The sequence below is a fragment of the Microcaecilia unicolor genome, chromosome 6 (genome assembly GCF_901765095.1).
Source record: "Microcaecilia unicolor chromosome 6, aMicUni1.1, whole genome shotgun sequence".
In the NCBI taxonomy this organism is placed as follows: domain Eukaryota; kingdom Metazoa; phylum Chordata; class Amphibia; order Gymnophiona; family Siphonopidae; genus Microcaecilia; species Microcaecilia unicolor.
The window spans coordinates 191,505,839-191,650,017 of NC_044036.1; the positions used below are offsets into that span (position 1 = coordinate 191,505,839).

General features: G+C 45.6%; 1 protein-coding gene across 5 annotated transcripts; it reads left to right on the forward strand.

The window, feature by feature from the left end:
- The first annotated feature begins 18,438 nt into the window (after window positions 1-18,438).
- Window positions 18,439-107,802, forward strand: NICN1 (nicolin 1). 5 transcript variants are annotated; one of them, XM_030207508.1, is made up of 8 exons: window positions 18,439-18,743; window positions 21,049-21,289; window positions 37,632-37,774; window positions 53,272-53,457; window positions 64,394-64,507; window positions 82,503-82,574; window positions 91,882-91,986; window positions 107,537-107,793. In XM_030207508.1, the coding sequence occupies exons 3-8, from the start codon at window positions 37,643-37,645 to the stop codon at window positions 107,576-107,578; spliced, it is 651 nt and encodes a 216-aa protein (XP_030063368.1). In that variant the 5' UTR covers window positions 18,439-18,743; window positions 21,049-21,289; window positions 37,632-37,642; the 3' UTR covers window positions 107,579-107,793. The 5 variants fall into 5 exon arrangements, with proteins under 5 accessions (XP_030063368.1, XP_030063367.1, XP_030063366.1 ...); XM_030207507.1 differs by lacking the exon at window positions 21,049-21,289 and adding an exon at window positions 26,458-26,578 and having other exon boundaries at window positions 18,440-18,743; XM_030207506.1 differs by lacking the exon at window positions 21,049-21,289 and having other exon boundaries at window positions 18,440-18,743; window positions 107,537-107,791.
- Window positions 107,803-144,179: the final 36,377 nt, after the last annotated feature.

Sequence of the window (144,179 nt, forward strand, 5' to 3'; positions counted from 1 at the left end):
TTGGTACGCCAGTGGTGCTGAGACAGGAAGAGAGAGAAGAATGGGGGGTAAGAAACCCGAGCTGCTGAAGACCCAGAGATGCATGAGAGCTTCAAGGACAGGCCTGATAGCTGAAATAAAAATGTATCTAGGCAAGAGACTATGAAGCTGTAAAACTTTGGACAAAGGGAGAAGAAGGGGGGGGGGGTGTCAGGTGGAACATGCCATGTACTAAACTATGCAAAGCTCTCACATAAAGGTTTGAAGATAAGAAAATGCAAACCAAGCAGAACTAACAGTGGATAGAGGCTCAGCTGCTTGGCCAATGGAAAATTTTCAGAGGACTGTCATATGATAATTAGCAATGATGTATTAGGGGGGTGGTAAATGTGATCAATATCCAATGAGAAACTTAGGGGCAGATACTTAATGTAACCAAAAAGAAAGGGTATATAACCTGTAAACATTAAGGAAGGGTGTGCCTGTTTGCTTCCAGGGGCACCCATTCTTGCAAGGATGTATTTTGAAATAATAAATTAATTAAGGTCCATGAAGCCCAGCATCCTGTTTCTAACAGTGGCCAATCCAGGTCACAAGTACCTGGCAAGATCCCAAAAAAGTACAATACATTTGATGCTGCTTATCCTAGAAATTTTCTCCCATCCCCACCCCGATCATTACCTCCCCCCCCCCAATTTGTATTATCCCCCTGATTATTAACGATCCAGCATGTTACTCAGTGCCAACCGGCGCATTCTCGAGCTCTTAAAGTAGGTTGAACAATAATTCTCCGAGGACAAGCAGGCTGCTTATTCTCACTGATGGGTGACGTCCACGGCAGCCCCTCCAATCGGAAACTTCACTAGCAAAAGCCTTTGCTAGTCCTCGCACGGCCGTCTTCCCACCCGAACCGGCTCGTGTTCGTCAGTCTTCTTTTGTCCGCGCTCGGTACGGTCGTGTTTGCGCCGTTCGCGCCCCTTAAGTTGACCCTCGCGCGTCTTTTTGACTTTTCGCTTCTTTAAAATAAAAAAAAAAGGGATTTCGGAGAAAGACCTTTCGGTCTTTTTCCCCTCCCCGTATTTCCAGTTTTTGCCCCGTTAAGTTTCCTTTCGTTTTCGGGGTAGGCCCTTTTGAGGCCTCGGGTCGAGTTTTTTCTCCCCCTCTTTTTGGTGCCTTACCGCAATTACGAGTTTTGATTTCGCTGGCGTGATTTTTCTGCCCATGTCATCGAAATCTCCCAGCGGCCTCAAGAAGTGCACCCAGTGCGCCCGGGTAATCTCGCTCACTGATAGGCACGTGTCGTGTCTTCAGTGTCTGGGGGCTGGGCACCGCCCGCAGGCCTGTAGTCTTTGCGCTCTTTTACAAAAAAGGACTCAGGTAGCGAGATTGGCCCAGTGGAACGTGTTGTTCTAGGGCTCTTCGTCGGCAACTGCACCGGGAGTATCGAGTGCATCGACGTCGACAGCGTCAAGACCTCCGACCTCGGCGGCGACTGTATCGATTACATCGAGGCATCGACCCTCTGCATCGTCGGGTCCGAGACATCGGAAGGCTGCGTCGGCGTCGGTGGTACCGGGACCTCCACTAGTGCCGATGTCGTCAGACGGTGGTGCTTCGTCTGGAGTGCAGGTGAGGGCTGTCCATTCCCCTGCTGGTGGCGGTGAGCCTTCGGGTGGGTCTCCCCCTACCCTGAGGGCTCCTGCGGTACAGCCCCCCCGAGACCGACCTTCTTCGGCCTCGGCCCCGAGGAAGCGACGGTTGGATTCTACGTCCTTCTCGTCGGTACCGGGAAGTTCCGGTGACATGCTTCATTTGAAAAAGTCAAAGAAGCATCGACACCGGTCTCCTTCCCGCATCGGTACTGAGAGCTCTGGGTCGTCGAGGGAGTCGGCACCCAGTAGGCATCGGCACCGGGAGGACCGCTCACCCTCTGTTCAAGAGGTGTCGATGCGCTCCACCTTGGACAGCCCGGAACAGCCTCCACGCCCGGAACAGACTCTGACTTCGACGCCTGCATTGGCTTCCATGTCTTTCTCCACAGCCGCCCTGCACGAGAGTCTCCGGGCCGTTCTCCCAGAGATCCTGGGAGAGCTGTTGCGCCCTTCCCCTCCGGTACCGGGGGTGCTTGCGTCACCGGTACCGTCGAGTGAGGCGCTGGCTGGCCCCTTGCCCGGGGTGAGGTCTCCGACATCGGTGCCGCTTGCGGTACCGACTGCGGTCGCCTCCCAGGAAGGCTCCCCGACGACGTCGGCGGAGGGAGCTTCGCCGGTGCGGGCGAGGGAGTCTACCTCTTGACGCTCACACAGTGGCCGTGTTTCCACGGAGTCGAGCCGGGCACAGCTTCAGACACAGGTTCATGAACTTGTGTCTGATACCGATGGTGAGGCCTCGTGGGAGGACGAGGAGGACATCAGGTATTTCTCTGACGAGGAGTCTGATGGCCTTCCTTCTGATCCCACTCCCTCCCCTGAAAGGCAGCTTTCTCCTCCCGAGAGTCTGTCTTTTGCGGCCTTTGTCCGGGAGATGTCTACGGCCATCCCCTTCCCGGTGGTTGTGGAGGACGAGCCCAGGGCTGAAATGTTTGAGCTCCTAGACTATCCTTCTCCACCTAAGGAAGCGTCCACAGTACCCATGCATCATGTCCTAAAAAAGACATTGCTGGTGAACTGGACCAAGCCTCTAAGTAATCCCCACATTCCCAAGAAGATCGAGTCCCAGTACCGGATCCATGGGGACCCAGAGCTGATGCGCACTCGGTTGCCTCACGACTCTGGAGTTGTGGATTTGGCCCTAAAGAAGGCTAAGAGTTCTAGGAAGCATGCTTCGGCGCCCCCGGGCAAAGACTCTAGAACCTTAGACTCCTTTGGGAGAAAGGCCTACCATTCCTCTATGCTCATGGCCAAAATTCAGTCTTACCAGCTCTACACGAGCATACACATGCGGAACAATGTGCGGCAGTTGGCGGGCTTGGTGGACAAGCTCCCTCCTGAGCAAGCCAAGCCATTTCAGGAGGTGGTCAGGCAGCTGAAGGCATGCAGAAAATTCCTGGCCAGAGGGGTATATGATACCTTTGATGTTGCGTCCAGGGCCGCTGCTCAAGGTGTGGTGATGCGCAGACTCTCATGGCTGCGTGGCTCCGACCTGGAGAATAGGATCCAGCAGCGGATTGCGGACTCGCCTTGCCGTGCGGACAATATTTTTGGAGAGAAGGTCGAACAGGTGGTAGAGCAGCTCCACCAGCGGGATACCGCTTTCGACAAGTTCTCCCGCCGGCAGCCTTCAGCTTCTACCTCCACAGGTAGACGTTTTTATGGGGGAAGGAAGACTGTTCCCTACTCTTCTGGTAAGTGTAGGTACAATCCTCCTTCTCGACAGCCTGCGGCCCAGGCTAAGCCCCAGCGCGCTCGCTCTCGTCAGCAGCGTGCGCCTCAGCAAGGCCCCTCGGCTCCCCAGCAAAAGCAAGGGGCGAGCTTTTGACTGGCTCCAGCAGAGCATAGCCGACATCAACGTGTCAGTGCCGGGCGATCTGCCGGTCGGGGGAAGGTTGAAAGTTTTTCACCAAAGGTGGCCTCTCATAACCTCCGATCAGTGGGTTCTTCAAATAGTCCGGCAAGGATACACCCTCAATTTGGCCTCCAAACCTCAAAATTGCCCACTGGGAGCTCAGTCTTACAGCTTCCAGCACAAGCAGGTACTTGCAGAGGAACTCTCCGCCCTTCTCAGCGCCAATGCGGTCGAGCCCGTGCCATCCGGGCAAGAAGGGCTGGGATTCTATTCCAGGTACTTCCTTGTGGAAAAGAAAACAGGGGGGATGCGTCCCATCCTAGACCTAAGGGCCCTGAACAAATATCTGGTCAAGGAAAAGTTCAGGATGCTTTCCCTGGACACCCTTCTTCCCATGATTCAGGAAAACGATTGGCTATGCTCTCTGGACTTGAAGGATGCCTACACGCACATCCCGATACTGCCAGCTCACAGACAGTATCTGCGATTTCAGCTGGGCACACGTCACTTCCAGTACTTTGGGCTCGCCTCTGCGCCCAGAGTGTTCACGAAGTGCTTAGCTGTAGTAGCAGCGGCGCTTTGCAGGCTGGGAGTACACGTGTTCCCCTATCTCGACGATTGGCTGGTGAAGAACACATCCGAGGCAGGAGCTCTACAGTCCATGCAGATGACTATTCGCCTCCTGGAGCTACTGGGGTTTGTGATAAATTATCCAAAGTCCCATCTTCTCCCAGTACAGAGGCTCGAATTCATAGGAGCTCTGCTGGATTCTCGGACGGCTCGTGCCTATCTCCCAGAGACGAGAGCCAACAACTTGTTGTCCCTCGTCTCGCGGGTGCGAGCGTCCCAGCAGATCACAGCTCGGCAGATGTTGAGATTGCTGGGCCACATGGCCTCCACAGTTCATGTGACTCCCATGGCCCGCCTTCACATGCGATCTGCTCAATGGACCCTAGCTTCCCAGTGGTTTCAGGCTGCTGGGGATCTAGAAGACGTAATCCACCTGTCCACGAGTTTTCTCAAATCCCTGTATTGGTGGACGATTTGGTCCAATTTGACTCTGGGACATCCTTTCCAAATTCCTCAGCCACAAAAAGTGCTGACTACGGATGCGTCTCTCCTGGGGTGGGGAGCTCATGTCAATGGGCTTCATACCCAGGGAAGCTGGTCCCTCCAGGAACGCGATCTGCAGATCAATCTCCTGGAGTTACGAGCGGTCTGGAACGCTCTGAAGGCTTTCAGAGATCGGCTGTCCCACCAAATTATCCAAATTCAGACAGACAACCAGGTTGCCATGTATTACATCAACAAGCAGGGGGGCACCGGATCTCGCCCCCTGTGTCAGGAAGCTGTCAGCATGTGGCTCTGGGTTCACCGTCACGGCATGGTGCTCCAAGCCACATACCTGGCAGGCGTAAACAACAGTCTGCCCGACAGGTTGAGCAGGATTATGCAACCTCACGAGTGGTCGCTCAGCTCCAGAGTAGTGCGCCAGATCTTCCAGGTGTGGGGCACCCCCTTGGTAGATCTCTTTGCATCTCGAGCCAACCACAAAGTCCCTCAGTTCTGTTCCAGGCTTCAGGCCCCCGGCAGACTGGCATCGGATGCCTTCCTCCTGGACTGGGGGGAAGGTCTGCTGTATGCTTATCCTCCCATACCTCTGGTGGGGAAGACTTTGTTGAAACTCAAGCAAGACCGAGGCACCATGATTCTGATTGCTCCTTTTTGGCCGCGTCAGATCTGGTTCCCTCTTCTTCTGGAGTTGTCCTCCGAAGAACCGTGGAGATTGGAGTGTCTTCCGACCCTCATCACACAGGACGAAGGGGCGCTTCTGCATCCCAACCTCCGGTCTCTGGCTCTCACGGCCTGGATGTTGAGAGCGTAGACTTTGCCTCTTTGGGTCTGTCGGAGGGTGTCTCCCGTGTCTTGCTTGCTTCCAGGAAATATTCCACTAAGAGGAGTTACTTCTTTTTATGGAGGAGGTTTGCCGTCTGGTGTGACAGCAAGGCCTTAGATCCTCGCTCTTGTCCTACACAGACCCTGCTTGAATACCTTCTACACTTGTCTGAGTCTGGTCTCAAGACCAACTCTGTAAGGGTTCACCTTAGCGCAATCAGTGCATACCATTACCGTGTGGAAGGTAAGCCGATCTCAGGACAGCCTTTAGTTGTTCGCTTCATGAGAGGTTTGCTTTTGTCAAAGCCCCCCGTCAAGCCTCCTACAGTGTCATGGGATCTCAATGTCATTCTCACCCAGCTGATGAACCTCCTTTTGAGCCACTGAACTCCTGCCATCTGAAGTACTTGACCTGGAAGGTCATTTTCTTGGTGGCAGTTACTTCAGCTCGTAGAGTCAGTGAGCTTCAGGCCCTGGTAGCCCAGGCCCCTTACACCAAATTTCATCATAACAGAGTAGTCCTCCACACTCACCCTAAGTTCTTGCCAAAGGTTGTGTCGGAGTTCCATCTGAACCAGTCAATTGTCTTGCCAACATTCTTTCCCCGTCCTCATTCCTGCCCTGCTGAACGTCAGCTGCACACATTGGACTGCAAAAGAGCATTGGCCTTCTATCTGGAGCGGACACAGCCCAACAGACAGTCCGCCCAATTGTTTGTTTCTTTTGATCCCAACAGGAGGGGAGTGGCTGTGGGGAAACGCACCATATCCAATTGGCTAGCAGATTGCATTTCCTTCACTTATGCCCAGGCTGGGCTGGCTCTTGAGGGTCATGTCACGGCTCATAATGTTAGAGCCATGGCAGCGTCGGTAGCCCACTTGAGTCAGCCACTATTGAAGAGATTTGCAAAGCTGCGACGTGGTCATCTGTCCACACATTCACATCTCATTACTGCCTGCAGCAGGATACCCAACGCGACAGTCGGTTCGGGCAGTCCGTACTTCAGAATCTGTTCAGGGTTAGAATCCAACTCCACCCCCCTAGGCCCATGTTTATTCTGTTCCAGGCTACATTCTCAGTTAGTTGGATAAATTGTTAGGTCAATCTCAGTTATGTCCTCGCCGTTGCGAGGCCCAATTGACCATGTTTGTTGTTTTGAGTGAGCCTGGGGGCTAGGGATACCCCATCAGTGAGAACAAGCAGCCTGCTTGTCCTTGGAGAAAGCGAATGCTACATACCTGTAGAAGGTATTCTCCGAGGACAGCAGGCTGATTGTTCTCACAAACCCGCCCGCCTCCCCTTTGGAGTTGTGTCTTCCCTTGCTTTGTCTTGCTACATATGGGACTGACGAACACGAGCCGGTTTGGGCGGGAAGACGGCCGCGCATGCGCGGTGCGCAGGGGCGCGCGAGGACTAGCAAAGGCCTTTGCTAGTGAAGTTTCCGATTGGAGGGGCTGCCGTGGACGTCACCCATCAGTGAGAACAATCAGCCTGCTGTCCTCGGAGAATACCTTCTACAGGTATGTAGCATTCGCTACCCATGCTGCCCCTAATTAGCAAAATTAACAATGCCTCCCGCCCCTCCCAACCTCCTTCCCCCCCACCCCAGGAAGGAGTAGACACCTGTTATCCTTAATTTCTTGATGTCAAGAGCCAACCATCCTGGCACATAGCTCATTAGATCAATAAACCTTCTAACTAAACTACAAGAAACTATTAAAACTCTCTCAACCCTCACCAGTAAACCCCAAACCTAACCCGATATCCATTACCCGACGAGGTCCTCCCCCCACCTTTACTTTCAAACCTAATCCAAATCCATCCCCTAAATCCCGATGAAAAAGGGCCTCTCAAAGTACCCCATTCCTTAACTATCCAGGGCTGCAAAGGAGACCCCTACACCCCTCCCTTCTTATTAGTAAAAAAAAAAAAACCTCATACAGTGATTTTATGCAGTAAATAACAAATTACACCCTTTCCAACTGATGTACCTGGTTTCGCCAGTGCCAATAAGCAGGAGACTCAGCCAAAGTCCAGTATTGAAGAACACACTTCCGCACTACCAAGCTCAATTTCCGACCAGCCAAATCTTTTTTAAAACCATGCTAAGCTAACTGCTTTTACTAAATTCTCTGGCAACGAATTCCAGAGTTTATTTTTTTATTTATTGCACTTGTATCCCACATTTTCCCACCTATTTGCAGGCTCACTGTGGCTTACAAAGACCTGTTGTGGCAACGCCAATCCAGGGTAAAAGATACAATTGGTGTTACAAAGAGTTCAAGGATGACAAAATAGAACTAAGCAAACAGTTATGGAAGGAAGATATTCAGAAAGGGTGGAGTGGTGATGTGTTATAGTTAAGCTATGGATTCTCGTGGTAGGCCTTGTTGAAGAGATAGGTCTTCAGAAATTTGCGAAAGTTAGTTATTTCGTAAATTGTTTTTAAGTTAGTTGGTAGTGCATTCCACAGCTGCGTGCTCATGTAGGAAAAGCTGGTCGCATGTGTTAGTCTGTATTTTAATACTTTACAGCTGGGGAAGTGTAGATTAAGAAATGTGCAGGCAGATCTTTTAGCATTTCTGGGTGGCAGGTCCACAAGGTCTAGCATGTAGGTCGGGGCATTTCCGTAAAAGATTTTATGAACTATCGTGCAGATCTTGAACGTGATACGTTCTTTAAGTGGGAGCCAGTGTAATTTCTCTCTTAGGGGTTTTGCACTTTCAAATATGAGCCTGGCTGCGGTATTCTGGGCTGTTGTAATTTTTTTGATAGTCTGTTCTTTACAGCCAGCGTAGAGTGCGTTGCAATAGTCCAGGTGACTCAGTACCATTGATTGTACCAGGTTGTGAAAAATGTCCCTTGGGAAGAAAGGTTTTACTCTTTTGAGTTTCCACATGGAGTGGAGCATCTTCTTAGTTGTATTCTTCACGTGGTTTTCAAGTGTGAGATTTCGATCAATGGTAACTCCAAGAATTTTCAGAGTGTTTGAGACGGGGAGGGAAAAGTTTGGTGTGGTTATGGTGGTGAATTTACTTGTGTTATGATGTGAGGTGAGTATAAGACATTATGTTTTTTCTGCGTTAAGGTTTAGCTGAAATGCATCTGCCCAGGAGTGCATGATTTGGAAGCTTTGGTTAATATCGTTGGTGATTTCCTTTAGATCATGTTTGAACAGGATGTAGATCGTGACGTCATCTGCATATATGTATGGATTGAGGTTTTGATTGGCTAGTAACTTGGCTAGGGGTATCATCATTAGGTTGAAGAGGGTTGGTGAGAGGGGGGATCCTTGGGGGACTCCACATTCAGGTATCAATGGGGCTGATATAGTCGTGTTAGCTGTTACCTGGTATGATCTTGTGGTCAGGAATCCTCTAAACCAGTTAAGAACGTTACCTCCAACTCCAAAGTATTCTAGGATGTGTAGTAATATTCCATAGTTGACTATGTCGAAGGCACTGGACATGTCAAATTGTAAGAGGAGTATGTTGTTGCCTGTTGCAATTGCTTGTTTAAATTTATTCATTAGAGTCACTAGTACTGTTTCAGTGCTGTGGTTCAACCGAAATCCTGATTGAGACTCGTGAAGAATTGAGTATTTATTTAGGTAATTAGTGAGCTGTTTCGTCACTATGCCTTCCATGAGTTTGGTTACCAGCGGGATAGATGCTACTGGGCGATAGTTGGTTAAGTCGCTTGTACTTTTCTTTGCGTCTTTAGGTAAAGGGGTAAGTAGAATGTTTCCTTTATCCTTTGGGAAGAGACCATTTTGTAGCATGTAGTTCAGGTGCATTGTGAGGTCTATTTTGAATTGTTGAGGGGCGGATCTTATAAGGTTACTAGGGCAGATGTCTAATTTGCATTGCGACTTGGCGTATCTTGCAAGCGATTAGGAGATGTTATCGTTCGAGAGTTTGTCAAAGTTAGTCCATGATCGGTCTGCTGGATGTTCCCATAGTATTAGATCTAAACACTCAAGGAGATTTACATAATCGATTGTGTTGATAGGTATCATGAGTTGTAGCTTTATAATTTTCTCTTTAAAGTAATTCGCAAGATTATTTGCTGATGGGGTGTCTATGTTATTAGAAGTAACCGTTGTGGTATTTAATAGTTTGTTTACGAGTTGGAAGAGTTTATGTGTATCCTTGTAGTCTGGTCCGATTTTTGTTTTATAGTATGATCTTTTGGTTTGTCTGATGGAGTATTTGTATTTTCTTTGTAGTTGCTTCCAGTCGTTGAGTACAGAGTCGTCTTTTTTCTTATTCCATGCTCGTTCTAATCTTCTAACTTGTGTTTTTAATTCTTTCAGTTCTTCATTAAACCATGGTATTGAGTTTTTTCTATGTGAGTTTCTGGATTGTAGTGGTGCTATGTTGTCTAATATGGTTCTGCATCTATTGTCCCATTCATGAAGAAATTAGGGTGAGTCTTTTGGTGCTGTCCATTCGTTGTTATAGAATTGTTGCCAAAATGTTAGCGGGTTGTAGGGGTATTTCCCTGCGATCTTACCTGAGCTGGTCTTGTCCATACAAGCCTATGCAAACAAGATGGATGCAACAACCTCTGACCCGAACCTTACTGTGTCAGCAAGATCCAGATTCAGCTTGTGGAAAATCACTGACAGGCTTGCTGAAGCCAAGGACAGTCTGTGTTCCAACCACCCCCTTCTATCACCCTGAGGAGCTGAGAAGGGAGGCAGACCCATGGCACCAGAAGTTACCATTTGCCAAGGTCACAAAACAAAGAACTCTTCTTGCTCATGTACTGAACTGGATTGGTCCGGGCTATCACCTGACTGAGAGGTACTAGGAAAGCGGGAACAGAAGAAAGTTAGTAAGTCAGAGTCCCTCGGAGGAGGGGTAACTGGTAAGAGGACCTGAGAAATCCAGCAAGGCTCGGGGTGAGCCAGAGACTGTGTTTGGTACCAACCTTGTGACCTGCATAACTGGTGCAAATACGTGGGGCAGAGATATTGGCTCTGAGATCCAACATGGAGGGACGGAAACCTGCTTGCTCCAGAGAGAGACCTGCACTACATCTAAGACACAGACAGCTGAGACAGCGTCTGGGAAGATTCTGCTCCGTTCTGTTTATTTTCTCCGAATCTGCCTTTGCTAATCAAGCAGCGGAAGCAGTGGCCCGTCTCATCTCTCTGGGCAAAGTTACATATGCCCTCCAAATATCTAGCTTTCCCAACCTTGAATCTGCTCATGACAGGCTTACACCGTCAGGCAGTATGGACTCTTGTAATTAGAAAGGAACCCAGTATGTAGTAGATATAATAAGATAGTTTATTACAATCTTACCAATGGTAATACAGGTAGGTTAAGCATTCACATAATGGAACCGCATATCATGGCACGTCCTCTCTCTCTAGCCTTCTGGAGTCTCCCTTCTCTGTTCGTCTTCTCCTCTCATCTCCTTCTTCTTCTCGTCTCGTCTCGTCTTGTCTCGTCTGCACTAATACTCCTCAAACTGCTGCTTATATACAATTTTGGCCCTATTCATTTCAATGGACCCCAGCTGTCTCAACAGGGCTCCTAGTCCTTATCAGTTGATCAGAATGACTTCACATATTCCCAAACCTTCCTGTAGCCCCCCCTTTGGATGTTCTCACCCGGGGTGCAGCTGACCCAGCACTATCTCTATGTAACCATAGCAACTCTTGCTTATGACGTCTTGCAGGTGCCAATCTCAGGATTGTTTATAGAGTAGATTCCCCCACCCTTGCCAGTTCAGCACTTGCCACAGTGAAATGTAACTGTGTCAAAGGTGACCTCTGATTTTTACAAGCTAGCTCTCTTTTGTATCAGAGATGATTCTGATTTTAAGAAGCCTAGCTCTTATTATGAGCCATTTGCTTGCAGTGGCCTAGCTCTTTAGCCTGAGCCATTGACCTGTATTTTACTGGTAACAAATTTAAATACCAGGGGTAGAGGAGGGAGAGGAAGGGAGGGCTGCGGGGGATAGGGGAGGGGTCTGTGGAGGGAGAGAAAGGGAGGGCTGAGGGAGAAGAGGGGGGCTATGGAGGGAGAGAAAGGGAGGGCTGAGGGGGAAGAGGGGGGCTATGGAGGGAGAGGAAGGGAGGGCTGAGGGGGAAGAGAAAGGGAGGGCTGAGGGGGAAGGGGGCTGATGGGGGATAGGAAGGAGGGGGTAGTGGTGGAGTATGGGGTGGGGTTAATGCATCCGGGGTGCGCAGTGGCAGGGTGAGATCAGGACCAAAGGACACCTGACCTGCTGTTACCTGGCGTGCCAGGTCATCAGCTAAATTGCTGTTATTAGGGTATTGGATGAGTGATCTTTATAATATAGATCAAGCATAGAAGAGTCTAGAATTTGGACATGAAAAAGTGCAGTGCATTTTAAAATATTCCTCTGTCCTGTAATTCAGCAGCTGTGAAACAGAAAATAGTTAATTTGTAGGCAGACGAATCTGCGCTTGTGAACAGAAAGACAATTCATAAATCTTTACACACACAGTGACGTCGGAGAGAAAATGGAAGGGAAAGAATTTCCTTTAAAGTTCTCCGGTAGTAGAAAATACAAATATAAATCAAAAGTGAGTTGAACAGAAAGCAGTAAACGGTGGGAATTTATTAAAAATCAAAAGTGAGAAATAATGAGTTTTATCTTGCCAGCGGCATTGCTTATCTTTAAAAGTTTAAAGAAAACTGTTCAGTGCTACAGACAAGTATTATAGACAAGTAGCAGAAGAAAATACAGCTGTTAATCAAAAGAAAGTTAGTCAGAAGGCAGTGAACAGTGAGACTTCATTATTCAGATGTGTGAAATAAAGGAAAATATAAACAGAGGATCACATTTTTTCTTTTTTTGTTTCCAGTCTGTGAATAACAAAGTAAGGAAAAAACTCTACCTGTAAACTAGTGTGCGGGAGTTCATAGTGAATGTTTAAAGAAGCAGGCTAGGGGCTTCCGGTGGCTTCAGGGGGAAGCGCCGTAGAATTCTGTCTTAATCAGATAATAACTAAATCATTACCATGCTACAAGCAGGGTGTGAGAAAAAGAAAACCCAAAAGTAAGAAATAAAGAGTTTATCCTGTTACACAAAAGTTTTAGAAATAGCGGCACCTCTCTGCCAGGGGAGGGGAGGGGGGAAGAGTACTCAGCATGACCTTGAAGTACAGAAAAATGAAACTGTCAGGCTTTCCTAGTGTGAGCGTTTACACACAGAAAAGCAGAGATGCAGCTTTAAGCATGAAGCACAGAAGATTGCATTTGTAGGTCTGAGTAACTCGGGCTCAAACCAGATGGACACAAGACCATTCTGTTGTATTTTTTTCTCTAAGAATGAGTTGCACAATATATTTAAAAAGTTAGCCAAAAACAAATCTATTACAGGGGATTCTGGAGTGGAAAAGCCTGATGAACTGGGACCATTTTATTCCTAAGTAAATATCAAATAAAGTAATGGCATTAAACCATGGCATGTTAGTACAAGGTATGGTCAAAAAAACATATATGGATAATACAGTAATTCAAGACAGTGTAGGAAGTAACCACTATTTAGAATTAAGTCAGAAGAGACAGTAGGACTACTAAAACTAGAATATTACCAAACACACTCAGGATAACTTCTAATCTTTAATCTAATAGTTTAAGCATTGTTCTTCACAATAGTACAGATGAGCAAAGTGATTATAGGGTCCAAATAATTTGCTCAGGTATGGTCCACGCCTAGTTATTGAGAATGGCTTTGGTCCGGGTTCCACAAGGGGAACGATTGCTGGACAGGGGGATTATTACGCCGGGCATGCTTATGAAAAGACTGTCAACATATGGCAGAAACATGGCCCAACCTATGACAGCGCCCACACCCAATATGCTCGCCACAATCTAGGCTGGCAACTTCTGGTTGTCGCAAGACATTGGGAGCTTTGTCTATTTTGTCAAGGGTAGACACAGAGTTAATTTGTAACTGACCTAGATTAGCATTGCCCGAAGTGATAGGGAGTGACAAGGGGTTCACTGGTTTAGATGGCTGTTTAAATTCTACTGTTTTAGAGGGTTGTTTAAAGGTTACAGATCTCGGGACTGAAGGGCGGGTCTGGAGCCGGGATTCTGGTCTAGAGCTAGAAGGGATTGCATTAGTAGGGACACTTGGCAGGGGTACAGGTTGAGGAAGAACGGGAGGAGGAACAGGTATAACAGCACCTAGGATGACAGGTTGAAGGATAATAGGGATAGCAGCACCTGCAACTGTGGTGGCGGCACCTGGAACAATGGTTGGAGGAATGGCAGGGATGGCAGCACCTAAATCAGTGGGCTGGGGGATGGCAGGTGTAACAGCACCTGGAATCATGGGTCCTGGACCGGAAGGAACAGGGACAGGTGACAGATCTACCGTACCGGAGATCTGTACAGATGTGGGCTTGTTCAGAGTGATGGGATGGGTGGGGGGAAGTGGAGGTGTGGGATTCAGAAGGTGGGGTGGTATGGGCGTATATCCAACGGCAATGCCACAATTTAAAAGTTTGTTGGAAAGACCTGGCTCATATGGAGGCGGAGTCCCCTCATATGAAGGTACAGCCATGGGTGCAGTGTCATCCAAGGGTGGATGTGCTGGGCTTTGGGTGTTGAGCAGAGGATTAGAATTACCTTCTTGCTCCCCAATAAGAATAAATTTGTCTATGGCATTGAGATTTTTATCTCTGGACTTCACTTTTTTATGGGAGTTGTTGTAAGTAATTAAACCACGTAATTTGGCAGGTTCAAAAAAGCTGGACATGGGCCAATCAAGGGTCTTATCCTTGGCATTCCAAACTTTGAACCATTTCTTACAGATACGGGTGAGAGACTTTTTTTCATTCTGGAAGAACTTTAGAATTGTGTCTAAAGGCTTGGGCTTGGTCATAGTCAGAAAAGTATATGGCACAAAGGGTGGTACAACTGGTGTTGTGTAATTATGTGCTTAACTTTATTACAGTGTGAAAGGGGTTTAATAGACTGACTAAATCTTCATTAGAAATTGATTCTAACAAAATGAAGTGAATTTATACTTACCTGTCTTCAGAACTTTCCAGTGTGCAGGGATACTTCACAAAAGGGAAGGAAACCTGTGAATAAGTCTAAGTAAAAAGAAAAGGTTGCCTGGGGCAATTTCATAAAGGTACAATGATAGCTGAACCGGTCAAAAACAAAAAAGAAAATTACAATGTGCATGCAAACAAAAAAATTCTCAATATGTGTTTGTAATAGTCAAGGTACTTAGCAAAACCCCGCAGTCTAAACCTGGCCCATCAATTAGTGCGTCCACTTATTGAGAGTACACTCAGGATCCATTACAAGACACTTAAGACAGGGTGGCTAAAGGTTACCTGTATTACAAAAAAAAACCGCGGTTCACCTGGAACCGGAAGAAAACAACCCTCAACCTCTGTCAGGAGATCGGACAAAAAAAACCAAACCCTCAGTTACTCTGAACTGGACAAACTCTCGGTCACGCTAGACCGGGGAAAAGAAGCAAACCCTCAGTTACTCTGAACTGGACAAACTCTCGGTCACGGTAGACCGGGGAAAAGAAGAACCCTCAGTTCCACACCTAGAACTGGAATAACCCTCAGTCAATTTAGACTGGAATACAAAAATATCCCTCAGTATTAAACTGGAACTCTTGGTCACCTTGACCAATATAAAACCTCTCGGCCAACTGTAGACCGGTGAACAAAAAAAAAACCTATTTTAAAAAAACGTAATGGTCAGCTAAAATTATAGTACCTGAATGAGGGCAACCCCAAAAAACCACTTGTTTTAGCCTGAGCCATTGACCTGTATTTTACTGAGAGCAAGGGCGGCCATATATATACAGTTCTTATCTGAAGCCGTCATAAGGACAGCGGTAAGATCACGGTTGTTTACTTCCTAGTCTGGGATTAGTTATGGTGTTATCTAAGCAAGGAAGATTGGTTTATGTCATCTCGTGGTCAGAGAGAATAAGCTGCTAATTTGTATTTTGCATAAGATGTGACAAGTTTTCATAAGGATTATTAGGATATCGTTTGTACTGTTCTAATCATTACTGTACTTAGTCTCAGGATAATCAGAGTATAGTTTAGACAATATATTTTGGTAGTGCTCGTATCAGTAAGAGATATTTACATTGCGTATAAGCTACTGCAGAGCGTTTCTATTTTCCTATCTATAATAAATCTAATATATATATATATCAGCTGTGTCTTTCTTTTTCATTTCTCTCATGGAACACCTGGAGTGGTGCCAGAAGCAAGATTCCTGTATATCACCCTAGACAGAGCTAGTGAGTTTGTTAGACAGACTTCTGCATCGGGGAATCTTGGTATAAGTAATCTGTGGGTAACTGTTATCCTAAGTATTATTTGTTCACGCCTACAGGGTCTATTTTGCCTCTCGTGGTGTAGGTTAGTTCTTGTTTATGTTGTGAATCTTTTGTTCGCCAGTGAAGGGAAAGGTTTGCTTTGTACACATTGAGTGAAGAAAAATTTCCTATGATTTGTTTTAAATGTACTACTTTGTTGCTTCATTGCATGCCCCCTAGTCCTAGTATTTTTGGAAAGAATAAACAAGCGATTCATGTCTACCCATTCCATTCCACTCCACTCATTGTTTTATAGACCTCTATCATATCTCCCTCAGCCGTCTTTTCTCCAAGCTGAGGAGCCCTAGCCGCTTCAGCCTTTCCTCATAGAGAAATCTTCCTATCCCCTTTATCATTTTCATCACCCTTCTGTGTACCTTTTCTAATTCCACTATTATCTTTTTTGAGATGCAGCAACCAGAATTGAACACAGTATTCGAGGTTCAGTCGCACTATGGAGCGATACAAAAGCATTGTTACGTCCTCACTTTTGTTTTATGGTGCCCGATTTCCCGAACACTGCAGCAACAATATAAAAGGCAGGCAGGAAGGCTTATCTTTGCTTGCTGTCACAGCGCTGGAGGCTTCAAAGTGGCTGCATGCTGCTGTGCAGCCTAACTGGTGTTTATGAAGACAGGTACCGATTGGTGGGTCAAAGAGGCAACACAAGTTGGTGGGTCAAAAACACTGGGTGGGCCTGAGCTGAGATTGGGTAGGCCTGGGCCCACTCATAGCTATGTCCCTCCTCAGACTTGGATCCAGGTGTATGTAGCCCTTCCAGAAAGATTTGGACAGGTGTATGTAGCCCTTTGTATGAGAAATAGAGCTGAATCTATGTGTATGCTGCCCATCAGACAATAAATACAGCTGGATCCAGATGTAGGCAGCCTTTCCAAAACGATTTGGACATGTATTACTGTATTGTATAGAACAGTGTGGAAAAATGAGCAAAATATGCAAAGAGAGTTACTGCTGTTTCTAGCAGGTATAATAATTTTTTAAAGCTGTTTTACTGATTTAAAAATGTATGTTATCATATGTTCACATGGGATGCTTTCAAAGAAACACTTGTTAGTATTTTTATAGAGAACTATCTTTATTGTCATCATAAAGAAAAAAAGCAGGCATCTAGGCTCCAAAGAAAACAATACAGTAATGGAAATAACAAAGCAGCTGTTGGAGCACTGACAAATATATTTTGAAAATAACTCTTCCCCTCTTCACAGACCCTTGAAATTTCCACCAGCCCCCACAATTCCTCTTAGATCTTCTCCTCCCCCCCCCCCCCCAATACCCTAACAAGAGAGAATGCAAATCTACTTTGCTTGAGATGGCTGCTGCAGGGGGAACCAGCTTCAACTTTATAGTCATACTGACTCCTGTTATCCAATTTGAATGGAACAGATAAGCTCATGCCATGTCCCCTCATTTAACCACAAGGAAACAGAGGTAAGAGTTTTCAGTTTTGGTATAGTAGAATAAGTCATCACAAGAACAAAATATAAAAAAAAACCTAATGGACTGCATTAGGGGCTTATAGCCCATTTAGTTATGTTTCAACAAATGAGAGTTCTGTTTGACATAAAATAATTTTTATTATTTGACTTATAAAACCACTTGCCCTTGAAATATGTTCAAAAGCAGAATAATCCATTCAGTGGCGTAGCCAAGGGTGGGCCTGGATGGGTCCAGGCCCACCCAATAGCAGCACACCTATGAAGTGTCTGGCAGGGATTCCCAAGCCCCACCTGCCGAAAATTCCTGTCCTTCCTGCATACCAGCCTTCCCTCTGATGTATTCCGGCCTATGCGGAAACAGGAAGTTGCATCATAGGGAAGGCTGTGGAGCCAACATGAGCAGTGTGTATTATTTGCTGCTTGTTGCCAGTGAAAATCTGCTATTTAAAAGGTATGGGGGGAGGGGGATGTTGAGAGACCATATGGCAATGGCATGCAGGTGAGAGAGGGCGAGACCAAATCACTTGTGGGACAGGGCGGAGTTCTTCTGTCCACCCATCTTGGGCTCAGGCCCACCCAAAATTTGGTGTCTGGCTACGCCCCTGAATCCATTTGTGTATCTAAAAGGTAAACTTCTACAAAACAGAGGACGATATGATTCCCTGTGCCCCAATGAAAGGAGTTTAATTCTACTTCAATTTAATTTCAATATATTCCATCATCTTTATAACATCAGGCTTCCCAAGGCAGATTACAACAGAAGATGAACCCATCAGGAAACAGGATATCCTCACTGAAATCTGGCCATCTGTATAGAAAAATGAGCACAAACTACAGCGTTTATAATTGCTGTTTCTAGCAGCTACAATAATTTTTGAAGCTGTTTAGTGATATTCAATTGTTATTTATTTTCTCCTCCACCGTATAAGGCACTGCCTATCCAACTACTACTAACTAACATTTCTAAAGCGCTACTAGGGTTACGCAGCGCTGTACAATTTAAACATAGAAGGACAGCTTTAGACTTGTTACAGATGGACCAACAATAAAGAACGACAACGTGGATGAGGACCAGCAGTTCATAGTTTGCTTGCGTGAGTGAATGGCAATGACGGCTGCGCGGAGGAGTGGAAACAAAGATTAACGAAATTGGCTTCCTTGCTTACAGTGGACCTCCTTGTTACCTTACAAGAATTCGCGCAGGAGAAAGCCAGATCCCGCTGTCACGCCCCATGTGACGTAACGTTACCTTCGCACGGGGGCTCTCTACTTTTAAGGAGGACTAGATAGGCACGCAAATACGAGTGTCCAGGAGAATAATCCCTAGCGTTAAATACATCAACAGTATTCTTTAAAAAAAATCGGAGGCTATATGTAAAATGAAAGAGAAAATGAACTTTTAAAGGGTTTGTAATCGAATCCGGGAGGATCCCGCTGTATGCATCTTTTACCTTTTGCCCCAAACTTCTTGCCATGGAAGATCATCTTGGTTATTGAAGAGGAAGTGATACAGCAATAGCAGTGTTGTGTTGCGGCCAATCGATTCGCAGGGTAGGATTGAATGTAAATGTTCGTCTCCTCTCCCCTCCCCCCCCCCAGTTTGCCGGGTCTCTTGTATAGAGGAAGTGGCAGCACTGGCATCTCGTTATTATTTGGATCCTTTCAGCGAAAGTAAAAGGTTATATATGTGTCTTGGAATAAGGGCCGTTCCAGGTTTAGTGTATTATGGGGTCTTAATTCTTTCATCACGTCCAAAGCCCACTTACTGGCCTAGCGGTATGTACTTGACTCTGTTAAGTAGGATGCCAGGGTTTGTTGTGCTGACCAGCTGTCTTCTGCTAGGGTTGAGACCAAGGAGGTTTACTATGACAGGAGACAGCATGAGCGTATCTGGCCCATTATGTGGCCTGGAGCTAGCAGGAGCTTACCACAATCAATTTTCACTAGATGAAAAGTATCCTACAGTAATACCGTTGTGTGTATCTGAAGGAAAAAAAAAGGCCTCACAGAGTTCCTAGATAGGATACTTTAACATTTTCATCTAGTGGAAATTGATTGTGATTGTGGTAGTATCTAACGATTATATATTTCCACACCCAAAATATTCTTTATATAGCTAGTAGGAGCTTGCCATCCTATTGAATGACCTCAAACATTCACAGGCCATTTAAAACAATAGCAAACTTGTGAGGTTTATATTGTTTTACTAAACCTCCTTGTTTTTACATTCTTTCTTTTTGGAGGGAATCTGGGCAGGGGGGCTTAAGGGGAGTTCGGGGGGGGGGGGGAGTTTTCTGTGAAGGGGGGACGGTTATATTCAAAACATGTTTGTCAGTACACCAGAGCTTGCTTTGTTTGTAGTGCTGTATTAAGTGCTGTGTTATATGCCTTTATTTTTGCTTATGATGACAAGATATCATAATATAATATCATATAATATCCTATATGATATTCTTATGCACCTTATTTGTAACAATTCTGAAATTCTTATTCTGTTAATATGATTGCCATGATATTCTTATGTACCTTATCTGTATTTATACTCTGAAATTCTTATTCCATTAATGTGAGTGTCGTTGTAACATATTGTAAGCCACATTGAGCCTGCAAATAGGTGGGAAAATGTGGGATACAAATGCAGCAAGTAAATAAAAAAAAAAAAAAAAAAAAAAAAAGATATTTCTACATATAGCCCGGGTCTCACCTGGTTCTAGCTGTGGTCCCAGGTACAAAAAAAAATACATTCAGGCCATGCATAACACACTTGGCATATTTTCAAAGCACTTAGCCTTCCAAAGTTCCATAGAAACCTATGGAACTTTGGAAGGCTAAGTGCTTTGAAAATATGCCTTAGATCACCAGTCAAACTCCAGTTGAGCGGCGGAGAGTGGGCCAGTGGTCTAGAATACCGATCTAGGGGTTTGGGAGACACTTTACCAGGCAGAGTGCTGCTGTGCTCTTCAATTCAGGAACCATTTTGCACTTTTATTTAACTTTCAACAACAAACAAATGGCAACATGAACTATCCTTGTTCACAGTCCAGTTGATTCAACTCTCATTAAAAAAAAAAAATAACCTAGTGCCAAGACTATTGATGTTTGCAGGAAACCCTATTTGGGCTTTTCCTCCTTTAGGGTGTATGTACAGGGAATCTTTTTAACTCGTGGGCTATTTTAAATATAGACACATGCTCCTGTCCATGCCTATGCTGGTAGCCAGATATCGTTTCTAAGACTGCATTTCTTTTACTCCCAATCTCTCCTCTTCCATCAGGCACAGACCCCTTTAGGGCTGTCCATCTTCCGCGGGTTTACGTTGCTGAGTAATCCCCTGGCCTTGAACAAACGCTTTTCTGCTCAAAGTCCCGCAGCTGGGTAGGACCCTCCCCACTCCCTAATCATCCCAGAGCTCTTTCTCCTGCTCCAGTTACTGTTTCTGCGACAATAACTGCTCTTGATTTTGCCCCTTTCTAATTGACAATCCAGGGTTCCCCTTCTCCTCATTATTCAATGGTAGGGGATAATGCACCTAATTTGAACCTGTAGTTAACCAAAGACCATGTGCTTTTTCATGCAATTGTTTATGAATTCCTCAACTCCTCCCAGAACTGTCACTCTACAGAACATGGGCACTGTCTTTCTGCATTTTGTTTCATAAACCCTCCCCCTGGGCTGGGCCTTCTTCTACCCCGAGACCTCCCAGTCACTCCCCTCAGTGACTATCCACCAGTATTTACTCTCTTTAGCAATCCCAATTTAACATGGGATTACATACATAAAAACAATAGCAAACGCTTATGACTGCCAAATGTGTTAAAAATTTTTTTTTTCAAATCTTCCCATTTCCTGATTTCAGGCTGCTCCGGTGAGTCATTTATTTCTGTGCCTTTGAACCCAGCGATCTGAACCGTGTGATGGCGGTAGAGGTGGTCAAAAAACGATGTTCCCACTTCGGCTCCTGGCGCTCTGCAGCGGGCATCTGTGTAGCGTTCTGTTCTGACATGCTTTCCGGTACCGACAGTCAAAGGGAGTTTGACGGGGAATCTTCTCGCGCGGCGGAGAGTGCTTCTGGCGGTGTTATGGTGGCTCCTGACCCGGTTAGTGAGCCCTTGTCTTTTTCCTCTTCAAAACCCAGACATTTTTCTGTTTCAGGTGCAAGTGCTAGCAACGTGGAGGTGGCCTCTAGCCCTGTTGTGGAGTTTGCTAACATGGCCATGTAAGGTGCAGATTTTTCCCCGTATTTTATATTACTACTTCATCAGGCTTATTTATTGAGAGGGGATTTACTTTTAACCCTCTTCCCCTCCCTCAATCAATCAGCCCTATTTATTTATTATTTATTTAGATTTTGCTCACACCTTTTTCAGTAGTAGCTCAGGGTGAGTTACATTCAGGTACTCTGGATATTTCTCTGTCCCAGGAGGGCTCACAATCTAAGTTTGTACCTGAGGCAATGGAGGGTTAAGTGACTTGCCCAAGATCACAAGGAGCAGCAGTGGGATTTGAACCGGCTACCTCTGGATTGCAAGACCGGTGCTCTAACCACTAGGCCACTCCTCCACTCCCTGGCAGCTACATCCCTCCCTTAGAAGGCAGGGATGTACCTGCTAGTCAGCCTGAATGAGGACCTCCTCTTTTAGTGGAGGACCCAACTGTGAAACGCAGGCGTTTAGCTGCCTTGCCAGACGAAGGGTCTATGGCACCTCATTCTCCCCCTTCGTCCTTATTAGCAGGGTCTGGGGAGTCTACACAACCTTTTAAAGCTGAAGAATTTGAAGATGGAGATCTTTTACCAGGGGAACTAGATGATCCCTCTGCAGTTCGGAGTTTTCACCGTGATGAGCTCCCTACTTTAATTTCTGAAGCTTTGGCAGCTCTGAATATTGCTGATCCAATCTGCAGCTTCTCTCAGTGTTAAGATGGCAAGCACACGGAAGCCTGTTAAGGCTTTTCCCATGCACGAATCCATTCAAGAGTTAATCTCTGCTCAATGTGCTGTTCTTGAGAGTTTCAAGGGCTATGGCGCGGCTCTACTCTGTATTCCGCTTTGCCCAAGGTGGACGCTTTAGTCACTGTTGTCACAAAGAAAACCACTCTTCCGGTGGAAGGAGAAGTGGCACTTAAGGACATGCAGGATAGGCGTCTCGAGGTGTCCCTTAAGTGTTCCTTTGAGGTTGCGGCATTTGCATTACAGCCTTCTATCTGCACCTCCTATGCAGCCAGAGCTTGTCTTTCCTGGTTTCAGTAGCACTTCGAACAGGATCCAGAGTCTACGTCGATGGCGGTTGTTTGTACTCCCATGAAGTCAGCTCTTGCCTATCTGGCTGACGCCCTCTATGACTTGGTCAGTGCATCCTCTAAACAGATGGCGCTGGCAGTCTCCGCTCGGAGACTGCTTTGGTTGAGACACTGGTCGGCTGACATGTCTTCCAAACAGCGTCTTACTAGGCTTCCCTTTAGGGGGAAATTACTTTTTGGTGAGGATCTAGAAAAGATTGTTAAAGATTTGGGAGATTCGAAATCCCAGCGTCTGCCAGAAGACAAGCCCAGATCTGGTCCAAGGACCAGTGCCCCTAGGCCTCATTTTCGTGATGTCCACCTGTCGTAATACTTCCTTTCAGCGTCCGAGATACCAGCAGAAATCCTCCTTTCGCAATGACAAATGAGCATCTGCATCTGGAGCCAGATCTCAGCCCAATGATGGGGCGCAGGTCACTCTTTGAGGATTCCCATAGGAGGTCGTCTAACCCTCTTTTTCGAAGAGTGGGCCAAAATTACTTCGGACCTGTGGGTTTTAGATCTCATCACAGACGGCTACAGGCTAGAATTTGCTGTGCCCGTTGGAGACTTCTTTTTGGAATCTCGTTGTGCTTCTCTGGCCAGAAAAAAGGTCGTTCAGGCTGCTTTACAGGCGTTACTAGATCTCGGGGCATGGTTCCTGTTCCGCAGGCTGAAGTCCGCATGGGACAGTATTCCATTTATTTTGTAGTCCCTCGAAAAGGCAGTTCTTTCAGGCCAATCCTTGACCTTCGAAAAGTCAACAAGTGTCTCCATGTGCAACATTTTTGCATGGAGACTGTGTGCTCTGTGATAGTGTCGGTTCAACCCAGGGAGTTTCTCACTGCCTTGGACTTGAAAGAGGCATATTTACACATTCCCATTTGGCCACCTCATCAGAAGTTCCTATGATTTGCGGTGTTGGGCTGTCACTTTCAGTTTCGAGCTCTACCCTTTGGCCTGGCTACAGCTCCTTGCACCTTCTCCAAGGTGATGGTAGTCGTTGCAGCTTTTATCCGCAAGGAGGGGATCAAAGTTCATCCTTATCTTGACGACTGGTTGATTTGAGTGGATTCGGAACTCGACTGCCGAGTGGCCACCTCTCGAGTTCTGGCGTTGTTGCAGTCTCTCGGATGGGTAACCAATCTGTACAAAAGTCGGTTAGTTCCTTCTCAGACTCTGGAATATCTGGGAATTCTATTCGATATTGCTCAAGGATGGGTCTTTTTGCCGGAAGAAAGGAGGATCAAGCTATGTTCTCAAGTTCGCAGCCTGATGCAGTCTCCTCAACCGCGAGTCTGGGACTATGTGCAGGTCCTGGGGTCTATGATTGCTACTCTGGAAGTAGTTCTGTGGGCCAGAGCTCATATGCGTCCTCTTCAGCTGTCTCGTTGGTCTCCTGTGTCCAAGGATTATCTCCGCCGATTGGAGTGGCTCTCTTTTTCCCCAGGAACAGCATGACCTGGTGGCTTTGTGCTCCCAACCTTCAGAAGAGAGTGCCATTAGCGACCCCTCAGTGGGTGATAGTTGTCCTCGATGCCACCTCTCGGGTTGGGGAGCTCATTGTCTCCACCGGGTGGCACAGGGTCTTTGGTCAAAGACGGAGACTAAGTGGTCCATCAAAAGACTGGAGTTGAGAGCAGTGATGGAGGCCCTCAAATCCTTTCAAGATCTCTTAGAGGGACAGGCGGTTCGAGTGCTCTTGGACAACACCACAGCGGTGGCTTACATCAACCGTCAGGAGGGTACTCGGAGCGCAGCTTTGGCCTTGGAGGCGTCCAGCCTGTTCCAGTGGGTGGAGAGTCGTCAGCTCACTCTATCAGCAGCTCACATTGCAGGTCAAGCGGACTTTCTCAGCTGTCATCTTCTCGACTCGACAGAGTGGGAACTGGCGACAAAAGCCTTTCGTCTGATCTGTCTTTGTTAGGGCACCCCGATAATGGATCTCATGGCAACCAGGCGCAACGCCAAGGTTCCAAAGTTCTTCAGCAGAAGAAGGGAAGTCGACTCTGCAGGTCTAGATGCTGTAGTGAAGATTTGGCCGAAGTTCGGTCTTCTTTAAGTATTTCCTCCTTGGCCTCTCATCGGTCATCTTCTACAAAATCAGGCTTCATCAGGGACTGGTAATTTTAATAGCTCCTGACTGGCCTTGCCGGCCATGGTATGCAGATCTAATGCACCTTCTAGTGGAACCTTTGTTCCGACTTTCTCTCTTACCCGGTCTTCTTCATCAAGGTCCGGTGTTCATGGAGGATGTCTCCCATTTTGGTCTTATGGCTTGGCTCTTGAGAGGGCAAAGCTGAGGAAGAAAGGCTGTGATGACTCTGTCATTGCCACGTTGCTTCGAGCTTGGAAACTGGAGGGTATACTGAAGGGTGCCAAGCTCTTAAGCAGGCTATATTTCCTTTCACATGAGGGGCTAGACAGATTGTTCAGCTCCCTAAGGTGGATGCCTTGGTCATGGCTGAGACCAGGAAGACCACCATCTCTCAAAGATGCCCAAGACTGGAAAGTGGAGCAGCTCCTTAAGCAGGCATTCTTCTCAGCCATAGCTGTGCAGGCCACTGTGTACAGAGGCTATGTAACATGGATGCTTTTGCACTGGGTCCAGCAGCTACTTGAAACTTGGGCTGATCTTTTGGTGGATGCTATTTATAATGTAGTCAGCATTTCTGCTCTGACGGTGTTTTTGGTAGTGGTAGCCTACGGGTGGTTGTAACTGTGCCATTGGGTGGTAGATGAGGCTTTCAAAATGTGTTTGAGTAAACTCTCCATCAGAGGTCAACTGTTTGGTGAGATCTTTGAAAAAAACTAATGAAGGATCTAGGATAGGCCAGGTTTGGGTGGTGTTTAGGGGATTGCCCTGGGGGTGTCAGTTCATCTCTCAGGCACTTTGTCCAAGAAGTACAGGGGTCACTACCATGTGGGCTAGCAGTCCCTGGTTGCTTCTGGAGCAGCAAAAGCCTAGAAAGGGCCACTGCTGTGGCGCGCAGAGGGCAAGGGAGGCCTGTACTTCATCCTCTGCCACAGGAGTCAAAGGACCCCAGTGAGGGTCAGCTTCGACTCTTTTTACCATGCGTGGACCCTTATCACTTTCAACTAATGGGTTCTGGCAGTGGTTCAGCAGACTACTTGTTAGAATTTGCTGAGTTTGGTTCAGGTGAGTCTTATAACATTCCCCTGCAACTCCCCTCCTTGGAGCCAGGGAACTGGTACCCACCTAGACCAGGCCTGGGCCACTATTCAATATATTTTGTGCTTCCCCACAAGCATGGCTCCTTTCATTCTGTCCTGAACCTAAGGGGGGTCAGTGACGTAGCATTTTAATCAAACATGTGGCATGCAGACTGCAGAAGCTAGATTCTATGAGAGGGAACCTGCAGTGATTTATTCAAGTACAAGTACTGGTTAGCTTATATTGATTGACATGTGTTTTGCCATATACTCAATTAATGTTGGTAGTGAAAAAATGTATCCAAAGGCATTGGTCCATTCTCTCGATCTCCTACAATTTCAACTACCGGTTTGCTTTTACTAGAGGAGGGAATTTAGGTGTAAAATTATCTGTAGTTCGACAAAATGGTAAAAAGAATAATAATAGAGCAGGTCATTTTAAATGTAATAGGTAAACTTATTGTCAGTATGCCTTGGAAACTACATCTATAATTATTCCTAACTCCTCTGGAAAGATTTTTGTATTACATTTATTGACTGACTACGATTCACAACAAGTTATTTATGGGATACAGTGTCCCTGTAAATTTTGGTATATTGGCCAGACTAAAAGGAAAGTTAAACAAAGAATAGCTCAGCGCCTAAGTAACATTAGGGTACAATGTATGGAAGCCCCCCTTGTTAGCCATTGGAACGAAGTTCAACATTGTCTTGAAGATTTGAAGTTTGTTGTCTTATATCATTTAAAAACAGCTCAGGTGCGAATATCTCTGCATTATTGGAGCAAAAAGAACAGTGATTTATTTTTACATAGGACACTGTATACCCTTGTGGGTTGAATAAGGAAGTTGACTGAACAGTATTATAAGAGGAGGAGGTAGCCTTTGGACATATAAGCTGTGTTCCGCAGAGTCTCACCACGCCATCATCTTCAGGTAGGCATTATGCTGGGTGTGGTACCTGTGCTTTGAGTTCTAGCATTCCAGCATCCAATGAGAATTGGTATGAAGGCATTTTTTTAAATGCTATTCAGATTGTTAGAATGTGTTCGAAAGATGTTTAATGCATCACGATATATGTATTTTTCTGCTTGCAGTTTCAACCCCTGATGACGCTTATAAAGCAAAACATGGCCTATGTTGGGTTGCAAGCCTTCAAAAATCTGTGAAGGGCCAAGCATTGATAGTGCACAGATACTTTTTTTTGTTACATTTTATACCCTGCGCTTTCCCACTCATGGCAGGCTCAATGCGGCTTACATGGGGCAATGGAGGGTTAAGTGACTTGCCCAGAGTCACAAGGAGCTGCCTGTGCCTGAAGTGGGAATCAAACTCAGTTCCCCAGGACCAAAGTCCACCACCCTAACCACTAGGCCATTCCTCCACTCCAATCAATTTTATTGATTGGTTCTAATTCTGAAGGGAGAGTGTGACTAAATTATTCAAGATTGAGAGTCACCATTGGAAACTATAGTGTCTTGGCAAGTTTGTGCTATTGCATGGATGGTATTACAGCTTTGGAAATACCTCATGAAGAGTATGGCGACTATTTATGTACACTCATGAGATGGACTATTCTGGTAATTGAGTTTTGAGAGTATTAGGAATTATTTATTTATTTGTTACATTTGTATCCCACATTTTCCCACCTATTTGCAGGCTCAATGTGGTTTACATGGGACCGTGAAGGCGTACGCCAACACCGGTAGAGAAACAAATAACAAAGTGGAGTGGAGGAGTGGCCTAGTGGTTAGGGTGGTGGACTTTGGTCCTGGGGAACTGAGGAACTGAGTTCGATTCCCACTTCAGGCACAGGCAGCTCCTTGTGACTCTGGGCAAGTCACTTAACCCTCCATTGCCCCAGGTACAAATAAGTACCTGTATACAATATGTAAGCCGCATTGAGCCTGCCATGAGTGGGAAAGCACGGGGTACAAATGTAACAAAAAAAAAAGTGGTGTTATAGTCTAATTAGGTTCATAGTTACAGAGACATTGGGAATAGTAGAGAAGAAGAGATATAAAGTGTTCATTATGAGCTTAGGTTACGTTGTGTTGCAGGATTTAGGTGCTTAAGTTGGGTCGGTAGGGTATACCTTTTTGAACAGGTGGGTCTTTAGTGATTTAGTGATTATGATTGTATAGTCATTGAGGCCACCCCTTTTATACAAGAAATGAATATATAGTAGAATATAAAGTTACTTGTGAATGTAAAAGTAATATGATATATGCTTAATGTTTTTAAAAGTTTTTGGAAAATATTTAAAGTATTTATTTATTTATTTACTTCTTACCAAGTATATTTATTGAATTTTAGATTTATACAACTAATGTAAAAAGATTGAACATCAATAACAAGGTTACCACATGAGTAGCCAAGGTCAATATTAAGTAAGTAGAAAGGACATAAGTGTAGAGTTCAAAATTATTAAAATGTAAGAGATGCATCATTAAGAAGAGAGAAATGTATCGAACTTCCATTCATGATATGTTGTATACTGGAGCAAGGAGAGTGAAATTCCAAGATGTTCTCATATTTTCTAAATAAAATAATCCATTTCTACCATATATTAATGTCCAAGAAGAATTATCTTTCCAGTGATTGATAATTAATTTAACTGCTACAGAATTGAGAAAGTCAAGCAAATATTTATCCTTGTCATTTAGCTGGTATGTAATGGCACATGATTTCCAAATCACATGTTTAGCTTGTAAAGACTCCTGAAACTGCAATATAAGTAGAATTTTGTTCCAAACATCCTACCAAAAGGTAGACAGATTTACACAATCAAATAACATGTGGAAAAGTGTACCTGTACATCAACCATAGGACCAGTGCGTATCAGATATGGTAGTACCAGCCAGTTTAGATTTTCTTGGGGTGCAGTGTTATAAGCTCTGTGTTGCATAAAATATAATGATTGAGTGATATTAGTAGAAAAAGAGAAGCGAGGACCTTGTGACCCAAAAATATGCCAAGTTTCTGTAGGGATAGAGCCATTTAAATAGATGAAAAGGTATTAATTAGTGACAGAGTATGGGAGGTTGATGGAATATGGGTTTGTAAACGGAGATCGTCTGTGTAAAATGATAATTTGATGACAATATTATTTAAGGTTAAACCAGTAATAGACAGGAGTTTCGAATACAGATGGCCAAGGGTTCAACGGCAATATTAAATAAAAGAGGTGATAGGGGACAGCCTTATCTAGTGCCTCTGGTAATCAAAAAGGCGTCTGACATATATGTTGACTGAAGGTTTCTTATGAAGTATTCTGATCATGTTTATAAAAGAGTTATTAAAGCCAAACCATGACAGAGTTCTAAATAGCTTCACTCTACCTTGTCAAATGCCTTCTCAGCATCCATAGCAATTGCTATTAGATCCTTTCTTTGGGATTCTTTTAAGGATAATATGCTGGAATTTATATATCATGCCAAAATTTCCACGAGGAACTCTGCATGTAATTCCAAACAGTGCACCCGATTTTAATGACTTAACAAGCAATAATGTGCACTAACTAGAATTTATATGCAGAAATATTTGCGCACAGCATGTTATAGAATACAACTAGATTGTAATGCACACACATCTAAGATGGGGCATTACACTCAAAAGAAGTGGGTGTTCCCTGACGTTCCTTGCATAGTTATAGAATTTGTTGCATCCCGTGTTGATATGGGTGCTCAGATTTACACCAAGTTTTCTTTGGTATAAATCTTCGCCGTTCTTTACGACGCTTATCCAGCATGTACATATATTTTTGTTATAACATTTTACATTTAGATCTTATCTCTTTCAGGATTTTCCACTTCTGTTACACTAACCTGTAACCAAAACTGTAACACATCTATGCCAGAGCTCTCTTCACTTTCTGCCTTACCTTCAGTCATGGTTAGCCAAGTGCAACTCTTACCTCAAGAGTAAGGAGCTCAAGCAAGAAGTGTCCAGCTGCAAAACATCAACAAATTGATTAATCACATGCAAGATTTTAGCAGTACTGTTATATAAGAGCACATCCTATATAATAATTCTCACCTGGAACATTCTGAAGCTCACTCTGTGGGAGGGAAACACTGAAGGCTAGGCTGTCAGCAACACTCACTCTCACTCATGCACCACTCACTGTCACTCAGGACCCCCCCTCAGCCACGCCCCTTCCGGACATAATTTGCAATCCCAACGTTCTAAATGAAACCTCAAAACCCCTCAAAACCGGAACTGTGAGGCGCCAGAGATATCCTGTTTGTCCATGCCTGGAAACCGGAAGTCAGAACTGTGAAGCGTCGTGTGCCCCGCCCTCGCGTCACTACGTCATGACGATGAGGGTGGACCACACTGCAGGAAACAAACGCGATCTCCGGCGGACCACACTGCATGAAACAAATGTGCGATCTCCCGGCTGGGTGCCCAGGCTGCACTCGCGATCTACCCACGGAAACAGCATCACCTGTGAAGTGTCGTGTGCCCCCGCCCTCGCGTCACAACATCAAGACAATGAGGGCGGACTACACTGCAGGAAACAAACGCGATCTCCAGCGGACCACACTGCAGGAAACAAACGCGCCATCTCCACAGAAACAGCATCACGGAGCGCACAGGTACCTCGAGGGGGGTTGGGGGACAGCTGCCTCGCTGATGGTGGGTGGCGAGGCTGAAAACACTATCTCCCCGTGCCTGCAGGGGGCTTCGGGGACAGCTGGGTCGCTGACCATGGCTCTAGAGGCTGCAAACCCCATCTCCCCCTGCCCCAAAACCTTGCTAGCGCCCGTTTCATCTCTCCCAGAAACGGGCCTGTTTTACTAGTTTCACATAAAGCTTAGGTTTGAAAAGATTTATCCTTGAAACTCAGTAGGTTCTATGAATTCTTTTCTCTACAAAACTACCAAACAACATTCATAATGTTCCTTACTTACCATCTAGTACAGCCAATATTCCTTTGAAAGTCTACCAACTCTGCCACTTACACATTGGTGTTAGTTGATGGCAAAATGCAGGGAGAACTGCCATCTAACTAACATACTCACAGACTGTCTCTGTACTGTGGTCTTAGAGCTAACACAGTGCTCTCTGATGCCACTGACTAGGGTTCAAGTCTAGCTGTAGGACATAAGCAGCAAACACATGTAAATCAAGTTAGCTACCATAAGTCATGGAGAGAGAGCTTTGACTTGACAAAACAGACCCAGACAGTGGTAGACAGACACTGAGCTGGATACCTTTGCACCTGCCAATATATTTTCAGATGACAAAACACAGTAAAGATTACATAGTAGATGAGAGAGTGTACAGGTTATCTACAGGTTAGGACAGGTGGCATGTCATGCTTTAACAAAGGACGTAGGAGAGGGAAACTGGAGTACATTTCCAGTGGAGCAAAGAACAAAGGTACAAGGAGCCTTCAAGACAGGGAGCGTCAACTCTTGGACAGACCTGGGTCTTCAAGGCTCCTTGTGCTTTTGTTCTATGGTTTTTTTTAAGATTCAACTTTTTTTTTATTGATGACCAATTACATTAAATACATCCAATAAACTGGGTATACAAAGTTTCAATCATCAAAGCATACAGAGTAAAGACAAATGGATATAGTCTGTCATCAAACTTTTAAACATTTACTTCCTCCCACTTTCCCCAACCCCCATCCTATTATTGTTAAATCTTAGTATTAAAGAAGTCAATAAACGAACAAGTAGACAGTACACTGTTCATTGAGTTTGGTTATATGCGTTATTACACCTATCCCCCAAATATCTGTGTCCAATCCCATTCAAATACCACCCTCTTTGTCATTACGTGATATTTATGCTTAATAAATGAACCAAAATAAACAATCAAAATACCTAGTTGTATCAATGAAAAAAAAATCACCTCTCTGAACCCGGAATCCACTTTTCCTAAGGCACTATAAAGTGTTTAAAATAAAACTATGTGCTCTCAAGACAAGGGAAAAAAATATATAATTCCCAAACTTCCAAGCCTTTTTATGCCTCAAAGATGCTCCCAACCCTCTTCGCTCCCAAAGCATAAGCTGATGAAACATGCTCTGCCATCCCCAAAAGGAAGAGGCAGTCACTTATGGAGCCCAGCAGGGCGCACTAAAGCTGAAAGGTCCTGAAACCCTTAAGAGGTTAGTTTTAGAAAGAAAAATACCTTCAAGTAATGTTCCATCTTTCCACCTCTTCCTGTGTTAACTGAAATAAGCAGAATTGTCCTCTTAAATGTGCATATCATAATTATCCTAAAATGTGGCATGGCAAAGTCATATTATTTTAACACTCCTGCTAGGAGAGAGGTGCTTAAAGACAATGTAAAAAATATGTTAACATTCATTCTTACTCTTTTGCTTAACATTCTAAACATTTAAATACAGCACAGGGCTGTCATCTCCGCTACAGAATATTTTTACTTCCTTTCCTGTCCCTGATACAGACTGAATCCCTACCGACAAACTGATTGGCTGTATCTGCACTCTCTCTTTCTTGTCTCTGAAATACTTCAGTTTATCTAGGCAGAAGAGAACTAGACCGGATTGCCTGAACCAGGATACTCCACTTAATTACTCGTTGAAACTACAGCCTTAAATTTCTATTAGGATGGAGAGGCAGATTCTTAAAGAAAAGAACAGGAGACTGCAAAATTATTCAAAGTTGTTAAATCGCGAGAGGATTCTGAAAAAAATTACAAGAGGATCTTACGAGATTGGACATCTAAATGGCAGATGACATTTAATGTGAGCAAGTGCAAAGTGATGCATGTGGGAAAGAGGAACCCGAATTATAGCTACGTAATGCAAGGTTCCACGTTAGAAGTCACTGACCAAGAAAGGGATCTAGGTGTCGTCGTTGATGATACTTTGAAACCTTCTGCTCAGTATGCTGCTGCGACTAAGAAAGCAAATAGAATGTTAGGTATTATTAGGAAAGGAATGGAAAACAAAAATGAGGACGTTTTAATGCCTTTGTATCGCTCCATGGTGCGACTGCACCTCGAATATTGTGTTAATTCTGGTCACTGCATCTCAAAAAAGATATAGTGGAATTAGAAAAGGTCAGAGAAGGGCAACGAAAATGATAAAGGGGATGGGATGACCACTATGAGGAAAGGCTAAAGCAGCTAGGGCTCTTTAGCTTGGAGAAAAGACAGCTGAGGGGAGATATGGTAGCGGTCTATAAAATAATGAGTAGAGTGGAAAGGGTAGACTTGAAGCGTCTGTTTACTCTTTCCAAAAATTCCTAGTATTTTTGGAAAGAGTAAACAGACGCTTCAAGTCTACCCTTTCCACTCTACTCATTATTTTATAGACCGCTACCATATCTCCCCTCAGCTGTCTTTTCTCCAAGCTAAAGACTAGGACTAGGGGCATGCGATGAAGCTACAAAGTAGTAAATTTAAAACGAATCGTAGAAAATTGTTCGTCACTCAATGTATAATTAAACTCTGGAATTCATTGTCAGAGAATGTGGTAAAGGCGGTTAGCTTAGCAGTGGTTAAAAAAGGTTTGACAGTTTCCTAAAGGAAAAGTCCCTAGGCCATTATTAAAGTGGAGTTGGGAAACACCACTGCTTATTTCTGGAATAAGCAGTATAAAATTTTTTGCACTTTTTTTGGGGATCTTGCCAGGTATTTGTGAACTGGATTGGCCACTGTTGGAAACAGGATGCTGGGCTTGATGGACCTTTGGTCTGGCCCAGTATGGCAATACTCATGCATTAGGCGAGAACATGTTAGCATAAGACCACAGTCAGCCCCTTATATTTCCAGAACCTGGCCATGAAACACTTAGGAGCTAACAGACCACACTGGGGACACACAGATAAACAGGACACCATCTACAGACCTACAATCCTGAGTAGATTATTTCAATTTAACCAGGAATATCCAATAGGCTAGGCTGAGTCCTCAAGAATATCATTAATATCAGTGGATATTAGTTCTCTTCTCGCTACTCATAAATATCCATTAAATGGGAATCCTCCAGTATTCCCTTTAAAGAACATAATTTAGAATGATCAAAAGATCTCAATTGCAATGCATTGTTTTCTCTAGAACATTCATACTTTGTTTTTCTTTTTCAGTTCCACTGCAGTTCTAACAAACAGCAGTGCAAGTGAATCTTGTCCCTGGACTGAACTATCTTTTTCACTTAGCAACATACCCCCAGATTCTATATAGAGATCCATGACGAAATCCAAGTGGATTCTATAACAACACATGTAACTTGACAAGTTAATGAGTACTGATAACAGCACTTAAGCAATAATGAGCACTAATTGGCACTAATTAGAATTTACACGCATAACTCAATAAGCGTATTTTAACATGCGCAGTCAAAAAGGGGCATGGTTATGGGTGGTGAAATGGGTGTTTCGTGGGTGTTCCAAAATTTACATGTGTAGTTATAGAATATGGCCTATTGTGCCTAAATCTTCATGCTGGGATTTCCACCACATTTTCATTGGTGTAGATGGCTGTACATAGTTTTAGGCGCTGAGGTATCAACTAAGCGTATTCTATATGTTGGGCCTAAATCTAGGTGCTACTTATAAAATATGCTTAGTTGGCACTGATTTCCACACTGATTTTTTTAGGCATCATATATAGTGTGTTGTTGAAATTTATCTCAGAATTTCCTAATCTCAGTGCACTTAGACAAATCTACCAGTCATGGATTTTCCAGTTCCCTTGTATGACACTCGGACTGCTGGGTTATGATATATATATACAGTGGTGGAAATAAGTATTTGATCCCTTGCTGATTTTGTAAGTGTGCCCACTGACAAAGACATGAGCAGCCCATAATTGAAGGGTAGGTTATTGGTAACAGTGAGAGATAGCACATCACAAATTAAATCCGGAAAATCACATTGTGGAAAGTATATGAATTTATTTGCATTCTGCAGAGGGAAATAAGTATTTGATCCCCCACCAACCAGTAAGAGATCTGGCCCCTACAGACCAGGTAGATGCTCCAAATCAACTCGTTACCTGCATGACAGACAGCTGTCGGCAATGGTCACCTGTATGAAAGACACCTGTCCACAGACTCAGTGAATCAGTCAGACTCTAACCTCTACAAAATGGCCAAGAGCAAGGAGCTGTCTAAGGATGTCAGGGACAAGATCATACACCTGCACAAGGCTGGAATGGGCTACAAAACCATCAGTAAGACGCTGGGCGAGAAGGAGACAACTGTTGGTGCCATAGTAAGAAAATGGAAGAAGTACAAAATGACTGTCAATCGACAAAGATCTGGGGCTCCACGCAAAATCTCACCTCGTGGGGTATCCTTGATCATGAGGAAGGTTAGAAATCAGCCTACAACTACAAGGGGGGAACTTGTCAATGATCTCAAGGCAGCTGGGACCACTGTCACCACGAAAACCATTGGTAACACATTACGACATAACGGATTGCAATCCTGCAGTGCCCGCAAGGTCCCCCTGCTCCGGAAGGCACATGTGACGGCCCGTCTGAAGTTTGCCAGTGAACACCTGGATGATGCCGAGAGTGATTGGGAGAAGGTGCTGTGGTCAGATGAGACAAAAATTGAGCTCTTTGGCATGAACTCAACTCGCCGTGTTTGGAGGAAGAGAAATGCTGCCTATGACCCAAAGAACACCGTCCCCACTGTCAAGCATGGAGGTGGAAATGTTATGTTTTGGGGGTGTTTCTCTGCTAAGGGCACAGGACTACTTCACCGCATCAATGGGAGAATGGATGGGGCCATGTACCGTACAATTCTGAGTGACAACCTCCTTCCCTCCGCCAGGGCCTTAAAAATGGGTCGTGGCTGGGTCTTCCAGCACGACAATGACCCAAAACATACAGCCAAGGCAACAAAGGAGTGGCTCAGGAAGAAGCACATTAGGGTCATGGAGTGGCCTAGCCAGTCACCAGACCTTAATCCCATTGAAAACTTATGGAGGGAGCTGAAGCTGCGAGTTGCCAAGCGACAGCCCAGAACTCTTAATGATTTAGAGATGATCTGCAAAGAGGAGTGGACCAAAATTCCTCCTGACATGTGTGCAAACCTCATCATCAACTACAGAAGACGTCTGACCGCTGTGCTTGCCAACAAGGGTTTTGCCACCAAGTATTAGGTCTTGTTTGCCAGAGGGATTAAATACTTATTTCCCTCTGCAGAATGCAAATAAATTCATATACTTTCCACAATGTGATTTTCCGGATTTAATTTGTGATGTGCTATCTCTCACTGTTACCAATAACCTACCCTTCAATTATGGGCTGCTCATGTCTTTGTCAGTGGGCACACTTACAAAATCAGCAAGGGATCAAATACTTATTTCCACCACTGTATATATATATATATATATATATATATATAAAAACTCCCCCCCCCCCCAGTCATACATCATCAAGAGATAAGAATGAGAACCTTCTTCCATTGCTCTGACGCTAATTCCGATCAGTCCCAGCCACTCCTGCTCCATGGCTTCTCTTAACATCTTAATATTTCCTGCAGCAGTATCCTTTAAACCACCAGAATCAACCCATGGTCCTACCTGAGTGAATTCATGTATCTGTTGACAATTCTTAGAGATCTGAGTCACGTCACAAAACTGATTTGCCTATGACCCCACAGGAGTAGGTTACATACCTGGCTTTTTACTCCTAGAGGAGGCCAAAAGAAAGAAATCCATACACACACCACTAATAAAAAAATTGAATAGCAACGGCCTTTGGGAGAGAGTTTGAGTCCGACGTAATGACAGTGAGCTTACCAAGAACTATTTCAGCTCCCTTAGGTCTTCTGTTCTGTTTTATTTGCAAAAAGTATTAGGTACTACTACTACTTAACATTTCTAAAGCGCTACTAGGGTCACGCAGCGCTGTACAGTTTAACATAGAAGGACAGTCCCTGCTCAAGGAGCTTACAATCTAAAGGACAAATGTACAGACAATCAAATAGGGGCAGTCAAATTGGGGCAGTCTAGATTTCCTGAATAGGTGTAAAGGTTAGGTGCTGAAGGCAACATTGAAGAGGTGGGCTTTGAGCAAGGATTTGAAGATGGGTAGGGAGGGGGCTTGGTGTAAGGGCTCAGGAAGTTTATTCCAAGCATAGGGTGAGGCGAGGCAGAAAGGGCGGAGCCTGGAGTTGGCGATGGTGGAGAAGGGTACTGAGAGGAAGGATTTGTCCTGTGAGCGGAGGTTACGGGTGGGAACGTAAGGGGAGATGAGGGCGATCTTCGAAAGCTAATCAAGAAATGTATTAAGTTATGTCCAATAAAAAAGGTATCATCTTATTTTCTTTTCCATGTTTTATTTTGTTTGATTTCTATTGATTACCAATAGAAGAAGAAGCACCAGAGAATGACAGCTATGGTGTAAAAACTTTAATGGAAAAATATATAAAAGGGGCAACAGTCCTTATCAGCATTAAAAACAAGTGTCCACCAGCGGATAGAAAATTCAGCGCAAATAAATACTATTCATGCTGCATTTTATATCCTCTGGCGGACTTTTCTTTTTAATGCTCATAGGGACTGTTTACCCGTTTTATACGTATCTAATTTTGTCAACTTCTGTTTCTGTATCTTGCCTAAACTGCTTTTTATTAAGGTGAAAAAAAGAGAATTGAATAAAATTGCTGAAAGAATGTTTCAAAAAGTGCAACTTCTCAAATAGAAAGGTATCAGAAGAAAGATTTTGTTTCATTACATAATAAATTGTGTGTTTTGTATGGAGCAGTGTGGATGAGCATCATTGTTTCTAGCTGCACATGTTAGGGTGCTGTTATTGGAATATGGACACTATGTATGATTCTGCTGGAATTTTATTAGCTTCCCGGAGCTAGTGTTGTGGCTGAACACTGTAGAATGCCCCAGTTACTTTGAAAAGGGCCCTACACTGATATGTGCGTGAGTGCCTTCTATCTTTTGACTTGAGGCTTTTGACCTTGCTGAATATTAACAGAAATGGCCCAGTCTGGTAAAAAGGAAATTAACTGTATACAGATATTTTCTTGTAGGTGTGAACAGAATGTCACGAGACCCTGTGCTTTGCACCATCAAAGGTCCCATCATGCTGCAGGTGGGGGATGTGAAGACTGATTTTGCTCGAGCTGGAGTAGCTGTTATTGATGTCACATTTCCACAAACCAAGGCTGTTGATGTAAGTGGTGAGCAGTGGATATTATAAATTAGTTCTATAGCTATAGGAAAGCTGTACTGCATAAGTACAGCTCTTAGCAAGCTATGAGGCCAGGTTAGTATCTGTTAGAAGTTCTGAAGTTCTTGAAATAGTTCATGAAATCTTCTGAATCCCTGGGAGCAGCCATATTCAGAGCTGCCAAGCAGAAGCAAGACACTGTGACCTATTTATGTTCATTCATTGTAGAAAAGAAAATGAAAATAAATTTTCTATAGCCATGTCAATTCAGGGTACTTCTTTATTTTGCTCATCCTGTGATTTGGAAGCAAATAGCCCAGCACCTCCTATGTCAGTGATGGGCAACCTTTTGAGCTTGGTGTGTCAAAATTCGCCAAAAAACCGAGCATAACTCGGGTGGTGTGTCACTTCGAGAAAAAAACCATAATTTCGCGATATTTATAGTTTAAATAACAAAAATGTATAATTGTAATATATAACTGTATTTAATAAACCAAAACCTATTTATTTAACTTACCTGCTTAGTGACTTCTTTGTTCATCTGTCAGTCGGTTTCTTTTGTTGGTCTTGATATTATTTAACTTGTGTGGGGTGCCGTGAACTAAGATAAGTGAGGGGGAGGGGGAATTCTTTAACTAATCTGCCTATTAGTGACTTTTTTGTTGCTGAATTTCATTGGCTAAATCTTCAATTGAAGGTTGGTATTTTGTACACTTCAAGCCCAAGCAAGCACTACTAACTTCATCTTTCAATCTGTTTCTTTTGTTGGTTTTGATATTATTTAACGCTGAGAATAAGGTTTCACAAAACTACGTAGAGGGAAAAATTGTGAGTAAAGCCATTGCTATAGTTTTCAGGGTGCTAAAAGTGTCTGGTAATCGGATCCAGGCACTCCAAATTTCCTGGTAACTCAGATATTCTCTTAATAATTGCATCTTTATTCTGCATATCATGAAATAGAACTGGTGCACATCTTAGGAGAGTTTCTTTAATAAATTCTCCCTCACTGAGTGCTTTTCCATGCTGAGCTATGGAGTGAGCAATGCTCAAACTTGCAGATGTTAAATTTGTAGAACCTTTTACAAATTTAAGGATGGACTTAGATTGGCTCTTATAAAAGTGTAGCTGCCTGGAAATGTATTCCTTCCTTTCATCCTCACTTTTTTTCAAGAGCTGGGAATGATTAGTTTCAAAATGTCTATTTATGTTCCACGTTCTGCTTACTACCGTTTCAGTACATAGAACGCAAAATGATCTGCCATTTTTTTCTATAATGCCATACATCTCGGTCCATGTCTCTTGAAAGGGTCGGCTACTGCTACTACCACTTCCTTTACTTAACCTTGGTTTTTTATTTTTTGGGTTCTCCATCAGGGGGGCAGTGACAGAAGATAGAATTATAGATAGCCTGTTAGCCCTGCAGGCAATTAGGGGTTAACTAGCCTAACTGACCACCTTATGTAAATTAAGATGGCTGCCGCTATTTCTAATGGCGGGAAACGGCACCCATAGCACATGCCCTCGCCTCTCCCAGCCTCCCCCTCACCTATCTCAGCAATGATGGTCAATTAGAAATCCACGACACCCCAGAACAGTAGATTGGATGATGGTTGCTGTGGTTATGTGGTAATGGCGATCACAGGGCCCCCAGAGATGAGTCCCCCACGGCATTCCGCTGCTCTCTGCTCCGCCGGCCGGAAGTGAGGTCAAAGATCCCCTAACGGCCGTGCAGGAGCCGGGGCAGAGGGAGCAGCAGGGAGGGAACAAGCGGAGGACTCGGAGGGAGCCAATAGGAGCGCACACAGCACCCCCCCAGCGGGTAAACATGCACCGGGGGGGGGGTGATTTCGCCGGGGGGGGGAGGTCGCGCTGCACCTGGGGGGGGGGGGGGGGACGCATCGGCGATCCGCCCCGGGGAATGCCGCTGCTTCTCTGTATGCGGCCACATGCGGCCGCGTGTCACCGAAAATGGCTAAGCGTGTCAGTACTGACACGCGTGTCATAGGTTCGCCATCATGGTCCTATGTTATCTATTAACCTCACAAAAATGAGTAAATGTGAACTAAAAAAAAAAAATGCAGTCTCTCAAATCTCCAAATCCATTTTCTTAAACGTTCAATAAGGGAACTGTTGCAGGATGTGAGATGTTTTTAAAGGCCCTCAAAGAAAAGATGTCACAACCTACAGCTCTTTTCAGGAATAGAGCTCTTCAGTTTTACAATGATACAATTGTAGTTTCTATAATTAAGACCTGATTTACCAAGGTCTTTTCCTGTAGACAAAGAATGGGAGAAAAATATTAGTGAATCAATATCCAAAGCCAATGCATAATAAAGCCCAAAGACTAAGCAAACTAAATTCCTCATCGTCCTCACCAGACCAGTGCAAAACCAATGGATTGTACTCAGCCAGCAAATAGAAATGGATGCTAATTGCTTGCAGCCCAAGCTCACCAGTTTTTTTTCCTGTCTCCAGCAGATGATAATGGGCATATGTGCAATTGGTCTAGTCTGGTGTGGCTAGATTATGGGCCTGTTGGAGAACTGTTGGCCGGTTAGGTAAGAGGAAGAGGAGGAATTCAGTGCTAAAAAAAAAGAAATTCCTATAGCCTAGCACCAGGTTCCCATCAATCATCATCTGTAAACATTGTGTATTTGATCATTTTTAGCTTTTTTTTTTTGAAAAATTTTTTTTAGGACCTTCAGAATGGTGTTTTTCAAATCTGCAGTATCTCACTGCTTCAGCTGCACTTCCAATCGTCATTGGTCCATATTTTTAGTATACAACAATGCTTCCATAGCGTCCCCAGATCAATCCAGAGACTTGTGGGTTATGTCCCTCCACTAGCAGATTAGATAGAGAGAACACCGAAGTTCACCAACAAGAGGGCATGTGCAGCCAGCTTACCTTCAGTATTCTTTCTATCTAGCAGGTGAAGAGACATGCTGTGCAGCTCTGAAGTGATTTGGCTCCTATCCCGTTCCCTCGGGGGGTTGTTGAGCTTGATTTGGGGTTGAGGTGCTTTGCGCACGTTGGGGTTACATCTGGTGGTGCCAGGTCCCTACCTGTCTCCCCCCACCAGCCTACTGCTGCTTAGGGATTCGTCTGTCAGTGTTTCTCTCCTGCCTCTTAAAAAAAAAAACAACTTTACAGAGACACAAACACAGATCCCTACAGGTTAAGCAGTGTTTTCTCAGTCCTCAGTTCCAGGCTTCAGAGGTATGTGAGCGCTAGGCTGGGAGCCAGTCTTAGGGCTGATGTTGGCGTCAGAGTCCGTCAAAAGGTGTTCCATATCATCATGCCGATCAATCCATAGACTGGTGGGTTGTGTCCATCTACCAGCAGGTGGAGATAGAGAGCAATCCTTTTGCCTCCCTATATGTGGTCATGTGCTGCCGGAAACTCCTCAGTATGTTCTCTATCTCAGCAGGTGGTGGTCACACACAGCAGCAGCTCTGGCTAGGTCTCCAAGCCTAATTCTTAGGTTTTGTTGAGTACCTGGGGTTGAGGACTCTTCTTGAGCAAGTGCAAACCTGGTGGTGCCAGGTCCCTCCTTTTCTCCCCCCTCCCGCTGGCTCCGTTAAAAAAAAATAAAAAATTTTTTGATCGTCCTTTAAGGGCGTTTATTTCAACGTTTATATCAGCGTTTATTGCAGCTGCTCATTGGGACACCAGTTCATTACAGCTCGGAGCGAGAAGCAGGTAATTTTACCTTTTATAGCGGGCAGGGGGTTCCCCGTTCGGTCTCCACGTGGCTTATGGCGTCGGAGGGCGAGGGTGCGAAGTTTCGCTCCCCGGACCGCGTGTGTGCGTCTAGCGGGGATGCGGGGGTTTCAAAGCCTGACTCGCTTTTGGGCATCAGTTTGGATTCTGGTCAGTGTCCTGGTTTTTCCTCCGGTGCGGCGGTTTTTTTCCCCGCCATAAGCGCCCATCCCCCGCTGCTCGCCCCCCCCCCCCCCCATTTTGGTCGGCCACTCTGCTCGGACGGCTTCTTCTTGGGCCGCCCTCGAGGTGGGAGACGTTAATGCCTTGGTTGCCCTTGATTCGGGCGACGGCAAGAAAGCGGCGAAAGTTAAGCGCCGTTCTTTCCGCGCGGCTCCTTCTCGGAGTTTCGCGCCGGATGCCATTTTGGATGCACAGCATGTTTCTCCCCCAATCTTGCGAGCGCTGGTTGAGGGTGCGTCTAGGGCCGTGGCCCAGGCGGCAGAAGTGCACAGTCTAGGGGGTTCTCCCCTGAGTTCATTTTGCTGATGCATCAGGCTTTCTTATGCTAAACGCTGCCCCGGCTCCCCCCTCTGATCAAGGGGTTGAGGCCTCCGGAAGCAAACGTCCTCGGGTGGACTTCCAGGCCCTAGAGGACTCTGTCTCCTCTGATGTAGATGAGGGCAGCGTATCTGAGATCTCCCAACGGTCCTTTGGGGATTCCTTGGAGGAGACGGATTCCCGCTCGGATGGAGCGGATGACACCTCTGCAGCACGGATCTTTCGCTCAGAGGATTTGCCCAACCTGTTAGTGAAGGCCATGAGCATTTTGAAGATTTCCTCTCCGGAAGACGTCTCTCCCTCTGTTGGCTCTGCCATTATGCTGGGGACGAAGTACCCGCCTAGAACCTTCCACGTGCATGAAGCCATGCACACCTTGATTTCGGCTCATTGGGATTTCCCAAAAGCGAGCCTTAAAGTGGCTAGGGCTATGTCCCGCCTCTATCCTCTGCCTGAAGGTGAACGGGAGGCCTTTCTTGGGCCTACCGTGGATTCTTTAATCACTGCAGTGACTAAGAAAACGGCGTTGCCGGTGGAAGGTGGCACGGCCCTAAAGGACGCCCAAGACAGGAGATTGGAGGCGGCTTTAAAGTCGTCCTTCGAGGCGGCTGCTTTAAGTTTGCAGGCCTCAATTTGCGGCTCCTATGTGGCCAGGGCGTGCCTGACGCTGGTGCAGCGGGCTTCCCCCTCAGATCCTTCCTTGAGGGCTGATTGGCCAGCCCTGGAATCGGGCTTGGCCTACTTGGCAGACTTGCTGTATGATGTCTTGAGAGCCTCGGCTAAAGGTATGGCTCAGACAGTCTCTGCACTGCGGTGGCTTTGGCTAAAGCATTGGTCTGCTGACCACGCCTCTAAGTCTCGCCTGGCTAAGTTGCCTTTTAAAAGCAAGCTGCTCTTTGGGGTCGAGCTGGACAAGATTGTGACCGATCTCGGCACGTCTAAGGGCAAGAGGTTACCGGAGGTCAGGGCTCAGGCCAGTGGTGCCCGCCCCGGTTCCTCCAAAGGACAGTTTCAGGAAGCCCGTTGGTATTGCCCGGGCAAGTCGGGCTCCTCTGCTCCCTTTTCCTTCATAAGGAACTTCTCCCCCAAGCAGCATTCCTTTAGCAGAGACCGCCGTCCCGGAGGTGCCTCCTCCGGTCCTCCCCCAGGGTCTCGTACCCAATGACGGGGCGCTGGTCCATGGCCCAGAGCAGATTGGAGGACGCCTATCCTTGTTTCTGGGCGAGTGGACCAGGGTAACTTCAGACGCTTGGGTGCTGTTAGTCATCAGAGACGGCTACAAGCTAGAGTTCTGCCGACCCTTAAGAGACGGGTTTGTGCACTCTCCCTGCAAGTCTCCAGTCAAAGCTGTGGCAGTGCAGCAGACTTTGGACAATCTGATCCGCCTGGGTGCGGTCGTTCCAGTGCCAGAAGATCAGCTTGGCAAGGGACGTTACTCCATTTACTTTGAGGTACCAGAGAAAGGAGGTTCTGTCCGGCCTATCCTCGACCTCAAAGGGGTCAATCGGGCCTTGTAAGTTCGGCACTTCTGGATGGAGACTCTCTGCTCTGTAATATCAGCAGTGAAGGCAGGGGAGTTCCTGGCATCCTTGGACATCAAGGAAGCTTACTTGCATATTCCCATCTGGCCTCCTCATCAACGCTTTCTGCGTTTTGCAGTTCTGAGCCGACACTTCCAGTTCAGAGCCCTCCCGTTCGGGTTGGCTACTGCTCCGCGGACCTTCTCCAAAGTAATGGTGGTCATCGCAGCCTTCCTACGCAAGAAAGGAGTACAAGTCCATCCTTATCTGGACGACTGGTTGATCCGAGCCCCCTCTTATGCAGAGTGCGGCAGAGCTTCAGACCGGGTGATTGCTCTTTTGAGCTCCCTGGGGTGGATCATCAACTGGGAGAAAAGCCAGCTGCGCCCGACTCAGTCCCTGGAGTATCTGGGAGTTCGATTCGACTCCCAAGTGGGCAGAGTGTTCCTGCCAGACAATCGGATTGTCAAGCTTCAGGCTCAGGTGGACAAGTTCCTAGCAGCCTCTCCTCTTCGGGCTTGGGACTATGTGCAGCTGTTGGGCTCTATGACGGCCAGGGCCCATATGAGACCTATACAGCTCTCTCTGCTGCAGCGATGGACTCCAGCTTCGGAGGATTACGCTGTGCGCCTTCCCTTGGATCCGGCATTGCGCAAGGCGCTGAGCTGGTGGCTGAGGCCAGACAAGCTGTCCGTAGGAATGCCTCTTATGACCCCGGAGTGGGTTGTCGTCACGGCGGACACCTCTTTGACGGGCTGGGGAGCCCACTACTTGGGAAGGACAGCGTAGGGGCTCTGGTCCCCTGCAGAGGCAAAGTGGTCTATCAACCTCCTGGAACTCAGAGCCATTCGGTTGGCGCCTTTGGAGTTTCTCCCGGTTCTGGTGCTGAAGCCAGTACGCGTCCGGTCGGACAATGCCACGGCCATGGCCTATGTCAATCGCCAGGGAGGTACCATGAGTGCCCCTCTAGCCAAGGAGGCCATGAAGCTATGCCTGTGGGCGGAAGCAAACCTGGAACAGCTGTCGGCGGCCCACATTGCGGAAGTCATGAATACTGCTCAGGCCTTCTTGGACATCACGAAGCGCTGGGGCCAGCCGAGCCTAGATCTGAGGGCGTCATCAGCCAATTGCCAAGTGCCGCACTTTTTCAGCAGAGGATGGGACCCTTGATCTCTGGGAGTAGATGCTCTTCTCCAACAGTGGCCGACACAGGAGCTTCTCTATGTGTTCCCGCCTTGGCCCATGTTGGGCAGGGTGCTAGGCCGGGTGGCAAAGCATCTGGGCCAGATAATCCTGGTGAGTCCGGATTGGCCCAGACGTCCCTGGTATGCGGACTTGATCAGGCTCTCAGTGGACGGCACTCTGCAGCTGCCAGCAGAGCGGGGCCTGTTGCATCAGGGTCCTGTGGTAATGGAGGATCCCTCCCCCTTTGGTCTTTCGGCCTGGCTATTGAGCGGCAGCGTCTGAGGAAGAAGGGCTTCTCAGACAAGGTCATTGCCACTATGCTGAGAGCGAGGAAGCGCTCTACTTCTACTGCTTACGCCAGGGTTTGGCGTACCTTTGCATCGTGGTGTGAGGCAGGCTCACTTTCTCCCTTCTCTGCTCCAATTTCTTCAGTGTTGGCGTTCCTGCAAGAAGGTCTGGAAAAAGGCCTGTCGCTCAGTTCCCTTAAGGTCCAGGTAGCGGCTCTTGCTTGCTTCAGGGGTCACCTGAAGGGGGCTTCCCTGGCCTCGCAGCCAGATGTGGTACGCTTTCTCAAGGGAGTTAATCACCTGCGCCCTCCTCTGCACTCCGTGGTACCTGCGTGGAATCTCAATCTGGTGCTAAGAGCCTTGCAGAAGCCGCCTTGTAAACCCTTGTCGAGGGCATCTCTGAAAGACCTGACGTTGAAAGCAGTCTTTTTGGTGGCTATCACTTCAGCCAGAAGAGTTTCCGAGCTCCAGGCGCTATCATGTCGGGAGCCCTTTCTGCAGTTCACTGAGGCAGGAGTGTCTATTCGCACAGTGCCTTCCTTCCTGCCCAAGATTGTTTCTCGCTTCCATGTGAATCAGCAGCTCTGTCTACCCTTCTTTCGTAGGGAGGACTACCCAGAGGAGTACTCTGCTCTCAAATATCTAGATGTGAGACGAGTCATCATCAGATACTTGGAAGTGACCAATGATTTCCGGAAGTCGGATCATCTGTTTGTGCTGTTCGCAGGTCCTCATAAGGGTCTGCAGGCTGCCAAGCCTACAGTGGCACGATGGGTCAAGGAAACCATTGCAGCGGCTTATGTGGCCGCGGGGAAGGTGCCGCCTATCCAGCTGAAGGCTCACTCCACTAGAGCACAGGCGGCCTCGATGGCAGAGGCCGGGTCCGTCTCCTTGGAAGAGATTTGTAGGGCGGCAACTTGGGCATCGGCTCATACCTTCTCCAGACATTACCACTTGACTGTGGCTACTCGGGCGGAGGCCCGGTTTGGAGCTTCAGTGTTGCGGTCAGGGATTTCTATGTCCCGCCCTGGGTGAGTTCTGCTTCAGTACATCCCACCAGTCTATGGATTGATCGGCATGATGATATGGAAGGTAAAATTATGTATCATACCTGATAATTTTCTTTCCATTAATCATAGCCGATCAATCCATAGCCCCTCCCAGATATATGTACTGTTTATATTCTGGTTGCATTTCAGGTTCAAGTTTAGTCTTCAGTTCCTGTTCAGGAGGACTTTGTGTTCAAGTCTTTTCCATTGGATTCTTCAGGAGTTGAGACGATTTTGTGTTACAGTGAGCTGCTGCATTCCTCTCCCCTCCGTTTTACAGGGCTAGATTGAGACCTAAATTCTGCCGGCGCTCCCTCCCGCTTCGTGCGGCTGTAGGGCAGCTTGGTACCCCTCCCGCTTCGGCGGTGTTAGGGTCAGTCAGCTCCTCTCGCGGTTGCGGTTGCAGGATAAGCCAGATCCCCCCGCATCGGCGGGTGTGGTGTCCCTCCCCCGCGGAGCAGGGATGAGCTGGACGAATTCCCCTCCCCCGTTTCGGCGATGGTGAGCTGGGCAGTGTCCCTTTGTGGGTGTAATTCTCTAAGTGCTGAGTCCTGCGGATGGAGCTTTGATATCGACATACTGAGGAGTTTCCGGCAGCACATGACCACATATAGGGAGGCAAAAGGATTGCTCTCTATCTCCACCTGCTGGTAGATGGACACAACCCACCAGTCTATGGATTGATCGGCTATGATTAACGGAAAGAAAATTATCAGGTATGATACAAATTTTACCTTCGCGCTGCGGGGCGTGTTGGATGGTCATATCTGTGCAGCTCTGGATTGATTGGCTCCTGGCCTGGTCCCCTGGGTCTAGTTGAGTGGCTGGGGTCTGAGGTGTCCCAGTCATGGGACTTGGGTGCACACCTGGTGGTGCCAGGTCCCTCCCTTCCTCCCCCTTCAACCCCTGTTCTCTGCCTGACTGGGGTTTGTGGTTCTCACTCTCCTGACTTTAAAATGAGTCTGAGGTTTCTTTTGCTCCGGCGTCCTCTCCTGCCTTTAAAAAAAAAAAAAAAAATCTCAGTCTGAGATTTGTCCAGCACAGCAAGCTCATGCCGGCTTGCAGTACCGGCTGAATGGTGTGAGGACTGGCTTGGCATGTGTCAGCGATTCCTGAGAGGGTGAGTACTCACTATCCTATCTGCGCCAGTGGGCAGAGCAAAAGTGGCTCCCAGTGTGGGAGTCACTGGGCTGCTGCAGTTTCCCGTGCTGGAGTTCCACTGTACAGCCCAACTCCGTAGACCGGTGTGCTCCTTTCCTCCCAGCTCATTTTGGGGGGTGCAGGGCAGTTGTTTTCTTGGATGTGCGTGCGCACGTGATGGTGCCATCTTTCTTGCCACTCCACATGGCAATTCTGAAGCCCCAGTGCTCCCCTGGGCCCTGATGTGCTTGCAATTCAGGCAGTTTTATATGTAGACTTTTCAGAAATGTGACTGGGGAACTGGTGTGGATCACTCCCAGTTTCTTCAGATTGGTTATTTAAGGGCTTCTAAGAAAGGAGGCCTGGGGAGGTTTGCAGACTCCAATGGGATGGGAGTACTCGGGTCTCCCACAGCTTTGAGTCTTCCACAGCTTTCCAGGGGCGAGGTCGGAGACCCATTAGTCCTCTGCAGCTGTGCTGTGGCAGTGAGAGCCTTAAGCTGCAGCTTGGAAAGTACTGACTATCTGAAAGTCTTCTAGTAGAGATTCCTGTGCTTCACTTGGTGAATTTCACTAAGAATATTTCTGGACCCTCCTTAATGAAGTTCAGGATGTGTGTACATCATTAATGGAAGGGAGAAAGGGATCAGGATTAGGGATCCTACTCTAGGTTTTTCACTCTTTCCCTCTTCCCCTGTCTCAGAGCATGGCAGTACAGTTTGTTTAGTTAGTCAGGCTTAGGGCTGTTGACTCCATGTTTCTGTGGGAAATGTTACATTTTGAGGCCAGTGTTGCCAGGTACTCGGCCCCGAAACCCGCCGAAAAAGTTCACACCCCACCCCCGCCGTCATCGACCCCGCCTCTTCCGTCATCGGGCCGCCTCCATCATCGGCCCCGCCCAAAAACGGCACTAGCCCCGCCCAAAACATCACTAGCCCCGCCCCCAGCAGCCCGAAAAACTGCACAAAAACCACTGAAAAAAAACCAAACCAGCCCAAAAACGCGGAAAAACGCCCAATTGGGCGGGAAAACCGCCCACTTGGCAACCTTGTTTGAGGCTAGTGCAGGCCTCTCAGGTTTCTCTCTGTTCCATGGTAATCCTGCACCCTCTGTGCTCCCCTGGTGGCATTTGGTGTGTGTGTATTGTTTAGATCAAACTAGTTTTATTGAGGAGGGTGGCTGGCCTTTCAGCCTGAAGGTTGCAGGTTCAAGGCTGGTTTTATCCAGCCTATTAGAAACTGTGGGCTCAGCTAGATTTAGTTCTGCATCTTATCAATGTGCTAGTGCTAGCACTTCTGTCTTGGTTTGCCTGTTTGTTCTGTTTGTTATGTTGTTTGTTTGTGTGGCCATGTGACCCAGCCTTGAGCTCTGCCTAGTCTGCCTCGCCTAGAGCTCTGCCTAGTCTGCCTCGCCTAGAGCTCTGCCTAGTCTGACGTGCCTTGAGCTCTGCCTCGCCTAGTGCTCTGCCTTGTTCCCTCTTCCTTCTGCTGTTGTGTTTGGGTTCCCGATTGGCCTTGCGGCCCACATGAGAGGGCTCTGTGTGCATCGGTTCCAGGTTGGCCTTGCGGCCCATTTGAGTGTTTTCTCTTTTGGCTTTACTTAGCTCTATGCCTATGTTTCTAGCTTAGTCCAGTCCTGTTTTGTGTCTTAGTGTACAGCCTGTGTGCTCTGTGCACTTCTGGTCTGTTTCTGCCTGTGTGCTTATTGCACTTCTAGTCTGCTCCAGTCCTATTTGTTCAGTCCAGTCCTGTTTTGAGTAGAGCCTGTGTGCTTACTGCACTTCGTCTGCTCCATTCCTGCTTGTGCAGTCCAGTCCTGTTTGGAGGGGTTTGCCTGCTGCTGCCGCTTGTCGACAGCAGCCCACGAGCTCATGTTGTTCCTGAGTCCGTGACAGTTTGCTTAGAGCCTGAGGCCATGACAAGGTGTTGTACTCACCTGAACAGCCTTCTTAAGGATTACCAGCCATGGTCCATGGGGTACTTTGCCCTTTGTGGTTTAATGGGCCAATGCACAAAGCTTACTGTGGTTGCAATGTTTGCTTTAAATGGTTGTAGCTGGACTAAAGCAAACATTATGTAGTGTTTAATTGTCAAAGGGGTTTTACGTGGCTTTAATCGTTTGCCGTAGCAGCTACCGAGAATCCTTTGCAAATTTATTACAATGAGCTCATTAGTATTATAATAAGCATTCCATACAGTGGTGTGCTGGTAAATGTTTAACAACAGGCTCTCTCCTCGGTCCCCCTCTGCGCCCCCCCCCCCCCCCAATTGCAGAGCTGGCTATAGCCGGGGAGAGAGCCTTGGAGTGGGGGGGTGGCAATGCATTACTCCAGGAAAAAAAATTAAATGATCCCAGGTTCCAATCTAATTCATGTTTACTGTGCGATTAAAATGCCATAAATAAATAAATATAAACTTTTAATGTTGAGCACCTGATTCTCAAAGTGAACATATTCCAAACATTATAATGAAAATAAAATGATTTTTTTCTACCTTTGTTGTCTGGTGACTCTTTTTCTGATCATGCTGGCCCAGTATCCGATTCTGCTGCTATCTGTCCTCTTAACTCCGTTTCCAGGGCTTCCTTTCCATTTATTTCTTTCCTTTCCTCCTTTCTTCTTCATTTCTGGTCCTCCGCAGACTTGACTGTCCAGTGGATCCAGCTTCTGCCTATTTTTTTCATCCATGTGCAGTTTTTCTCCTCTCTTCCTTTTCCCTCATCTCATCTCCTTCCTCACTCTTCCTTCCCCTCCATCCATGTCCAGCATTTCTTCTCTCTCCCCTCCTCTCCTCTCCCCTGCCCTCCACCCACCCATGTCCAGCGACCCTGCCCTCCCCTCCATCCACCCATGCCCAGCGACTTCCTTTTTTCCCTTGCCCCTCCTCCTCCTCCAGCCACCCATGTCCAGCGACGCCCTTCTCTCCCCTGCCCCCTTCCTCCTCCAGCCACCCATATCCAGCAACTCTCTTCTCTCCCCTGCCCCCCATCCTCCAGCCACCCATGTCCAGCGACTCCCTTCTCTCCCTGCCCTGCCCCTTCCTCCTCCAGCCACCCATATCCAGCGACTCCCTTCTCTCCCCTGCCGCCCTTCCTCCTACAGCCACCCATGTCCAGCGACTCCCTTCTCTCCCCTGCCACCCCCTCACAGAGTTGTTCAGCAAATTCTTCGGGGCAGGCAGTCTTGCCTGCCCGCTGCTGGCGCTGGCTCTCCTCCGCTGCTGGATTGCTTTTCAAAATGGCTGCCGAGACTTACAAGGGCAGCCTCCAAGACTTCAGCAGAAGTCTCGCAAGGCCACCCCTGGAAGTCTTGGCGGCCACTTTTAAAGAGCGATCCGGCAGCAGGCAGGCAAGACTGCCTGCCCTGAAGAATTCTGGACAAGGCCGGGTGACTCAGCCAGGTGAGGGACCGGATCCGGAGGGAGGGAGGAGGAAGGAAGGAAGGAGAGCCGGCTCGCACTTAGGAACAACCGGCTCGCAAGTCGGAACAAAATTTAACAACCGGCTCTTGTGAGCCGGTGTGAGCCGGTCCAGCACACCATTGATTCCATATGATGCATAGAAAGGAGCACCTACCTTTTAACGTGCTAGATTTTACAGCAGATCAGGAACTGTCGGAGAGGAGCCCTCTTCATCTACATTGACAACTCCGGGGCTGATCCCCCTGTCCAGTTCCCTTCTCCCTTCAGCCTCTGCTTCCCAATGACTCCCCTGTCTGCTGACTGTTACCTTCTTGGGAATGAATCCAATACTCCCTGCATGGACATTGGACGGGGTAATGCTCTCAAATTTGTATTCGAATGACAATATGGGTAATCTTCATGATTCAACAGATTCATCTGACTGTTGTCTCTAAAATCTGTCAGCGTAACTCACGTTTCTTGAGTGCAGAAGCTCTCCCCCCACCCCTTTATATCCTGGAAACAACTGTTCTGTACATGTGCTAGGCTTTTTCAGAAGCTGATGCACAAAGGTAGTTAAATTTCCGTGCATCTCATTTGCATATTATTGTCACGTCTGTGGCCGTGACCCCTCTCAGACTCACTTTATTTCCAGCTGTCAGCTTCTGAGCTGGCTCCTGCCTGTTCTTCCTGAGTTAGTTCTGTCTCTGTCTCTGTGTGCTGGCTGCATTGGATTGTCTGTGTGCTGTTTCCCGTTCCAGACTTCAGCCTAGTCCAGTCCGGATCTTCCGGCCTGCCAGACTTGCTTGGCTTGTTTGAGCCTGCACAGCACCTGTAGCTGCCTGGTGATTGCTGCATCTGTGTCTCAGCTGCTGCTGGGCTTATTAGCCATTTGGAAACTCTCTGCTTTGCCTTTGCATCACCTAAGGCCCTGGTATGTTGGGGTGCTGGTGCACTTCTGCCTAGTCCAGTTTATAGTCTGTAATTCTTGCCTGATTCTAGTTTAGTCTTTGTGTAGCTTCTTGTTCTGTATTGCTTGTTTCCCAGTCTTGTTTCTTGTTTGTATGTCTTTGTCTAGTTCTTGGTTGCCTGTGTTTCTGTTTTAGTGGCTGCTTGCAACTTTCAGCTCTGTCACTTGTCTATCAGTGTTTGTTCCCTGTTTCAGTGGCTGCTTGCAGCTTTCAGTTCTGTCTCTTGTTTGTCTGTGTTTGTTCCCTGTTTCAATGGCTGCTTGCAGCTTCCAGTTCCTGCCCTGTCCAGTAAGTCCTGTCGGCCGCCTGCAGTCAGGGGCTCAACTCCTGGGGAAGGGCAGCTAAGTGCAGGTGAAGTCTAGCCGTCCCTGTCAGAGTTCTGTCTTAGTCCTGTGTGGGGTGGTTTTGCCTGCCACTGCCGCTCCTCGGCAGTGGTCCAAGGGCTCACGATCCTAGTTCCTGCTTTTGGAAAAGCCTGACAATTATTCTCTTTGTGCATCGGTTCCTGTTTGCAAATTGGTAAGTTTACCAGTGGCCGCCGTATTTAACAGCAACCTTTTGAGTATCTGCCTGTAAATTGGGTGATGCTGGTTTTTCTTTTTGCAAGACCTTTTAGAGAGCAAAGTCTCCTATCAATATTTTCAAGGCTGGGATTCTAAAAATAGAAATTGTATTATTTAAGTCAGCATGTAAAAAGAAATTCCTTTCTAGGTTGTATGTGGAATTACAACAATTATACCCAACTATGCATATAGAATCTGAGTAGAAGTGGGAGAATATTTTGGGGAAAGAACATTGAAAGATCGTGTATCACTATGCACATAAATATACTGTTATTATCCAGTATAACCAACACCAATTTCAATTTTACATAGAACATACTAGACCCCGCTAAAAGGAGAGAAAGCGGGTATGGGACTGTGGAACAATGTTGGAGAAAGTGTGGAATGAGACAGTCCTTCGAACACTTGTGTTACTGGAAATGGTTATAGAAAAATGTTCATCTTTGGATGGAGGAGGTTCACCTTTGGATGGAGGAGGACTGGGCTCAAAAACAAAAAGGCCTGTATGTTGGGCCTTCTACCAAATTGGACAGCGGAGGGTGGATTTCCCAAATGAGTCTCCTACATTCTGATTTTAGCTGCAAAGATGGGTATAGTTGTTTATTTCGCCTCTACCCTTCAAGCTTAGATCTGAGGATGTCAGTAGTAGGGGGAGTTGGGATGAGAGGGGGTGGTTGATGGGATGAGGGAAGGGGAGGGAATAACGGGGGGGGACTTGGATGGATGTTGGATCATGAATTACTTTTCGCCCTGTTTACTAAGACACGCTGAAGGTGTGCTAGCAGTTTTAGCGCACACTAACGCTAGAGACACCCATATCCTACGGGTGTCTCTAGCATTAGCATGTGTTAATTTTTAGTATGCGCTAAAAATGCTTTGTCTGTTTTTTGTCCATTATGTTTCTGGGGGAGGAGGGAGGGAAGAAGCATTTGTCCCTAGTCTTCTTTTTTTTAATGTTAATTAGCATACTGATTTGTTCTTTTTTTTTGTCCTCCTCTTTACTGTAGGTTTTTGTTTTGCATTTGATCTCATAAACTTAGTGCTGAATGTGGAGTAGGAGGTCTGACCGGAATCAGTGGAAATAAAAATATTCCTTACAAGCTGATCAGTTGGTCTGTTCTTCAGGTACAAGAAATTGTGTTCAAGAATTACTATACAGCTTTCCTAAGCATACGCATCCTGCAGAATAACCACCACTGCTCTGGTGAGAGATCAAGAAACTGGCGGACATGTCTTCGGAATTACTGTTTGATGCCCAACCCACACACAGAGGATGGGTCACAGGAGTACACATCTCTTTTCAGGCAGCAGGTCAGCATGGGGACGAGGGAAAAATATGGAAGGAATAGTGGAAATGAAGCTTCTCTTCCTTTTCATGAAACCTAGCCCTGTGTAACTGGTTTATGCAAATGTTTATGAGGAGCAGTAACAGAAGGATATGCAGTTCTGAGAGAATTTGAGCTTGTAGAATATATATAAAATTAAGAGGATTATGTTAATACAACTTGCAAGATGTATTTCTAAACCTTCTTGGTCTGCAGTCAAATATAAAAGGTTTTCTCCAAGGACAGGGAGGATAGCCTATTCACATGTATGGGTGACATCATCCGATGAAGAAATTTCCCAGCTTTTCCAGAAGCCTTTAGAAGTCCAACCCGTCAAACATACACACCTTCCCACCTGCAGTTGCTGCACAGGATCGGGCAATCTGTTTTTTTCCTGTGGAGCAGAGAAGTTGCTCGCCAGTCTCTTTTAATAGTTTTTTTTATAGTTTGTGCCTCTTCAAGATTTTTTTTTTTTGGTAGCCGTTGTCTCTTCTTTGTGTGATTGCTGCTTGGGAACAGTATTCCCTATTTTTCCTTTTAGTCTCCTTGGTGTTTTTTCAGCCCTTTTAAGTTTCCAAAATTTTTTTTTTCCTATGGCTCGTTGCCGCTTAGGCCTGAGTGCTCCATTTGGAACGTTCTTAATTTTTTATTTATTTTTTCTTCACCTTTTAGCTGTTTGATTTCACTTCAGTTATCTTCCTCAACATGTCCAAAAAAAAAACCCAGGGGTTTTAAAAAGTGTACCCAGTGTGCCAAGAACAAATTGTGCACCAGTACACCATACTGGTGCTTGGCATGCTTTGGACCTGACCTTGATGGTCTTTTTCTTGTAAACTCTGTAGACCCGATGGTCCAGCCAATCCTGGAAGCCGTGCTTTCACTGTTGGACAAGCATCTGTGCTAATGTGTGAAGGGGTGTAGGAGGCATTACTGGCTTGAGGGTACCTTTTGTCCAGTGCTAGACCTCAAGAGTCTGAATTGCTGTCTCAGTGTGTCACACTTTCATATGGAGACCCTGCGCTCAGCCATAGCCTTGATTCAGCGAGGGAAATATCTTACAGCTCTGGATTTGACAGAGGCGTATTTTCATATTCCCATTTGGCCTCCTCAGTAGAGGTACTTTAGGTTTGTGATTCTGGGTTATCACTTCCAGTTCAGGGAAATGCCCTTCGAGTTCATGATAGTTCTGAGAACCTTCTCGAAGATTATGGTATTTTTTTTTATTGCTTTTATTAATGTGATGTACTGCCTCAAGTCGAGGAGGTTTTCATACAATTGTACAGGTACTTATACTGTCCATGATGGGCTCACAATCTAAGTAGTATATTGTATCTGAGGGCAATGGAGGGCTAAGTGACTTGCCCAGGGTCACACGGAACTGCAGAGGGAATTGAACCTGACTCCCCAGGATCTCAACCCACTGCCGACCATTAGGCAGCAGTGTGAGTCGAACCTGGTTCCCCAGGTCCGCAACCCGCTGCACCAACCATTAGTCAGATCCTAGTTGCAGCTCACTTGCATCGACAGGTCATCAGAGTTCATACATACCTCAATGACTGGCTGATTCGGGTGTCCTTGTATGCAGACAGTGAAGTGGCGACAACTTTGGTCATCCACCTCCTACAGTTAGTAGATTGAGTGATCAGTTTCGAGATGAGCAGACTAACTCCTTTGCAATCCTTGGAATATCTAGGAGTGTGGTAAAACACAAGGCAAGGGAAATTGTTCATGATAGAGTGCAGGCAATTGAAACTACTGCAGCAGGTTCACCTTCTCTTTCAGCAGGGCAGACCTTAAACCCGGGACTATGTACATTTCTTAGGCTCAATGGCAGCGGTGGAGATGCTTCCATGGGCATGAGCACATATGTACCTGCTGGTCTCCAGTCTCTCAGAATTACAGCATTCACCTCCCAAAGCATGAGGTGGTGGCTGCCAGTGCAGAATTTCAGCAAGGGAGTTCTGTTGCCTGTAACGCGTTGGGAGATAGTGACAACAGACGACAGTCTCTCAGCCTGAGGATGGGGTGCATTATCAGAGTTAACCTGGCACAAGAAACCTGGTCTTTTTTCCATGTATGTAGATTAGTAACATTCTGGGTGCACTATATATTAAGTTTGTGCGAAGATATTTTGTTGTCTTATCATGGTAAAAAAAAACCAGAATTGCAGTGCTTCATTGTTTAACGATACTTAACATAGGAATGTGTTATGCTCTGAAAACTTTGTAGTTCAAATGAAACAACCTAATGCCCAGATGAAACTTAGTTGTTATAAATATTAGAAACTTAGGCTCATGCAAATTTTATAAGACCTCATCATGACTTGTTTCACAAAGACCACTCTACCCTTGACTCGCCTGCCTCTTCACAGGTCTACAACATTTAGAACTTCTTTCAGTTTATTAATTTATATCCAAACTTGTGATATTTTTTCAAAACCTTTTTATCATTTCACTTGAAATATAGAATTAGTGCTACTTAACATCAGCATGTAGATTCACTTGGTGTAAGACCATTGGCTGACATGCGGAATGTTTCACATTAGCTGCATCATGGTTTGGTCCATCTCCAACATATGCATACCAGCTGATAGTGGAATAAAGGGAAGGAGGATCTGCCGGAGTATACACTAAAAAGTGCAATGGGAGAGATAAGAAGTAACCCGGGAAAGAACATAGCCCTGAAATCCTGAATAGATATGGATGGGCTTGAGTGTACATTTTAAGGGACTTAGACATTAGCTTCAGAACTTTTAGTACAAGAAGAGTGCTGGTCAGATTGCTACGGTCTGTGCCCTGAGAATGGCAAGGACAAATCAAACTCTGGTACACATATTGAGTATCGCATACCATGTAAAATTAGTTTATCTTGTTGGGCAGACTGGATGGACCATACAGGTCTTTATCTGCCGTCATTTACGATGTTACTATTGGGCTCATTTTCGAAGGAGAAGGAAGCCCATCTTTCGACATAAATTGGAAGATGGAAGTCCTTCTCCCAGGGTTGTCCAAATCGGTGTAATCGAAAACCGATTTTGAACATCCCCAACTGCTTTCCGTCGCAGGGACGGCCAAAGTTTAAGGGGGCGTATCGGAGGTGTAGCAAAGGCAGGACTTGTGCATGCCTAACACTAGAATGTCCTCAGCTCCTAACCTCTACTCACTTGCCCTGTCTTTTATCCTCCCCTATTTTCCCTTACCCTTAATTGTTCTGTCTGTTTACCTGTCTTATCTAGATTGTAAGCTCTTTTAGCAGGGACTGTCTCCTTTTGTGTAAGGTGTACAGCTCTGCGTATGCCTTGTAGCGCTATAGAAATGTTAAATAGTAGTAGTAGTAGTAGTCAATCAACCACCTATAGCTCAGAGCAATCCGAATAGTCCTAAAGATCTTCACTCAGTTTTTGAGGGCAGCTCTGATCAGATTATTCTCCGCCAATGCGGAAACAGGAAATGAGGGCGGGACCAGAGCTGAGAGACAGATGAGGGAAGGCTGAAGCGCGAGCCTGCACGCTTTTCACTGCGTGCAGCTGCTGCCGTAACCCCGACGAGGTAAGAAGATGGCTTTTAAAATTTGGACGGACGGACGGAGGGATGGAAAGGTGGGGAGGGGCCCTGGAACTCGGAGAGAGGGAGAGTCGGATGGACGGATGGCCCTGGAACTCGGAGGGAGGGACTTTTAAAATTCTGGGCTGGAATGGAACTTACGGTGGGCGAAATATTGGTGCTAGAGCACCCACAGCACCCACGGAGTTGGCGCCTATGGCGGTCGCACCATGGAGCAATACAACAGCATTATAACATCCTCGTGTTAGTTTTCCATCCCTTTCCTAATAATACTGAACATTCTGTGCGCTTTCTTAGCCGCCGCAGCACACTGGGCAGACGTTTTTAACGTCTTATCAATGATGACTCCCAGATCCCTTTCTAGGTCCGTAACTCCTAACGCGGAACCTTGCATGACATAGCTGTCTTTCATGAGGCACTTTGTCAAACGCCTTTTGAAAATCCAGATACACAATATCCACCGGCTCCCCATTGTCCACATGTTAGTTCACCCCCTCAAAAAAATGCAGTAGATTGGTGAGGCAAGACTTCCCTTCACTAAATCCGTGCTGACTTTGTCTCATCAGCCCATGTTTTTGCATGTGCTCTGTAATTTTGTTCTTGATAATAGCCTCTACCATTTTGCCCAGTACCGACGTCAGACTCACTGGTCTATAATTTCCCAGATTTCCTCTGGAACCTTTTTTAAAAATCGGCGTAACATTGGCTACACTCCAGTCTTCCGGTACCACACTTGATTTTAGGGAAGTTTATATGTCCTGTGTCAGAAAGCACTCTGTTTGTGGACCTGGGCCTGTCTTCATGGGATGCTTCTCAAGGCTACACACCTAGCTGGGAAATGCAACAGTCTGGTAGACAAACTAAGCAGAGTGATGCAACTGCATAAGTGGTCCCTCAACATAGACCTAGCTGGGAGATCTTTTTAGAGTAAGGCACTCCCTTGGATCTCTTTGCCACTCACTTAAACAACAAAGTCCTTAAGTACTGCTCCAGACTGATATCACACAGCAGATTACCTTTGGATGCTTGTTCCTTCACTAGGGGTCTAGTCTTCTGTACGCATATCCACCCATACCACTGATAGTGAAAACTTTCCTGAAGCTCAAACAGAACAAATGGACTATGAACCTTCCCACCCTCTACTGGCTGAGGCAGATATGGTTCCCTTTACTTCTGGGGCTAGCCTCCAAAAATCCGTGGAGGCTGGATCACTTTTCAGCTCTCATCACCCAGAACGTGGGATCACTTCTTCATCCAAAACTCCAGTCCCTGACACTTACAGCTTGGATGTTGAGAGAGTAGTAGTTGGTTCTCTTCGTCTGTATGAGGGTGTCTCCCGAGTCCTGCTTGCTTCCGGGAAAGTTCAAGATTCAAGTTTTAAGTTTAACAAGACTTGATATACCGCCCATCAATTACTTTTCTGGACGGTTTACAATAATTAATCAGTTAGAAAAGTAGAAGGGAAATACATCAATAAATAGGAAAGCAAGGAGGAAGAACATACCACTAAGAGATCAAATAATTTCAAATGGATGAGGTTTGGTGTGAGGGCAGGGTCCTAGATCCTTTCTCCTGTCCTACACAAAGCCTGCTTGAATACCTTTTACATTAGTCAGAGTCAGGTCTCAAGTCTAATTCTGTCAACGTTTGGACGGTTTCCTAAAGGACAAGTCCATAGACTGCTACTGAATGGACTTGGGAAAAAGCCACAATTTCGGGAATAACTTGTATAAAATGTTTATACGTTTGGGTAGCTTTCCAGGTGCCTTTGACCTGGATTGGCCGCTGTCGGGGACAGGATGCTGGGCTCGATGGGCCTTTGGTCTTTTCCCAGTATGGCATTACTTATGTACTTATGTACTTCAGTGCAATTGGTGCTTATCACTGAGTAAAGGGTAAGCCCATCTCAGTGCAGCATTTAGTTTTTGATTCATGAGAGGTTTGCTATTGCGCAACCCTCAGTCAGACCTCCCACAGTGTCATGAGATCTCAAATGTTCTCACCATTTCAGCCACTTGATTTCTGCCACCTGAAGATTTTATTCTTGGTGGCAGTCACTTCAGCTTGCAGAGTAGTGAGCTTCAGGGTCTAATAGTTGATCCATTTTATACAAGATTTCATCACAGAAGAGTAGTTCTATGCACGCATCCTAAATTCCTTCCTAAGGTTGTGTTGGAGTTCTATTTTATAAGTCAGTTGTACTAACAATATTTTTCCTGAACCCCATGCTCATCCCAGTGAAAGCACACTACACACCTTAAGACTGTGAGAGAGCCTTGGCCTTCTAAGTGGAGTGAACTAAAGCCCATAGAAATGTCACCCAGCTCTTTATTTCCTTTGTCCCTAGGAGGCTGGATGTCAGACTGCATTTTTTACTTAAGCTAGACGAGCATTTGATGATTCTTCTTAGGGCAAGTCTACTGTTTGATTACTGCTGGATTTTGATGTTTGAGTAGATACGTTTTGGTGTATATCTGTGGAATATGTATTATTATTATGATTGTGAATTGTTCTGCACTCAAGGTTGTAGATGTGAGGGTTATACATTTTTATAATTAAATAAATAGGCTGCCACTAGAGGGTCATATCACAGCTCATTCGGAACCATGGCTGCCTCAGTTGCTCACTTGAGGTTTGCCTCCATACAGATTTGTGGAGCTGCAGCGTGGTCTTCGGTCCATAAATTCAGATCTCACTACTGCTTAGAGCAAGATTCCTGACCCGACAGTCAGTTTGGTCAATCAGTCCTGCAGAATCTATTTGGGGTTTATCTGCTGCTGTTGACAGTGTTGATCACCACCTACTCCTTGATACTCTGGCCTCACTTGGATTTTGGGACTCTGTGCTTTCTTGGTTTTCTTCTTGTCTCTTCCGTCGCACTTTTAGTGTATTCTCTGGTGGATCCTCCTCAACTTCTGTCCCACTATCAGTTGGTCTATCTCAGGGCTCTGTCTTGGGACCTCTTCTTTTCTCCATCTATACTTATTCCCATGGTTTGACTTGCTGATGACTCCCAGATCTTCCTTTCCACACCAGAAATTTCAGCAGGAATCCAGGCCCAAGTCTCAGCCTGCCTGTCTGACATTGCTGCCTGGATGTCTCACATGGCCAAGACTGAGCTTCTTTATCTTTCCCCTTAAAACCACCTCTCCTCTTCCTCCATTCTCTATCTCTCATCCTCCCTGTTTCATCGGCTCATAAACCGGGGTCATCTTTGACTCCTCTCTCTCCTCTGCACATATCCAACAGACTGCTAAAACATATCGTTTCTTTTTCTATATCACCAAAATTCGTCCCTTCCTTTCTGAGCACACTACCAAAACCCTAATTCACACTCTTTATCATCCCACTTAGACCACAAATTGCTTCTCACAGGTCTCTCACTAAGTGATTTCTCTCTCCCCTTCAGTTTGTTCAAAATTCTGCTGCATGACTTATATCCCGCGCAAGAGTCAGGTCAACAACGTCCAACCACGCGTTCCCGACCTTAATAGAAGAAACAGCAGTAGTAAATTTATCCAAATATACACTGTCAGTAGATGAAATCAGGTTACTATCTAAAGGTCTTTCCTTTGTTCCAGCTAAGCATGTGGATTCCTTTCAAATAAGAATGGAACTAGAGAAATTCATAAGGAAACTACAATTAAAGTTGTTTTTTGGCGAGAATGAAGATCGCAGAACAGATGTATCGATTGTGAAAAGAGAATCGAAATGGCTCCCCCCTGGACCGTTACATCCTATTCTTTCTGCTTTTCGTACATTAGTTCTTTGAGAGTTCGAAGAATTCAAATGAGCTCCACGCAGAAACTCTAGAGGTAATCTAACAAGAAGTGAGAGGGATGCTTTGGAGTCTCTCAAAAATAACTAAGAAATAACTATTAGAAGAGCAGATAAGGGTGGGGCCATTGTGATTTTAAATCGTCTTCAGTACACAGCAGAAATTCTGGCTCAATTACAAGTGTCTACAGATTATTTGCCTTTGCCAGAAGATCCCACGCCTCAGCTTCAAGAGTATATCTTGAGAATAACAAAGGAAGCCTATGCGACAGGGATCTTGACACAGAAAGAATTTCATTTTTTGAACACGATGAATCCTAAGATACCTGTTATCTACACGTTGCCTAAAATTCATAAGAGACTTATCGATCCGCCAGGTAGACCTATCATATCGAGTAGAGGCTCATTATTAGAACCTCTCTCGATGTTTGTTGATTGTTTTTTGCAACCTTTTGTAAAAAGTGGGGCATCTTACATAAAGGACACCACCCACTTTCTACAATTATTAGAACCATACAATGGAAAAGTAAGTGGTATGATTATGGTTACTTTAGATGTGTCCTCCTTATATACAGTTATACCACAAGATGAAGCCCTTGAGGTGATCGAAATGTTCTTAGAAGAACGAGAACCTAGTCGGTTCCCTACATTCTTTATCTTAGCATTAGCGGAACTAGCGATGAAGAAAATTTTTTCTTGTTTAATGATCAGCTGTTCCAGCAAGTGTCAGGTGTTGCCATGGGAGCAACCATGGCACCGTCAGTGGCAAATCTATATATGAGGGCATTTGAGCAGAAATTCATCTATACAACTGAGCTTTATCAGCACGTGGCCCTTTGGGTCAGATTTATTGATGATATCTTTCTATTATGGACTGGTGATGAAGATCACCTTTTGCAGTTTGTGTCTGTCTTAAATAAAAGTCATCCACGGATTAAGTTCACAGCACAGATGGATGCAACGCAAATCTCATTTTTGGATGTATTGATCATTAACACGAATGGAGAGATTAACACCACTGTATTCCATAAATCGACAGATAGGAATACTTTTTTAAAATATGATAGTTGTCATCCAAGACCTTTAAAAGACAACTTACTGTTTTCTCAGTTTCTAAGACATCGGCGTATATGTTCCACGGATGATGAGTTTAAAGTGCAATCCAAAAGACTTTCACAGAGATTAGCGAAGAGAGGCTATCCTGAATATATATTACGGAAGGCCTATAAAAGGGCTAGATGGAACACTAGAGAGTTGTTACTGACCCCGAGGACTGACAGGTTGAATGTTTCAGATGATTACATTACTTATGTTACTCAATACAGTATGGACTCCCCTAAAATAGTGAATACTTTGAAGAAACATTGGACTTTAATCAATACATTACCAGCCTTTGAGAACGCTAAATTGAGGTTGGCATACAGTAGGAGTTTAAATTTAAAAGAACATTTATGTCCAGCAGTTTTACCAAGTTTGTCATCTATTGCTGGACCTCCTGACAACATGAATGGCCATTGGAGATGCGGTGCCTGTAACTATTGTTCGATTATGGACGAGACCCATGTGTTCACGAATCCCCCTGATGACAAGATCTATGTATTAAAACAATACACCAACTGTAGATCAAGTGGGGTAGTTTATTGTCTGCGATGTCCTTGTAACAAGATATATGTGGGGCAGACGATGAGGATGTTAACCACAAGACTGAGTGAGCATAAGAGCTCTATTCGGACCAAACGGACTGGGCTGCCGTTAGCGACGCATTGTAATATTTATCAACACTCCTTTGAGGATTTGAGACGTGTGGTGCTTCAATCTATGTATCAAACTAAAAGAGATGGAGATTATTAGAAGTTTCTGCTACAATGTGAGCAAAAATGGATATTTAGATTACATTCCCTGCACCCGACAGGTTTAAATCATCGGGTTGAGTGGAGTCACTTTTTTTTAGAGCTTTCCTATTGGTGTTTTGACTTGACAACATCTGACGTCAGATTTTTTATAAAGCAGCCATTTTGACCTGTCTGTGAGTCAATAAGAGAGCGTAACATTTTGAGCTGACTTCCCTTCCAAGTATGTGTGTGATTTTTTTATGATTTTCTAAGTTATGATTTAACTGTAGTGCTTTCTTTAATGTGAATATTTCTTCCTTAGACAGTGCGTTAGAGGCCCTGAAGCAGCCTTGCGAAACGCTGGCCATCGTCGGCCCCGCACTTGTGGAGAGAGAAGAATTCAGCGTTTCACGCGATCTATGAAGCACCCACCATTAAGATGTGTGGTGTTTATTTAATGATGAGAGTACTATAGTAAAAGTTTACCCATACAAATCAAGCAAAATTAATTAAATTTAAATAGTTTAAGCAGTAGCGGTTTTTTGTGCCTATGATGAAAGCAGAGTCCTTTTGACCCGACATAGCTTCTTCAGATCGATTCAAGACCTGGAAGCTTTTTGAGGCTTTTTCCGCTGTTGAGGTATATGATTTGCTACCAATAGTCATTTTTCTTTGACAGCAGTTCTTATTGTGTGTTTATTAGTAAGTCGATCTGCAATCGGACATATTTGTATATTAGTTGACTTATATTCTGCCAGTGTTGCTACGCTCATATTAGCCCTCTCCTCAAGTCTCTTCATTGACTCCCTATCCGTTTCCATATACAGTTCAAAGTCCTCTTATACAACTGCATTCACTCTGCAGCTCTTCAGATCCTCTCCACTCTTTATCTCTCTCTACACTCCTCCTCGGGGAACTCTGTTCATCAGGTAAATCTCTCTTATCTGTAACTCTTGTCCTCCACTGTCAATTCCAGACTCTATTCCTTTTATCTTGCTGTATTGTATGCCTGGCATAGACTGCCTGAGTCAGTATGTCAAATTCTGTTTTTGGCTGTATCCAAATCTAGGCTAAAAGGCCCACTTTTTTTAGGCTGCTTGTTCAGTACCCATGTCGGTTTTATCATTGCCACCATAAATAATTCCCTTATTTGTCCTGTTTTTCTTGATTAGATTGTAAGCTTGTATATGTTTAGTGTACAGCACTGTGTGTCTAGTAGTGCTATAGAAATTAGTAGTAGTAATAGTAAAATCTGTGTTCTGTGACATCACTTCCTGTGTCATATTCTGTTAGCTTTCTGATAGACTGTCTGGTCCCATGTGGTGATGGCAGGTGGGAAGGCACATGTGTGTGTGGTGGGGCTTCCAAAGGTTTCTGGAAAAAAAGCTGGGAAGTTTCCCATGCCAGGCTCCATCGGATGACATCACCCATACATGTGAATATGTCCTCGGAGAACACTTGCTACAGGTGAGCAACCTATGCTTTCCCTACTTATTCCTGAAAACTGTGAAACAACAACAACAAAAATCAGATAAAGACAAAGATCAAACTAACAATTAGAATAAAGGAGGGAGCAAAGGAGGCCAAAATTAGGCAAGTTGATGTTTTGAGTATTCTAATTTGCTTAACAAACAGGACTTAGAAGATCATATGTTCAAACATAGCTGTGAGAACCTCATTTTCCATATCTGTGAGAATGCGTATATTTACTGGGTAGCCAATGTGTGTTTTCTCTTGTACTTTCACACAGATGCTTTGTGATCTTGATCAGGTAACATCACTGCGTCTAATCCTGCGACAGCCCTCACCGGTGTGGCTACATTTCAGCTTAGAGGAGCTACAGATATACCACTGTGGGCAAGAGGTGAGTAATATAGCCTGTCCCCTTTCCCCCTGTTTTCCTATCATTGTACAGGAAGAACTTGAATGTATTCAGAACTAAAGGGCTTAGTTTTGCTGTTTGATTAGATTACCCTGGCTCAGAATAATACCTTTCCAAACAACCACTGGAGCACTGTGTAGCCATAATGCCTAGCACTTGGTCTTCTTCACACAGACCACTAAGGTTTTGTTCTCAGATCAGGCTGCTGTGCTCTGAGTCTGCTGGGACTAGGACTGGAGGTATACTTGGGGTCAAGAAAAGTCCAGCACTGGCTTTATTCAACATCTAGTTGTCATCCAAGGAGAGCACTTGAAGCACGTCCAAGAATTCAGTCCTAGCTGTTCAGCATTTGCTCAGAAAGGAGCTCCTTCACATTTGACTCGCCACTGGTGTCTCTTGTTGCTGAGAGCAGAGCCTACATGTTGGTCTGGACCTAAGCATCAGGTACTGGTCACTTTTTTCCAGACAACCGATCAGGTCTGCCAGACTGGTCAGATTGAGCATGAGATTTCTAATTTAAGATACTTCTTTCCAAGGACAAGCATAGACCATAGACCGGTGACATTATCTGTCAGAGCCCTGGCACAGATGCTACTCAATGTTCAAAACTTAAAGAAGCCTTTGGCAGTGCCAACTGCACATGCTGCCATCCTGCCTGCCTCAGCTACACAGGACCAGGCAGTCTTTTTTCCATGGGGCTGAGAGTATGCATTTTCTGCTCTCCTCGTATTGCATATCTCTGCCTTTCTTTCTTACTGGTGTATAAGTTGACATAGGACCTTCTTTTCTTTGTTTCCTTTTGTGGTTCCCTTAGGCTTTTCTTGTGGCATTTTTAAGCTTTATTATTTTTCCACAGCTCTTCAGTTTGCTTAGGCCTGAGCTCTCCATCTGAGAATTTTACTCTTTTTTTCATCATTGAGTTGTTTGATTTTGCTGTGGCCATTTTAACTCTGATGTCTCAAACTCCCAGTGGTTTTTAAAAGTCCTCTAGGTGCAGTAAGGTCATCTCTATGACTGACCCTCATAATTGGTGGTGACCCTCTGTGAGTTCTGTCCCCAGATGAAGAAGAGGACCCTTTACATAAGTACATGCCATACTGGGAAAGACCAAAGGCCCATCGAGCCCAGCATCCTGTTTCCAACAGTGGCCAATCCAGGTCACAAATACCTGGCAAGATCCCAAAAATGTACAACACATTTTATACTGCTTATCCCAGAAATAGTGGATTTTCCCCAAGTCCATTTAATAACGGTCTATGGACATTTCCTTTAGGAAGCCACCCAAACCTTCGGTCACTATGGCGGTCATTACTTCCCCTGTGGGGACAGGACCCAACCTGTAGTGTGTTCTTGCCTCTGAGGGGGAACGCAGATTTCTCGCCAGGTAGTGAGAACCGAATTCTGCGGTGTCTGGAGGATGGGGGGGGGGGGGGGGGGGGTGTCACTATTGGAAGATGATGTTAGAGAGGATGGCTCCCTCTTATCGCTTCAAGAACTTTTTTCTCATGGAACACAGGGCCCAGCGGTGGTTCTTGCATATCTCCAGTTGTCCCACTACCTGAGTGCTTTGCCAGCGGGTACTCTTTCGGTGGCTTTCGGTCAGCAGCTGCGGACGTTACTGGAAGGAGACGCTTTGGGACAAGTATTGGTGTCGTGGTTTTGTACAGAACTGGCAAAGCACTCGCGACCTAAGTGTCTGCAAATGTTTGCTGATCGCTGGGGGAAGGAGGTGGGTAAAGCACTGGCACTCAGTGCTCAGTCCCTGCTAACGACGCTTAAGGGGGGTTTACGGGTAGTGCATAGTGCAGATCTACAGGAATGCCACTTCCGCTCAGTCCATAGGGCCTATTTCTCTCCAAAACAGGCTTGCTATGCAGGTATAGTGGATAGGGTCTTGCAGGAAATGTGGCATGGTAGACGCCTCATTATATCATGGGATGTGGTAGTGTAGATATATAAGGTCATTTTGGTCAGCACTGGTGGGGTTTCTCCAGGTAGTGCTTGGGCACCAGGTTGCCCTTACATTTGAAAAAGCGATTTTTTTGTACACTGGGCTGGTGGGGAGCGGGGAGTGTGGGAGAAAAATTGTTTCTCGGAAAGGCTTGTATTTTGGGTAAGAAATGTATTTTCAATCATTGGATCATGGATCACCCCCCCCCCCTTCCATATGGTATTGGAGGAACAAGCTGCATCAATACATGATATGGGAATCTAGGGGGGCACACTTATCACCAAGGAGGAAGCAGAGGTTCCTTGCGATTTGGGAGGCCTACTTGAACAAACTTTCACCAAGGGCTCAAAGTCAAATTCTGAACAAATTCCCCTCGAGTCACTGAGGGAGGATGGACAGGAGGAGACCAGGCATCACAGGGGAGGGAGGGTGGGGGGCATAAGGTTTAAGAAGCTCAGATAACCAAATTGGGAAGTTGGGCCCTGAAGAGTGTAGGCCCTCACCCCAGCGTTGATCTTGTTAAGATGTTGTAGTGAGGGAAGGGTTGGGATAGGGTACTCGCTTGCCTACCTTCTTGGAGGTACTGTTTATGCAGGGTTTGGGGTTTTCGTTGGGAATGGGAGGGCTGAAGACGGAGGGGTTAAGGAAGAAAAATTGATGATGTACTACAAGCACTATGTATCCTGGGTGAACAGTTGATCATTGTTGTTTTGCATTCTGTTGATGTATACTCCCCAGATTGTAGGGGAGCATGTTCACTGAACACCCTGTACTGTCATCAATAAAAATTATTTCAAGTTAACAGCAATTAACAAGCAATAATGAGCACTAATTGGCACTGATTAGAATTTACACGCACTACTCGCTAAGCATATTCTATAATGAAGTACGCTGAACTTCTAACGTGCGCAAGCAAAAAGGGGTGTGATTATGGGCAGGGAAATGGGCATTTCATGGGCATTCCGAAATTTACACACGTAGTTATAGAATATGACCCAGTGCATGTAAATCTATGTGCTGGGATCTACGCCATGTTTTCACTGATGTAAATGGATGTGTGTAGTTTTTCATTTTTATTACATTTGTACCCCGCACTTTCCCACTCATAGCAGGCTCAATGCGGCTTACATATTATATACAGGTACTTATTTGTACCTGGGGCAATGGAGGGTTAAGTGACTTGCCCAGAGTCACAAGGAGCTGCCTGTGCCTGCAGTGGGAATCGAACCCAGTTCCCCAGGACCAAAGTCCACCACTCTAACCACTAGGCCACTCCTCCACTCAGTGGGAAAATACCTGGATAATCGTGAGCTCCAGAGCGTTAGTATGAGAGAGCCTTCTCCAGTCACTGAAAAAGAGGTAAGTGCAGCCATATGTGAAGAACAGTAAGGGCTCAAAACACGAAAAACTAAGAACAGCTGAGAAAGTGTCGGAGTAGAGTTTGTTCCCCCGTAGCACAGGGAGCAGGCCTGACAATCTGCAATAGAGCCTGATTACATTCACAGATAAAGGTAAAGCTACAATGTAGTAAATTTAAAATGAATCGGAGAACTCAACGTGTAATTAAACTCTGGAATTCGTTGCCAGAGAATGTGGTAAAGGCGGTTAGCTTAGCGGAGTTTAAAAAAGGTTTGGGCGGCTTTCTAAAGGAAAAGTCCATAGGTCATTATTAAATGGACTTGGGGAAAATCCACTATTTCTGGGATAAGCAGTATAAAATGTTTTGTACTTTTTTGTGATCTTGCCAGGTATTTGTTACCTGGATTGGCCACTGTTGGAAACAGGATACTGGGCTTGATGGACCTTTGGTCTTTCCCAGCATGGCAATACTTATGTACCATCCCTCCTCGCTTTCCCACTGCAGGAGCTCCATAGATTTCACCAACCCACCAATGTTTTAGCTTTGCTTTCTCCGGAGCAGACAGGTGGGTGTCTTGTAAGAAGGCAATAGTGGCCCTCTGATTATTGAGAGTCTTTAGAATTTTTTGTCTTTTTATTGGGGAACAGTACTCATTCTTTAAGAAATAAGTCCGCGAAGTAAGATTCAATTCAAACAACCATCCAAGGGGGCATCCCAGCCACCCCCCCCCCCCCAGATCTAGCCAAAGCCTTACCGCTATACCTTTGTGCAGCCCCTGAGAGTCTCCGGATAAGCAACCAAACATCACTACTACAACTACTATCCCATGCCCTTCCCTCCCCTCCCGAGCCCTACAAGATACCCCCCTGTCTCCCTCCCTCTTCCTCCCATAACCCCCACCTTTCCACTTCCATACTTGAAGCCCTCCCCCAGTAAGAGAGTCCAGAGTAACCCCCAACATAAATCAGCTCTATCATTGCTTATTCCTCCCCCCCCCCCCTTACCACTGTTCCAGTCTGAGCCCCCTAATACCCAAGTGTGTATCTGACTGCTAGCAATAAGAGAGAGAGAAGAGAAACAAAAATAAAAAGGAAATAAAATACCCAACAGTAAAACAGTTGCTGCCCTCCGTTCCCTCCCCTCCATCCCTCCATAACATTCTTCTCGTTTGTATTCCCTTCTCCCCTTCTGCTGCATTAGGAGTTTGTGGCCTCTATTGAACTCATCAAGGATGACAAACCAGAAAAGAAAAAAAATCCCAGCTATGGTTTTAGCTGTCCGGTTCCTACGCCCTCCTCCCACCCATGCCAGGCACATGCTCCTGCTCTGACATTGTGCTGCACTCCCATGAACCCCCTTGAGTCATATTTGATAAGCCAAAATCACTTCCGAAATGAGGTATTACTAGAAATTAATGTCCCCTGTCTAACAGATCAGAAGAATGAAAAACCGTGGGAATTGTGGGTGAGAGAAAAACAAACAAGCAAAAAAAATATATATATATATTTTTCTTGTCCCGTTGAGGCGACAAACACTCTACCTTCTTCTACAAGTTCTCCTCCGCTAGGCGTGGGCCTGGGACAGTCCAACCAAGATTTATGTATGTTATCCTTTGGGTTACATTGTGAGCATCTCCACTATTGCGTCTGTCATGCTGCCTGCAGTCCATCCACATATGGTCGCGCATCTTCAACTGTGGCAAATAGGTGAACTTGCCCGTTTTCTATTATCTTGAGCTTCGTGGGGTAGAGTAGGCTAAATCTGATTTTCATGCCAAACAACTTAGAACAGTGGGGCAAAAGCTTTACGTGCTATTGAAACTTTAGCTGAGTAGTCTTGAAAACACAGGATGCGGGTGCCCTGGTATTCCAGTTGCTCTCCCGCTCGCAGAGCTTGCAATATCGCCATTTTGTGAACATCATTTAACACTGAAAATTACTACTGTAGGTGTATTTGATCCCTCCATGATTCCAGAAACTTTCTTATGTCATTCTTGGGGAGCGTTTCTGCTAAGCCCACCAGGTGAAGGTTGTTGCGGCGGGATCTGTTCTCGAGATCCTCGACTTTTGACTCCCATTCCGTGAGACGTGCTAGGAGCCTAGTCTGCTCCACTGCTGCCTGTTGCATGGAGTCTTCGATGTTCCCCACTCTTTGCTGCACCATCTGGAGCTCTACCATCAGAGTTGTATACCGCTCCATTCCGTCCAATTTGTCCAAAGTTAGCTGTAATTTTCTGCCCAACGTTTGCTCTACTGCCACCTTCACCTCTGCTGTGATCTCCGCTGTCCATTGTGAACTTGGAGTCGGCGAAGGCGGCATACCTTTGCCCGCCATCTTTGCCTCGTGTGTTCGGCTTTTCTCCTTGGTCTCTCTCCTCGGTACCTTGGAAGCCATCCGCCCCTTAAAACCGGTCGGGCTTGAGCTGTTAGGACCCCCTCGCTCCTGGAGCTTCTATCTCGAGTTTCTGGGGGGGGGGGGGGGGAACAAGGCGTTCTATAGCAGATTAATGCAGGTTACTCAGGAGCAGTGGTCACGCACTCCCTCGCTACTCCATGACCCAACCAGAAGCCTCTTGTTAAGTGCTGTTATTGTGCTCAGCTTGTTAAGCTTGTTAAGTTACGTGCAGTTATAGAATTGGCACGGATCTCTAGGCGCACTACATAGAATTCAGGGGTCTATGATTAACAGAAATCTGGCTTCATGAGGGTGAAGAAGCCTCCCACCTAGCTATTCTGCCTACCATTCTGCCCAAATTTCTAAAAAGGGAGGTGTGGTAGCTGGAAAAAGTGGTCACCCATATGCAACTTACTACCTGCTACCTTGACCTTCTACAGTCCAGTTGAAATAGGGTAGATCGTCTCACTCTTACCCCTAATATTGGATATGATTTGTCAAAGCCTATCTAGTGGGTGGGTGCCTTCCTCTTGGAAGAAGGCTGTGATCACCCCTATACCAAAGCAATCTTTATTTGATCTGTTGCTCCCTGAGAACTATAGACCAGTTTCAAACTTATGCTTTCTTTCAAAGATGTTGGAGAAGATTGTCTTTGAACAACTTCAGGCTCAAGTACAGCAACTTTCAATTCTTTTTTTTATTTTATTTTTTATTTATTTATACAAAGTTTGAATAATAGAAACCATAATCCCTTGTGTACAGCAGTTGTCATCTCATTGAACTTATTTCTCCAACATTATCATCATCTTCAACAACCGCAGAAGCACAACATATGCAACTCCTAAACTAATACATCCCCATACTAATCCTACCTCCCTCCCCTACCCCCCCCCCCCCCCCCCGCATTACGGTGAGGCTGACCTACGAGTTTGAAATTGTTCATATAATTGCCATAGTTTATTGAATGCCTCCATATTACCCCTCTTAAGTGTTTGTTAATTTTGACATTTGATATAGGAAACTCACTTTATGACATATCACAGAGATATCTAGGAGGACCCTTTGCTTCCATGCCCTGGCAAGTGCTAGTTTTGCTGCCACTAAATACTGGGTTGCCAGCTTGTGGTGAGCGGCTTTAACTGTAGGGGGTTTAAAGTGCAGTAAACAATGTTCTACCTTGTCTGGATATGTACATTGCAACACTAGACTTATCTGAGCAAGTACTGCTTTCCAATATTCCCTCACTTTTGGACATTCCCACCAGATGTGCATGAATGTTCCCCTTGCCCCACATGCATGCCAGCACTCAGCCGAAGCCCCAGTGTATATGTGCTGTATTCTGTCTGGTGTATAATACCACCAATAGTACATCTTGGACCCATTCTCTATCGTTGATTGTGCCAGGGACGGCTTAAATAGATACCTATATCCTTCTGCCCAAGTCTTCTGTGTGAATGTGCTCTGCAGTACTTCCTCCCACCTTTTTATGTAGTGCCTTTGAGGGTCTGCTCGCTGCAACAAGGCCATATATAAGCGTGAGACACTACCCCTTCCACCTCCTTTTCTCAACGCCACTTCTAACGCTGTTTTCTCCAGTTCCAACTCTTCCCTGGCCCATGAAAGAATATAGTGCCGTACGCTACAATAAAACACCTGGTCTCTAACAGGGAGCCCATATTCCTTCTGAAGACTATCAAAACTAACCATCCCCCCATTATTTCAGAGCTGACCCAGAGTGTGTAGCCCTACTTGGGACCACTCCCTATATATCCTGCCTTTTTCTCCCAACTGGAATTGCTAATGGACGTCTGCAGGAGGTACCTTCGCTCCAGAAACCACCTCCTCCTTATTTGATACCAAGTGGCCAACAAGTGACTTACACCCACTGGAGTCCCACGCATTTCAGCTAATATCTCTCTTCCTGGGAGCCAAAGCACATCTCCCAGTGCACGTGTTCCCATCCAGGTTCTCTCCCAATGTAACCACTTCCTGTTGGTGTATGGGTTCCAGGCTGCCAGTATCCGCAGTTGGGCCACCTGGTAATAGAGGAAAAGGTTTGGGACGCCCATACCTTCCCTCCCTTGGGGCTGAAACATAATTGTTCAACGCACCCTTGGGGGACGTTTCCTCCAAATATAAGCAAATAGCTTATGATTAAGCTGTGCAAAGAAACAATGGGGATGGGGAGTGCCATGAAGAGATATAGTAGTTTGGGAAGTAACATCATTTTGATGGCGTGAATCCTTCCCATCCACGAGACATTCAAACCCTCCCATCTATCCAGCTCTGCCATTAATTCTGTAATTTTAGCTGGAAAATTTGCCTTGTATAATTCTTCTACTTTTGGCGTTATCTGCACCCCTAGATATTTTATAGACTTGGCGGCCCAAGTAAATGGGAAGGCCTCCCTAAGCTGGGGGATCTCCCGAGGCGGGACCGTTAGATTCTACAACTCGGACTTGGTGATGTTAACCTTAAAACCAGACAGAGTCCCATACCTCTACCACTCTCCGTACCAAGGTTTCAGGCTGTATCAAAGTTAAGAGCACATCTTCCGTGAATACCATAAGCTTATGCTCCCTCAGCCCTCTCACCCCCCCTAATACTCGTATCCGCCCGTATTGCACATGCCAAGGGTTTCATAAAAAGAGCAAACAATAATGGCGATACCGCACACCCCTGTCTAGTTTCTCTATGTAATTCTAATGGTTTAGTATATGAGCCATTTATTTTTAATATAGCTAGCGGTGCTTGGTATAGTAATTGAAGCCAACTCAGATAGCGCCCTCCCATCCCCACCCGACGCAATACAGCAAATAGAAAGTCCCACTCAACTCGCTCAAAAGCTTTTTCAGCGTCAATCGATAACAACACCGCCGGTTCCTGCTCATCCCTTACCTGTTGAACCACATGTAACAGGCATCTAATATTATCAAAGGCCTGACGTCCTATAATAAACCCTGTCTGATCCTAATGAATTAGTTTGGGTAGCACCGTTTGCAAGCGCCTAGCTAATATTTTTGTGAATATTTTGTAATCAACATTAAGCAATGAGATTGGCTTATACGAACCGCACTCCTGCGGGTCTTTCCCTGGTTTTAACAAAAGAGTTATCGTCACCAGCCGCCAAGAGTATGGAAGCTCTTGTGCCAGATCAAATGACTGAAACAACCTTAACAGCGGGGGGGGGGGGCCGAAAGTGACATATAATTTATAAAATATCGCAGGAAATCCATCCGGCCCTGGCGCTTTCGCCAGGGGAAGATCCACAATGGCCCACTCCACATCTGCCAGTGTTGTTGGTGCCGACAACGTTTCCGACTCCCCCTGTGATAAATGAGACAAGCCGGATTCTTTGACATATGTCTGTATCTCATTCCCTGGTGCAGCCTGTTCAGACTCATAAAGTTTGGAATAATATTCATAAAATATCTCTTGAATTTGTTCCATCTGATTTACAACATCTTTGCTTTTTAAGCTTATTAGCTAACAGCCTGCTCGCTTTTTCCCCAAATTCAAAATATTCTTGCTTTGTTTGTTGTAATTGATTCGCTAACTCAGCCAGTTGTATCTCATTAAGCCACAACCGGCATTGATGTAACTGCTCAGTTGCCTGAACATCAGACGGGTCTGCTTTATGTGTCTTTTCTAATTGCATTATGTTTTCTCTTAGTTTAACCTCTTGCGCCTCCCGAACCTTACCCAAATGAGCCTTCAGTGCTATCAACTGCCCCCGCAAGACCGCTTTAAATCCTTCCCACAACATTATTGGCTGAATTCCCCCTACATCGTTAAATTCTATATATTCTCTTATATGTTTTTCAATCGCCGATACATCCCCTGGCTCCCTCAAGAGAGCCTCATCTAGTCGCCAGTATCATGGCCCCATTGACCTCCCTGCTGTCCTTAGTTCCATTACCACTGGAGCATGGTCTGACCACGTTCGCGGTTCAATATGTACTTCCCGCAGAACCCCAGCAATTGCCCCATCCCCTAGCAATAAATCTATCCAAGAGTATGACTTATGCGTTGATGAAAAATATGTGTAATCCTTTTCTTGTACATGTGTTACTCGCCAAAGATCTATCAACCCCTATCTAGCCATAAACTTCCCCAGAGCTACTCTATCCTTCCTAGCATATCCCACCTGCCCAGTCGAGTTGTCTAGGGAGGGATTCACCGTAAGGTTAAAGTCACCACCCATTACCAGTGAGCCCTGCACATTTAGTTGTAACACTCTCTCCACCTCTTCTAAGAACGCTCCCTGCCCCTCATTGGGAGTATAAATTGTAAGACATGTATAAGTCATATTATAGAGAGATGCTATGACCATTAAATATCTTCTTCTCTTATCTGCTAGGGTTTTAATTATTTGCCAAGGGTGAGTATCAGAGAACACCATGAGCACGCTGCTCTTTTTCTGAGAAAGTACACTTGTTGCATGAAACACCTTTGGGTAACACCTGTGTGCCACCACTCTTTTTTGACATTTTTTCAAATGAGACTCTTGTATCATAATTACATCAGCTTTCAACCTTGTCATGTCTTTAAACATCCTCTTACGCTTCATTGGGGAGTTAAGGCCTTTAACATTCAATGTAACACACTTAAACATTTTTTTTAACATCCACACATATAGCTTCCCTCTAGCCAGCCTCCACCTGATGCTTTGCCCATTCCCCGTACCCCACATCCCCCCTCCCCCTCCCACCCACATCCTTATAGGACATCATGCTCAATTACCAACTGGAAACATGTCTCTTACGGAAGAAGTGTCGTCTTCTGCTCTCTACCAGCCTTTCTTCTAGTCCACCTCCTTAATTCACTTAAGTTCATCACAGTTCACGCCATTGCTTTCTATACGAGGCCAACCACCATCAGTTGTTCTTCCGTTCGCCTCACTTTCCATTGTGAACCATCATCTGCTTCTCTGACCCGTCCATGCGAAACTCTGTGCCATTTCGGCTTGTTGCTATGTAGCCTTCCGACTTGGTCCTTCAGTTGACTCGACTTACCCTCTCCAGGTTGTCGTAAATATTTCTGAGCCTCCTCTATCGATGCCACTCATCGCTAATTGCCTGCTTGGAGAATACTAAGGCAAAAGGGTATTGCCATTTATATGGTATCCCCTCCTCCCTCAATTGGGCTGTTAATGGACGCAGCTCACTTCTTCTTTTTAAAGTTGATGCCGAAAGGTCTTGATATATTTCAATGGGGTAACTTTCCCAAGTGATGGGACTTGCCGCTCTTGCTTTTTTCATCATCGCTTCTTTTAGTTTGAATTCAGTGAAGCATGCAACAATGTCCTTAGGCTGGTTAGGTTTCCTCACCCCCAGTGCCCCCTGGGCCCGTTCAAGGCGTATGGTCGATTGAATACATGGTTCTGCACCCGTAGACAGTAGCTGAGGCGCTATTGATTGCGTCACTGCCTCACAATCATTAAATTCAGGCAGTTCAGGGACCCCTCGGATTCGAATATTAGCGCGACGGCTCCTATTCTCTAAATCTTCAACTTTGTCCATTAGATAATTAGTCTCAGCTTTTTGAGCCTGCATTTGCTGCTCCATTGTGAATATGGGCTCTGTATGCTCCTCCATACCGTTTTCCACCTCTGCTACGCGGGTGCCCAGTTCCGCTTTTTCTCCTCTTAGATTCGCTCCCAACTGGGCAAAGTCATTGCGCATTTCTTTGATATCTGTTTTGATCTCCTGGATCCAGGTACAAAGTTTGTCACAGATTTCTTGATTGGCCTCCAGCCCCTCTCTCGTTAGCTCCCCGCTTGGAGGCTCAATCTCTCTCTGCCCCGCGCTGTCTTCATGGGCGCCATTTACCTCGTCCTGCCGCTTGGGGATCTTACCCTTTTGCTGATAAGAAAACGCAGCTAGAGTCAATGTTTTGCTCTGCGAAGCGGACATATCAGACACCAGCGTTTTCTCTGCCCTTCCGTGTGAGATTGCCAGGACTCGATTCGCCGTGGAGTATTGCTTATTTTAGCTGTTTTAAGGCTGTGTAGCGGGAGCTTTGGTTTTACTCCGCCATTCCCTGGTGTGACTTCACTTCCTCCCAGCAACTTTCAATTCTCCATCCGAGGCAGACAGGCTTTCAGGCCAGTCATATCACTGAGACTACAGTCATAGCCCTTGTGAGTGAACTTCATTCTCATTTAGATGCAGGAAATATTACACGGGTTGTATCTTTGGACTTTCTGTGGCATTTGATCTAGTGCATTAGTCGCTTCTGCTCTCCTGCCTCCAGGATATTGGTATCTCTGATTCTGTTTTACATTGGTTCTCCTCTTATCAGGCTGCAGTTTCACAGTTTATATATCTTTCTCGTCATCGACTAAGCACCTTTTAGAGTGTAGTGTCGGTTCTATACTGTCTTCACTTCTCTTTAACATTTTCATAAGTCCCCTAGCTATTCTGATTCAAGATTTCAACATCTGATTCTTCAAATATGTTGGCAGTATAGTTATTTATTTATTTGTTACACTTATACCCCGCGCTTTCCCACTCATAGCAGGTTTAGTGCGGCTTACATAGTGGTAGGTTACAAAGTGTAGTAGAGAGAGCGTATATTATAGTGCATGTGAGATGAACAGGTGAAGGGGTAGTATTGGTGGGAGATAGGCGGGGGATAGAGTGGAATTAATAGGGATGGGGTATGAGGTAGATGAGGGATAGGTAGGGCGAGGATAAGGGCATTAATAGAGGACAAGGTCTAAGATAATATGGATTGTTGTCTGATCTGTTGTTGTTGTGTGGGAGGGCCCCTAGGTTAACTCGGATCATTTGGGTAGGCTTGTTGAGGAATCGAGGGCATAGATGTTGACTTCAGCACCGCTACTTCCCATCGTGGAGGCCCATGCCCTGCCTCTTGGCTGGGCATCAACATCTGTGCCCTGCTGGCCATTTGGAGCCGGAACTGGCACCAACTGAGACGGTGCTTCTTTCCAGTACATCAGGACAGGAAGCTTCCTCGCAGCCCAGGAAAGACCCATTCCTCAGCGCACTCGCCTGGAGTCTAGGTGTGAGTCCAGTGACCTAAGGTACGCACAGGCTCAAACATCTCAAGAGGAGCATTTCATTGAGTCTGATTTGGACCACTTTGAGCTGGAGCCAGACGACCTGTCAGAGGAAGGGATCCCTTGATCTCCCTTCAGATCCAACGCCACCTCATAAAAGGAGAGCGTCTCCCTTGGAGGAGTTCTCCTTTACTAATTATTTTGTGGGAAATGGCTCAGTTCATTCCTTTTCAGTTAGAGGTTGAGTTTGAGCCTAGGGCTGAGATGTTGGACATCCTCAAACTATGAGGCTCCTCCAATGGAGGCTGTGACAGTGCTCATACACAGCACCCGTCAGGCTTTACAGATGAAGAACTGGGAAGACCCCTTCTCTGTGCAACCCATTCATAAGAAAGCCAACTCTGTACATAGAGTCCAGAAGGCTCCTAGATTCGAGAATCAACAGATTCCTTACCTTCCATGGTGTTTGAATCTGCCCTCAAATGGGCCAAGAGCTCCAGTCCCATGCCTTGCTACACCCATAGAAGGATGCTCGGACTCTTGAATGTTTTGGGAGGAACATAAGAATAGCCCAGTATCCTGCTTCCAACAGTGGTCAATCCAGGTCACAAGTACCTGGCAGAAGCACAATTAGTAGCAACATTCCATGCAATCGATCCCAGGGCAAGCAGTGGCTTCCCCTATGTCCATCTCAATAAAAGACTATGGACTTTTCCTCCTGGAACTTGTCCAGACCTTTTTTTTAAACCCAGATACGCTAATCGCTATTACCACATCCTCTGGCAGCGAGTTCCAGAGCTTAACCGTTCTTTGAGTGAAAAAATATTTCCTCCTATTTGTTTTAAAAGTATTTCCATGTAATTTCATTGAATGTCCCCTGGTCTTTTTACTTTTTGAAAGAGTGAAAAATCGATTCACTTCTACCCATTCTACACCACTCAGGATTTTATAGACCTCAATTATAAGCCACCTCAGCCTTCTGCTTTCCAAGCTGAAGAGCCCTAACCTCTTTAGCCTTTCGTCATATGGGAGGAGTTCCATTCCCTTTATCATTTTGGTTGCTTTGAATCTTTTCTAATTCTGCTATATCATTTTTTTTTTTAGATACGGTGACCAGAACTGAACGCAATACTCAAGGTGAGATTGCACCATGGCATTTGACAAAGTACCTTATGAAAGACTCCAGAGGAAATTGGAGAGTAATGGGATAGGAGGTAGTGTTCTATTGTGGATTAAAAACTAGTTAAAAGATAGAAAACAGAGAGTGGGATTAAGTGGTCAGTATTCTCATTGGAGAAGGGTAGATAGTGGGTTCTCCAGGGGTCTTGCTGGGACCGCTGCTTTTTAACATATTTATAAATGATCTAGAGATGGGAGTCATTAGTGAGGTAATTAAATTTGCTGGCGACACAAAGTTATTCAAAGTTGATAAATCGCAAGAGGATTGTCAAAAATTACAAGAGGACCTTGGGATACTGGGCATCTAAATGGCAGATGACGTTTAATGTGAGCAAGTGCAAAGTGATGTACGTGGGAAAGAGGAACCCGAATTATAGCTATGTAATGCAAGGTTCCACATTAGGAATCACCAACCAGGAAAGGGATCTAGGCATCATCATTGATGATACGTGCGGTGACAGCTATGCTGGGTATTAGTAGGAAAGGAATGGAAAACAAAAAGAAGGATGTTAAAATGACTTTATATCGCTCCATGGTGCGACTGCATCTCGAATATTGTGTTCAATTCTGGTCACCGCATCTCAAAAAACATATAGTGGAATTAGAAAAGGTACAGAGAAGGGCAACGAAAATTATAAAAGAGATGGGACGACTTCAAAATGAGGAAAGGCTAAAGTGGCTAGGGCTCTTCATTTTGGAGAAAAGACAGCTGAGGTCTATAAGATAATGAGTGGAGTGGAAAGGGTAGACATGAATCGCTTGTTTACTCTTTCCAAAAATACTATGACTAGGGGGCACGCAATGAAGCTACAAAGTAGTAAATTTAAAACGAATCGGAGAAAATATTTCTTAACTCAGCATGTAATTAAACTCTGGAATTCATTGCTGGAGAATGTAGTAAAAGCAGTTAGCTTAGCGGGGTTTAAAAAAGGTTTGGATGGCTTCCTAAAAGAAAATACCATAGACCATTATTAAAATGGACTTTGGGAAAATTCACTGCTTATTTCTAGAATAAGCAGCATAAAATATATTGTACTGTTTTGGGATCTTGCCAGGTACTTGTGATCTGGATTTGGCCACTGTTGAAAACAGGATGCTGGGTTTGATGGACCTTTGGTCTGTCCCAGTATGGCAATACTTATGTACTTATGTTATGTAGCATCAGATCCCTTTCTCCTCCATTGGGGGAGAATACCTCTTGTACATGTATCCTCCCATATCTCTGGTGGGGAAGACTTTGAAACTCAAGCAGGACTGAGGGACCATGATCCTCATCATATCCTATTGATCAAGGCAGATATAGTTTCCTCTGTTTCTGGAGTTGGCATCCGAAGATATGTGGAGATTGGATTGTTTTCCAGTCCTCAGCACAAGGGGACTCTTCTTCATCCCAACCTCCAATTCCTGGCCCTCAAGGCTTGGATGTTGAGAACTTAAAACTTGCATCCCTTCAACTGCATGAGAGTGTCTCCTGGGTACTACTTACTTCCAGAAAGGATGTCACTAAAAGGTCATATAATTTCAAATGGAAGAGGTTTGCTGTCTGGTGTGAGGGTAGGACTCTAGAAACCTTTTCCTGTCCTATACAAAAACTGCTCGAGTATCTTCTATACTTTTCTAAGTTTGTTCTTAAAACTAACTCTATAACACCTATCTCTGTACAGCCTCTAGTTAAATTCATGAGAGGTTTGCATTTACTGAAGCCCCCCATCAAACCTCCAACGGTGTCATAGGACCTCAATGTCATCTCACCCAGCTGATGATGAAAGCTCCTTTTGAGCTGTTTGATTCTTGCCATCTGCAGAACCTGACTTGAAAGGTCTTAGTTTTGGTGGCGGTCACTTCACCACACAGGATCAGTGAGCTTACAAACCCTAGTAGCTGATCCACTTTATATGAAGTTTCATCACAGCAGAGTAGTTCTCCGTACGTCCTAGAAGTTCCTTCCTAAGGTAGTGCCAGAATGCCATTTTAACCAGTCACTTGTTATTACAGTATTCATCCAGAACCTTATGCTCATCCTGGTGAAAGCACACTGCACATTTTGGACTGTAAGCGAGCCTTGGCCTTGTATTTGGTGCAGACTATAGTCCATAGACAGTTGACCCAGTTTCATTTCTTTTGAACCAAACAAGATCAGGGCAGCCATCTAGAAATGCACCTTATCCAGGTGGATGGCAGATTGCATCTCATTCAATTATCCCCAGGCTGGGCTGTGTCTGGAAGGTCTGTCATGGCTCACAATGTCATAACCATGGTTGCATCAGTAGCTCACTTGAGGTCAGCTTCCATTGAGGAGATTTGAAAGACTGCAACATGGTCATCAGTCTACACATTCACATCTCACTACTACCTAGAGCAGCATTCCTGATTTGACAGCCATTTTGCTCAGACAGTTCTGCAGAATTTATTATGGATCTTGAATTCCACCTCTTGCCCGGGGTGTCTTCTGGCTGTACCCCCCCCCCCAAAAAAAAAGGGGGGTGGTGGATGGAAAGATGTTCCGGTTGTTTTATCTAATTTCTTGTTTTTGTATTGCTTCCCTTTTTGTTTCGGTCAGCCTGGTAGGTAGAGATTCCCATCTGTGGTAGTGTGTCCTACTGTCCTTGGTGAGCACTTTCTACAGGTGAGTAACTTTACTTTCTCTGAGGACGAGCAGGACAGCCATATTACCGCATACCCTCCCACCTTCCCTTGGAGCTGTAGTCTATCTGCTATTTTATTGCACTGCCCAGTTTCTCATAGCTAAGGTGAGCAGGAAGGTGCGCATGCATGTTTGGTCGAAGCTACCAAAGACTTCTCAATATTTACACACCCGTCTGTGATAATGGGTGTCCTGCTTTTCCTCAACGAATACCTGCACGGATGAGGAACTTTGTTAACTAAAACTATTTGGATTTAGAAAAGACTTCAAGAAGGAATAGGAATGTATAACTTGAGTATCAACAATTAACTGCTGTGTAATGGGATTGAATTGGTTCGTATTGGCTGTGATATCATACAGGTGCTGCATAATCCTTAAGAACATAAGAATAGTCATACTGGGTCAAACCAGTGGTCCATCTAGCCCAGTATCCTGCGTCCGACAGTGGCCAATCCAGGTCACAAGTACCTGGCAGAAACCCAATTAGTAGCAACATTCTGTGCTACTGGTCCCGGGGCAAACAGCAGCTTCTCCCATGTTGATCTCAATAACAGACAATGGACTTTTCCTTTAGGAACTTGTCCAAACCTTTTTTTAAACCTAGATACACTGACTGCTGTTACCACATCCTCTGGCAGCGAGTTCCAGAGCTTAACTATTTTTTGAGTGAAAAAATATTTCCTCCAGTCTGATTCAATGCTCTGTTCTGAGCATGGGCTTTGTTAGTGGTTGGCCATTGCAGAAAGATGCCTAGAATTTGAAAATCATTGTTTAGTACCATTTTCAGGTACTAAACAATACAGGTTGAGTATTACTGCTTCCTTTGCATATCTTTAAAATATACAGTACACAGAATATAATCAAGTCTCAAATAATTATCTTATTGTATAAAGTGTATGCTAAAGTCCAGAAATCCTTTGTCTATTTACTTTTTCAATCCTTTATAATCCAGTACAAAATTGAAAAATACATAGACCACCACAGTTCCTCAGGAATGCAATAATGCAGACCCTGAGTCTGGCTACAGGGTACCACTATTGTATGATGTTTAGCACTCCCTTCCCCACCAGGGGTTGTGAATGTTGCTTTGCAATATACTCAGTGGGGCTTGGGAGCTCAACTCAGGTCATCTGCATGGCAGTGTGCACCACCTGCTATTGAAGCTATCAGCTCTGCTTGTATGATTTTAGCAAATTCCTCTTGCTTTCCCTGCACCCCAGAATTCTTTCCTGTTTGTCCATTATCAGCTGCTAAGCTTTTGACACATAGTAGCATGCAGAGTAAAAAGTATGGATATGTGATGATGGGCAACAGCCCTAGATGTTGGTGCTGATAACTGATTACTCGCACTCTCAAGTACTGAATTGTGTATACACTGGAGTTTTCAACCTTTTTTGATGTCTTCTGATATTTGTTCTACTTCAGAATCCACAGAAAGGATTTCCCCTGTGGCTTTCTTGTCTTCTATCGCAAGAGCAGCCAACAAAGGTGCACAATGTAAGTATTGTAATGATTTCCATAGGAGCTCTTCCAATTATGATAGAGAGAGGATTAGAGAGGAGGGGATTTGTGGAGATTTGCGAGAGAGATAAGCAATACTGGACTGCTTTTAACTTTGTCTAATATATGCCACCTTGTAGAATCCAACTAGATTAGAAATAGTTAAAATTTAAATTAAGAAACAAATGAAATTGAGTGATTTGGTGGCAGTACTGTACACTGCAATGCGCATCTCTGGTTTAGTTCCCAGTTCAGGTCTTCTACAGCCTGGAACTGCAGATACTGTAGAGACAGTATTCTCTGAGGACAAGCAGGTCATAATTTCTCACATATAGGTGATGTCATCCAACAAAACCCTGGTGTGGACGCTACTCAGCATTCTGTAGCTTTAAAAAGCTTTTCTTCCCATCCCACCGTGCATGAGCGATTGCCTTCCTACCTAGCATGAGCATGCGGGACCAGCAGTCTTTGTTTTTCCATGCAGCAGAGGTGTTGCATTTTTGTGGGCTCACTTCAGCACATCTTTCTATTCTATAACATAGTAAATAACAGCAGATATATGATGTCATCAGCGGCTCCAACATGCTTTCGCAAAGGAACCTTATCAGCCTGCTGAGTCTGAGGAACTTCTACCATCCTGTCTGCTTCCTGTGCTCCTCTAAAGAGCAGGGTTTGCAGCATAATCTGCTTTCAACTAGAAACCCTTTCCTGCTTGTTTTCCAACAGTGTGGCACGAAGCCCCTCCTCCTCTTAATGTCATCAGCAGCTCCAACATGCTCTCACAGAGGAACCTTATCAGCATGCTGAGTCCAAGGAACTTCTACCATCCTGTCTGCTTCCTGTGCTCCTCTGAAGAGCAGAGTTTGCAGCATAATCTGCTTTCAACTAGAGACCCTTTCCTGCTCATTTTCCAACAGCATGGTGTGAAGCTCCAACATGCTTTTATGGCAGAACCTTATCAGCATGCTGAGTCTGAGGAACTTCTACAGACCTGTCTGCTTCCTGTGCTTCTCTGAAGTGTTGGGTTTGTAGCATAATCTGCTTTGAACTAGAGACCCTTTTCTGCTCATTTTTCAACAGCGTGGTGCGAAGCGCCACCCCCTTCGTGACATCACCAATGGCTCCAACACTCGTCACAGAGGAACCTTATCAGCTTGCTGAGTCTGAGGAACTTCTACCATCCTGTCTGCTTCCTGTGCTCCTCTGAAGAGCAGGGTTTGCAGCATAATCTGCTTAACAGCTGGAGAACATTTCCTGCTTGTTTTCCAACAGCATGGTGAAGCCCCACCCCCTTGTGACATCATCAGTGGCTCCAATATGGTCTCATGGAGGAACATTATCAGTGTGCCGATTCTGAGGAACTTCTACCATCCTGTCTGCTTCTTGTGCTCCTATGAAGAGCAAGGTTTGGAAATATCTTTATTGTTTCATGAATGTAACAAGTCAGTACAGTGCCGAGACATCCCTCGGTCGAGCAGTCAATAGCAAAGCAAAATTGTTTAATAAACCCGACTATGCACCCGGTCTCTGGCTCTTTTGTATCATCAAAGAAACTAATAGGCCCACCTGAGCAGCGTTCCAGCCAGCTATTCCATATTCCATCTGCCTCCCCCACTTCCCTTACCCTCCCTTGTTTGTAGCATAATCTGCTTGCAGCTGGAGAACATTTCCTGCTTGTTTTCCAACAGCGTGGTGTGAAGCCCCACCCCCTTGGAGGAACATTATCAGTGTGCCGAGTCTGAGGAACCGCTACCATCTTGTCTGCTTCCTGTGCACCTCTGAAGAGCAGGGTTAGCAGCATAATCTGCTTTCAAATAGAGACCCTTTCCTGCTCGTTTTCCAACAGCGTGGCATGAAGCCCCGCCCCCTCGTGACATCAGCAGCAGCTCCAACATGCTCTCATGGAGGAACCTTATCAGCATGCCGAGTCTGAGGTGGCGCGCCGCTGAATGGGCACTCAAGGGGCATGTCACACACCTTAGTGTGCACCTTTGTGGGCAACTTTAGGGCTATTGGAGGTGAAGGTGTACTGTTCAATAGACCCTTTTGTAAAAGCATTATGTCTTGGTTGTTACTATTACATCTGTGTTATCTAGGGTTGGGATGGGTGGAAAATCAGAAGATGGAAAATATGGGGGAGTTAGTAGGTTTATCAATACCATTAATACAATCAGACTACAAACGAGTATGCCACAGGAATAGAATAAGTAGAGATTTGGGTAATTTGATAGATGTATGATATTATGTATATAGGTCCCAGAAGTGGTATGGGGTGTTGACCTATTTATGATAATGTTAGGAAGAAAAGACAGAGAGACAAGGATAGGTGTATAATATACCCTTCCGTTTTCCCAAGGTTCCTACTGAAGAGGATTATAGATCAATTGAAAGCTTGTATTTAAATGCGCGCTCAGTCTGTAATAAGACAATTTTAATTCATGACCTGATTAATGATACACAAGTGGGTTTGACTTTTATTACTGGAACTTGGTTGCCAGACCCTAATTCTCTCCATGTGTTAGAACTTTGTCCTATAGGTTATTGGATAGTACCTAATTCTAGACAAGACAGGAAGGGAGGCAGGTTGGCTATTATTTATAAAGATACTTTTACCCAGGGCTGCCGAGAGGGGGAGCAGGGGGGACAAAATTCCCCAGGCCCAGTGCCGCAGTCCCACCCACCCTCCGTCGTCGACCGTCTGCCACCGGGCCGGGCCCCCTGCATTGAAATCACAGCACCTCTCACCTCCGTGTGAAAGCGCTGCAGGCAGCGGCAGATTGCCTCCCTTCGGGCCTCCTTTCTTCCCTGTGTCCCGCCGTCGTCTGATGTAACTTCCGCGAGGGCGGGACACAGGGAGGGGAGGCGATCTGCTGCTGCTTGCAGCGCTTTCATACGGAGGTGAGAGGCGCTGTGATTTCAATGCAGGGGGCTCGGCCCGGTGGCGGATGGAGGGGAGGGGAGCAATGGCGGCGACCTTGGGGGGGGGGGGGAGTGGGGGCGGGGCCCCGGGGGCGGCCTTGCCCCAGGCCCGGCCCTACTTTTACCATCACAAAAGTAGAAAACATTATGGAGAAGGGTTTGGAAGTGATGGTCTGCCAACTTACTGAAGAAGGAGAAACTGGGGATAATTTTATTTTATAGGCCACCCAGATCTTGGAATGATATTAGTGAAATCATAGCGCTATATACGCTTGTTTTTAAGAAATTAATTATTTTAGGAGATACGAATATCCACTTGGAAAATTATAGTGATGTTTTAGTACATCAATTTTTAGATTTTTTGTTGCAATTGGATCTTAGAATTAATACTGATCAAGCGACACATAAAGATGATCATATGCTTGATTTTCTGCCTTTCACCAAAAGGATTGATTCAGAGACACTAATAGAACATCAGAAGTGGGATGCGGTTCCTTGGATGGATCATTTTGTTTTGAAGTTTATTCTAAGACCATTTAAGAGCTTTCAATCCAAGTCTAAGATTAATACATGTCTTGGCCAGGGAAAAATTGATGCAGAACTTTTTTGGCAGAAAGTGGGGAAGAGAACTAAAGTCAGAGATACAACAACCAGAACAACTACAGGTTTGGAATAATGCAGTGTCTTTATCCTTAGATGAATTAGCACCCCTGGAAAAAAGGAATGGTTGTTTAAAACGGAATCACTTGTATACACCAGAGCTGGCAAATCTTAGGAGGGGCTGTAGGAGGCTAGAGAGATACTGGAGTAAATCTAAGGATCCTGGTATTTATAGACAGTGGAAAGAAGAGATTAAAATGGCGCTGCGTACGTCTAGTAGTGCTATAGAAATGATAGTAGTAGTAGTAAAATATGTAAAAATTCTGTTGTGTCAAAGTTGATACAAATACTATTAATATCTACCTCAAAAGGTTGTCTAAGAAAGCTAGTTACTTAGATGTCAGACCTTCCTATTTACTTAAGACTGCACCCTCTGACATAGTGGTCTGGTTAGTTAATTCTATTCTGAGTACTGGGAGTTACCCCATTGATTTGGCATATATTATACTGACTCCTATTCCCAAATCATTGGGAGCTGATTTGTGTAAGCCTGAAAATTATAGACCAGTGGCAAACATACCATGGCTTGCTAAACTTATTGAATCTGTTGTGAATACTCAATTATGTAACTACTTGAGCAAATTTGACATTCTTTATATTTCACAACATGATTTCAGACCACTACATAGTACTGAAATTTTGTTGCTAGAAATGGCAACTGAAATCAGACTGGCTCTTAGTAAGGGAAAGCAAATTATTTTGCTACAGTTTGATATGTCAGCCGCCCTCGATGCGGTGAACCATGATCAACTGTTGAATAGGCTTGGTCAGATTGGAGTGAGTGGTACTGTTTTGAAATGGTTTAGTGAGTTTTTACAGAGGAGACTATATAGTGTAAGAAAGGATTCTAAGGTATCCTTTGGTGGAATGCAGATTACGGAGTTCCTCAAGGGTCACCGTTGTCACCTTCTCTGTTCAACATCTATTTAAGTACGATGGGAACAGTGCTATCCACCTTGGGAGTATTGGTCTACTCATATGCAGATGATTTGGAGATTATGAGAAGATGACAGCTAAGTGTCTGGAATTGGGTACAGGAAAGAAACTAATGATTGAGGACCAATCAGAAGTGTTGGGAGTCATAATTGATTCATGCTTAACTTTTGAATTACATGTAAAGACATTGTAACTCACTATTTGGGGGCCTTACTAAAAAACTGTTACAAAAACTTCAATTTCAGCAGAATACAGCAGCAAGATGAAAGAGCATTCCCACTGTTGAAGGAGCTACATTGGCTTCCTGTGTCTTCAAAATTGAAGTTTAAGCATGTATGATGTACAAAATGCTGTACGGTGATGGATCTGGTAGACTGATTATCTAGATTTCCCATCATCTTTTTCCTCAGGTAGATCGGAACGCTGTTTGAAATGAAATTATCCGTCTTTTAAGGGTGTTCGGAAGAAATCCATGCTAGAGCGTTCCTTTTTACATCAGGGAGTTAAGCTTTTGAACAGAATGCCTTTAGAAATTTGGAGAATAACACAAAATTATTCCTTTAGGAAAGCGTTAGTCTTTTTTGTTTGATGAGAGAGATGGTGTTTTAGCTTCAATGTATTTTATGAGAAAGATGCTTTTTAGTTTGTGTATTAGATATGCAATTGTAATTAATGTTCGAGATGTGCAATTGATAAGAAAGATATTTTTTAGTTTCAATGTATTTGAGGAGAAAGATGCTTTTAGTTTCAATGTATTAGATATGCAACTGTAATTAATGTTTGAGATGTGCAACTTATGAGAAAGATGTTGCTTTTTTTTTGTTTCAGTATATTAGGTAAAAGTATCTTTATAAATACAATTGTAAATTCTCCTGAAGAAGGACTTATTGTTTGTAATCTGCTTAGAATCTCTTTTGAACGTAGCAGAATAGCATAAGACCTGAACGATCCATCCAGTCTGCCCAACAGTCACACTCATTATCATTTCATTATTAAATCAACAATGAATGTGATATGATATACTTTATCACGAGTCTTTCTTTGGCATTTCTGGTACATAGGCCGTAGAAGTCTGCCCAGCTCTGTTCTTACGTTCCGTCTTCTGGAGTTGTCTTCCGAGCTCATTCTAGCCTATCAAATATGTCTTGTCATTGCGGGCAGGACCAGTCTTAGGCAGGGGTGACAGAGACGGCCGCACAGGGCCTCACAGCCCCAAGGGCCCCGCAACCCTGGCGTGTCCCACTGCAGATCTGCCAAATCTTGGTGAGTCATCTCCTGTACTCCTGCTGGGGAAGCTGAACCCCTTGCTGAGAGGCAGAGCAAAGTTCTGTATATCTTTTCTCTCCTCCTCCCTCCCTCTCTCCCTTGTGGTCCCGTATCTCCCCTTCTTGATAGCCCTCCATGACCCTCCCCTCAAACCTTCCTTTCGCGGTTCTTTTATAGTTTTTGCAGCAACAGCATCAGTAGCTTGAAGAACAAGGCCCTGTGGAGCTTTGCGTTTGAGCATCAGAAAGTCTCTGCCGGGTCCTGCCCACATACAACAGGGAGTGTGCGTCAGGGAGGCAGGACTGGCAGTGTCTTCCTGGCGTTCAAACACAAGGGTCCACAGTGCCTTGCTCTCCTTCAAGGTCCCAATGCTGTTCCTGCAAAAACTACAAAAGAACCATGAAAGCAATATTTGAGAAGAGGGTCACAGAGAGGTATCAAGAAGGGGAGATGGTGGACCACATGAAGGGATGGGAGGAGGAAGAGAAAACAATACTCGGACCCTTTGGGGGGGGGGGGTGGAAGAAAGAAAGAAAGAAAGGGGGGAGTTGCATGATAAGAGGAGGGAGACAGAAGGAGATGTGCAGGATGGGAAGGAGAGAGAGAGGCAGATATGGTAGACCATGGTGGGAGGGGGGAGAGGACAGGACTATGGCTGAAGCTCCAGCAGCTAGAAATACAGGTAGGGAGCAGGGCTATGACTGGAGCCCCAGTAGCTGAGAAATACAAGCAGAGGCCAGGACTATGGCTGAAACTCCAGCAGCTAGGAATACAGGCAGGGAGCAGGGCTATGGCTGGAGCCCCAGTAGCTGAGAAATACAAGCAGAGGACAGGACTATGGTTGAAGCTCCAGTAGCTAGAGATACAGGCAGGGAGCAGAGCAATACTGAAAGCTGCCAAGCAGCCACTAAAAAAAAAACCCAAGCCAGGAATACAGACCAGAGGCAAGACTAGGAAATAAGCAATAGAACCAAAACTAGCTACACACAGACTAACTAGAAATCAAGCAAGAAACTCAGACTAGAACTGGACTAGGCAGAAGTGCACAACGCACCCCAACATACCAGGGACCTTAGACGATGCAAAGGCAAAGCAGAGAGTTTCCAAATGGCTAATAAGCCCAGCAGCAACTGAGATTCAGCTGCAGCAATCACCGGGCAGCTACGGGTGCTGTGCAGGCTCAAACAAGACAAGCAAGCCTGGCAGGCCGGAAGACTGGACTGGACTAGGCTGAAGTCTGGAACGGGAAACAGCACACAGACAATCCAATGCAGCCACCAGGGCTGGCCACCAGAGGGCAAGAGGAACCCAAACCAAAACACAGGCAGAAAGCATACTGAAGCACAGAGAGGCTTAACACACACAGGTGCAGTATAGTGGAGTAATCAGAGCCATGCTGGAAGCAGCCAGCACACAGAAGCCAGCTCAGAAGCTGACCGCAGGAAATAAGGTGAGTCTGAGAGGGGTCACGACCACAGACATGACAGCCACTGAAAGAAGTACAGGAAACATTTGTTACTTTTACTGAAGTAATAATTTCAGGCTTGTTCTGTTTAATTTCCCATTTTTTAGTTTCGGACAACCTGGTAGCTAGGCAGTCCCAGATGTGAAAATACGCGGTCCTGCTTTTTCTCAGATAAAGCAATGTTACTCACCTGTAGCAGGTGTTCTCTGAGGACAGCAGGGCACATCCCTGCCCTTCTTTCCTAGGAGTCAATCTGACTGCCTGGTTACATGGCACATGTAACATAGTAAATGACGGCAGATAAAGACCTGTACGGTCCATCCAGTCTGCCCAAGAAGATAAACTCATTTACATGGTATGTGATACTTTATATGTATACCTGAGTTTGATTTGTCCTTGCCTTTCTCAGGGCACAGACCGTAGAAGTCTACCCAGCACTGTTCTTGTACTAAGTTCTGGAGCTAACATCAAAGCCCCTTAAAATTTACATTCCAGCCCATCCCTATCTATTCAGTCACAATCAGGATATAGACCGTTGAAGTCTGCCCAGCTCCCATTTTGTTTCCCAATTACCGGCGTCACCACCCAATCTCCGCTAAGATTCCACGGAACCTTTCCCATGTGCGGTGGATGTTCCCAAAGGCTTCTAGAAGTAGAATGTTGGGGAGTGTCTTTGGCTCCATCAGATGTGAGAATATGTCCTGCTGTCCTCAGAGAACACCTGCTACCAGTGAGTAACTTCAATTTTTGTCCAACCACTGGTCAGCAACATAACACACAAATGTGTACATACAGAAGGTAAATATAACACAAAAATGTTGTATACATACAGAAGGTAAAGATGATTAGAGGAAGATAGAAGGGTCAAAGAGTAGAGAAGTTGACATAGAAATAAGAAAAGCAAATTAGAGACATGAAAGAGAAGGAAAAGAAAATAGAGGAAAAGGGTTAAGATTGAGGAAGTGTCACGATTGTGGTCGTGGCCCCTCTCAGACTCACCTTATTTCCGGCGGTCAGCTTCCGAGCTGGCTTCTGTCTGTTCTTCCTGAGTTAGCTCTGTCTCTGTGTGCTGGCTGCTTCCAGCATGGCTCTAATTGCTCCACTATACTGCACCTGTGTGTGTTTAGCCTCTCTGTGCTTCAGTATGCTTTCTGCCTGTGTCCTGTAGTTGTGACATCATCAGTCAGGGTCTTGATAAGGAAGTGGTGTTCTTCCATTCAGGGCCTTTGCATCTCCAAAGGTCGAGGGTAGTTTGTATGCAGTTTGCATACAGTTTTCTGCCTTGCTTCTAGTTGGTGTGCCTGTGGCACTTCTGTTTGCTCTTGTTTAGAGTTCTGTTCTCTGTCTATGTTTGTCAGCTACTGGAGCTTCAGCCATTGCTCTGTTCTCTGTCTGTGTTTGTCAGCTACTTGCACTTCAGCCTTGTCTTGTCTGCATGCCTGTGGGCACCTCTGTTTTGATTCCAACCCTGTCTGCTTTTGGCTTCCTTTCCCTCCTGTCTGATAACCCTAATCCTGAACCCTGTTTTAGTCAAGCTTGTTTAGTGTCCGGTGTGAGAATCTTGTTGGTCCAGTCTGTCCGCAGGTTCAGTCCAGTAAGTCCTGCCGTCCGCCTGCACCTGGGGGCTCAACCTCTGGGGAACGGTGGTCAAGGCAGGCGAAGACCAGCTTCTCTGTTCTGCTTATTCCCTGCTTGCCTACTGCTGTAGTTCCAGTCCTGTGGTTCCAGTTCGGTTGTTCCAGCTTTGCCAGTCTACAGCTTCTCCTGCCTTGCTTGTTACCCAGTCCTGGTTGGGGTCTTGCCTACTGCTGCCGCTTGTCGGCAGTGGTCCAAGGGCTCACGTTGCTCCAGTGCCCGAGAGCCTGAGACCGTGACAGGAAGAGGAAGGAAGAGCTAAATGGCATAAGGTGGAGAGTAGATGTTATAAATGTAACTCATTAAGTACCAAATTCCAAAATCTGGGGGAAAGGGCCTGGACATAAGCCGCCTGATTTTCAGCGCTATTTAATGTTTTAATGATTTAACTATGTATTCTGAGTGATTGTTTCTGGTTTCTAGGCGCTTCCTGATGCAGAGAAAGCTTCCTCAGAAGTGCAGCAGATGTGGATGTTAACAGAAGTCATACAAACCAATGAAACCGCAGCTCGGATTGGCCGCTTTGATGTAAGTGTACTCTGTTTACTTGAAGAAATATTATGTTAGCCTCAAGTCCGTTTTCTTGGGGGTTCATATCGTGATCTCTCTTAGGTATTTTCTTTGAAAAACTTTGGAAGAGCTTTGCTTCTTGTGCATAGTGTAAAGAACATTAAAGAAAAAAAACATTCTGAGTCAGACCAAGGTCCATTGAGCCCAGCATCCTCTCTGACAGTGGCCAGACCAGGCGACAATTATATGGCAGATTCCAAAAAGTAAATATCTGTTCTTGTATCTTATTTTCAGGAACAGTTTAACTGGTAATTTTTTTTATGGACTTTCTCTAGGAACCTGTCCAAACTTGTTGAACCTTGCAACATTAGTCGCCTTGACTACATCCTCTGGCAACAGATTCCACAGCTTAATTATATGCTGCTTGAAATGTTTTCTACGATTTTTCAGTCTGCAGGCCATTAGTTTTATGGAGCATCCTCTTGTTCTGGTATTTGAAAGATTAACACAATTTTAACTGTTCCACCCCACTCATGGTTTTATAAACTTCTATTATATCCTTATTTTGTACTTGACATACCCGCCAATACAGAGATAGCACAGTGCAGTAGCTTGCAATAAAACTCAGAGAATATCTAGGAGAAAAAGAATAAGGCGAAGAGCCAGAGAGACTAAAAGAATGAGGAGCAATTGCGGCTCAGCCAAAGGCAAGGTTAAAATGCCAGGTTTTAACTGCTTTGTTGCATTTTTGGAACAAGAGGATTTAGTGTGGATGTGTATTCCAAGGATCCAAGTAAGCAAAACTCAATAAGTACCTGTCAGTTTGATCTAGGATAGGGGAGGGAGAGCGAGTAAAGATGCCTGACAGGAACAGAGAGTATGAACAGGGACTTGGGGAAAATCCACTGTTTATTTCTGGGATAAGCAGCATAAAATGTATTGAACTTTTTTGGGATCTTGCCAGGTATTTGTGACCTGAATTAGCCTCTGTTGGAAACAGGATGCTGGGCTTGATGGACCTTTGGTCTGTGCCAGTGTGGCAATACTTATGTACTTACTTATAAGGTGTGATAAGGAATGCAAGGTAAGGTGGGATGCTAGAAAATGATGCATGGGGAACCATGATCGAGATTTTAAACTTTAGATGGGCAGAGACAGAAAGCCTTTCATCAAGAGGGGGTCATGTAACACCAGGCATTCTAGATCAATGACAGTGGTAAATTAAATAAGCTAAAGATGTTTTAATTTGAAAATCTTTTTATTGACAAAAACAAGTATAAATGTAAATACAACAAACTTGCATCTTAATATTTTTGTTTCTCTTCCACTAAGAATGATATAACAAGTAGGAATAGTATAGTGGAAGGCCTTGTGTCTTCTAGTCCTTTATGGTATTAGTCAAATAAAAGAAACCAAACCGTACCCCCTCCCCTGTTCATACCCTCCCTCCCTCCCCTTTTTCCTCATCCCTCCCCATTCCCTACCTGACCTTTCAATCCTAGTCAGTTCCCTTCCTTCTGGGGGACATTATGCCCACCTACGGTTGCCCTAGCCAATACATTTATAAATGTAACTCATTAAGTACCAAGCTCCAAAATCTGGGGGAAAGGGCCTGGACATAAGCCGCTTGATTTTCAGCACTATTTAACTGGCCAGAAACGGCTCCTATCCAGTTAAATAGCCTTAAGCCGGCTAAGCACTAATATTCAGTGCAAGATAGCTGGCTATCTCGGCTGAATACTAGCACTTAGTAGCTAGCCCAGTCACTGACTAAGTTTAGCAGCCAGATAGACCCGCATAAATAGCAGGTCTATTTTTGGCCGCTATAACTTAGCTGGTCAGTCAATGAATATTGGCTTAACCAGCTATATTCATAGTGGTGAAAAAAATCCTAGAAATTCAGTGTCCCATCACTGGATACGACCCAGCGTTGGATTTCCAGGTTCACCACTGACCGCAGGAGTTAGCCGAGCTGCCTTCCGCGGTCTGGTATTGGCCCCAAGGTCCCCATGTAATACAAAATCTTTTCTTAAAACATTCAATAAGACACACATCTGCATTTCTCCAGTGCCACAAAGATGGCGAATGATTTGGGCCCAGCAAACTTTACAAAAAGTAACTGACCATTCCTAGGGGAAGGTATGATAGTTCTGTCAAAGTTTCTCCACCTAGGAAATCATCTGAGCCCAAAATGTTTCATGTGTTTACAAAGCCAGAAAGCATGAGATAGTGTTTTCTCGTACACCATATTTCTCCAAGGACAAACAGGCTCCCAATAGTCTCACAAGTGGGTTGACACTGATCTGCGACGCCTGGTCTGGCATTTTGCTAAAGTAAAAAAGTAGAGCTTTGTGGAGCCCTGTTATCAACTGCCACCCAAGCCAGTACCCCCTCGACATCAATGGAGGAAGATTCACCAGAGTCGAGACGGGAGCCGGTTTCTTGACGCCACTCCTGAGGACATGGTACCTCAGCATCGAGGCAGGTTTGCTTCGACACCGAGGATGAGTGCTCCTGGGAGTCAGAGGAAGATCACAGATACTTTTCCTCAGATGAGTTTTATGGGATCCCCTCTGAACCCTCTCCATCACCTGAAAGGAGACGGTCTCTGCCGGAGAGCCTTTCATTCCCACCTTTTGTCAAGGAAATGTTTGATGCCGTTCCATTTACTTTAGAGGTGGAGGATAAGCCCAGTGCCAAGATGCTCAAGGTCTTGGACTATACATCTCCTCCTAAGGAGGTTGTGACTGCACCTTGCCATGAGGTACTCAAGGAAGTCCTTGTCAGGAACTAGGCATCTCCTTTGTCGGTCCCTGTTGTGCCCAAAAAGACTGACACCCAGTATCAGATCCACGGTGAACCTGGGTTTGTAAGGTTTCAGTTGCCTCAAGATTGGCCACTGTCGGAGACAGGGTGCTGGGCTAGATGAACCTTTGATCTGTCCCAGTGTGGCGATGCTTATGTCTTATGTCCTTGGTGGTGGAATCCACTCTCAAAAGAGCCTCGGCGCCTCCAGGTAGAGAAGCTGGAACCCTGGATTCTTATGGGAGGAAGATGTACCAGGCTTCAATGCTGATCTCCTGTATACAGTCTTACCAGCTCTTCACGATCGTTTATTTGCAAAACTCGGTGAGACAACTGTCAAACTTGGTTGATACGCTCCCTCCAGAGCAAGCCGAGCCTTTTCGCCAGTTGGTCAAGCAGCAGAAGGCTTGTCGAAAGGTTTTGGCCAGGGGCACTTAGTGACACTTTTGATGTGGCATCCAGGATCTCTGCTGAAAGCATAGCAACGCACAGACTCTCATGGCTGTGTGTTTCTGACTTGGAACATTCTGTTCAGCAGAGGTTGGTGGATGCCCCTTGCTGGGGGGATAACCTTTTTGGACAGAAGGTTGAGGAGGTCACTGACCAATGGCTGTGTGTTTCTGACTTGGAACATTCTGTTCAGCAGAGGTTGGTGGATGCCCCTTGCTGGGGGGATAACCTTTTTGGACAGAAGGTTGAGGAGGTCACTGACCAAATCAAGAAACACACTGATACTATCTCTTCTCTCTCCTATCGGGTGCCTTCTGTATCTATCTCCTTATCTAAGAGGTTTTTTGGCAAGCCACTGAGCGGTCTCTACTACTATTCTAGGCATAGGTAAACTCTTTCAGCTTGTCAGCCTACTCAGGTTCAGCCCCAGTGCGCTCGTTCCCATCAACAGCGTGCGCCTAAGGCCTTCTGCTCCCCTTAGGAGACCAGCTTTTGACTGGCTCCAGCAGAGCATAGCCGCAGTAAAAGTGTCCGTCCCGGATGACTTGCCGTTCGGGAGGAGGCTCAAATTTTTTCTCCAAAGGTGGCCTCTCATAACCTCCGACTGGTGAGTTCTTCAAATAGTCCATCTCAGATACACCCTCAATTGGCTTTCCAAACCTCCAAATTGCACACAGAGAGCTCATTCATTCAGCTCTCAGCACAGTAAGGTACTTGCAGAGGAGCTCTCCGCCCTTCTGAAGGCCTATGCGGTCGAACCCATTCCACCAGAAGGGCAGGGGTTCTATTTCAGGTACTCCCTTGTGCAGAAAAAGGCGGGGGGATGCGTCCCATCCTAGACCTGGGGGCCCTGAACAAACTTTTAGTTTGAGAAAAATTCAGGGTGGATTCCATGAGCACCCTTTTCCCAATGATTCAGAATAATGATTGGCTATGCTGTCTGGACTTAAAGGATGCATATACTCACATCCTGATACTTCTAGCCCACCAGAAGTATCTTCAATTTCGGCTGGGAACACATCACTTTCAGTATTGCATGTTTCCTTTTGGCCTCATGACAGCTCCCATGGTCTTCATCAAGTGTCTAGCAGTAGTTGCTGCATTGCTATGCAGACTGGGAATGTTTGTGTGCCCATATCTCGACGATTGGCTGGTGAAGAGCACCTCAGAGGATGGTGCTCGGGAGTCCATGCGGATGACTATTCGGGTGCTAGAGCTACTAGGGTTCATTCTACCCCAAGTCCCATCTCTACCCTGTTCAGTGATTGGAGTTCATAGGAGCCTGCTCGACACACAGATGGTTTGAGCTTACCTTCCGGAGACATGAGCATACAATCTTGTCTCACTAGCGTCAAGGGTTCGTGCCTCTCTGCAGGTCACAGCTCGGCAGATGCTGAGATTATTGGGCCACATGGCTTCTACAGTGTATCTTACATCCATGACACGTCTTCACAAGAGATCAGCTCAATGGACCCTGGCTTCTCAATGGTTTCAAGCCACGGGAAGTCTACAAGATGTCATTTAAGTGTCCCCAGAGCTTGTACGCTCTCTACAGTGGTAGACCATTCGATCCAGTTTGACTCAGGGACTTCCATTCCAAATTCCCCAGCCCCAAAAGTGCTGACAACAGATGCATCTCTCCTGGATTGGGGAGCTCATGTAGATGGGCTTCACAACCAAGGTGCTTGGTCCTCCCAGGAAATTAATCTTCAGATCAACCTCCTGGAGCTTTGGGCGATCTGGAACGCTGTAAAGGCTTTCAGAGATTGGCTGTCTCACCAAATTATTCTTGTTCAAACAATCAGGTTGCAATGTATTACATCAACAAGCATGGGGGCACCATATCACACCCTTTGTGTCAGAAGGCTGACTGGCTGTCACATTGGGCTTGCCAACACAGCATGTTTCTTCATGCCACTTATCTGGCAGGCGCAAACAACACCCTGGCCAACAGGCTAAGCAGGATAATTCAGCTGCATGAGTGGCCTCTCTATATGGGTCCACAAGATCCCCTCGGTGGACCTTTTTGCCACTCAACTCAATCCAAGGTCCCTCAGTTCTATTCCATGCTTCAGCAAGACCACTGAACCACAATTCTGATTGCGCTGTTCTAGCTGAGGAAGATATGGTTCCCTCTTCTTCTAGAATTATCCTCTGAAGAACCATGGAGATTGGAGTGTTTTTCAACCTTCATCACACAGAACAAGGGGTCACTTCTACATCCCAACCTCCAGTCTCTGGCTCTCACAGCTTGGATGTTGAGGGCCTAGAATTCACTTCCTTGGGTCTTTTGGAGGGTGTCTCCTGTATTTTGCTGGCTTGCAGGAAAGATTCTACTAAGAGGTGCTACTCTTTTAAATGGAGGAGGTTTGCCTTCTGGTGTGAGAACAAGGCCCTAGATCCTCTTACTTGCTCTACACAGACCCTGCTTGAATACCTTTTACACTTATCAGAGTCTGGTCTCAAGATCAACTTAGTAAGGGTTCACCTTAGTGCAATTAGTGCTTATCATCAATGTGTAAAAGGTAAGCCCATCGCTTCATAAGAGGTTTGCTTTTGTCAAAGCCCCCTGTCAAACCTCGTAGTTCTCACCCAGCCGAAAGCTTCTTCAAGCCACTGAATTCCTGCCATCTGAAGTACTTGACCTGGAAGGTCGTTTTCATAGTGGCTGTTACTTCAGCTCATAGGGTCAGTGAGCTTCAGGCCTTAGTAGTTGATGCCCCTTATGCTAAGTTTCATCACAACAGAGTAGTCCTCCACTCGCACCTTAAGTTCCTGCCGAAGGTGGTGTCAGAGTTCCATCTGAACCAGTCGATTGTCTTGCCAACATTCTTTCCCCGACCTCATGCCCATCCTGGTGAAAGTAGCTTGCACACCTTGGATTGCAACACAGCGTTGGCCTACTACATGGAGCGGACAAGGCCCCACAGTCTGCTCAGCTTTTTGTTTCTTTTGATCCCAACAGGATGGAGGTCGCCATTGGGAAATGTACCATTTTTAGTTGGCTGGCAGATTGCATTTCCTTCACTTATGCCCAGGCTGGGCTGGCCTTGGAGGGTCATGTCACGGCTTATAATGTCAGAGCCATAGCTGCGTTGGTAGCCCACTGGAGGTCAGCCTCCATTGAAGAAGTTTGTGAGACTGCGACGTGGTCTTCAGTCCACACATTCACATTACACTACTGCCTTGAGCAGGATACATGATGTGACAGTCGATTTGGGCAGTCAGTGTTGCAGAATCTGTTTGGGGTCTAGAATCCAGCTCCACCCTCCTAGGCCCGTTTTATTCAATTCCAGGCTGCACTCAGTTTGTATATAGTTTCAGGTTAATGTGTTATGTCCTCACCGTTGCAAGGCCCAATTAACCAATGTTTGTTGTTTTGGGTGAGCCTGGATGCTAGGGATTCCCCACGTGAGAATATTGGAGCCTACATGTCCTCGGAGAAAGCGAAGATACTTACCTATAGCAGGTGTTCTCTGAAGGCTCAACAGGCTTCAGATTCTCACAATTCCGCCCACCTTCCCTTGGAGTTATCTCCTTGGTTATTTTATTTTATTGCATTAGTATTAAACTGAGGAGACCACTTTCAGGCAATGAGCAGGAAGGCACTCATGCATGTGCAGTGAGGAGCGGCTCATGCTCCACAATGTTCTACTTTTTTACTTTGACAATATGCTGGACTGGGTGATGCGGATCAGTGTCGGCCCACTTGTGAGAATATGAAGCCTGCTGTCCTCAGAGAATAACTGCTACAGGTAAGTATCTTCACTTTAATACATACAGAGATACTGTATGTATTAAATGTGCATAGCTGGCTTGTTTCTGTGAGAAGCAGTGGCATTCCTAGGGGGCTGACACCCGGGGCGGATCGCCAATGCGCCCCGCCCCAGGGTGCAGAGCCCCCCCCCCCCCCAGAACAGCGCGACGCCCCCCCCCCCCCCCCCCCGGTGAAAGAACTCCCGATCCCCCGCGAAAGAACCCTCCCCTCCCCGGGTGCACGCTCCTGGGGGGGGGGGGGGGGGGCCGCATGCCTGCCGGCTCTTCGTTTTCATGCTCCCTCTGCCCCGGAACAGGAAGTAACCTGTTCCGGGGCAAAGGGAGCATGAAAATGAAGAGCCGGCAGGCGCGCAGCACCCCCCCCAACGGCGTGCACCCAGGGCGGACCGCCCCCACCGCCCCCCCTTGGTACGCCACTGGTGAGAAGTGAGCTCTAGTAAGTGTGTGAAATTTGCATTCTCTATAAATTGCATTGTGTACCAGTTAGGGATCTGTTGGGGGGCTGTAGTCTCATGCCCAGCTCCATATTCCACTTAGTAACCAGTTCTGCAGTTTTCTTAGCATCAGCTCCACTGTTCTGAACAAACAGGTTGTGAACCCCCCTCCTACCAGCAGATGGAACAATCAAGTATTTTTCTCTACCTTCCAGCAGGTGATAGGTTTGCTCTTGGTGCTCCTGTCCCTGGCCTAGCTCTCCACTCAGCTGGTCATAACCTAATGGCTGCTTCCAGGTTTCATGGTTGCTAACAGAGCCTGGCTCTGCAGCCCCTAGTCACACTCCTTAGTGCCACTGGGTGAGACTCCAGCTTGTCCAGGGGGCCTGGGTCCCCATCTCCCCACCCTTCTTGTCCATTCATCCTGTTTGAATGTGTCTTCATGGGCTCCCTCTGCATCTCCCAGGTGCTAAAATTGATCTAAATTGCCCTGGTCAGCCTTATTCCCTTCCTGGACCTGCCTCAGCATGAGGATCTGGCTCCTGCACCCATCCTTAGTTCTCTGGGGGTACTTAAACACAGAAATCCCTTAACCTTGAGTAAGGGATTTCCCTGTTCTGGGATTAGCTTTAAAAGAAAAAAAAAAGCAGATCCCTGGGTCAAGGCAAGTCCAAACAGGGAGGCAGGTTCACACGTGTTTCCATGTGGTTGGGCATACTGGCTTGCAGGCACTTCATATATTGCAAGAGCTGATAGCTGAGCACTGCTGCTGGCTTTGTCTGCCCTCAATGTGAGGGGCCATTTCTGACTTCGGAAATGACCTGGGGGGCGTGGGGGGGGGGGGCTGCCGGAGTTGATGTGACCTCCTCCCACCCTCCCCGCCGTGGCATCAGGACCCACAGTCCCAATGCCATCTGCAGGAACAGAGGCCATTTTATCTTCTACTCTTTCCTCTTCACAATAGCAGGGGAATGCTCCTTCCATCTCAGGGCTTGGGAGGTGGGGGTCTTCCTCTCCTACCCCCTTCTGGTCTGTTTGGGGAGGGGGTTTCCATGAGGCCCCTGGGGGCCACGGTGCCCTAGGGGCTTTTTGGCTCCAGAGCTTGGCTTAGTCCAACAGCAGTTGCAGTCGGATGGGGGGGCTCTGGTTTGGGTGCTAAAAGACACTGAACCAAGGTGAGGGCACTAGAGGTGCCGTTCCACTCAGAGGAGGTGGAGGGAGGACTCAGAGGTCCTCCTGGACTCCTAGTCCTCTGTGGACTTGGATTTGGATCAATCTCTTGCCTTGGGAAGACGAGGAAAAGTGGTCTTATGCAGTCTGTCTCTTCCACAGAAAGGAGCTGTCTAATCTCATTGGCGAGATTACTGGGGCCCTCTCCATGCTCAATACTTAAGCTGCAGACCCTGTGGAGGGGGATCTGCTGCTGGAGGGCCTTCTGGGACCCCTGAAGCTCTTTTCCCTACACAAGGCCCTTGTCTGCCTGATGCTGGCCGCGTGGAAGAAATCTGATGGGGCCCCTTTGGGGTGCCAGGGCTGTTGAGGAGATTGAGTACTGGATGTTCCCTAAGTTGGACACCTTGGTTATGGCGGTCATGATGGCAACCATTATGCCTGTTCAGGGGAGTTTAGCCCTTAAAGAGCTCCATTACAAGAAGGTGAAGCAGCTCCGCCTGGCCTTTTCCGTGGGTCTTCCAGCATTCAGGCTGCCATATGTGATGAGAACTATGCTGTTGTGGATGCAGCAGCTACCAGAGTCCCCAGAGGTGGCTTGCTGGATTCTGGGACAGCCTTTTTGGCTGACGTCCTTTGATTTGGTTCACCTGGCTTCCCTTTTTGTAGCCACTTGGGTAATTGGTCACTGATGGTTATGCCACTGGGTGGCAGATGCTACTTCCAAGAAGCTGTTGAGTCAGTTGGCCTTTAGGGGGCACTTGTTATTTGTAGAAGACCTGGAGAAGTTGGTGAAAGGCACATCTTCTTCGGCTACCAGAGCTGAGGCAGAAGAGCACACAGCGCTCCTTAGCCTCCAAGGGTCGCTTTCAGGGGGCAGGTCTTTTTCGGTCAGCTCAACACTGTTTGGCTTAGGGAAATAGCCAAGGCAGATCTTTCGCAGGGCTCCTTTGGCAGCAGGGTCTGAAACAGAGACTGGCCTTGAGCTCCCTAAGGGTCCAGGTGGCTGTGTTGTCCAGCTTTTGGGGAAAGGTGAAGGGCATCTGTGGCTTTGCATAGAGAGTTGGTTCGGTTTCTAAATGGGCTGGTGCATCTGCATCCTCCCCTTCATCTTTCCTTTCCTTCTGGTCCTCCAGGCACTGTCCATTCAAGCCTCTGCATTTGGCTTGAATTCCATCAAAACAGTGCTTATGGTGGCTGTTGCCTCTGCTAGGAGGGTTTCAGAATTGCAGACCCTGTCGTGTTGGGACCCCTATCTCTCCTTCTAAGAGGATTCCCATGTCCTTGCACATGGTTCTGTCCTTTCTTCTGAAGGTGGTGTCTCCGTTCCCTGTGAATCAGGAGGTTTGTTTGCCCTCTTTCATGGCACAAGGATTGTCACCAGAAGATCAGAGACTTCACAACCTGGATGTGCAACAAGTGTAAAAGAGGACAATCAATGGGACACTATATTAACAGGGTACAAATTGTATCACAATGATAGGATCAAATTGGAGGAGGGGTTGCGCTATATGTTAAAGAGGGAATTAAGTCAAATAAAATAAATATTCCACGATACAGAAAGCAGCATGGAATCATTATGGATAGAAATTCCATGTGTGAAGGGAAGGAGTATTCTTGTAGGGCTGTACTACTGTCCGCTGGGACAGAACGAACAGACAGATGAAGAAATGTTTACAAAGTAGAAAGAAGAGAAAACGTTAGCTAGCATGGTTAAAAGGTGAAGTAAAAGAGGTTATTACAGCCAACAGATTGTCCTTCAAAGAATGGAAAAAAGGACCCAAATTAAGAAAATAAGAAGCAACATAAGCACTGGCAAGTCAGATGCAAAGCATTAATAAAGAAGGCTAAAAGAGAATATGAAGAGAAATTTGCCGCAAAGGCTAAAACTCACAGTAACAACAACCTGTTCTTCTGTAAATATGAAGAGAAATTTGCTGCAAAGGCTAAAACTCACAGTAACAACAACCTGTTCTTCCGTAAAGATAGAAGCAAAGCATTCATTCAGTTTCTCCGCTATGGCCTTTTCCTCCCTTAGCACCCCTTTTGCTCCCTCATGATCTAACAGTGCCACGGATTCCCTCGCAGGCTTTGTGATGTACCTGAAAAAGTTGTTACTGTGAGTTTTAGCCTCTGCAGCAAGTTTCTCTTCATATTCTTTTTTAGTCTTCTTTAAAAATGATATGGAAATTGGAATGACAAGTGATGTCATTAAATCTGCAGATGATACAAAACTATTCAAGGTTGTTAAAACACATGAGTTCTGTGAAATATTGCAGGAAGACCTTAGAAAACTGGAAGACTGAGCATCCAAATGGCAGATGAAATTTAATATGGACAAATGCAAGGTGATGCACGTTGTGAAAGAATAATCCGAATCATAGTTACTGATGGTAGGGTCTACCTTGGGGGTCAGCATTCAAGAAAAAGATCTAGGTGTTAATATATGCTGAAATCTTCTGTTCATTGTGCAGCGGCGGCCAAAAAAGCAAACAGGATGCAAGGAATTATTAGGAAAAGGATGGTGAATAAGACCGAAAATACTATAATTCCATTGTATAGTTCCGTGGTGCATCTACACCTTGAGTATTGCATTCAGTTCTGGTCACCGTATCTCAAAAAAGATATAGCGGAATTAGATCAACCCAGTCCTCAGGGAGCATTTGACTTGTTGGCTTTTCAGGGTGTCCACAGTGAATATACATAATATATTAGCCTGCACTTCTACTGTTAAATGCAAATATCTCTCATGTTCTGGTCGATTTATCTCAAAAAAGATATAGAGGGGCATAATCGAATGGGGCGCCCAAGTTTTCCTGAGGGTGTCCTCGCGAAGGGGCATGGAAACCCGTATTGTCGAAACAAGATGGGCGTCCATCTGTTGTTTCGATAATACGGTCGGGGACGCCCAAATCTCCACATTTAGGTCAACCTTAGAGATGGTCGTCCCCGGTTTTCAGCGATAATGGAAACCGAGGATGCCCATCTCAGAAACAACCAAATCCAAGCTATTTGGTCGTGGGAGGCGCCAGCATTCATAGTGCACTGGTCCCCCTCACATGCCAGGACACTAACCGGGCACCCTAGGAGGCACTGCAGTGGACTTCAGAAATTGCATCCAGGTGCATAGCTCCCTTACCTTGTGTGCTGAGCCCTCCAAAACCCACTCACCACAACTGTACAACACTACCATAGCTCTAAGGGGTGAAGGGGGGCACCTACATGTGGGTACAGTGGGTTTGTGGTGGGTTTTGAAGGGCTCACATTTACCACCACAAGTGTAACAGGTAGGGGGGGATGGGCCTGGGTCCGCCTGCCTGAAGTGCACTGCACCCACTAAAACTGCTCCAGGGACCTGCATACTGCTGTCAGGGAGCTGGGTATGACATTTGAGGCTTGCAAAAAAATATTTTTAAAGGTTTTTTTTTTTTTAGGGTGGGAGGGGGTTAGTGACCACTGGGGGAGTAACGGGAGGTCATCCCCGATTTCCTCCGGTGGTCAGTTGGGGCACCTTTTTGAGGCTTGGTTGCAAGAAAAAATGGACCAAGTAAAGTCGGCCAAGTGCTCATCAGGGACGCCCTTCTTTTTTCCATTATTAGTCGAGGACGCCCATGTGTTAAGCATGCCCCAGTCTCGCCTTCGCTATGCTTCCGACACGCCCCCGGGAACTTTAGTCATCCCCGCGACGGAAAGCAGTTGAGGATGCTCAAAATCGGCTTTTGATTATGCAGTTTTGGGCAACCCTGGGAGAAGGACGCCCATCTCCCGATTTGTGTCGAAAGATGGGCATCCTTCTCTTTCGAAAATAAGCCTGATAGTGGAATTAGAAAAAGTTCAAAGAAGAGCGACTAAAATGATAAAGGGGATAGAGCTCCTCTCATATGAGGAAAGGCCAAAGAGGTTACGGCTCTTCAGCCTGGAAAAGAGACGGATAAAGGGAGATATGATTGAGGTCTACAAAATTCTGAGTGGTGTAGAACGAGTAGAAGTAAATCAACTTTTTACTCGTTCCAAACTAGGGGACACTTGAGGAAGTTACATGGAAGTACTTTTAAAATAAATAGGAGGAAATATAAGCTCTGGAACACTTTGCCGGAGGATATGGTAACAGCGGTTAGCGTATCTGGGTTTTAAAAAGGTTTGGACAAATTCCTGGAGGAAAAGTCCATAGTTTTCAACTCAGTCCTCATTTTATACTATTTATGTGATTGTATTCATATTTAAATTGTTTGGTCTACCCCCATTTCTTTGTTTTTATGCCTTTGCATCGCTTCATGGTATGGGCGCACCTCAAATACTGTGTGCAGTTCTGGTCACCACATCTCAAAAAAGATATAGCAGAATTAGCAAAGGAACAGAAGCTGAAGCAGTTAGGACTCTTCAGCTTGGAGAAGAGGCAGCTGAGGGGTGATATGATAAAGGTCTATAAAATACTGAGTAGAATGGAACGAGTAGACATGAATCGTTTGTTTACTCTTTCCAGAAATACTAGGACTAAGGGGTACACAATGAAGCTACTAAATAATAAATTTAAAACAAACCAGAAAAAAAATATTTCTTCACTCAACGTGTAATTAAACTCAGGTTCTTTACCAGAGAATGTGGTTTAGCTTAATTTCCTAAAAGAAAAGTCCATAAGCACTATTAAGATGGACTTGGGAAAATCCACAAGGAATAATGAGGGACAAGGTTTTGACTGGCTTCAAGAGAGCTTAGCTGCAATTCCCATGACTGTTCCTGATGACCTTCCAGTAGGAGGAAGGCTGAATTTTGTTTCCCAAGCAAGGATGGCCCCTTGTAACCTCAGACTGGTTGGTTCACAAAATAGTCTGGACAGGCTACACACTTCACTTGGAAAAATTCCCTACAAGTTGCCCACTGAGAGCCTGAAAATTAAGCTCTAAGCACCAGGATTGCTTACAGAGAAGAATAGCCATACTGGGTTAGACCAATGGTCCATCTAGCCCAGTATTCTGTTTTCCAAACAATGGCCAAGCCAGGTTACAAGTACTCCAGGTCACAGAAACCCCCAAATCTGCAACATTCCATGCTACCAATCCCCAGGGCAAGCAGTGGCTTCACCATGTCTGTCTCAATAGTAAACTATGTACTTTTCTTCCAGGAAATTGTCCAAACCTTTTTTTAAACCCAGATATGCTAACCTCTGTTATTAGGAAAGGAATGGGAAACAAAAATGAGGACATTATAATGCCTTTGTATCGCTCCATGGTGCGACTGCACCTCGAATATTGTGTTCAATTCTAGTCGCCGCATCTCAAAAAAGATACAGTGGAATTAGAAAAGGTGCAGAGAAGGGCGACAAAAATGATAAAGGGGATGGGACGACTTCCCTATGAAGAAAGGCTAAAGCGGCTAGGGCTTTTCATCTTGGAGAAAAGGCGACTAAGGGGAGATATGATAAAGGTCTCTAAAATAATGAGTGGAGTGGAATGGGTAGACGTGAAGCGTCTGTTTCCACTTTCCAAAAATACTAGGACTAGGGGGCATTCGATGAAGCAACAAAGTAGTAAATTTAAAATTAACTGGACAAATTCTTCACTCAACGTGTAATTAAACTCTGGAATTCATTTCCAGAGAATGTGGTAAAGGTGGTTAGCTTAGCAGAGTTTTAAAAAGGTTTGGACGGCTTCCTAAAGGAAAAGTCCATTATTAAATTGGACTTGGGGAAAATCCACTATTTCTGGGATAAGCAGTATAAAATATTTTGTACTTTTTTGGGATCTTGCCAGGTATTTGTGACCTGGATTGGCCACTGTTGGAAACAGGATGCTAGGCTTGATGGACCTTTGGTCTGTCCCAGTATGGCAATACTTAAGTACATCTTCCAGCAAAAAGTTCCAGAGCTTAGCAATTCATTGACTAAAAGAATATTTCCTCCTATTTGTTTTAAAAGTGTTTCAATGTAACTTCATTTAGTGTTCCCTAATCTTTGTACTTTTTGAAAGATTAAAACATCGATTCACTTATACTCGTTCTACAGCACTCAGGGTTTTGTAGATCTCAATCATCATATCTCCCCTCAGCTGTCTGTTTTCCAAACTGAAGAGTCCTAAGCACTTTAGCCTTTCCTCATATGAGAGGATGCCCTTTATCATTTTAGTCACTCTTATTTGAACTTTTTCTAATTCCACTATATCTTTTTTGAGATAAAGCGACCAGAACGTGAGAGATATTTGCATTTAATGGTAGAAGTGCAGGCTAATATATCTTATGTATATTCACTGTGGATACCGTGAAAATCCAACAAGCCAGGTGCTCCCTGAGGACTGGGTTGAAACCTGATTATTTGACATTGAGGGGCATAATTGAACGGCAACGAGCGGGCGGAGCCAAGCGTGTATATATATATATATATATATATATATATTTTTTTTTTTTTTTTTTTTTTAAATATGTATGTTAGTGGTTAGAGCACCAGTCTTGAAATCCAGAGGTGACTGGTTCAAATCCCACTGCAGCTCCTTGTGATCTTGGGCAAGTCACTTAACCCTCCATTGCCTCAGGTACAGACTTAGGGGTATGTTTACTAAGGTGTGTTAGCATTTTTAATGCACCTGTAAATTTAAGGCGCATTAAACGCTAACTCGCCTATATGTTTCTATGGGCGCATTAGCGTTTAACGTGTGTAAACCATTTACTCGCGTTAAAAACGCTAATGCATCTAGACTTCCACTTAGTAAGCCTAGCGCTTAGATGGTGAGCCCTCCTGGGACAGAGAAATATCCAGTGTACCTGAATGTAACTCGCCTTGAGCTACTACTGAAAAAGGTGTGAGCAAAATTGAAATAAATAATAATGAAAAATAATAATTATATATATAGTTTGAGATATCTAGGATCAAAAGTGAATAATCAAGTTTAACAATAAAAACCATTAGAAAAGGCTGACTGAGGGCTTCTTCTCTGTTTCAGGTGGATGGTTGCTATGATATCAACTTGCTGTCATATACCTGATTCTCTTCTTGCAGTGGATACCTAAGCATTACCTTCACATCCTATCTGTTACAGTTCTACCCTCATTTTGGAATATTTACAGATAGATCCTGTTGTATGAAGAAAAGGCAAATTCTTTGCACTAGAAAAATGATTTGTTTTACATGCAATACAAAACAATAAAATAACAACTTTGACGTATAAAGCAAAGCCTTTCCATGCTGCATCCTCACTTCTATCTCCTCTTCATGTCACAGTATAAATGGGAGAAGATTTGAGCATTTATAGGCATGTGGTTGGTTACCATTCTCTATTTTCAGTGGTGGGATAAAGTTGACCCACTGGTTGGATATGGGAGGGGGGAATCAGGGGGGATGGGGAATTGGGGTATCTCAGGAGGAGGCGATTAGTAAATACATGCGCTGGAGGCCCTATAAGAGCATCGGGAAGGATAGTAATTTTGTATGCTTTGAACCCCCATGACTCGGCTAACTTGTGTATCTTTGAATGCACGGGGTCTTAACTCACCCATAAAGTGTAAGAGGTTGTTTAGAGAAGCGACCTGGGTGGGAGCGGACATAGTGTTGATCCAGGAGACACATTTGCTGCCCAGACATGAACATCTATTACGTAATTCTAGATACCCCCATCAATATTTAGCGTCTAATAGGCAGCAGGCAAAAACAGCGGGAGTGGGGATACTCTTTAAGCAAGACTGCAACTGGGAGATACTGGCGGTTAAAATGGATTCTCGGGGAAGATTTGCAATTGTGGTACTAACCTTTGGGGGGCAAGCTTATACTGTAGTTAATATTTATGATCCAAATCAATCCCAGGGGGAATTTTATGAATCGCTTAGCACTCATCTCTCGAAATATGTGCAGGGGGAGATACTGTTAGGAGGAGATTTTAATTTGATGGTAGACCCCTCTGTAGACAACTTGACCGTGATGGCTGGATATGTCTAGTCAGAACGGGATAAATTACTCCAGTTCCTGAATCATTGGGGGCTGGTGGATATCTGGAGGGTAATGCATGGGGACGAGAGGGACTATACATGCTGTTCGGCCCCACATGATACTTACTCGAGAATAGATATGTGGATGGGCAGTGCAGGAATAGCCCTGCAGGCAGAATCTACAGAGATTCACATGCGCTCCTGGTCGGATCATGCTCCAATTACTATAGCACTACGGGGATTTCCATTGACCAGAGGGCTCAGACGTTGGCAGTTTCCTGATGGATTGCTGGATGATCCAAAAAATGTTAAACGAATTGAGGGGGAACTTAGGGAGTTCTTGCAATTTAATGATACCCCGGAAATAGCGCCAGAGACCCTATGGGAGAGTTTGAAAGTGGTGATTAGAGGGAAAATGATCTCATTGCAGTCATATATACAGAAAGATACTAGGGAGAAAGAAATAGAACTTAGACAAACTGTACAACAGCTAGATATGCTTGTCAAACAGCATCAAGCTACGGCCAGACAGCAAGAGGACTTGCTCAGGGCTAGAGTACAGTTATTAGCTTTGGAACTCACAATTATTAAGGAACAAATGCAACGGGTACAACAGGAATATTATGAATTCAATAATAAAGCGAGCAAGCTCTTAGCTTATAAATTGCAACAACTTAAGGGTCGTAATGTCATTGGTAGAGTGAGAAATGAGGAGTGTCAGAGCTGGGACCAAATAGAGGATATCCAGAGAGTATTTGTAAATTATTATCAGAAGCTATATCAGCCGGAGGACCATCTGTCAGAGGAGGCTATACAGCGTTTTTTGGATAAGGTGGACCTGCCAAATCTGAGGGGGGCAGAGCAGGAAAGGTTGTCAGCACCCATAGAACTGGAGGAGGTGGTCTTGGCAATTAAGGGTCTACCTGGGGGGAAAGCACCAGGAGCAGATGTCCCCGCTGCTGTTTGCCTTAGCCATGGAGCCTCTGGCGATTCTAGTTAGAAATGACCACTTTGTGCAAGGCATCCGAATAGGGAGGCAAGAAACCAAACTTATGCTTTATGCAGATGATGTTTTGCTTACATTATCGCACCCTGAGACCTCCCTGCGAGCGGTGATGGAGATTCTTCAGACATATGGGGTGGTAGCAGGTCTTAAGATTAATATTCAAAAGTCGGAGATTATGCCTACACAATTCCCAGCAGGGCTGCAAGATGAGTTACAATCTGTCTTCCCTTTTAAGTGGTCCCTTAGATATATTCGTTACTTAGGGGTTAATTTGACACCAAAAACCGGGATCTGTTTCAGGAGAATTTTATCCCTAAATTGCAGGAACTGTTTCAAGAATTAGAGAGATTGGGGGGGGTGGGGGGGGGGGGGGTTGCGAATGTCGTGGATGGGTAGAATAGCAGCGGTAAAGATGGCATTGCTTCCTAAGCTGCTTTATCTATTTATGGCAGTGCCGGTCCCTAAACCGCATACTTTCTTTCGCACACTTAATAAGAAAATGTTTGCCTTTATTTGGCGTAAGAGACCACCTCGCGTGAACCGAAGAATCCTATATCAACTTAGGAAAGATGGGGGTACCTAATTTTAGGCTATATTATAGAGCTGCTTTATTCCAAATGTTGGCTACTGTGCAGAGAGGGCTGACTAAATTATGGACCTATACAGCGCAGTGGGGTTTGAAGGGGGTGCCCATATGGGCCGTACCTTGTCTTCCCTTATCGCTGTTGAGAGGACTTTTGTCAGGCTTGAGGGGTCAAATGGGGGTTGCCCTGGGGGAGTGTGCAAGGTGTAGAGCTGTATGGTTCCCGGGGCGTAAATATCACTTGACTACACCTATAGTGTATGCGACTGATTTTGGCCCTGGTAGATTGGAAGGGGTGTATGGGCACTGGTCAGCGGCTTCCCTGCGTTTGTTGGGACAGATTTGGGAGGATGGGAAATGCCATTCGTTTGAAACTTTACAGGACGAATTTGGGTTGGCGGATAGGGACAGATTTCATTATATGCAGATTAGAGACTTTGTGCAGAAGAAAGCTAGATGGGATCTGTCCCTGTCGGTCACGGAGCTTGAAATGGTAATGAGATCTGGGGAAGGGAAAGGGGGGATTTCTCGGATTTACAGAGCTCTGCTTCATAAGTCCCAACCTTTAGATAAATGTACGCATAAGTGGGAGACTTGACTTGCAACTACATATGAACCGGCTACATGGAGAAAGATATTTAAACGATGTTTGTCATTCTCAGTGGCAACCCCTCTGGTGGAAAATGGGTATAAGATGCTGTATCAGTGGTATATGACCCCCAGCCGGCTGTCCCACATTTTTAAAACTAGCGAGGCGAGTTGCTGGCGCAAGTGTGGGGCAGAGGGAACATTTTGGCGTGTGTGGTGGGATTGCCCAGTGATACAGCAGTTTTGGAGGGACTTGCAGGGGCGACTGCAGGGAGGTCTGGGAGCCGCGGTCTCGTTAAATCCTGGTCTATGCTTGTTGAATGAACCGACGCCGCGGCTCCCACCAATGCCTGTTATCACATATTGTTACAGCAGCCAGGATATTAATTGCAAGACTGTGGAAGCAAACCGCGGTATCCACCGTGGATCAAGTACTGGCTAAGGTGGACTATTGTTGTCTAATGGATAAACTTACAGCCTTAAGGCGAGGTGGAATGGTGAGGTTCCTAAAAATATGGACCCCTTACTTAGAGTGGCGGGGTTTATCAGGGTGACAAGTGGATGGCGGGGGAGTTCCAGCGCAGGGATGTGTTTATATCTGAGATATTCTGAAGGGGGAGGGTAAGGGGGGTGGGTAATAGTGGCTCTGTTTAGCTGTGATTGTAACTAGATTGATGTGATATTTTTGGTTTTTGCTTTGTATGGAAAATGTTAATAAAAACAACAAAAAAAAAAAGAATTGGCAGATTATGAAGACATATCCACTATTCGTACAACAATAACACCCCTATCATGGTCAGACCATTTTCTAATTAAATTTTCCCTAAGTGACCACCTAAAATAAATGGCATCTCCCAGAGTTTGGAAGGAGATCTTAGACAAAATAAAGCTGACCACTGAGAATTTCCTAGAGGCCTTGGACTATCACATGTGGATGAAATGACTACAGTGTCAGAACAAGTTGACATCTGGAATAACACTTAGCCAAGACCTTAGAGAAAACAGTACCACTAAAAAAGGTCTTATGCCCCACTCACAAACGCTGACCTTGGTTTTCTGCAGAACTTCAGATCCTTAAACGTGAAGGACGGAAACTGGAAAGGAGTTGGCGTAAATCTTGCCTGGATGAAGACAGGCTAAACTGTAGGAAGCACAAGGCAAAGTACGCCAAGCCTTAACAGCAACCAAAAAACAGTATTTCTCTCAATGCATTGCATAGGCTGCCAATTCAACCAAGCAGTTGTTCAGTATAGTAAACAGCCTACTGAAATCCCCACAACAGAATCAGCCTGCCCAGTCTAAACTGAACTGCAATGATTTTTCTGCATACATTGCCAACAAAATTAATAGTATCCGCCAGGATTTACAGGCAATCCCACCCAGTCCTCAACCAGTCAACCAGGGGTGCACAAATTCGCCCCCTCCAGATAGAGAACGATGGGACACTTTTAACCTAATGACAGAGGAGAGCCTTGACAAAATCCTAAGAGACCTTCGACCAACTACCTACTCCCTCGACCCCTGCCCATCAAAGATAGTGCAGCAGGCAAGTAGGGGCCTTATAGAAGGCACCACAAAAATTATGATCACCTCTCTATCTAATGGGCAACTACCAACAGCATTAAAAAGGGCAGTGAGTTGCCCTTTGCTAAAGAAAAACAACTTTGACCAGGACTTTGACTAGGGAAACTCATTGAACAAACAGTCTATGTCAACTTAATGATTATCTAGAAGAGAGAAACTGGCTAGATCCATGTCAATCTGGATTCAGACCCGGTTATGGAACAGAAATGGTCCTCGTATCTCTACTAGATGATCTTCCCAGATACTGAGACCAGCGATTTGCCTTGATGTTAGTACTGCTAGATTTCTCAGCAGCTTTTGACATGGTTTTCTTAAACCTCCATTACCCCAATTGCAGAGGACTTAAATACAAATCAGTATATGCGTCTAGCTTTTCCTACATCTGCACACAACTATGGAATGCACTACCGAAGACCATAAAGATAACGCACGATCTGATAACCTTCCAGAAGTTACTGAAGACAAACTTATTCAAAGAGACTTATAGCAAGAATCCTTCATAAAAGACTTGACATCAAAATGCACCAGAACAAACCAACATTGATTCCTTTAATCTAGGTTTTTTTGGGGGGGTTGGGGGACTCAGCACCCAAAGTAAGGGAGCTATGCATGTGGGAGCGTTTTCTGAAGTCCACCGCACTGACCCCTAGGGTGCCCAGTTGCTGTCCTGGCATGTGAAGGGGACCAGTGCACTACAAATGCTGGCTCCTCCCACGACCAAATGCCTTGGATGTCGCCGGGCTGGAGATCGCCGACATTTTTTTCCATTATCGCTGAAAAACAAAACCAGCCATCTCAACCCCAGCGAACTCTGGCATTTGGCCAGGCTAAACTGTATTATCGAAAAAAAAAGATGGCCGGCCATCTTTTTCGATAATACGGTTCCGGCCAGCTGTAGCGCCGCCGGCGATCTATTTTGTCGGCAACGTTCGATTATGCCCCTCCACGTCACTCACAATAAAATTGGAACACCACTTGTGCCTCATTTTATAGCTAAGTCACATTCCTTCCAAGGTTTTAGATGTTGGATAATTGACAAAATCTCAAATAGCAATAGAGGTGGCAATATCAACAAAAAATTATCTCAGCTTGAACAACAATGGATCCACTGTTTATATTCCATAGAACCTAATGGCTTGAATGCCATGATTGAATGGGCGGTATTTTTTTGAACCATTAGTTTTCTCACTCTGTGATGCCATAATACCTTGTCTGTGCACTGTCTACATTCCATAGAACTTAATGGCTTGAATGCCATGAATGATGGGCAGTACATTTTTTTGAACCGTGGGTTTTCACACTTTGTGATGTCATAATAATTTGTCTGTGCATATGTGGGCGTTCTTTTAAATTCAGTAGGTCTCGGTGCCATTTCAACTTTATCATGCTGCAATCCACAAAGTAAGGAACGCAGGCTGACATCAAGTAAGTTCTTTTTGGATCAGATTCATTTATTTTTATGTTAGAATTGCATCCTGTATCTCCATTTTCTATATTCTCTCCACTTTATTTGATTGTATCTTGTTTTTTTCAGAGCATGAAAGTCGGCAGTGAGCTTATTCCCCTGAAGAAGCCAATTTGGTGAAACGGGTCCCCATTGGGACCACCTCTGCTATAAATCTAGTTGTGATTTTTTTCATACACACAATATATGTACTTGACATATCAAATTCTAGTAGTAGGATTTTCTGTCCATGACATATTAAGCTTCTGAACTTTGTTTTCAGAGTGGTTATGACTGTCTCTGTGCTGTGTTGTGGTGTGAACACTGATTGAGACTTGTGAAGGATCGAAAATTTTGTCAGGTACTCCATTAATTGTTGTGCTACCAAGACCCTCCATCGTTTTGGGCAGTAGTGGTATTGAAGCAACTGGTCTGTAGTTTGTAATATCGCTGATGTTGTTTGTGGTGTTTTTAGAGATTGGGATGTCGCCCTTTTCGGATGTGTTCGGTGAGACATTTGATGAACCAGTCTGGTGGATTTTTCATCATATAGTTAAGGCAGTTATCTAATAGGCAGTTTGCATGTGTGTATTTTGTCAATATCGTCTTAACTATGTTGGTTTGGGGTAGTTTAAAGTCAGACCAGATTCTGTCTGCTGTGATGTGGTCATCGTTGGTTTTGCCTTCATGTAAGAAATCTGTGATGGATGTTTGTGTTTTTGCAAGGTTCGTTCTTGTCTTTACTATTTTTTGCTCAAAGTATTGTGCAAGCTTGTTTGCAGGTGGTGGTTTTTCGGTTAATGCTAATACGGTCTTCGGTAGGCTATTCATAAGTTTTAATATTTTTTCATATTAATCTGTTCAGGGTTTGTATATTTGCTATAGTATTCTGCTTTTGCTTTCTTTATTTTGTGGTTGTATGTTTTTATGGCTTTTGTCCATATAGTTTTGTTTGTTTCTGTTTCATTTTTAGACCATTTTCTTTCTAATTTCCTACATAGTTTTATCATATGTAGTAGTTCATCATGGTTGTTTATTTCTTATTTTCATTTTGAGTGGTGCTATTTTTTTTAGTGTGTTTTCGCTTAATTTATCCCAATTTTTCATGAATTGGGTGCTATTGGGTGATTTGTTAAGTTCGTTCATTGCTCTTGTCCACAAAGTTTGATTGTCCACTTTTCCTCTGGTTGTGAAATTGTATGCAGGCCTAGGTTTCCTGTGCTTGTTGTTCCCTTTCCATTGTAGTGTAAATGTGAGTTGTCTGTGGTCTGACCATATTACCTCTTCCCAGTTATGATTTTCTAGTACGTATATGGTTATTGTTGGCTGTGACCCTGTGGGTTAATATGTCTAACCGGTGGCCTTTGGTGTGGGATGAGGTGGCTTGTTCTGTTTTAAAGTTCCATTGGTTTAGGAAATCCATTAGATTTCTGGTATTGGTGTCATGCTGTTTTTCTAGGTGTAGGTTGATATCTCCTGTGGTTGGTTTATGCAGGTGTTTGATACAAAATCCAGGAAATAGTCTTGAGCATTGGGCCAGCTTCCTGGCGCATAGTTGGCCATTTAATGTGGTGCCCATGATTCTGCATGCCAGGATTTCGATTGCTGAAGTTGTATGTTTGGTGATAGGTTCAACTATGATGCAGGATTTGTATATTAGTGTGATTCCAGCTCCTTTCTTTTTGGTTCTGTTGATATGTATTGTTTTGTATCCTGGTGGGCATAAGTCGAGCAGTGCTAAGTCGTCTTTGAGACGTAACTATGTTTCCATTATGAACAGTAGACCCAGTCTCTGATTATTGCTGTCTTATTGACTGCCGATCTTGCATTTATAATATCCTATGGGTATTGGAACATACAGTAGGTATTGTATTTGGTGTTGGTGTGCTTAACATTTTGTAGTTGTCTGTGTGGGTTTTCTTTTTTGGGGGGTTTGGTTGTTTTTATTGTTATTCAGGCTTACCTTTTGTTGTTAGCTGTTATTTTGGTTTCTGGATGATTGTGATGGTTGAAGTTAGGCTCATCCAGTTGATGATGGGGAGCGTTGTCTTATTGAGATGCATACAGGGATTTTGTTCCATTCGTTAGGGGAGGTAGTTTTTAGCCTAATCAGCCGCCATATCATCATGTAGTATGTTTAACTTATCTTTATTAAGCCATTCAAACAATATAATATCACAGTAAGAAACTATTTTGTCATGGCCATACATTTTACAACTTACATAACCCACAAACCCTTCTTCCCTCCCCCTCCCCCATCCCACCCCTTTCCCAACAACCCATATCTCTCCCTTATCTGCTGGAAAAGAAATATATATAGTATCTACGGCTGGTTCAGGATTCTACTTCGTGCTTGAGGCTGTAATGTATCCCAAAAACATTCCCAGATCTGTCGAAAGCGCCTACCCCTGTCAGAAAAAAGGGAAGCATTTCCAACTTCACAACGTTCAATCTGTAACAACTCTATCATTTGTGTGCGCCACATCCCAACTGTAGGGACCAAGAGCTCCTGCCAACACACCAATATCATTTTCTTACCCATCCAAATAGCCTTTTGTAAAAATTGTTTAAACCCTGGTGGTGCAGGTTTAGAATATCGAAATGCATCAAACAGAAGTAACGGATGCATTTTGACCTGACGGCCCCAATAGGCATGTATTATTGTCACTATCTGATACCAAAATCTGTGTACCCCGGGGCATGCCTAGAACGTGGCTCAGTGTAGCAGAATTGTGGAGCTAAACTTCGCTCTATACACCCTATAGGGAGAGATGTACAAGCGAAGTGCAAAACGATATTGTAACTCCCACAAGCGGGTAAAAGATGTACAATGCGATATGCTCAGGACATAATGTTTTTTTTTTTTTTTTAAATGTTTATATTTATTGAACATGCACAAATCACATAGAAATAATTGTGAACAAACAGTATCAACACTTCCCTCTGCTACATCAACATTAATTTTTTGCTTTGTTTCCATTACTCTGTAATCCCCTTATATACCCCTTACCCCCTCCCCCACCCTCTACCCCCTTCCTCCCACTTAGTTAATTATCAAGGCAGGGTCCGGCTGCGCCGACCACTCAATATATGAGTCCCATATTCGATGATACACTACCAGGCGACCTTGTCGCATCGCCGTTAGCTTAGACATTAGGTGAATGTAGTCCAGTTTCCTTATAACAGTCCTGAGTCCCGGCAGAGTTTGTTGTTTCCATGCCGCTGCTAGCACCAACTTGCCAGCCACCAATATCTGGGTAGCCAGCTGATACATATATTTTTTGGACCCCTGGGGTCGCATATGCAGAAGGCAAAAGTCCATTGTCATTGGAAAGTCTGATTTCGTTATGCTTATGATCAACCTCACCACTCCTGTCCAATACTGTTGAGCATGAGGACAGGCCCACCAAATGTGAGCCATATCTCCCAACATTTCACATTGACGCCAACAGAGAGCCGACCCCCCTTTAAACATTTTAGCTAATCTCTGTGGTGTGTAATACCAACTATACAATATTTTGTAGCCATTTTCTACAAGAGCATTGGAAATTGACACCTTAAGCAACGAAACAAACACTCGTTCCCATACTGAGTATTCATGAGAGACCCCCAGTAATTTTTCCCATTTATGTGTATAGTATAGAATTGGCTGTGTTGCAATAAAAGTGCTTTATATAGCCTAGAGATTCCCCCTCTACCCCCTCCTCCGGCCATAGCCCTCTCTAATTGCGTTTCCTCCAGACTCAACTCTTCCTTTGCTCTCCTCACAATGTAATCCCTTAGTTGGGTATATTGAAATGCATTAGACGTTGGGATCCCGTATTCCTCTTGTATTTCTGCAAATGGTAATATTTCCCCCTCCTCCCACATCTGCCCCAGCTCCCACAAGCCTCCCCGCTCCCAATTCCTATATCGCGAATCCATAGATCCCGGTGTGAATCCTGGTGCATGACGTATTGCGGTATGTAAAAAGTGTATGCGTCCTCTAAAGAATCTACTACGTATATTACTCCAGGTTGTGAGTGGCCACCTAATAATCGGCGGCACTTCTTTTATTATCTCTCTGATCTCCCGTTCAGAGAGCCAAGGGATAACCCTCAAGGGGTAAGAGCCGCACCAAGTCTGCTCCATAGCCTTCCAAGCCTTCCCACCTCCCTGCAACCACTCTGCTAAAATGCGAAGGTGAGCCGCCTGGTAATAAAGCAAAAACGAGGGCACCCCCATACCCCCATGTACTCTCGGCTGATGCATCACTGACCGACGCACCCGTGGCGGCTTCCTTTTCCATATGAAGGAGAAGACTCTGCGCTGCAACCCCTTAAGAAACTTGTCAGGTAGAGAAATAGGAAGCGCCATAAATAAGTAGAGCAGCTTCGGCAGCAAGATCATTTTAATCGCATTTATCCGACCCATCCACGAGATTGTTAGGCCCTCCCATCTCTCCATTTCCAAGAAAAGTTCCCGTACCCTTGCAGGGAAATTGGCCGCATACAGGTCCTCAAATCGCTTAGTAATATTCACCCCTAAGTATTTGATACTTTTGGAGGCCCACCTAAAGGGGAAAGTGGCTCGCAACCCTGTTACTTGGTCCCTTGGTATGGAGATGTTCAACACCTCGGATTTCTCCATATTAACCTTAAATCCGGCCACCCAGCCAAAATCCCGCAATGCCGCCCCAATAATTGGAAGTGATGTGCCGGGGTTTGTTAAAGTAAGGAGAATATCATCCGCAAATAATAGCACCCGAGTTTCAGTGGTTCCCATCCTCAGTCCACGTATGTCAGGGTGTGATCTAATGTAAGCCGCCAAGGGCTCCACGACCAAGGCGAAAAGGAGTGGTGACAAGGCACATCCCTGTCTCGTCCCCCTCCGCAGCAAAAACGGTGTGGACTGGCTCCCATTGACCTTAACCGAGGCCGTGGGCGCTCGATATAATAGATATATCCAGTGCATGAACCCTTCCGGAATACCCACCCGCTTCAGGGTTGCAAACAAAAATGGCCAATGCACCCTGTCAAACGCCTTTTCTGCGTCTAATGAAAGGATACATAGTGGCTGCTGTTTTATATGTGCAAATTGGATGAGGTGGAGCGCCCTTCGAATATTATCAAATGTTTGGCGCGCCCGCACGAACCCCGCTTGGTCTTCGTGGACTAATTGCGGCAAATACTGCTGCAGACGGGATGCCAGGATCGCAGTAAAGATTTTATAGTCCACCCCCAGAAGAGAGATTGGCCTGTAAGAGCCGCACAGCTGTGGATCTTTGCCTGGTTTGGGCAGGACTATAATATTCGCTTGGTGCCAGGTCTCCGGAAGAGACCTTTGTTCTCCCAAATCATTAAACGCCTTCAGCAGCATAGGAGCTACCAGGGACCCAAAAGTCTTATAAAACTTGTTCGTAAATCCATCAGGTCCTGGTGCTTTATTGGGTGCTAGTTCCTTTATTGCCTGTAAGACCTCTACTAACTCAATTGGTCTGGAAAGTCTAAGCTTGGCACTCTCTGTTAGTGTGGGCAGTACATTCCTATCCAGGAAGGCCTCGATCTCAACTTCCTCTGGACTGATATCTGGAGTATAAAGTTTTTCATAGAAGCTCCTAAAGGCTTCTTGTATGGCCTGAGGATCCGCTATGCGGTCCCCCCTGTCATTTCTCAACTGAGTGACATGCGCTTTTTTTGCCTGTTGCTTTAATTTGTGTGCCAATACCCTGCTGGCCTTGTTGCCAAACTCAAAATGAGTCTGGCGTGTCCTCTGCAGTTGTTCAGATAGATCCGCCAATTGGAGCTCCCTAATCTCTTGCCTTAGCTTATGCGCTTGGTCTAGCAGAGTTTGTGCTGGGCCTCCCTTACCCTGTCTACTTATTAATTTCTCCACCTGTGCCAATTGCTTGCGCCCTGACTCCTCTGCCCGATTTCTTTCCCGTCGCACATGTGCTTTCAAGGCAATAAAATGGCCTCTCATCACAGCCTTGAAGCCCTCCCATAGCACCCCAGGGGTCACCTCCCCATTATCGTTAAATTGGATATATTCTTTAATTATCTTCTCCAATTGAAGTACATGAGTCACCTCAGCCAGCATTGCATCATCCAAGCGCCACTGTGGGGCCTCCCTCCTCCCCTCTTGCATATGTAGGACAAGGGTGACCGGGCTATGATCGGACCAGGTTCGCGGCTCTATGTATTGATCTTTAACCCTACCACTCGCCACAGCATCCCCCAGCCAAAAGTCAATACGAGAGAGGGAGTTATGAACTTGGGAGAAGCATGTGTAATCTCTTTGTGTTGGGTTGGCCTGTCTCCACAAATCACTCAACTGCCACCTTGCTATAAATGTATGAAGTAGCTCCCGTCCCTGTTTAGCATATTGAATTGATGTAGAGGAGTTATCCAGCTGTGGGTTGGGAGTAACATTAAAGTCTCCTCCCACCAGCACGGCTCCCTCCCCATGTGCCAGCAATATCTGATCTAGTCGTTGAAAAAATTCCCCATGGTCTGCATTGGGCCCATAAACATTAACTATGGTGTAGGTCTGTGATCCCAATTGGATAACTAATAAGATATAACGACCTTCCTTGTCTCTACTGATCTTTTTAATCTGCCATGGGTGGGAGTCATTAAGTGCTACCATGACCCCCCTACTTTTGGTGCCTGAATTGTTTGATGCAAAGAACACATGCGGATACTGGCGATGCCTACATAGTCTCTCATGTTGCTTTTTTAAATGAGTCTCCTGAATCAGGGCTATGTCTATTTTTAAGCGGATCAGCTCCCGAAATAGGAGCTGTCGCTTCATTGGCACATTTAAACCTCTGACATTCAGGATCGCTAGTGTTACATCTTGCATTCCATCACCTCCCATAGGCGCCCTAAGCCAGCCCTGATATGGTCTCCCGCCTTGTCATCCCTTTGTTCCTCTCCTCTTTTCCATTTGCTCCCCCTCCTCCCCCCCGCCCTGTCCCTCCCTCCCTTCCACCCCCTTCCCTCTATGTTCATATAGATCCTCTCTCATATATGAAAGAGTATCCCGTAGAGGAAGTACCTCACCCCTCCACTCACCCTCTTAGTGCCATTGAACAACATAACAACTGTTCTCCCGCTATATATCAACCAAAACCATTACAAACCAGAACCAAATAGCTCTTGCAAGCCTTACATTCTGAACTTCCATTGGGCCCAGACCCAACACGTGTTAACACATCATTTATGCCCCCCTTACCCACAGTCATGTAAGGTGGCCAGCCGACTGCTGACGTTGCAATCTCTTCTGTCCCTTACCCACTCGCTGCCATTTCGAGTGGGATGCCGGGGCTCTATCACGTCTTGTTTTCCCCGGGGTCTCCGGCGGGTATTCTTGCTGTATTTCTGGGAGAACCGCTCTAGCTTCAGCTAGGGATCTTGCTTGGTGCATGCGGCCTTCCTTATAGAATGCTAGTGCAAAGGGATGCTTCCAGCGGTAGCGAATTCCAAGCTCCTGCAACCTTCTTGTTATCGGCTTCAGCTCCGCTCGCCGTTTTAAAGTGGCCAGTGCCAGGTCCTGGTAAATTTCCACCTGATGCGTGTCCCACTTGACACTTTGTAGGCTTCTAGCCACCTGAAACACCTTCTCTTTTAATTTGTAATCCTGAAAGCAGGCTATGATGTCCTTAGGCAAGTTGTTCCGGGCTGGGCCCAGCGTTCTATGAGAGCGCTCAAGCACTACTGCAGTTGCTTCCACTGGGCTGCCAGCCTCTTTCAATATAGCACACACCACCTGCTGCACTACTGTCTCACAGTCGGCGTATTCCGGGGTTTCAGGAATACCCCTAAACCGCAAATTATGCCGCCGACTCCTGTTCTCTAGATCTTCCATCTTGTCAGTCAACTGTTGCTGGCCCAGCCGGACGTCCGCGATCGCTCGGTCTAGCGATCCCAGTTCTTCCGTATGTTCTTCCACTCGAGACTCCATCTCCTCCATCCGATTCCCCAGCTCTCTAATTTCACCGCGGAGATCGGAGCCTAGTGTCTCCAGCTCCGCCCGGACCGCCTTTACGTCTGCACGGATCTCCAGTAGCCATTCTTTTAGCTCTGCGAGCGGGTCCGCTACTGTCCGGTCTGGGTCCTCACCAAAGAGGCAGGGGCTCTGCTGCAAATCGCCGTCTGATTGTTTGCCAACCCGCTCGGGCTGGGTTTCCAGGCCCGCCACGCGGTTAGCCGTCTTTCCGCCTTTAAAGCCAAATTGGCTGAGTTCTGGCTGCATATTTATTGCCGCCCGGAGCGCCACCGGTTCCGTGGGTGCTGCGAATCAAAATCGCACCGGGAGGACACGATCAGCGGGAGAACTCACCCTTTTTTTACTACGGTGAGCGGGAGCTAGCTGTTTAAGCCTCCATCTTTGTTGGTGACGTCACTTCCTCCTCAGGACATAATGTTTAAATTGTTCTTCAGACAATGCTATTCCTAGCTCTAATGTCCAAGCCTATGCCAACTTTTGAAAGTTCAGTTCCTCAGTGGAGTCTTGTAGATATCTGTGATGGTATTACAAGGGGACAACATTCTTGGATCCCAAAGTGAGAGCTGAGTTCAATGTATCCTGCACATCTTCAGACAAATGCATCCAATCTAAATTGGTGACATAATGATGAAGTTGCATGTAGGCAAAATGAGAATTACAGTCCAATTTGTATTCTTTCAGTAAATCAACCAAGGGTTTTAATTTCCCCTCTTCATTTATCAGCTGGTACAAATAAAGTATTCCCTGTCTCCTCCAGCGGGCAAAAACCAAAGAGGTCATACCCGCTGGAAAGTCAGGGTTCCAACATATTGCCAGATATGGAGTAGTTGCAGCAGAGAAATTATGCCTTCTACACAACCACCTACAGGCAGCCCTGGCTATAAGAAAAAAAATGGGTTGTTATGTATCACTACGTCTGAACTGCCTGGGATGGTGTGCAAGAGCCAGCTAATGGTGCACCCTTGGCAAAAGAGAACTTTCGACTAAAGTGGCCAAGAATGCACTTGATCCTGTCAGCCAGTCTCTTGGAACATGCTATAGTTAGATAATGGATATTGAGGAGTCCCAGTCCTCCACTGGCACTGGGTTTCTGTAGAACCGCAAGTGGCAGTCTAGGGTGCTTCCCTCCCCACAAAAACATCTGGATGATCCTGTTCAACCGACGCTCCTCCTGTCTTTTTAAAAATAACGGTAACATCTGAAATGCATAGAGCCAGCATCATGTTGAACAGCGAAATCCGTACCATCAGGGACAGGGGCTGTGCTGCCCAGAGTCGTAACCAGTGCGTAGTATTGGTCAATATGGGTCTCACATTTTTTATCATATAGCTTCTATAGGTTTATTGGAATGATAACTCCCAAATAGTTAATCTGCTGGGTAGCCCACTGCAGGGGAAATTGCCCTTTCCAATCTCAGATTAGCTCTGGAGAAAATGGAAGCGCCAAAGATTTTTGCAGATTTAATCGAAAACCAGATAACGCTCCATACTCCTCGATAGCCTTTAGTAAGTGTGTGAGTGAGTTTTGTGGGTCCTGTAATGTAAGCAACAGGTCGTCTGCAAATGCCAATACTTTTGATTGTGTGATCTCAGATGTGAACCTCATTTATCTCCTCTGCTGTTCGAATTGTACACAAAAGGGGTTCTAAAGCAAGTAGAAACAGCAGAGGGGACAGTGGGCACCCCTGTCACGTTCCCTTTCCAATTGAAAAATCAGGGGTGGTAATTCCATTTACCAGTAATGCTGCCCTTGGGCCTGAGTATAATATTAGTCATAAAAGACTCCAGAGGAAATTGAAGAGTCATGGAATAGGAGGTAGTGCTCCATTGTGAATTAAAAACTGGTTAAAAGATAGAAAACAGAGAGTAGGGTTAAATGGTCAGTATTCTCAATGGAGAAGGGTAGTTAGTGGGGTTCTCCATGGGTCTGTGCTAGGACCGCTGCTTTTTAACATATTTATAAATGACCTAGAGATGGGAGTAACTAGTGAGGTAATTAAATTTGCTGAGGACACAAATAGTTATTCAAAGTCGTTAAATTGCGGGAGGATTGTGAAAAATTACAAGAGGACCTTACGAGACTGGGAATCTAAATAGCAGTGATGCATGTGGGAAAGAGGAACCCAAATTATAGCTACGTGATGCAAGGTTCCACGTTAGGTGTCACAGACCAAGAAAAGGGATCTAGGTGTCGTCATTGATGATACATTGAAACCTTCTGCTCAGTGTGCTGCTGCGGCTATGAAAGCAAATAGAGTGTGAGGTATTATTAAGAAAGGAATGGAAAACAAAAATGAGGACGTTATAATGCCTCAAATATTGTGTTCAATTCTGGTCGCCGCATCTCAAAAAGATATAGTGGAATTAGAAAAGGTGCAGAGAAGGGTGACGAAAATGATAAAGGGGATGGGATGACTTCCCTATGAGGAAAGGCTAAAGTGGCTAGGGCTCTTCAGCTTGGAAAAAAGGCGGCTGAGGGGAGATATGATAGAGGTCTATATTTTATTTTATTTATTAGGATTTATTTACTGCCTTTTTGAAGGAATTCACTCAAGGCGGTGTACAGTAAGACTAGATCAAACATGAGCAATGGACAATTACAGCAGAAAAATATTAAAAACAATACAAAGTATGGCATGGTATACAACTTACAATGTCAACACAATACGTAATAGAACATTATAATTGACTAGTAAAAAAGGCCCGTTTCGAAACGTAATGAAACGGGCACTAGTAAGGTACATTCCCACCCATTCTCCCTCCCTCCCTCCCTTCCTTCTTTCTGAGTTGCAGACCCCCTTCCCTCCCTCCCGAGTTCCAGACCCTCCTCCCTCCCTCCCTGCAGACCCCCCTCCGTCCCCCCCTCTCTTCCTCCCTTGTGAGTTCCAGACCCCCCTCCCTCCCAGTTCAAGGCCCCCTTCACGCCCCTCCCATCGAGTGGCATACTCCCCCCTCCCTCCAATTTAAACACCCCCCTTTCGCGTTACTGACCCCTGCCCCCCCCCCCCGTGGCACGACCCTCTGGACACCATCCTTTTCTCCGGAAAACCTCCCCCGAAGCCTCTGCGTACCTCTGCTGACGGAGCCGAAATTCTGTTCTCGGCTGCGGGGCATTCCTTGTTGAATGAGCATCTGTTGAAGTTTCTGTGCGTGCGTCTGATGTCAGACGCACGCACAGAGAGTTGGACAGATACTCCATCAAGCCACGCCCCGCAGGCGAGAAGAGAAGTTGGGCTCCGTCAGCAGAGGTAGGCGACGGCTTCGGGGGAGGTTTTTCGGAGGAAAGTGTGGTGTCCAGAGGGTCGCGGCAGAGGGGTCCAGGGGGCAGTAACGCGGAGGGGGGGTGTTCCAATCGAAGGGAGGGGAGGAGTGTGGAACTCTGTGGGAGGGGCGTGAGGGGCCTTGAAGTGGGAGGCATGAAGGGAGTGACGTGTGTACTCCTGCTGCCTGTCTCGCTGTGTGCTTGGTGTGGTGCAGGGTGGTAGTGGTGGCTACCTGGGGTGGGTGTAGGGGTGAGTTGCGGGGCGACTTTGGGGGGGGGGATGTTGCGAAGGGCGGATAGTACGCCTCCTACCTTCCAATGGGACGTCATCTCTCTGTAGAAAAGGCACCTCCAACGTGTCAAATAGGGTGAGCGATGCAATTGGGTGAGTGTCATTGCTCCGCCCTTGACGTCATCACATTGTGACGCGTGGGCGGGGCAGACACTCATGTAGCAAAATCGATCTTAGCCACTTCATCACTCATTGCGCAAAATCAATCTTAGCCACTTCACTTTTAGAACGTTGGGAGAGTGAGGCTTCATTTGAACGTTGGAGGTGCGTGTTATATAGAGAGATAGTGAAGGGTAAAGCAAAGATGTAACATATAGAAAGGTAAGGAAGTAGGAAGAGTTAGAAAGTAAGGTGATTGATTTTAAAAGGTTGCACACAAGTTCAGAGAAATGGTTAAATATTAGCTAGGGTAGGATAAAATAATGAGTGGAATTGAACAGGTAGATGTGAAGCGTCTCTTTATGCTTTCCAAAAACACTAGGACTAGGGAGCATGCGATGAAGCTACAATGTAGTAAATTTAAAACAAATCTGAGAAACTTTTTCTTCACTCAACGTGTAATTAAACTCTGGAATTGATTTCCAGAGAATGTGGTAAAGGCGGTTAGCTTAGCAGAGTTTTAAAAACGTTTGGACGGCTTCCTAAAGGAAAAGTCCATAGACCATTATTAAATTGGAATTAGGTGAAAATCTACTATTTCTGGGATAAGTATAAAATGTTTTGTACTTGTTTGGGATCTTGCCAGGTATTTGTGACCTGGATTGGCCACTGTTGGAGACAGGATGCTGGGCTTGATGGACCTTTGGTCTGTCCCAGTATGGCAATACTTATGTAGGATTGCCTGCAAGTACCAGCCCCGGAGTCCAACCCACCTGAGTGTGGCAAATAAAAAGGGCCATAGCACACGGTCAAAGGGCCACTCTGCATCTAGACTCGCAACTAAATGCAGAATACCTGTCGTGCGACCCTGTATAATGGAAGTCTACATTTATTAACAAGATTGGTCGATATGAATGTGCCTGGGTGAGATCCTGGTTTCAGCAGTGCTTTTTTTGTGCCGGTACGGTGTACCGGCACCTTTTTTCCTGAGGTCCCGCTCGCAATTCTCCTCTCACCTGCCCTGCCCTCCATGCCAGCATTTCTCTCGCCCCTGCCCTGCATACCCAACATGTCCTCTCTCCCCTGCTCGCCTCTCTCCAAGTCACGGCGATTCCGGCGAACCGTGCGGTCCGGGAGTGAAAGCAGCAGCGCTGCTCACTGGCTGGCAGGCGCAGGTTCCTCTCCTCTCGCGTTGCTTCCCTCTCAGCGCGTCCCACCCTTGTAGGCGGGACACGCTGAGAGGGAAGCGACGCAAGAGGAGAGGAACCTGCCTGCGAGCCAGTGAGCAGCGCTGCTGCTTTCACTTCCGGACCTGACAGTTCACCGGAATCGCCGTGACTTGGAGAGGGGCGAGCAGGGGAAAGAGAGAGGACATGCTGGGTATGCAAGGCAGGGCAGGGGTGAGAGAATTGCTGGCATGCAGGGCAGGTGAGAGGAGAATCGCTGGACATGGAGGAGAGGGCAGGGGGAGAGGAGAATTGCTGGGCATGGGCAGGGGAGAGAGCAGAATCGCTGGGCATGGGCAGGGGAGAGAGCAGAATCGCTGGACATGGGCAGGGGGGAGAGGGGACATGCTGGCCATGGGCAGGGGAGAGAGGAGAATTGCTGGGCATGGATGAGGGGAGGGCAGGGAAGGGAGGCGATGTGCTGGGCTTGGAGGGCAGGGGAGGGGAGAGAGAATTGCTGAACATGGGCAGGGGAGAGAGCAGAATTGCTGGACATGGGCAGGGGAGGGCAGGAGGGAGGGGAGACATGCTGGACATGGGCAGGGGAGGGCAGGGGGGAGAGGAGACATGCTGGCCATAGGCAGGGGAGAGAGGAGAATTGCTGGGCATGGATGAGGGGAGGGCAGGGGAGGGAGGCGATGTGCTGGGCTTGGAGGGCAGAGGAGGGGAGAGAGAATTGCTGAACATGGGCAGGGGAGAGAGCAGAATCACTGGACATGGGCAGGGGGGAGAGGAGACATGCTGGACATGGGCAGGGGAGGGCAGGGGAGAGAGGAGAATCACTGGGCATGGGTGGCTGGAGGGGGCAAAGGGAGAGGAGGGTTAATGGACATGGGTGAATGGAGGAGAGGGCAGGGAGAGAGAAGAAATGCTGGACATGGAGGGGAGGGCAGGGGGAGAGGAGACATGCTGGTCATGGGCAGGGGAGAGAGGAGAATTGCTTGGCATGGATGAAGGGAGGGCAGGGGAATGAGGGGAGGGCAGGGGAGGGAGGCGACATGCTGGGCATGGAGGGCAGGGGAAGGGAGAGAGAATTGCTAGACATGAAGGGGAGGGCAGGGAGAGGAGACATGCTGGACATGGACAGGGGAGGGCAGGGGAGAGGAGAACCGCTGGACGTGGGTGGCTGGAGGGGGGGGCAGGGGAGCGAGGAGAATCACTGGGCATGGGTGGCTGGAGGTGAGGGCAGGGGGAGAGGAGGGTTGCTGGACATGGGTGGATGGAGGAGAGGGCAGGAAGAGAGAAGAAATGCTGGACATGGATGGAGGGGAGGGGAGGGAAGAGTGAGGAAGGAGATGAGATGAAGGAAAAGGAGGAGAAAAACTGCACATGGATGAAGAAAATAGGCAGAAGCTGGATCCACTGGACAGTCAAGTCTGTGGAGAACCCAGCTTTTACTTATGGATGTAGGGCAAGAAATGAAGAAGAAAGTAAAGAAATAAATGGAAAGGAAGCCCTGGAAACGGAGTTAAGAGGACAGATAGCAGCAAAATCGGATACTGGGCCAGCATGATCAGAAAAACAGTCACCAGACAACAAAGGTAGAAAAAATCATTTTATTTTCATTTTAGTGTCTGAAATATGTCCAATTTAAGACTTTACATCTGCTGTCTTATTTTGCACTGGGGATACTGGACCTGTAACAGCTTACAGAAATTTATAATGAATAAAAATCACATTATTTTTTTTCTCCTATACTAGTACAATATTTTCAATGATGTCTGTTTATATGTGCCATGGCTGGTATAAGGGGTGTGGCTAATGTGGGTGTGGTTATAATAGGGGTGGGGCCATATGTGGTGACCCCACCCACAATGAGTACCGGCACCTTTTTTTCTACAAAAAAAGCACTGGGTTTCAGTATCAGGGTGATAAGGGCAGTGTTGGCATAAAGGGGCAGTTCCCTTCCCTTTACCACAGTATCATAATAATCTAGAAGGGGACATATTAGTTGATGTTGCAAAAGTTTATAAAACTGCCCCGTGAACCCATCAGCCCCTGGGGCTGAGAAAAACTTTAAAGCTTTAATAGTCTTTTGCAATTCTTTTGCCGACAGTGGCTGGTTGAGAATCTCTACTGTTTCTGGGGGTAGACTAGTCAGACCCGAGGCCTTTAAATATGCTTTCATCTTTACCTCCTCCCTACTATCCTCTCTGGTAGATTTGTATAGGCCTGTAAAGTGAAGGAGAAAAATCTCTGAAATTTCCTGTAAACTAGTGGCAATTGATCCTTTTTCGTTGCATAGTGTCTGTATGAAGTGTGTTTTATGACTTCGCTTTACCAAGCATGCCAGTAGCCCTCCAGCTTTCTCTCCATGCTTACAAAATTTGTATTTATGGTATATATGTGCCCTCTTGATCCTCTCATGTATCAAACTATTCAAGGCCACCCTAGTGGTCAGGAGTGTTTCGAACAATGTGGGAGAGGGACATTGTGTATAGCTGTGTTTAAGAGCCCTCAATTTTCGTTCTAGGACCATGATTCCCTGCTGGATGTTTATTGCACGCACTCATATAGGCAATTATATTTCCGCGGAGCACTGCTTTGGCGGCACACCAGAACAACACTGGGTCGTCCGCATGGCCCTGGTTTGCCTCCACGTAGTCCTGCCATATGTTTTGTAAATATTTAACAAAGTCTGCGGAATAGAATAGATACGTTGGGAAGCGCCATCCCTTGGCCTGGTGATAAGTTGCTGGCTCTAGCTCGACCCAAATCAGTGCATGGTCAGATATTTCCTCTGGTCCAATCACAGCTGTGCACACTTGCGAGAATAGTTTCTGTGATAAAAAGATATAGTCTAAATGCGCAAGTGTCTGGTGAGCCCATGATGTGTGAATGTAATCTTTTTCATCAGGGTGTAACAGTCTCCAGGGTTCCACCAGATCTAACACAGTACAAAAGGTCTCAAATACCGATGGGCATGGGGCTGTCTGTCCTCCCCGGCCTCCTGAGTGGTCCATATTTGTGTCAAATACCAAATTCATGCCCCCTGCTATGATCAACGGGAGATTCCCATATCGCTGGCATTCTGCTAATAAACAGGGATAAAAAGTTTTATCAAAAACCACTGGTGCATAAACCGCTACCAACAGCATGTCTTTCCCCTGTAAGTTAATTTGCAGGCCCGCATATCGGCCCACTGAATCTTTGAATAAGAGTTTTGCTTTGTATGCCAATGATATATGAAATAATATGGCCACTCCTCCTCTACGTCCTACTGCTGGGGAACTAAACACCTCTCCCACCCATTGCCTTTGCAACTTTGAATGCTCTTCCACTGAAAGTCTGGTCCCCTGTATACCTATTATATTTGCGTTATGCCTTTTTAAAGCGGCTAAAATTTTTATTCTTTTTATGGGGGATGTAATGCCTCCCACATTCCATAAGACAACATGTATTGCGTAACCCGTTGGCTTAGCCAGGATCCCAGTGCCAATTCATAATGGGTTCATGTTTACTCTACCTCTGCCTCGGAGCGCCCAGCCTCCCCCCGGAGTTATCAGCACATTTTCCACAGCACACCACAGCCTCGGCATTTTCCAGCCAACTCATATATTCTATTGTATCTTTCCATTTCCTCTTCCTGTCCAACCCCCTCCCTATCCCAGCTTCCCTTTCACATTCTTCCCCTCCCTCCTCCCCCACCCTTCCCCAATGCTTACTATCCAGGCTATTCTGTAATCAGGTGGATAGAGTCCACACTTATATGCTTGAGGCTCCGCGCCCCTTTCACAAACAAAACATTAAAATTATACTGTTCATAGACAGGAACAACCGCTGAGGTTTACAGCAAACTGAATTAACATTGTTCTGTCAAAATAACATTACCACTGCCATCCACATTAAGTTAGCCATTCCTTTAGGAGTCTGTTGTCTGATCCTTAATCGTTTCTGCAACACACACTTTTGCGTCTTCCAGCTTGCCACATGTTTTCCACCGTCCGTTAATCTACATCTTCAAAAGCGCAGGGTAGAGCAACATAAATGTAACCTTATACTCGTGTAACTGACGACAAACTGGCCCAAATTGTCTCCGATGCTCCTGTAGAGTGACTGAGTAATCCTGAAACATACATATTTTGTGCCCGTCATATTCCAAGCTCTCTTGCTTCTGGCGATATCCACGTAGTATCTCAACTTTATGGGTGTAGTTATCTACCTTTATTATAACCGTGTTCAGTGTCTGACGGCCATCTTGGAACATGCCCAGGTGGTGCACTCTCTCCAAACATAGTGGTCCCGCATGGTCAGACAAGGCAAACACTGTAGACAACCATCGCTCCAGAATTGAAGACAGGACTTTCTCCCCCAAAGATTCCAGTAACCAAACAATTCTCAAGTTACCTCTGCAGGAACGGTTCTCCAAGTCATCCACTTTAGTGGTTAAGTCACATACTAATGTTTCTAATTTGCCTATGGTGTCCTGGGTGTGGGGGAGATCATCTTCTAGAGCTGACGCTCGTCTTTCCAATTCCCCAGTTCTTTTGTTGGATTCTGCAAGTAACATTTCAAAGGTGGTGAATCGCTCCGACAGCTGCTCTAATCTGGGTTCCAGGGCCTTTTCTACTGCCATTGTTAGCTGTGAAAGTTGTTCCGCCGAAAAGATTCCGCCATTCAGTGAGGGCTTTGCCTCCATTTTGCTCTCCGCTGCACGGGATTTATCTTTCTCTCTCCTTGTTCCTTTAGCCGCCATTCCACTCAATGGTGATTCTAGATATTTGTCCATATGCTGGGTTTAATGCCAAGTATAAAACCGCTTTTAGTGTGTGTTAAAGGTATTAGAAAATAAGAAAGGGGCGCGGGAACCTCGGAGAGCAGTGAAACACGTCCTGCTCTCAGAGCATCACGTGGTCTCCCCATCATCATGCAGTATAAAGCACGTCTTAATGCTGGCCATTTTGAGATTATTTTCAGTGTTTGTAGTTTACCCCGCCAGATCAGATTCGCAATTGAATTTTGAGGGGGTTTTTTTGTGTGATTTGTGTGTGTTTAGTGTGTGGGTTGGAGTGTTAGAAGTTGCATGGACAGCCAATCGTGGCTTTGCCTCCTGTGGTCCCAAGGTCCGTGGGTTCTGATTGCTTCGCTGTCGGTCCTTCAGATGTCTCTCCTGGCTAAGCCCTGGGATTCCAGTGCTCCGAGCGATATCTTTGTTCAGGATGCCATGCTGTTCCCTCCACCCCGGCCTGAGTTGCTCTCATAGGGTGTGGGCGCGTGTGCCTCCTTTGGTGGTTGTCCTAGGTTGTGTTGCTGCTCTTTGTTCCTCCCTTCCCTTGGCAGGTCGTTGTTCATCCATCATGTGTTTCCTCTGGCATCAGGCACTTTCTTCATTTCTTGTGGCTCTGGGCACTCAGGTGACTCTTTCAGGAGACTTGGTGAGTTGGTGTGAAAACTATGCATTGCTAACGCTGTCTGCTTTACCTCCTACGGGTGATCTTTTCCTCCCGCGGGCGCCAAGCGATCTGCCTGCCTTTCTCCAGTCTGGCTTTCACTCTCCTCTCAGCTACCCATGGCACTGGCCCACTCCCCCTCGTGGTTCTGGTCCTTGGGAGAGTGCTCCATTCCAGGTTCCAAGCTGCAGGCGCCAGGAGCTCCCGTGGTTGGCAGTGGCTCTGCTCCCAGGTCTCTGGGGTTCATGTGCGCTGCTTTGAGGTGCACCAGAGCTAGGTCACCCCTGCCTAGTAGTGGGCCCAAGAAGGCTCACCTGCTGTACACCGCATCTCCTTCTGTTTTGGATCCGGCAGCCTTCGTCCGGCTAGCCTTCGTCCGGGTCCAAAATTTGGGTCAGGTTCAGGCCGATTAGCACCGCTAGCTCTGGGTGAAATTCCACTGGGATCGTGGGGATGGGTGTCCTGGTGGTTGGGAGCGGCCCTGGTGGTGGCGGCTCTGCTCCCAGGTCTACGGGGTTTGTGTGTGCTTTCACTGGGTCTCCCCTGCCCTACAGCGTGCCCAATAAGGCTCACATGCTGTGCACTGTTTCAGAATCGGGTCCAGGCCAGTCTACACCACTAATTCCAGCTGAAACACCAGCCGAAATTCCACGAGGACCGTGGAGCTGGCTGCTCCTGTGTCCTAGTTGGCTGTGGACTGATCCCTGCGGTAAACCACTGATAACATCCCTTTCCTCAGCGCAAGCTCCATTTACTACTATGCTCTGTCTGCTTTCATTTAACCAGTTAACCCAGTCAGTCACTTTAGGTCCCATACTGAGGGCACTCAGTTTATTTATCAGTCACCTGTGCTTGAACCATGTCAAAGGCTTGGCTAAAATCCAAGTACACCACATCTAGCGCTCCTAGATCTAGTTGGGGTTGGAGGCAGCAGTTATTATTGGGTGTAGTAGGGAAGCAGAATTAAGAGCCATTCCGAGAGATAGAATCCCTGTTGAGAGTCACTGGGAGGAGTCAGAGGGAGGAAGCCCAGCCCAGGGGGAAGAATTCTGAAATAAAATGCAGAAAGAAAGGAAAGGGGGAGGATTTAGAAGGAGATAAAGAAAAGTGTTTGCTCTTTAGAGGGATCTTTAGTTGCCTACAAGTTTGGTTGCAAGATGGTCCCCTGACACCAACCTGAAGGAATAAAGGGGAATCCCATTTTGAGAGAAGCAGACCATTGGCTGTAAAGAGGAGTTGTGGCTCAGCAAAACCACAGCTGTGACAGAGGAGAACTATGGGTGGGCAGAGGAGAGACCCAGCCTGGTAGCGAGGGATAGGAGCCAGGGAGTGCCCATCCTAGGACTGTATATCATAGAGGCCATGGAAAGGTGCAAACCATACATATTTCTAGTTTTTATTTTAATATACAGTGGGGGAAATAAGTATTTGATCCCTTGCTGATTTTGTAAGTTTGCCCACTGACAAAGACATGAGCAGCCCATAATTGAAGGGTAGGTTATTGGTAACAGTGAGAGATAGCACATCACAAATTAAATCCGGAAAATCACATTGTGGAAAGTATATGAATTTATTTGCATTCTGCAGAGGGAAATAAGTATTTGATCCCCCACCAACCAGTAAGAGATCTGGCCCCTACAGACCAGGTAGATGCTCCAAATCAACTCGTTACCTGCATGACAGACAGCTGTCGGCAATGGTCACCTGTATGAAAGACACCTGTCCACAGACTCAGTGAATCAGTCAGACTCTAACCTCTACAAAATGGCCAAGAGCAAGGAGCTGTCTAAGGATGTCAGGGACAAGATCATACACCTGCACAAGGCTGGAATGGGCTACAAAACCATCAGTAAGACGCTGGGCGAGAAGGAGACAACTGTTGGTGCCATAGTAAGAAAATGGAAGAAGTACAAAATGACTGTCAATCGACAAAGATCTGGGGCTCCACGCAAAATCTCACCTCGTGGGGTATCCTTGATCATGAGGAAGGTTAGAAATCAGCCTACAACTACAAGGGGGGAACTTGTCAATGATCTCAAGGCAGCTGGGACCACTGTCACCACGAAAACCATTGGTAACACATTACGACATAACGGATTGCAATCCTGCAGTGCCCGCAAGGTCCCCCTGCTCCGGAAGGCACATGTGACGGCCCGTCTGAAGTTTGCCAGTGAACACCTGGATGATGCCGAGAGTGATTGGGAGAAGGTGCTGTGGTCAGATGAGACAAAAATTGAGCTCTTTGGCATGAACTCAACTCGCCGTGTTTGGAGGAAGAGAAATGCTGCCTATGACCCAAAGAACACCGTCCCCACTGTCAAGCATGGAGGTGGAAATGTTATGTTTGGGGGGTGTTTCTCTGCTAAGGGCACAGGACTACTTCACCGCATCAATGGGAGAATGGATGGGGCCATGTACCGTACAATTCTGAGTGACAACCTCCTTCCCTCCGCCAGGGCCTTAAAAATGGGTCGTGGCTGGGTCTTCCAGCACGACAATGACCCAAAACATACAGCCAAGGCAACAAAGGAGTGGCTCAGGAAGAAGCACATTAGGGTCATGGAGTGGCCTAGCCAGTCACCAGACCTTAATCCCATTGAAAACTTATGGAGGGAGCTGAAGATGCAAGTTGCCAAGCGACAGCCCAGAACTCTTAATGATTTAGAGATGATCTGCAAAGAGGAGTGGACCAAAATTCCTCCTGACATGTGTGCAAACCTCATCATCAACTACAGAAGACATCTGACCGCTGTGCTTGCCAACAAGGGTTTTGCCACCAAGTATTAGGTCTTGTTTGCCAGAGGGATTAAATACTTATTTCCCTCTGCAGAATGCAAATAAATTCATATACTTTCCACAATGTGATTTTCCGGATTTAATTTGTGATGTGCTATCTCTCACTGTTACCAATAACCTACCCTTCAATTATGGGCTGCTCATGTCTTTGTCAGTGGGCAAACTTACAAAATCAGCAAGGGATCAAATACTTATTTCCCCCACTGTAGCTATTTTGCTTTTCTTGAGCTGGGCGCAGACAAGAGTTGCAAGAAAGCTATAATGTGCTTTTTCTGAAAACTACCCTTCTAAGGTTGTGGTTTGACATTTGGCCTATGCTAACTTGTGATAAGTTGCAGGTCAGCATCTAAGACAGAGACTCCTATGACTAAGGGCATCTGCTGTATCCAGATAAACAATCAAAAGAAGAAGTAAATGGGTGTGGGTAAAATTGTAGCCATAGCATGAGGGTGGGGGTAGTAACAGGGTAAGTTTACCCATTATCTAATGAAAACTTATGCTTATGTATATGACAGGCCCTGCCAATTTAAGGGAATAAATGATAGAATTTGATGGAACGTGATTCATCATAACAGGAAACAGAATATTCTGGAAAGATGCATATTCATTAGGTAGGAAGGGTAATTATAATTAAGATAATGAAGAAAGGAAAAAAAAAGTATTTAAGAGGAAACAAAGGATGGCGAGCCTCAGTGTGTCCACTAGTAGGTAGACATATTGACAGTTCACAGGGAAAACTCTGTTTTTATTTGCTACATATTATACTGTATTGGGAGTTTATTTGTTACTATTTCAATAATTATTGATTGGCTTCTTTGACAAATTGAATAAACATTTATTATGTAACATTTATTTAGTAGCCAGAGTTTTTCTTGCCTGGAATTCTGCCTCGGGGAGTAAAGATTTACTCGAAGGCCCACCTCCCCAGGAGACCTCCAGAAGGTTACTTCTGTCTCAGAGGCAAGACAGAAAGTAGACAGGACCAGGGTGAGCCAACCCAAAGATCACCTTGGAGGGAGATCAGGTCAGGTCAGGAGAGTCTGGACCTGTAAAAGTGAGGAGCACAGCCTTTGGTACAATATTCTTTGGGATAAGCATGGACAGCAGCAACAGAACTCGTGGCAGGTGAGCGTGGAGACCCCCCCCTTACCGGGTGCACTTTCTTCCTGGTGGTGCCTCCTGATGGCTACTCTGGCTTAGCAGGGGATACCACAGCTGAGGTCCTTCAAAGCAAGCCATGCCTCTTTGTCAGTAGTCACCTTTCTGGAGGCCCCCCTCCTAACCATTGAAAGTAGGGCAAATGGGATTAACACACAGCGGAGGGCGGAGCCAAGATAGCCACATGTACCTCAGCTTGACTGGCTGGAACTTTGGCTGCTGAAAATAGTTGATTTTTCCTTCTTACCTTTATGCCATGTGCTAAGCGTAAAGGGACAGTTAATCCCACTGCCTCTGTGGGCTGTACTTTGACCCCAGTTCAGCAGACTATTGAGCGGTACCTGCTCGGGAGATCTCACAATGGTTCTGGTGTTTAAGATCCCGCTGTTCCCTGAGAGGAAGGCGTCTCTAAGAGCTTGAGCTTGGACTACTCTTTCTCTCCTCCGTCTGCAAAGCACCCCCATGTCCAGTGACATTGCAGTTGGTGATTCGATTATTAGACATGTAGATAGTGGGGTGGCTGGTGGACGTGAGGATCGCCTGGTGACTTTCCTGCCTGGTGCAAAGGTGGTGGACCTCGCGCGTCACCTATATAGGATTATAGATAGTGCACGGGAGGAGCTGGATGTCTTGGTACATGTGGGTACCAATGACATACAAAAATGTGGGAGAGAGGTTCTGGAAGCCAAATTTAGGCTTTTAGGTTGAAAGTTCAAATCCAGAACTTCTAGGGTAGCATTTTCTGAAGTGCTACCCGTTCCACGTGCAGGGCCCAAGAAACAGGCAGAGCTCCAAAGTCTCAATGAGACGCTGGTGCAGGGAGGAGGGTTTTAGATGTTAGGAACTGGGCAACATTCTGGGGAAGGGGGAGCCTATTCCGAAAGGATGGGCTCTACCTTAACCAGGGTGGGACCAGGCTGCTGGCATTGGCATTTAAAAAGGAGATAGAGCAGCTTTTAAACTAAAAATTGGGAGAAGGCCGACAGTCGCTCAAAAGCCATGGTTCAGAATAAGGTATCTTTCAAAGATATCACCAAAATAGGGAAGATAGGGTATCCCGATAGTGAGGTTGCGAAAGAGACCATAGTAGATCAAGTGTCTTTAAATAAAAATAAAACAAAAGATTGCAAATTAATACTGTCAAGTACTGAGCATGATGTAAATAGGAACAACAAACATAGTTTGAAATGTCTATATGCAAATGCCAGAAGCCTAAGAAATAAGATGGGAGAGTTCGAATATATTGTACTAAATGAAAAATTAGATATAACAGGCATCTCTGAGACCTGGTGGAAGGAGGATAACCAGTGAGACACTGTCATACTGGGGTACAAATTATATCGTAGTGATAAGAGTGGATCGAATTGGTGGAGGGGTAGCACTGTGTGTTAAGGAGGGCCTTGAATCTAATAGATTGAAAATTCTACAGGAAATAAAACACATCTTGGAACCCCTATGGATTGAAATTCCATGTGGAAAGGGGAAAAGGATAGTGATAGGAGTGTACTACTGTCTACCTGGCCAGGATGAACAAACAGATGCAGAAATGTTATCGGAAATTAGGGAGGCTAACAAACTGGGCAACATGATAATAATGGGTGATTTCAATTACTCCGATATTGACTGGGAAAATGTAACATCAGGGCATGCTAGGGAGGTAAAATTCCTAGACGAAATCAAGGACTGCTTTATGGAGCAGCTGGTACAGGAGCAGATAAGAGAAGGAAAAATTCTAGACCTAGTTCTTAGTGGAGTGCATGATCTGGTGCGGGATGTAATGGTGATGGGGCCGCTTGATAACAACAATCATAATGTGATCAGATTTGATATTAGCTTTGGAGTAAGTATAAACAGAAAATCCAATACGTTAGTGTTTAACTTTCAAAAAGGACACTATGATAAAATGAGAAGAACTGTGGGAAAAAAACTTAGAGGAGCGGCTGTGAGGGTCAAAACTTTACATCAGGCGGGGATGCTGTTTAAAAATACCATCCTGGAAGCTCAGGCCAAATATATTCCATGTATTAAAAAAGGAGGGAGGAAGACCAAACGACAGCCGGCATGGTTAAAAAGTGAGGTGAAGGAAGCTATTAGAGCTAAAATCCTTCAGAAAATGGAAGATGGAACCGACTGAAAATAATAAGAAGCAGCATAAAGAATGCCAGGTCAAATGCAAAGCGCTGATAAGAAAGGCAAAGAGGGACTTTGAAAAAAAGATTGCATTGGAGGCAAAAACAGCAAATTACCTTAATTGTTTGCTTAATTATGACTGAGTTTTGTACATTCAAAAGGTGGAATGTGTTTATTATCCTGAAGGTTCATCAATAAAAACGTTGAAACATAAAAGCAAGAAGCCGGCAAAAGAATCAATTGGACCGTTAGATAACCAAGGGGTAAAAAGGGCAAATTGTGTTCTTTCCTTGGATCTACAAGCTGCTTAGAAGTTGAAGGAGATAAAGCGCATCCTATATCCTGCTCTTTCTGGGATTCCCTAAATGTCCTGTTTCAGTAGTATCCTTCAAGGATACTCCACACCTAACCATGCGCTCCTGGGCTTTTCCCCTCATTATAGTTTAAAAGCTATTGATCTACTTTTTAAAAGTTGGCACTAGCAGCCTGGTTCTATCCCGGTTAAGGTGGAGCCCATCCTTTCGGAACAGTCTCCCCCTTTCCAAGAATGTTGCCTAGTTCCTAACAAATCTAAATCCCTCATCCCTGCACCATTATCTCAACCACGCATTGAGACCGGAGCTGTGCCTGCCTTTTGGGTCCTGCACGGGGAACAGGGAGGATTTCTGAAAATGCGGCCCTGAAGGATCTGGACCAGCTTTCTACCTAACTGCCTAAATTTGGCTTCCAGAACCTCCCTCCCACATTTTCCTATGTCATTAGTACCCACATGTACCAAGATAGCTGGTTCCTCCCCAGCACTATCTAAGATCCTGTCAAGGTGATGTGTGAGGTCCGCCACCTTCGCACCAGGCAGGCAAGGAACCAGGCAATCCTCACATCCACCAGCTACCCAGCTATCTATATGCCTAACGATTGAATCACCAGCTACCACAGCTGTCCTAACCCTTCCCTCTTGGGCAGAACATATCCTCAGTGTGAGAGGATAGTACATCCCCTGGTGGGAAGGTCCTGGCAACAGGAGTACTTCATCAGGGTGATGCTCTCCTTCTAGGAGACCTCCCTCCTCCAAGGCAGCACAGGGGCTACCAGACTGGAGGTGGGACTTCTCTATAACATCCCTGTAGGTCTCCTCTATGTACCAAGTTTGAAATAGCAAGTGACACTCAAAGTAAATCTCATGCAAATGAGCTGCTTGCAATTATAGCAAGCAGCTCAATAGGGAAAGCGCCTAGGGCATGCATAGAACAATGCAGCACATGCATAGAACAGTCACTCGTTAAGCGACAATGCTATGTGCACGCCCAGCTACACATGGCTTTCATACACGCACATATAAGTGTATCATAATTAATAATATTATTATTGTATTCTCCACCAGATATAATGTACCTATGATAAGAATGTGTAAGAAAAGGGGGAATTAAATAATATATTTGTTGAATTACATTAGCCTGCACTGTAAGGTTTAAGGACATGTGCTCAGAACATAAAGACCATATATTTAACTTTAAAATGTTTATTTACAATACAGGTAATGTAATAATGTTACGAGAGAGGCAGTTTTTAGGAATCTTTCACAAGGGGAAATGTGCTACAAGATAATTTAGAAATTAGGCTGGATTAATGGTAACTCACTTTGATGGAGGCTGCTGGTTGGAGTGATGGAGTTCCTTGCTGGAAAAGAACTCTTTTGTTGCAGAGTTGTTGTTGGAGCCTGGAAAAAGTCTTATTTTGGATTTGTGTGAAGTCTAGCAAGGTTCATGGAAGGTCCAGATCAGGAAGTGGACCAAGAGAGCAAGGCCAGAGTGCAAGAGCCAGAGAGCAAGAGAAAAGAAGAAAAGAAAATGTTCCAGGCTTTTTATAATCTCTTGTTGGACCATATGCTGAAGTCAGGTGGGCTGTACTTGATCCAATGAAAACTCAGGGATAGCTGAAAACTGGTTTCATCTAGTTTTGAGATGGAGCATGGTAACTGGTCACATGTTTAATGACATCATAAGACTTTATGCCTGGACATCTGCTGTGATATACATCCAGAAGGCATCTGACAGGATTAAAAGAGTCTTTGTCTGAGAGTAAGTGGACTTCTTTTGTCAGATTAGATAGGTAGAAGGGCTTTTCAGTCTATGAGTCATTGTCTGAGAATAGGTGAAGTTTCACTGTCTTTCAGACTTATTTTCGAAAGTGATTGCCAGCTATTTCCCGACATAAATCGGGAGATGGCCGGCGAACTCTCAAAAGCGGCAAAATCGGTATAATCAAAAGCAGCTTTTTTTGACACCATCGCCGCTTTCCCGTCGCCTCGCTGGCAAAAGTTCAAGGGGGGTGTGTCGGTGGCGTGGCGAAGGCGGGACATGGGCGGGCATGGGCATGGCTACCAGATGGCCGGCTTTCGCGGATAATGGAAAAAAAAGCGGCGTTAAGCAGTATTTCGCCGGGCTTACTTGGTCCTTTTATTTTCATGACCAAGCCTCCAAAAGGTGCCCCAACTGATCAGATGACCACAGGAGGGAATGGGGGATGACCTCCCCGTAGTCCCCCAGTGGTCACCAACCCCCTCCCACAATAAAAATATACAAATAAAAACCTTTTTTGCCAGCCTCAAATGTCATACCCAGCTCCCTGACAGCAGTATGCAAGTCCCTGGAGCAGTTTTTAATGGGCGCAGTGCACTTCAGGCAGGCAGACCCAGGTCCACCCCCCCCCCCCCCACCTGTTACACTTGTGGTGGTAAATGTTAAGCCCTCCAAACCCCACCAAAACCCACTGTACCCACATGTAGGTGCCTCCCTTCACCCATGAGGGCTATGGTAATGGTGTAGAGTTGTGGGGAATGGGTTTGGGGGTGATTTGGGGGGCTCAGCACCCAAGGTAAGGCAGCTATTTGTATATTTTAAAAAAATTGTTAGAAGTGCCTCCTAGGGTGCCCAGTTGGTGTCCTGGCATATCAGGGGGACCAGTGCACTACAAATGCTGGCTCCTCCCACGACCAAATGCCTTGGATTTCGCCGGGTTTGAGATGGCCAGCATTTTTTTCCATTATCGCTGAAAAACAAAACCGGCGATCTCAAACCCGGCGAAATCCAAGGCATTTGGCCGGGCTAAACCGTATTATCGAAAAAAAAGATGGCCGGCCATCTTTTTCGATAATACGGTTCCAGCCAGCTGTTGCGCCGCCGCCAAAATAGATCACCGGCGATCTATTTCGCCGGCGACGTTCAATTATGCCCCTCTTTGTTAACTCCAGTCTCTGTGATTGCTGTCCATCTTCAGATTTTTGTTCATTGGAGATGTGCTGATGGACTTAGGTATCCACCCAGCTAGTTTTTGTTACATGGGAGGGTGAGATGGTCAGAGCAATTTATCTGATACTGTTCCAATAAGTCTTTGTAGCTGTATTTTTTATATATATATACATTTGTATCTGATCCAGCAAAATCAATAACTCTGACAATTAAACTCCTATCATGCTACATATTTCCTTCTCTTCATTCTTAGAGACAATATTAACGCATTAATATTGGAACGGAGAATCACAAATAACTATAAAAAGTTACTATTTTAACACTAACATAACACAGAAGCAGAATTCAAATAAAACAATAGCAAAGATATTGGACTATTTACATGGATGTATTGGGAGAAGTGAGTCTTTGAATAGTGGATATTGAACCTTGGAACATGTCACCTAATAGGAATTGTGACTACTATAAGTACATAAGAATTGCCATACTGGGAAAGGCCAAAGGTCCATCAAGCCCAGCATCCTGTTTCCAACAGTGTCCAATCGAGGTCACAAATACCTGGCAAGATCCCAAAAAAGTACAAAACATTTTATACTGCTTATCCCAGAAATAGTGGATTTTCCCCAAGTCCTTTAGGAAGCCGTCCAAACCGTTTTTAAACTCTGCTAAGCTAACCGCCTTTACCACATTCTCTGGCAATGAATTCCAGAGTTTAATTACACGTTGAGTGAAGAAACATTTTCTCCGATTCGTTTTAAATTTACTACATTGTAGCTTCATCACACGCCCCCTAGTCCTAGTATTTTTGGAAAGCGTAAACAGATGCTTCACATCTACCCGTTCAACTCCACTCATTATTTTAAAGACCTCAGCCGCCTTTTCTCCAAGCTGAAGAGCTCTAGCCGCTTTAGCCTTTCCTCATAGGGAAGTTGTCCCATCCCCTTTATCATTTTTGTCACCCTTCTCTGCACCTTTTCTAATTCCACTATATCTTTTTTGAGATGCGGTGACCAGAATTAAACACAATATTCGAGGTGCGGTCGCACCATGGAGCGATACAAAGGCATTATAACATCCTCATTTTTGTTTTCCATTCCTTTCCTAATAATACCTAACATTCTATTTGCTTTCTTAGCCGCAGCAGCACACTGAGCAGAAGGTTTCAACATATCATCAACGACGACACCCAGATCCCTTTCTTGGTCCGTGACTCCTAACGTGGAACCTTGCATGACATAGGTATAATTCAGGTTCCTCTTTCCTACATGCATCACTTTGCATTTGCTCACATTAAATGTCATCTGCCATTTAGAAGCCCAGTCTCCCAGTCTTGTAAGCTCCTCTTGTAATTTTTCACAATTCTCCCGCGAATTTAACGACTTTGAATAACTTTGTGTCATCAGCAAATTTAATTACCTCACTAGTTACTCCCATCTCTAGGTCATTTATAAATATGTTATAAGCAAATACTCATTATTAATTTTGTTTGCTCCTGCTCATGTCTTACATTTAGGTTGCTAGGTATTCACCATTGATCAAGTTTTCTGTAGTCATCCGGCATCTGTTCTATTAGGCTTCTATTCAGTTAGGTGGCTTTGGGCAGAGTCTGGCTTTGCTCTACTTTTAGTAGGCTTGCAATCACACTCACATGCCTTTAATCATGCAAGTATCATATGCACCACCCCCAGAGACCAGCTCCTTTTTGCAACCTCTCAGGGACATAGGTTGCTCCCAAGTTGATGCCACACGATAGCTTCATCGTATGGCACTGTAGATCTGGTTGCGAGAGGTCATCTTCTGGATCTGGTGAAACTTTCTCTAAACCCAGAATGCTAGCCAAATCATTAGCATAAGAGTGAGCAGCTGACTAATCAATACCACCACAATGGGATGGAATAATCTATTTAGTACATTATTCCCAGTATTTAACTTTCCAAAGAAAATATCCCACCATGAATTTTTCCCTAAGTTCTCTATTTCAGAGGCTAACTGATTGTGTTACTTTTTGAATTCCACTGTTTTGCGGTCTTTCCGCTCCCTTCCCCCACGTAGGAATTACTTCAGAAAAAGCCACAGTCCAAACCAAAGATTTCAGTCCCTCCCCAAGCTTCTGGAACGCTCTCTGTGCTGTAAACTTGCTATTGTTGGCCAGGTCATTTGTCCCCAGATGAATTACAACATCAGGGTTTGAAGCCTTGCTCTCTTCTCAAATCACTTTCAGTATTTGGTCGGTACATCTGGTAGTTGAAGATCCTGGAAGGCATTTCACTAGACTGGAACTCTTGAACTGTGTTCCTAAGTTAATGCCTCTGATAATGGAGTCTCCGAGCAGTAAGAGTTTTCTGCTTTTCACCCGTCTGTCATTGTTTAGGGGATGTTTCTTGGGTTGTGCTACTTTCATTGCCTCTGGTTCCTCCACAGTACTTCTTTTTCCAGCATTATGATGATGCAACACTGCAAAAGAATTTGACAGGGGGCAAAGGTTGGGTGGGTGAGTTCTTCTGTCTCACAGATCTTAGTCTACCAGAGCCTACTGTGACCCATCTATTCCTTTGTTGTTTCATTCTCTGTGGAAGTGGTGGTAGTAAATTGGCTGGGAAATTAGTAATCCTGGATTCTTCTTTAATTGTAGCTAATTCCTTCTTGAGTTTGTTGATCTCATCTTTCAGAGCTGATATTTGGAGAGAGATAGGACAAGCTCTAAGGTTCCAGATAGTTTGCCTTAGGATTAAAGCAGAACATGTATTGCACTGAATGAAGGTCATATTGACGTAATTCACAAGTGTGAAAAGGTGTACTATGATAGGGAATAACAAGGAGTAGGACTGACCAATTAAGTAACCTCCGTTTACAATCAAACCAAGAGGCAG

Coding starts and splice junctions, on each gene's coding strand:
- NICN1 (XM_030207505.1), top strand. CDS start 18,878: ATGTGTCTTGGAATAAGGGCCGTTCCAGGTTTAGTGTATTATGGGGTC. Junction 37,775..53,271: donor CACAAACCAAGGCTGTTGAT/GTAAGTGGTGAG, acceptor TCTGTTCTTCAG/GTACAAGAAATTGTGTTCAA. Junction 82,575..91,881: donor AGCCAACAAAGGTGCACAAT/GTAAGTATTGTA, acceptor TCTGGTTTCTAG/GCGCTTCCTGATGCAGAGAA.